This window comes from Cydia splendana, chromosome 20, assembly GCF_910591565.1.
Source record: "Cydia splendana chromosome 20, ilCydSple1.2, whole genome shotgun sequence".
Classification (NCBI taxonomy): domain Eukaryota; kingdom Metazoa; phylum Arthropoda; class Insecta; order Lepidoptera; family Tortricidae; genus Cydia; species Cydia splendana.
The window spans coordinates 14,765,398-14,885,576 of record NC_085979.1 but is presented as its reverse complement, the minus strand read 5'-3'; the positions used below and the strand labels follow the sequence as shown (position 1 = coordinate 14,885,576).

Here is a 120,179-nt window from a genome sequence, read left to right as displayed (position 1 = left end):
TTGCAATAATGGATCTGAATAAAACTCATGTTGATTAACAAGCTCTTTACTTTAAATATATTATTCATACTTAAAACCTATGAATACCACAGTCTGCAGCGATTTTGATAGCCCACGCAGTGCAAGTGTCATTTTAAACGTCAAACTTCTATGAATTTATTAAGCACTAACTGGTACTTAAGAGCATTTAATAACTGGAGTCGCCTCTAAGGGCTTACCCCTCTGCCGAAAAACTTGCACAATAGGGAGTATTACTGCAATGTTCTGCCGCCAGAGTGCAGCACTATTGATTAGTAAACCATAGGGTAACTTATACATACTCGGTCTTAGGCCCCGTGATAGCGCTTGTGACGCCCTCTACGCAGAGTTTTGCGTATAAAACCCCTAATTTATAAAATAAAACAAAATACTTCATTTTGTGAAATAATATATTTTTATTTACAACTCGAATAATAATAACTTTCGAATTAAATTTAATATTTCTAGTATAAGCCTGGGTCTGTTTTATTCTAAAATTAAACTATGTTATTTACAAATGACCAATTTTCCTAGTTTAAAATATTGCTAACTTCTGTATCTACTAAGACTGCTTACTGAAATAACGAAACATATTAGGCAGTTCAAAATATTGCTAGAAAAATAGTAAACGGCATTTTGTGTTGGGTAAAAGTAGGTAATAAATGTTTCTCAAAAAGTACAATACAAAAGATTGTCTGCTTAAAATCAGTAGAAATATGTATTTAGCTGTTTGGGCAATCAACCACGTCAATTTGAGGAAAACATAGCTCATGCTTATGCTAGTACCATCAAATGGACAATGAAGGCTAAAGTGGCGACATACATTGTAACACATCTTTGTTAACATAGAAATGAGGATGTGTTTCGATATTTTTCGCCATTTTTGCTGTGACTATCTATTTGATATAGATCTCCCTAAAGGCCTGCACACCGGTCGCGTGTGCGTAGACGTGCATGTGCGCGGTGTAATATACAGATCCTTATGAGAGACGGCACACCGCTTGCGTGACGTGTGCGTGCACAGCCTCAACATTTCAGCGCACACAACCGGTGTGCTCGGGCCATTTACTAACTTTGAAACTGACTCGGATGACAGTCCAAACTATTAACAGGCCAATTCCAACGTACATTGACATCATAATGATATCATTTAGTTAAATGCGTCTTGCCCGCGCCGATGTACGGACAACTGCAAGCGAAATGCACTATTACTTGAATGACATCATTTATTTAGAATTTAGATTAATCATTCTGATATCAGTGTGCGTTCGAATTGGCTTATATTACACAAAAAGGAAAGATTGCATAAGATTAGACCTTGAACCTCGTTGTTTGTACAATAATCGATGCAAATTATTATTCACAGTGAAAGATGCACTATTCCTATTTACCAGGCGCGCATAACTTGGCAGATGGTGATTGCATTTTTGCAACAGAGATTTACAGTGACATCAGATACCAGAAAATAATAAAGAATTCCAAACACAATACAGATTTTTTATCGTTAATGTAGGTATATAAGGATTCACTGAGCCGACAGGTTAAGCGACAAATTTAGGACCCACACCGCTTTATGAGATGACAATTCGCTGTGCCCTCATATAATTTATATAAAGGTTAGAAGTTGTTATTATTTCCAGGTCTCTGGCAACATCAAAACAACACCTCAGAAACAGTACACGTCTAAATCCTCAAACATTTCCTACACGTTTCAATAAAATAAAGCTCTGTACAATTAATAGAATATAGACTTACTAAATAGGAATGGACTCGTAGTTCTCGTTCGAGAAATCTACAGTTATAATAAATATATACAAAAAAATGTTTAAATACACTTTTATAAGTTTTTGAGCCGACTTTGAGCTTTTAAAACTAAATAATATCTAGCACAGTGACCGTGAAACTCCGAAACTAGAAATAATTATAATGTACTTATGACTGAAGAAGTCGCGGCCACTGCTTATATGACATATGATATGATATTGATCGTATTTTACAAAATTATAGCAGATCTTTTAGCTGTCTTTACAACTTACTTGTTCTTTATTTCTTATGTAAAAATTATAAATAAAACTTTTTGATAGAACGGTCAAGGAATTTAATTTCCGTACCTTGTCACAGTGACAATCAATATGAAAATCGCTAGAGACCTCATACTTTTGTCACTGTGACAAGGTACGAAATTAATTTCCTTGACCGTACACACAGACTTGGCGTTCATGTAAACATAGCAATCCAAAAAGTTGCATGATGTAGGTATGTACTAAGTAGTGGGTATATTCGCGCTATGTTTTGCTTGACATGTTTTAGCGCGTTGTCAGAAAGTGACGTATTTTGTATGTCACCGAGTATGGGCCGGTATAGATGGACTGCAATTTATATGGAAAGCGCGCGCTGACTGCACGCCGACTGCAGTTTTCGTACAAATTGCAGTTGGATTGCAGTCCGCCTGTATTGGCCCTAAGCGCCACCATAATACGCATGCTTTTGTTCAAATTTCTAGTATACAATCGGTATTAGTAAATATCGGTAATAGTATGAGGTCCCTAGCGACTTTCATATTGTTTGTCACTGTGACAAGGTACGAAATGGCACGGAACATAAATTATTTGACTGTACGTGACCAGGTCAGCGAACATATAAGAGACCATATTCAACAGTTTCTAGAATTTAACTGCCACAAATGTATCTCGAAATATCTGCGGTCTGCCATCGGTACAGTCTTAACAACCTTTATAAGATCTTCAATACCGACTGGCCCACAAACCGGCTTTAGTTCGGCTGCCTTTCCACTGAAACAGAGATGAGCGGAGCAACCAATGGCATTGGTTGTAATCGAACAGAGTGGAGAAGAGAAACCTTCTTGAGTGCAAATTAGAGTTTTAATTTAACCTAATGGAACCGCGGTATGCATGTTGTATTGTTGTTGTTGTCGTTGTTGGTGCTGTTGTTTCTGTTGAAAAGAAGTTTGCTTTCCAAAGAGAAAAAGCAAATGCGTACTTTTGCATATCGCAAAGTTTCCCACATAGTTTCTGCAATGTTACGTAGTTAGTGTACTAGGCGCGCAGAAACAACAAGAGCGTAACGAGAATGAACCTCCGCCATATAACGAAAATTTCCTTATAATTTTGTAACTTGTGTACCAGGAACACAGAAATTATAAGAAGCCCTCGCGAAGGAATTAAAGTGGCTAGACAAAGTACTAGGGACATCAAAAATTCCTTGAACATTTTATACGTCATGCTTGTTCTTGTTTCCCCGTAATTTCTACACCGTTATACGTATCTTCAATACCAGGCTAACATAACTCGTGAGAAACCCGGTTCTAGATGTAACGCTAAAGTACTGTAATGTCAAAAAGACGAGTCCTAGGGTTCTTATCTAGTTCCTGCCGAATCGGTGACACATTTTCCTCATATCTAAACGTATCGTGTACCAGGCGCGCATAAATCATAAGAAGCCCATATCGAGCGCGTTGTACAGCGCGGCGATGTCGGAGTGCGAGGAGACGCGCCAGAAGGGGTAGTTCTTGGCCTTGGCCGCCGCCTCCTCGTCCTGCCCGTCGCCGACCACCACGTAGGTGCAGCGCTCGCCGAAACGTTGCTTGATTTTCTCGAAGCAGGTTTCTTTGCCTGGAAATAAAGGATCTTAAATTAGAATATTTATCGCAAATTCTATTTCTAAATGTCAAGTTTAAGTTTCTAATTTAGCCCACAAGATGGCAGAACCTACAATGCACAAGAAAATGTACTTGAGCTGTAGAGGGCAGCACTTGCTCTGGCGTGAATTGTCAACGTAAACAAGATGGCAGACCCTCCAACGCTACTACAACAAATTTTTTGAAGCGCAATAAGCAAAAAAAATTGTCTATAATCTTACGACAGTCAGTATAGCAAGCCGATGTCCATCACTCCCCAACAGGGTAGTGCCCCTCCTGAGTACGAAGCTTCTAGGGTTCAAATTTGGTTCAAAGACCATATACAGCCATATAAAGGTATAATATCTGTATACGATTTTTGGTTGAGAAGATTGTCATACGGCAAGAACTCTCGTATTTGTATACGATACGTACTTCACTCAGAAATACGTCAGAAAAGAAGAGCTTCGCTCCTTCTGCTCTACCGAACTTCTGTACGTGGAGTATGCTCGCTTCTGACAAGCGACGAAAGAGCTTGTAGACGGTCTTACCTTATAGACGGTTTTCGCCAGATTGACCTTACTGAGAGTCGAGGGGGCAAGACAAATGTGATGGTACTAACCAGTCTTGGTGGCGGAGTATATGTTCTCGATGGGGAAGACCCCGCCGAGCCCGAACAGCAGCACCTTGGCCAGCGCCGGCACCAGCTGCGTCGTCGTCACCAGCACGTTCACGCAGTTCTCCCTGGATAACAACATGATTTTAGAAAAAAATAACAAGGGACTTGGTTAGCCGGACTCGTATTTTTTAACGACCTCGCCTATAGTTCGTTTTTTTTAGCATTAGAAAGAACTTGAAAGAAGGTAAGCGATCTTGACATGTCTTTTAATTGAAAAACACTTTTTAAAAGTCTGTAATTATTACTTTTGAAATCAGAAGAATATAAATGATCGTATTAGATTCATAATTGTTACATATTTGCCGTAACTTATTTTTAAAATGTGTTTTTCAGTTAAAAGACACATCAAGATTGTTTACCTTATTTCTAATGCTAAAAAAAACGAACTATAAGCTCGGCCTTGTAAACTTGTATAAGGCTGATTCCTTTCCTACCTTCCCGGTGCTTGTTGTATTGTATAGGTAACGTTGAGTGCGCTCTGAATTTAGTTTGAGCAGGTGTGTGCAAATATTTGGTATGAATTTTGGCCCAGTACTAATTAATAAATAATATATGAATAACTAAAAACGTCAAAATTGTCAGTCATGTTTCGTTTTAGGCTTAAATTGAACCATGAATACTTTTATTGCATGGTTCAATGTAGGTGGATTTTTAAACAAATTAAAGTAAGTACCTAGAGTTGATGGTTGGGCCATTTTGAGAGAATGGATGAAGATCGGAACGTGAAAAGAGCGTATCTGGGCCACCCAGCAGGAGGATGTCCTATCGGAGGCCCCAGGTATCGCTGGGGCGACGTGGTGGAGGCGGATCTGCGCGAAATTCGAGTCAACAATTGACGAGAGATCGCACAGGACCGAGAAAAGTGGCGCTGTCTTGTGTCGGAGGCCAAGTCTCATTTTGGGTTGCTGAGCCAATGGAGTAAGTAAGTAAGTACCTAGAGTTGATCATGTTGAGGCATTTGCAGGCCAACGTGAGCCAGTTATCCGTCGCTTGTTCCAGCTCGGCTCGTAGTTGCAGCCACTGTTCTCGTTTCGCTGGTCCTAGCAAGCCTCCAACGCTGAAATTAATAACAATAACATTATATTTCAATGTTAAGATTGAGAATCATGTACGCAATTTGAAACTACAACAATTTTGACAAGAGAGTGATGATTATGTTATGAAGAATGAGGTTGGTGACTGACAAAGGTTTGCATAGATGGCGCCATTATAGCTTTCCCCTTGTTCGTCTTGTTTTATGAGATTTGGCTTAAAGGGCTGGCATCAAGGCCATAAAATTAAAAAAGAAACAAGAATTTAACACAATTTTAGGGATTGCCAGGAAAACCTATGCTGGCGCCATATGTAAAATACTTCGACCGGCTATCCCTTCGAGCAACACCGGGAAGGGAGTCGTCATTCGCACTATTTCCCTTCTGCCAAGCACATGCCCAGTTGGGCATGCCCACAACTAGCGCGGTGCGTGTAGTGACTCTCCGTACACAAAAAGAGATCCAGGTGTGCAAGATTTGCCTTTGACGTGTGTCATTTTCTATGTATTTGTGTCGTCATTACAGATTGGATTTTCTATGTAGTGAGTGAAATGTGCGACTGTGTGCACGTTTCCCCTGAAAAAAATGGTAGAACGATTTGTACGGTAAGATATCGCTTGGGCTCCTCCCTTCCGGCGTGTCGGAAGCCGGTGTTGCTCGAAGGGCTAACCCCATTATGAGAAAACATACCTATTTCTATAGTTATTATAAGTATCCTTGATCTTCCGATACCGGAAGGCGAGCTTCCTCATCCAGTCGACGCCGCCGCGCACGCCGGGCGCGCACAGCGCCGGCGCCGCGCCCGCGCCGCCGCCCGCGTGGAACCCGTCTGATGAGAAGTTGTAGGCGGATAGGTCCTGGCCGTTGTCGTCCGCCGCCACCGCGTCTATGTGCTCCTGGTCGCAGTCCTGGGGTAAAACAGGGTTGACAGTTAATAAGCTGTGTCCATTTTGATAGAGTTAGACCAAGAAAAGTCTGCAGCAATTTTGATAGCCCACGCAGTGCTTGTGTTATTTATACATTATAATTTCATAGAAGATTGATGCTTAAAATGACACTTGCACTGCGCGGGGTATCAAAATCCCTGCAGACTTTTCTCAGTCTGACTTTACAAGCCCATCGATCGGCCCACTTTATAATTCGTCAACCTATACCATAATAGTGAATTGTCACGAAACTTACATATATACTCGTATGCGAAGTTTCAGCTCAATTGAATAATGGGAAGTAGACCTAATTTAGCTTGTAAGATTTGCCACAAACAAACATACATTGCAAGTTAAATAAAAGCTCGTATCAAACAATTTTGACATATATGCGATAAGCTTTTATTGCTGATTGTATTGATTGCAACAATAATTTTGCTGTAAATAGAAACTATGTTTACCTCAACATCATTGAAGAAGAAATGCGTATCAGCCAAGCTAAATATCATCTCTTCCATCCTGAATCCCAACTGTACTATTTGTTGTGTATCCTGAAAATACAAACATACACCTAAATGTTAGGACATAGTGTTAAACCAAGCTAAATTGGTAGCGATTTTGCTCCACATGGTGCAAACGTTATTTTAAATGTCAAACTTCTATGAAATTATGACGTTTAAATAACACTTGCACTGCCTGGGCTATCAAAATCGCCGCTAACTTAGCTTGGTCTAACTCTACAGACATAATTTTAGTATTTAATAATTTCAACTTAATACCTTCATACCATGTATAATGTTTTGTAACAAACAGACAGACAGATGAAGATTCCCTTTTTCATTTTAGAGTATGGACTATGAAACCAAAGAAATCATCAGATGCAGCACAGTGCAAGAAATACTTCAAGAGTTTATAGCTCTATGTTAAACCCTAAAAATGTTCTGCAGTCTGGCAGAAGAAAAAACTGTACAAATAGGGTTTATTTCGCCTGAATAAATGATTTATTTATTTTTTATTCTGTACCTTATTATACTTAGTAGCGTAGGTCCCAGTGAGTAGGGAGTGGAATATGATGATGGTCTCATCCAGGTCCCATATGAACACCCGGTCCGTGGCGGGCTCGGGCACGTGCTGCGCCGGCGACGAGGAAGTGTTCCGCCGCCCCCGACCGCGGGTTCTGCTTGTGCTTTCACTGGAACATTAATAAACATATGTTGGTAATATTTTGAATATTACTACAGAACATGCTTTGTTTATACCTAATGTAATGCTTTGATTATAGACATTGGTCTATGTTTGACCAGTACTGATCATGTTTAGGTCTTCGGAGAGAGGACCTACAAGATCTATTGATTTGATAGTTAATAGTTGAGAAGAAATTATCAAACTTTGTCTCCATAGTATTTTGTTAGGCCATATTCAGCTTACATTCAAACTTTTTTCTAGTAATCAATTTACAAAAGTTAGGTATCATAAGAACACAAAATCTATGATTTCTCAAAAACCTGTTCATTTTCTCTGGCTTTTACTTCCTGCAGATTTGAGTAGGGTGAATTTGCTAATATTGGTGTTGACTTGGAAGTATGAATGTTATGTTGTATTGTAACTTGTTTTATATTCAAATTAAATAGTAATGTTGTATGCAATTAGTAAAATTTTACATTTAAATATTTACAGATTGTTAAGCTTTTTATATTCCCTGGATAATCTAAACATTATTTGCAACAGGTCAACAGTGTCTTACCCCGAGTTCTCTCTGCACCTCCGGCTAGCTGCATGTATCTCATTTTTTATTGGTGATAAGGGATTGTTGTCATTCAATGAAGGGAGAATCGATGATGGCGATTCTAGAACAAAATTATATCTAAATTAGTTTAAAGCAAGCAACATTATAACCTTATAACTCAGAACAAAAAAGAAAAGTTCTCAGGCTCTTAAGTTCTTTAGTCAAAGAACTAAAGAAATCATTTTTCATAAAACAATACGAAAATGAGACCTGCGAGATTTAAAGTAGATAGACATTTAAAGTAGATACGTAAGAACAGGCCCAAATGTGGGCATATAAGTTGTAATTAAGTATAATAACGTTACCACTTTCGCTCTCTGTATCTGGCCAATCATCTGAATATATATCGTCGAGGTCACTATGCCTCTCTTCATCACTTTCCTCTACTTTTCTACGCTTATTTGGATGCATTTCATTTTCTTTATTCATTTTGCTGGGGTTTTACACTTAAACACTGAATAGGTACGGTTTTAGACTACGTATTTGTGCCAGTTTGGCGATGCCGCGTCGTCAATTTTTATGTAAAATATACGTGATGAGTAGTCACTTTTAGTAAACACCTAATTTAAGTATAATTACTACACTTTCTGTAATAAATTATGAGGTAATAAAATAAAATAAGATTCCAATGTTTTGTTTGATGTGGAAACTGACATTAGTAACAAGTTTTTTTGACAACGAGAACACTGCGGCCATTCAAACAAGTTATCCTTTTTCATTAGCTATAAACAAAATAGCGCTCATCTTATTGGTCGAGCGTATTATCATTGTATTCGATGACAAAAGGACTATTTTATTTTGATCACACTTTTCACGCTGCTAATGAAATGAAATCTAATGAAAACTCAGTGGTGCCAACAGTGCCAATCCCAACCAATAATTAAAACCAAGCCTAATGGCCAGCCCGCCCTCTACGCTGTATATCTGCAGTTACTAAGCATGCATCTAATATTTCTACTCGACAACAGATGGCGCTGCTCGTGCCAACTTTAGTTTCAGCTTTGCAAAGCCTTGTAAATTGTAAAGGAGTCAGCATGAAGTAGGTAAGTAAGGTAAAATGATAGCCAAAAGTGGTGAGAGTGGTCAAATAGATATCTATATAATAGGCCTGTTGCAAGTAGCAAAGAATCACGGAAATAATGGTTTCAAAGAAACATATATGTTAATATGATTCAAAAAAATGGCCCAATCTCAGTATAAACTGAAGGATTATTAATATATTCAATAAAATAAAACTGCAAAATTCTCCAATCGGCCATTATTACTGAAACGCCAATCAGAAGCGTTCCAAACAGTGACGTCATCAATCTATAACATATTTCTTAGAGCCACATAGACAACCTCATTGACCGAAATCCATACGTTCTCACCAAAGAGTTCGAAGGTGCAAAAAAAATGTTATTTCGCCACTAAACATTTATTACGTCCAAAAAATATTATTACACTATATAAAGGAGATATCTATTTGTTATTATCTAAATAAAATGCTAAATAATACGATATTTCACAAACAAACTTTTTTAATTATTTGGCTGAATGGAACTATCATTGCCATGTTGGCTGTCGTAACTAGAAAAAATGAAAAATTAAAAAGTAAAACCGGCGCTCGGTGATTTTCACTCAAAATTTACTTGTATCTAAATAATTCATCTTAAATTGCAACCGTGTGAGAGTTTTTGTCTAAAATGAGTTATTGTGATAAATTTTTGTAATGTATTTATCATCCCTAATCGTAATATATGGTGCTGAAATAACAATATCATTCGGATTTAAGGGAAATTCGTAACTGTAAGTATGTAAACAATGTCTACCACCCTACCACCAACTAAATAGTGACGTCACAAATGTCGTGCGAGGCGTTTTCGCGCGAGTTTTAAACTAGCTATAATAAAATGCAATTATTTATGTTAAATCTTATGAGTATAGCTGAAATATTGTGTTTTTCGGAACCAATACAAGTGTACCGACAATAATAAAAGGGATTTCAAAATTTGTCATCAGGCCTATTCTGTTTATTCCTATGTTAACAACGGTGTATTGGATTATATTTGGGACTACCTAACAATAAGCTAACTTTATCTGTAGAACCTATTATAGGTACATTATACCATTCTATGGTTGTGAACTGAATAAATTTATGTTAGTATATTATATTTTAGAAATTTTGTAAATAGTAATCAAAAATTTGCCTACCTATTTCCTCGTTTATTATATGTTATCAACGGTATCAATAATAGGTAAATGACATAAGTAGGTACGTAGGTAGTACGGGTTGTGACACTTGTGACCAGTTTACTATAAAATGTAGGTACTAGGACTTCTGCTATAGAAAGAGTGTAGAGTCGCACCAAGAAAAGTCTGCAGCGGATTTGATAGCCCACGCAGTGTAAAAGTGTTATTTATACGTCATAATTTCATAGAAGTTTGACGTTTAAAATGACACTTGCACTGCGTGGGCTATCAAAATCGGTGCATACTTTTCACGGTCTGACTCTATAAGCTACAAACATTTAACCTTGAGGAGTTTCACAGTCAAGGTCCACCAACTACCAGGAGTTCTGAAAACAGAGGAGGTCCGGATTAGAAGGTTAGGTACCTGATAACGCGCCTCCGAGATGGTACGACGTGTGTCCCGCACTGCCGCTGCTGCTTGGCGAGCTGACGGCATGGTAGGGAGAGTAGCTGGGCGTTGCGTAGTACCCGCTGTATTGGGCGACGTTGTGCTCGGCGTAGCTGCTCGCGTAACTGCTGTAGTCCTGTTAGCAATGAGATTATGACAATTGTGAAAATCACGCCAAGGAACCAATAGCTATATAATAATAATACCAAACTGTAATACTTCTAATAGTATTACGTTACGTAACCTTATTTCAAGGCCAGGGTGGCCTGTTTTCGGGAGTTGGAGCCAATTCAGATTTAACAAATTGTTATGGTTTTGATACGAGCTTGTCGAATCAAAGCAAAACAAATTGTTCAATCTGGATCGAGATCCTGGATGCCGCCAATGTATGAATTACCTAACTAACTCAATCTACCTTTAAATTCACTTCACCTACATTGTGAATGTAGGTCATGCTCTGTACCAGGGTATAAGAATCACAAAAGAGGTAGATATGATATGACACATACAGCAGCATCTTTATGTATGTCAAATTCTGTGAAACTAGTATCTAAGCTACTAGGGTATAAGAAGTCAGAAAGAAATTACTTTCTGCGGAAAGGTGACTTCTGTTGTAGACGGATTGTAGGAACGGCGATCATGATCAAGTCAAGGTAGAGATGAAAATAGAGATATTTTTCAACAGCCCAATATAGAACTCTGTGGAACCTCATTATTCTTTCGTAGCTCGTAGTTGAAATCGTAGCTGTCATCAATTTTACATACGGTCAGGGAATTTAATTTCAGTACCATTTAGTATTTCGTAAAAACCGGAAAGTCTAATGCTCAACAACATAAGACTTTCCGGTCGGTGCTACATCTATTGTCACTTGACAGTACTACTACTGCTACTTAAAGTACTGATAATTCCGCTACTCGATGCTAGATGTCGACTATGAAAATAATAGTCTTTTTGGTACCAAAACTGATGCATGGAGTGAGCACTCTTGTCTTACTATATTTCTCTATGACTGTACATATGTGTTTGTAAACAAAAATAAACCTAAACTAACTTTGCACCGACTTTGAAGTGATAAAGTACGTGAAGTAAATAAGTAGGAGCTTAGTCCGACTCTAGACGGAAGAAAAGTCACGTCCACATCCGCACAGACAGGGAGCTTGCTTAGCGTCTAGAGCCTAGTGGCTTGCATTCAGTGCGGAGTAGAAGACAAAAAACAAAAACGTTTACTTCGCGACTAAGCGACTAGCTAGGCGCCAAACGCACAGTGCGGCCGGTCGCGAAAATGTTCGTTTTACTTGGTTTTACTAAGCTACTCGCTAGGTGACTCGCTAGGCTCTAGAGCTGCGCGGACGTAGCCATAAACTTACTTGCTGAGGGAAGGTTTGTGTCAGGCTTCCATTGTAGGAGGGGTAGTAGGGCGAGGGCTGCGCGCCGAATCCCGAGCCCGGCACGGAGCCCACGCCGCCGACGCCGTAGCTCAAATAGGTCGGCGTCGCTTTGCACGACGACCTGCAATGAACAACATTTAAATTGAGTGGTTCTACAAACGTCAATGTCAAAACATTTCTGTAAAGGGGAAAAATAAAATTTAGTCTGTCCTGTCAATATTTTACCATTTTTAGTTCTAACGCACTGTTAAGAGCGCGACGCATGAATGAAAAACAAGATCATGTTTAACACTAAATTCGTGTACCTATTACTTTAGTAAATATGTAATCAGGAATTTCCTCGAGTCCGTCTGGGAAATTATAATTCCTGTCAACTAAATCCATCCGCCCGCCCCGCCACTGACCCAATCCCTCAGCGCCCCGATCACTCAACCTCACAGCACATCAACCCCTGATCCAGGAACCCCTCGATTCTGAACCAGCAACCCTTCAACCGCCATTCCCCGACCCCTTAACTCCTAAGCCTAACCCCCGATCAGTAGCCTTACCAGCTTACCACGAGTTTGACATTGATATATTCGCTAGCATGTGTGTAACTTACCTCCTATGCATCTCGCTCGTACTAACCTTAGTGTGAACGAGATGCATACAAAGTTACATTTAGATGCATAAGACGTTAGCGAATATGTCAATGTCAAACTCGTGGTAAGGCTACAGTTGCAGTACATCAAATTGGTGGTTTTCGGAAGCAAATGCTCGAGTTACTTTAGTAAACCACGAAATCACTTAACACGTGCCTTTAAAAATTGAGGAGTTCCCTCAATTCCTCATGGATTCCATCATCAGACCAGAACCAAAAATAATACGGAAACATCTTGGAGGTAACTTCTTCCAAACAAAAAAGAATTACTCAAATCGGATCACAGGTGCCGGAGTAATCGCTGAACATACTTACATTTAAAGAAATCATCATCATTATCATCAAAATAATCATCATCATCAGGTCTACTTCATCAAATTGGTGGTTTTCGGGAGAAAATGCTCGAGTTGCTTAAGAAAACGCCCAAAACACCATGCATGTGCCTTTAAAAATTGAGGAGTTCCCTCAATTCCTCATGGATCCCATGATCAGAACAGAACCAAATTAAAATGGGACTAACTCGGAGGTAGTTCCTTTCAAAAAAAAAAAGAATTACTCAAATCGGACTACGGATGTGGGAGTAATCGGTGAACGTACATAGAAAAAAAAAAATAGCCACAACCGAATACAGAACCTCCTCCTTCTACGAAATTGAAGTCGGTTAAAAATTGCGTAAGTAAATAGTTTTAGATTTTGTTGAGCGTATAGTGATAATTTGTAAAATGAGTAAGCGAAAGCATAATAATTTGTATTCTACCGCAAACCTTAGCGACAAAGAATTGAAAGAAGAAGGAAACAGACTTTTTAGTTTGCGTCGTTACGAAGATGCTATAGTTTATTATACGAAGGCTATATTGGCTATAATAAAGAATCCCTCAGTTGCCACATACTACACAAAAAGAGCACTATGCCATCTCAAAGTGGAGCGCTGGGAAGCCACTTGCCAAGACTGCCGCCGCGCACTTGACTATGCCCAGATCAAGGGACACTTATTTTTGGGACAAGCTCTGGTGGAACTTGAGTTATATGATGAAGCTGTCAAACATCTTCATAGAGCCGATGACCTTGCCAGAGAGCAAAAACTCAACTTTGGTGATGAAATTGCTGCACAGCTCCGTATTGCCAGGAAAAAGAGATGCAATGTTCAGGAAGAGAAGATCACACAGGAAATTGAACTTCAGATATATCTGAATAGGTTAATAAGTGAAGACATGCAGCGTAGAAAAAGGAAAGCGTCGAAAGGAAAAACGGCGAATATAGAAGAAGAATGTAATAACTACACCAGCGAGCTAAATAATTTATTTGCCAAAATAGATGATAGGAGAAGGAAACGTGACGTTCCCGATTACCTATGTGGGAAGATAAGCTTCGAAATACTGAGGGACCCGGTGATCACGCCGAGCGGCATCACTTATGAGAGGAATGACATTGAAGAACATCTTGAGCGCGTCGGCCATTTCGATCCACAGACGCGCGTGGAGCTAACAGCAGATCAGAGGGCCTACCGCGAACCACGTTCGACGTGTTGCCTCTGTGTCGCACTTGTAAATTAGTACGTAAGTGTGACAGGGAGGCAACACGTCGAACGTGGTTCGCGGTAGACCCTCAGCTCATCCCTAACTTATCGATGAGGGAGGTTGTCGACTCCTTCCTTCAGGAGAACGAGTGGGCGCTTGACTATTAACTGGTTCAAGTTTATCTATGGGTAATCAAGTTTTTTTCTATTGTTGTTTAATTTTTAAGCAGGTTTATTTTAATGTTAGTTTAGTTTTGTAGGTAGTTTTATTTTAATTTTAGGTTACATTTATATTATTGTCTTGTCTGTCTTGTCTTGTCTTGGGTAATCAAGTTTTTTTCTATTGTTGTTTAATTTTTAAGTAGGTTTATTTTAATGTTAGTTTAGTTTTGTAGGGAGTTTTATTTTAATTTTAGGTTACATTTATATTATACGCTGTATTCACTTTATAAATTTAATTTCCTCGAAATACAACCACTTGTCTCATTTGTCAGTTTAAATTGTCATGTTATAATATAAAGCTGGTTCATGGTCGCGTGTCGGTGGAATTACCCTTCTGAGAAAGCATCAGTCTCATTGATTGTATAAGATGCGTCTAGGTTGCCAACGGCCGATAGAGATGGGCCGAATATGGAGTTTTTCGGCGCCACTAGGTGGGTTCTCTGTTCGTAATCGCTTTTCGCTACATACGGTTTTTCCCCGTGTTATCCGCTACGCTCGTAGCGCGTAGATCGCGCTGGCACTGAATATGTTAAGAGAGACGCCACTGTATATCTACTGATACATATTTATTTTTTCACATTTTATGTATGTTTTTACTTATTTTAAAACCATTGGGTGCATTGGCTACTGTAAATAAATATTTTTTACAGTACATATGGCCCTATTTTCCCGCACTAGTGCGTAAAATAGCAATTTTCGTGCGTATGTCAAAAGTTTAAAGGGCCATATGTACTGTAAAACGTTGTACGATACACGTGCGAAAAGGTAATTCGCAACTCGTGTCGATTTAAAACACTCCCTTCGGTCGTGTTTTAATTTATCGCCACTCGTTTCGAATTTCCTCTTTTGCGCACTTGTATCGTAAATAACTAATCTATTCTAAAGTAGCCTATTATAGTTATCATTCTAGTATTCTTTCTCTTTCTATGCCAACTGAATTATAAAATTACATTTAATATTAAAAACATCCGTGTGTATAAATGAATGTAAATATTGTATTGATTTGTAATAATTATTTTAAAGACCATATATAAATCCAAATTTAGCTGGTCGGTCTTTAAAAAGCAACAATCGCAGCCCCATTCAAATATCAAGATAAGTCAGAGAAAAGACAAATATTATCCGTTGTTAATAAACTGGATCTATTATATAGCTTCAACTAACTTACCTATTCAACACAAGAATAGGAGGTGAAGAAATAAAAGATTCTTCTTATTTTTATAATAGTTAACTCAGCAGTCTCAGCACTACTGGTAGTCACTGTAATTTACTCAGACGTACATCCATAGAGTTCGTCCATTCCATGCTAAGTCGCTCGCCAAATTTCACATGAATTGGCTATAGCGTACAGCCGTACATTCTCTGCCAAGAGTGCCAAGTTGCAAATTTAGCATGGTTATAGTGAAATAGATGTATCTGTAGTAATCCATACCTGTTATTAGAGTTGTGCGCGGGAGGGTACGCGGTGTAGGGCTGGTTGTACAGAGTGGAGCCGACGTACGAAGACGCCGCGCCGCCGCCGCCATACTGCTGCATACTGTTAACAAAGGATAACGTTACATTTAAAAGAAGAATTTATTACTTGATTGGACTTCTAGTTGAGCATTTATAAAAGTTAAAATGTCTATTAGGTATACAGTCTGTGCAAAACAGAAGAGTCATAGAATGTATTGGATCCCTTATATTCTACGACTCTTCTCTTTCCACACAGACTCTACCAACATAATTACGAGATATATAGGGACTTTTTGATGGATATATTCGACGCCTGGTCGGCAAGGGGTAGAAGAAAATATAGTGTCAAATTAATTGTCAATAGGTATCACTTCAAATCCTCATTGAGGAGGCACACTGAAAGGTTAGGACAGATGTCGCCCCAGCAATCCGTCATTGTTTACGATTTGTGACAAGCGTATGGTTGCGAATTTTTTACTAATACTTGCGATTTATCAAGAAAAATGTATTCATTTATGACTGTAAAGGAACTACAAACCGAGCTTCGAAGGAGAATTGCTACAGTTGGTGGAAAAAAGGCTGATTTGATACAAAGATAATCACTTAATATAGGTATTTGAGGTTATCTTGTGTATTTTACCGTTTATTCAAATTTTCGAAGGCTCACGTGCAGTTTTTCCTTTAATATTACAAGTGTTCGATCGAAAACAAAGCTTTGGTGTATACCTGGATGTACAAGAAGGCGAGGCGTTTCATATACGCCGCCCTACGACACTATCAGATAGGTACCTACACAAAGTCGTGATGCGTCTGGAGTACAGCATGTGTGGCCAAGCCATGCCCTAAATGATGTAGGTACTATTCATTAAAACTTAGCTTACCTGTGTATTCACTCTTTCCAACATATTTACCTCCCTAAAATGCAGCCTATAAAATCGATATTTGTCATTTGCCTTAGTTTTTGATACCTAAAGCTTTTTCTCACCGATTTATGCATATCGGATATCGGGTCCTTGGGAAAAAAGGAAGATCCTATATTTCCACAATTTGTCGCACAATATTGGAGTATTTTGGAGAAAAAGGAGAATGTTTACAATTTATTTGTAAAAATGTATGTGATTTGACAGTGACAGCCGACAATAATGAAGGTGCCGCCTGGCGGGATAAAATGTCAGTTTTTCTCCTCATTCGACAGTTTCACCACAAGGACAGTAAAAGAAAATAAGGATTTCCTTAAAGAAAAGAAGTGGACAGAATACTCCAGAATATACCTACTCGGAGCTGAACCAGCATAGTGAGGAGAAAGAACCAATGATGAGAAGTAAAGGGTAAGTCCATTTTTGCATTTTCATCAGTTTATTTTAAATCTTTAGGATAAAAAAGATAATGGGCAGTATTTTCATACAAACCTATTTTACTATGCTATGATTTATATGTATCACGTATAAATGCGCCTACGGGAAAAATAGGAAGGTGAACGTCCGATTTCATTGCCATACTCATTGATGGAAAGTTAATGTTGTGAAATATGTCAGCCGTTTTAAGGTTTCCTCAAATCCGAACGTTCAACCTCAAACTGAAGCCAACTTCGCGACGGATTACGTTTCAAGCCCTTTTTGCCCGCTTGAACATTTATATTTACTTTCCTAGTTATCAGGAAAACTGTTTTGTCTTAAATTTCGTGATCGGTGGATTTGATGTGTTAGCGTTACTTTCTATTTGTTAGGTTGTAACTCATTTTATAAGGCTATATAAAGTTACAAGAATCTGTTAAACAAGGGTTTTTTTTTAAAACATATTCAGAGACTTCGCGGTTATATGAGTAATATCTGTTTTTTTCACCAACAGCAGCGATCCCCGCGATAACCACAACATCAAACTATAGATGCACAGATACTTTCAGAGTTTTATAATTAGCAGGGACTCAGAGGAACCTGTTCCACATACAGAGCACCCAGAATTACCAAGGTAGCATGGATAGATAGGTTACTTACCTGTTATAATATTGGTAGGGCAGCGTGGACTGGTCGTACGGCAGAGCCTCGCCGTACAGCGCCACGTCCGCCTCGCACAGCCCGGGGCTGCGCACCTCGCTCTTGACGCCACCGCCTGACCAGGGACACATAAGCATTAGTACCTATACAGAATTTACTATTTAAATATTCCACTAAACTCATGGTCACTTAGTAAGTATACAGGTTGAATAGGAAAACAAAGAGAAGCAAAGCTAGTCTTGCGGGAAATGAATTAGAGATTCACTAGATATGAAATAGTAAAGATATATGTGACGTTCCACGGCAAAAGGTACCTTATGGCGGCTGGCGCTTACGCTATTATTAACACCACTCCAATATTCAGCCGGGGCAATGGTACCTTTTGCCGTGGAACGTCACATATCTTTACTATTTCATATCTAGTGAATCTCTAATTCATTTGCCGAATCGCGCCGTTTGACTTGACATTATTTCAAAATCGTGAATTATAACATAACGTGAATTATAACATAAGTTACAGTTACTAATACTAGCTGGTATAGCAGGCACATTTAGTGTGCAGTTTTATTGCAGAAAAATGAAGGCCGATGTATATTTTTAACATATGAAACACTCTGCGAGTATTTACTACAATGTACCTAATCCAAAAGACAGAACATTTAATTTAGGAGCTTAAACAACTGCGTAGCCGTAGCGGGACTGCATGTTAATTTCTTAACAAGATGATTGTTTTGTTCAAGCGCTCGTAAATTTTTAAACAACATGCTTGATTTTGCATTTGATCACGTTCGCTCTTAGAAGCGAACGCGTGGGCGAATCAATGCAGCTTTTTAAAACATAAATATTTATGCTTACCCGTGCTATCCTCATTCATCAACCAGGCCACCGCAGATGGCGAGGAGGTAGACGTACAGAGGCCACCGGTTGACGTTAGCGGCAACGCTAACCCGAGCGACGTCGCACATCCGTTCGCCAAACTACAATCCACCTCCGAGCTACCAGGCAAGCATAAGCTATCTACAGCTACGTTCAGCGCGGAGTTGGCGGCCGTCGTCGTGGTCTGGAAAATGGTGGACGCCCCGGACACTAGGAGCGCCGGCAGTGACGCGTCTTGGAGCAAAGATGGTGGCGAGTTTGAGGTTGACTCTGACCCGCAAGGGCTTTGGTTGACTTCGCCCGATAGTCTGAAAATAAAAGAGAAGCGTTGTAAGAAGAGAATTGAGAAGTGACGTCTTTTAAGATGCAAACAATCCACTTAAAAATCCCTGTCTATTTACGAAGAAGCTTCCATTTATAAACAATTTCTAAAGCGTTCGGAAGGAAAAAGGCGGGTGTAAACCGAAAAAGGGACGTAAAACGCGTCTGTAAAATGATCGCCTGACGCTAATGGCGGTGGAGATTTGATGTCTGTATTTAAACAACCAAAATAAGCCCAGATTGCACCAATTAAGCGCTCAATTCAATAAAATGTAATATTTATTCGTAATGATTAAAATAAACAGTCCAATAAACAGATGCCCCTCCGTATCGCTCGCTGTGGGTTTATCTAACAAATAGTTTACACGTGTTACGATTAATTTATTTCGTTATCAAGTCGTGTTCGCGCCCCGCAATCATCTGTCGCCGCTGACAGCCCGTTACGTCACATGAGCCCCTTTAACTAAATTAGTCACACTGCTCATCAAGTCATCACACTAAATTAAAATTTCATGCGTATGTCGCATATTATGTTAATAAAAACAATGTAAAATGTAAATTTTACCGCACCTTCATAGTTTGCATAAACAATAATCATTCCAATCAAATTTATGCTAATGGTCAGTTATGACAACGTTTTAGCGAAACACCTGTTTTAATTTCTATTTGAATATTCCATTGCAATTTATTCGAGTGATTCACCGATTTGTAATATTCATTTGGCAGAACACGTATTGTCACTTTGCAAACTGGGTCGTGATCAATAATTTTTGAATTAAATTACCTACTAATTTCTACTATAAATCAAACAATTATGAGATACCACATACAGTCTACACACACATCAAAATTAATGAGCGACGAAAAAAATACTCTTCTTTTTTATACCTAAATATGTTTGATAGTTATTTTCTGCGGGATATTGCATTAAAATAATTAAGCTTATAATATAACTTTTTGTATTTTGACTGTCGATTTTAGGTAAAAGATAACTTGATATCAACTGACACTAAGCCTTAACCCGCAACTAGCATAAGATGCAATTGAAATCGAGTCAGTTTAATCGGTGTGATCGAGTTTCCACTTTATTATATTCGATCATACGATTCATACGTTTATTTAGCTTTTAGTGGTTGCTTTATAAGTTCGGCACAGTTGATGGCGTCGATATGATTAATGAGAGTATTTCCTAAATATGTATAGGGGCACTGAACAGTGAACACCATTGGTCCTTGTAGAGAAAAAGAGCTCCTGTTTATATAAGCTCTCGCTTTATTCAAGTGTCACTTTGCTTTTTGCCGCCACTTTCAAGAGTTCAACACTATCGGATATCAAACGCATGGACGTTAATGTTGGCACTATTGTCACTATCTTTTTAATTGAAAGCTTTTTTTAATGTTTCGGCTCTTTTCACTTAAACTTTTTTTAGTAGAAATCGTAAAATGTTTACAAACGGTGTTAACATTCTAACAAAAGACTTCAAAGATTTAATAGTTTGTGCACAGTGATGTAATGTCGCATTCCATATGGTGCGATGATTTAGTTGTCACATTTTTAGTTTTATGTTTAACGGGGTTCCCTTGATCATTGTCAACGGGACTGAGATTTCAGAGTGACTATTTTTAGTAAATTTATTCTCATCGATTTTTCCCTGGACGCCTTAATGCAAAAGTGAATTTGGATAGTCCTATTGAAGAATTGTATATTGGTGGCAAGCAGCTAGTAACTGTCAAATTGCAATTGCCACTATACAGGGTGATCAATCCAAATGGGTCAGTATGGAGAAGTCAGAAACTATAAGAGATAGCGAAATCTGTTCTTAGGAACCATGGCTTCGATTTTAGATTTAATAATAATGGCATTCAATTTTTTTTTTAATCTATCATACATAACCGGGATTCGAACCTGGTCAATATTCTTGTTGTTTCTTTGTATGGCAACTTTTAAACGGTGCGTGATAGGTGGGGGGTGCTCGACCAAATATCATAGAGGGCCCCGAGACAAAACAAACTACATTAAAAAAATTCAAAATGGCCGACTTTTTTTAATTTTTTCAAGTTGGTCCGAGCGCGCTGAGATTTGAGATGCGGTGAGCCTGGGGGCCCAAGATTACCATGTCAAAAAAATTTGGGGAAATCCAAAATGGTGGCGGACACGGGCAAAGTCAAATTTCCAAGTAGGTTAAGCGAGCCCGAAGGGCGAGTTTCAGGCCGGGAGGCCGAAGACCGACCCCGGCGGAGGGCCGAAGGCCCGGAGCCGCCACCCCGACTCCCAAAACGCGACTCCCAATAGGAAAAGTGTTGGGTCGTGTTTAAGCTCCAACTTCCCCCTTTCGTGTGACGCTTCGGGCCTTCGGCCCTACGCGGAGCTCGGCCTTCGTTTACTCGGCCTCGGCCTCGCGTTTTGGGAGTCGGGGTGGAGGCTCCGGGCCTTCGGCCCTCCGCCGGGGTCGGCCTTCGGCCTCCCGGCCTGAAGCTCGCCCTTCGGGCTCGGAAATTTGACTTGTCCCATGTCCGCCGCCATTTTGGATTTTTCAAAATTTTTTTTTGACATGGTAATCTTGGGCCCCCAGGCTCGCCGCATGCCAAATCTCAGCGCGCTCGAATAAACTTGAAAAAATTAAAAAAAAGTCGGCCATTTTGAATTTTTTTAATGTAGTTTGTTTTGTCTCGGGGCCCTCTATGATATTTGGTCGAGCACCCCCCACCTATCACGCACCGTTTAAAAGTTGCCATACAAACAAACAACAAGAATATTGACCAGATTCGAATCCCGGTTATGTATGATAGATGTAAAAAAAAAATTTTATGCCATTATTATTAAATCTAAAATCGAAGCCATGGTTCCTAAGAACAGATTTCGCTATCTCTCATAGTTTCCGACTTCTCCATACTGACCCATTTGGATTGATCACCCTGTATAGCGTTGCGTATGTTCGAATTACAAAATTTATATGCACGCGTTTGCCCGTTGTCGCATCGCGCTGTTGCGAGGCTGCATCAGTTACCTACGACAATAGGGACAGCAACAACTAATAATACTTATTAGTTTTTACTGTTCATTAGTATAGGTACTAATTAATGAGACACCTACAACTAAATGCAAATAAAGGATGTTCTAAGATACCGGGGTTGCAGTCGTATATCTACACTAGAATAGAACAACATTGATTCTTCTGAAGTAGATCCTTAACAAACAATTTCAATCTATCATATTTTAATAAACAGTCGATCATAGCAGGCAAACAGAGGCTCGTAAGCACGTGTTTGTTCATTGTGCTCCAGTGTTGAGCGGCGAGCGTCGGAACAATGACTGCTTTGAGCACACCCCGGCCGCTTACAGACGCTTGGAGCTTGGGTTCCGTGATTGACAGCGCAATTAGAGCACTACGTTTGTGTCTGATGTTTTAGAAAAACTGTCTGATTCAGCTATGCTACGCTGTGACGTGAAAGTGAGTGGAAGCAAATCATAATGTCCAAAATCTTGACTACGAATATCGTCTTCGGAAAAACGATTACTATCGTAAGGATCCTCAATCACTGGTATTCGGAGTGGTCGCTCTGCTTTATACAAATACCAATGTAGTTAATTGGTTATGAACAGACATATGCGATTGAACTAAATCGACAAAGGCTTAAAAGTTGCATTAAAGTTATGTCAAAGCGCTGCACCAATATTAAAATATGGTGTCGTATGATAATATAGTGCCTTTTTAGGCACAAAGAACCGCAAACTTCTAGTTATTACACGTAAAAATCAGAATTCTGTACTCTGCCTTTATATCATCCTATAATTGTACCTATTTATCTTTTGTTAGATATATGTATTTCATCATTAAAAAAAAAAATACTTAGATTAAATGATTCTGTACAAATAAAACAGATTACATCATCAACATTTTCATGAAACATCAACAGCATCGCTCGTGAATATCTCCTGAAAAACTTAAGTATCAAAAAAAGTTTTCGAGTACGAAAGTGTTAGCTAACCTAACCCACATTCCGCGGTAGCAATTTTTTCAAGGGCATGGAACCCTAAATACCGCTGTTTTTACAAGCCATTTGGCCCCCACGTGTCAAGGGCTCGCCTCAGATTATATTAATTACAGTTTTTGCTCGCTCCCGAATTGGCCGGCGGCCCGCAGCGGCATGGGGACATGTGGAAGGGTTGAAAAAAATTTAAAGGTGGTCTGCGGAACCAGAAGTCGCTTTGGTCAATAAAGCTCTGGTAAACGAGCTTAATTAGTTAGCCAAGAATATAGCAGTAGTCACCAATTGCGAAAAGGGTTCGGGTTATACACACTTTATAATATATATGCTTAACTCGTTAGCTTCTTTCTTATAGACATTGCAAAGTTAAGGTACCTAAAGCAAATTTTATCACTGCACTCTCACAGGCGTGACAGCTAGGCGAGATACCTACATTTTTCAGTACGTGTGAAATAAGAAAACCAGGATTTATATGTACCAGAGTAAGTTAGTTAATTGTATTGTCCACTAAAGTAACTTTTTTCTAAAATGGTGTTCATGAATTTGTTGTTTATAATTTGTTCTGTAACAGTCCACATAATTACGTGAAATTGTTTATTACTTAGAAGACCAAGCATATGAGGCTTATGTTTGTTTGTATTGCCCCGAGGGTCAGGAATTTCCGGATGCGAGGACAGGTGATATAATATTGGTGTGCAAGGATGCATTTAACATAGGATATTTTCTCCAGATTCTTCTGGGTGTGCTTGAAGGATTGTCGATTCGAATTCTAATCAGAATAACCGGTGTCAACAATTTTAATGAGTGTTCGATAACATACTCTCCTCAACTTAAATCCTTAACTGAATCTTATACTATACATAGTCGTATTGGCCATTCCATTATTTTAGAAATAGGTAATGAATGTAATGATAATGAATGAAATAGGAATAAGTTTTTGGCAAAAATTTGATTTTTGGTACAAGCTTTTATCGCTGACTGTACTTTTCTTACGACAGACAACTAATACTCATCGAGACAATTCTAAAAACCCCTAACACAATTAGGTTGCGTTGTTTCATCACAGAGTTCCTATGGCCACCTCCTGTCTCCATCATCAGATCAGTTCGACAGTACCATATTATTGTATTGTCATCAGAACTACATACAGCTGCCAAGTTTCATGACGCTACGATCCTTGGAAGATGGTTAAATTAGTTACCTTAGATTCCATTACAGTTAGTTACATACAGGTCGAGAGTTCCTATGGCCACCTCCTGTGTCCATCATCAGATCAGTTCGACGGTACCATATTATTGTACTGTCATCAGAACTACATACAGCTGCCAATTTTCATGACGCTATGATCCTTGGAAGATGGTTAAATTAGTCACCTTAGATTCCATTACATAGTTAGGTCGACCTAATAAAAGCTTGTTAATAAACGGTAACAAGAATATTTTCATAAGCATATTCAAATAAAAGATGTTCCAATTCGTTTTCATAGTTTTAAAGAATCTCCAGTTTTTGGAAGTCTCTTAAAAAAGGCACAAGAATTCGTAAACAAATTCACAAAAATATCTTATAGCATATATATCCAACATTTTTACCATAATTACAACGACACCTTTTTGACAAAAACCTTGATCTATGGCGGTCGTAAGTGACACATTCCTGACTCTTATTAGTTAGGTTAATCGTGTTTTTGAAACTGAAAAGGTATAAATAGTTGTTTTGAAATAAATCAAATATTTTGACGGTTCCATCCCGACGCGTTTTGGCAGGAACACAGTGTCGGGTGGCACTTATGGTTACACGTTTTGAGCGATTTATTTTTAGTACTTAAAAAAAGCTTTAGTAGTTAAAAAACCGCTGAGAGTGTTAATAATTGGTTGTAATTAATGAAAACATTCGTTGACGTTGTATTTTTGCTGTAAGTTAGTTTAACGGGAGTTCGATGCTACTCTGTCTTTATGTTTTTATAATGTGACTAAAATTCTAGTTTTGGATACTTACATGTTTTAACCAATTATTTACAGGGCCACAAAAACTCCTTGAACCCGTTTTTTGAAAACCTGACAAAGCGTGGCAATATCATCGTTAATGTCAAATTTCCATGAAAATATAAAGTTTATAATGACCCCCCTCACTTTGTACTGTTTAACTCGGTGCACAGTTTTCTTAGACGGACTCTATAAATTAAATTTCGTAAGTTTCGTAACATAAGATACTTCGTAACCAGAGTTGTAAGTGAATCCCTTAGCTTCTTATGGTGCCATCTTTCCCAACCTACTGTTGCAATATATTTTGAATGTAATTTACTATAGTCAACAACCTCTTGACTACACTTCAAGTCCATTTTGAAAAGTGGCAAATGGCAAAAAACTAACGCATCCTCATTGTAAATTGTAACACGAGCGCCATTGTGCTGTTTCCTTTGATCCTGGTGATAACATCCCTTGGCCCTCGTATTAAGAGCATATCTGTCACGCTTCACATAAATGCAGTAACTACATTTGAAAAATCATTCAACATGCTTCCTTGATCTCATAGGATTAAGGTGAAAAATAGCTTGAACTTTTAATTGTAAGTTATTTCAGATACGTTTCGCGTGGCATTTCACGGCAGTTGTGTATTAACAATATAGGGATTACACCGGGATTAGGCCTTTTGTCCTGTGTACGTTGAAGGACTATTTTGGTAAACTTTCGATTGGAACTCGGAAAGGTGGAAACGGCGTTAAATATTTATTTTGGAGAACAGCTTGAAGAGATTAGATTGGGACACTTTTAAAATACCTTTATTTTAATTGAGTTAATCTATTTCATCGTGAATGATATATTATACAGGGTGGAACATTTCTATAGACTGAGCTGAAAGGATAGTGTTATCTAAGTGATCTACAATCGATTTATTATAATCGTAAAGCTGCATTAAAAAGAAAAACAAAATCATTAAAATGAAATAGTTTTATATCAGTGACCACCCTATAAAGTTATTTACATTTTAAATTGACACATTATGTAATGTCATTAATAGGATTTTTTTTTGCTAGGGTTGAAATATACAGATTTTTGCACTAGGTAATGTTTAACAAACTGTATCTCACAAACGGTAAGAAATATTAATGTGATAATTAAGTGAAAAATAAAGTACGTAACCTAAACAATTCCCCGTTTGCATAAAAGTCCCTCGTTCTGTTCCATCCGTTATATACCTCAACATAAGAAGTTAAATGGTAACATTTGAAAAAGCCATTTCATAAAATAGACACTTACCTATCAGATACATCGGTGTTGTTGTCGGACCTAGGTCGCTTTGCCTGCAACAAATAAGTGTTTTGTTTTAAAATTTGATGTTTTTAACTTTAAAAAAAAATTGTTACTGGTTGGTAGTCCAGTCCTTTCGGTTCCTGTGTAGGTTATTACGAGAGCGTCAAATAGTAATGACAATTTACAGTGATTTAACATATACTTCTACTCCATTGATAAAAATCTCAACTTGTATCATTCGTGTGACATGTGACTGTACTCTGTATAGATAGGTCGTTTCATGAAAGTTTATTATAAGTTTATTATCTATGAAAATGTTGACAGTTCAGTACAAATCTCGCGCCAGCTTTTATGAATTTACGTATACATAGTATTAATTAATGACCAGTCACTAGCTTCATCAGAATCATACTCTTCAGAAAGTCATTATCAAGCGAACTGCCCGTACAGTCAGCAGCAGAACTTGCTAAGCGGGCGAGCTGTTCAAAATTACCTTGACGCGCTCTTATTCTCTTAAAGTACCCATACATAGGACATACATAGGTATACACATGTACATAAAAGCGACTGACACCGTGCATTGCTTGTTGTCTTGTAGACTACAAGATATTCTTATCATTCAAATCGTAGTGAAAGTAAAATCAGTATTGAAACAAGTAAATAGTATATCAAATCCACCAGGGCGACATGAACACGTGAGAGCAATTTGTCGGCTAATATCCGTTATCCATTACGTCGTGGGCGATATGTAAGCTATTGTCAGAGAACTAGCAGAAACAGTTCGATGCGATTATTTGCTTGCTATTGCGCGTCGTAGGCGGATCATTTGATCATATATTGTTTGAATTTGAAGCCAATAAGCCTGTCTCTGTAAATACCTCAATAAAGAAAGAAATAATAACACATCGAGACTTAATTTAAATATTATTGCGGTGAATATTTCTACAAAAAAAGAAACTGAAAGCAATTAAAAAAAAAACTTCGGGTGGTTATCCGATTTTCTGATTGCAAAATGATTAAACATAATATCATACGTATATTAAATTCGTGTGATAATTTCTTAATTTATTTGATGTATTTTCCTAGTATCTGTCAAATCTATGGAAATTCAATTGTTATAAAAAGATTCCAGGGAATTAAACAAATACGCGTCATAAAGTCCGGTTTACACGTTGCACGCGCCTGGTGACTATTTTTATGACTCCCGATTTCCATGGATCCCGATCTAGACCAATATTTGGACAATTTCATCAAATTCCTTAAAAATCATGGCAAAAAAAACCTACTGCCGAATTGTATTTAGTTCTTTCGAATCGGTTAACAAAGGGAAGTCGAAACTAAAACAAAAGATTAAATAAACACTACAGTAAGCACATTAATTACGAGTGAACCGAACAAGCACACTAATCTATATTTTATCAGGCATTGACTCATAATCACCGGCGAGCGTGTGCAGCGAGCGACATTTTTTACCCAAACATCTTGCGGCCTTCTAGGAACCACATTGTGGTCGCCTTGTATTGTCACCACTATTTACATACTGCTCATGTCTAGATTAATATCTGAGTTTCTGATTTGTCTTTGCGCTTAATGTTTTAACCGGTAAGATATGTATGTATTATAGTTATAATGTGATTTATTATCGGATATTTTTCATTATTTTTCTTAACCTGGTGAAATTCATATTTAACCTTCTTTAATGTGCCTTCTCCATTATTTTCCTTATAATCAGAATCTTAACTTGTACATATTTTAACCGGAGCAAAGTTTGGAACACCATTATTAATCACGGATTAATCTGATTCATTCCAATTCTTGACGACTTAATTCGAAGCGTATAAAATGTTTTGGTAATAGGCAGGAATGTTACGCTAATGAGTCGAAAAGAAGTCGTTTGTCTTCGCCTTTTGATACGCTGTAAATTATATTATTTATAGATTAAGTATATTTATACTACTTATTAATATCAAAATGTTGTTGGTAATAACACCACTCGCACCAAACGCGCACATTTTGCTTGGGTTTTTGGTAACCACAAGATTTTAGAGTTATTGTCATTTCTATTGCATCTATTTATTTATATTTATCTTTATTATTTTTCTTTTTTCTTTATTCCACCCTGACATAGGACATTTGCTGTAATTTAACTTATAAAACACTACGAATATCATAGATCTACTCAATAAAATATTTCCCTAACGACACAGATGGAGAGGTAGGTGTAATATTTAGATAACGGTTAACAATCCCGAGTTCGGTAACGGAGATCGAGATAACATTCAAGTTATAAATAATAAAAGTCCTAAATGTCGGTGCGATCGAGATAGGCGTAACAACATTAATAAAATCGAGCCGGATTTATTTACGCGCGGCGCCACCGTGTCTCCATTAAAACTAACTAATAATCTAGTTGGGAGACAGTTTTTGGTACTGTAAAATTAGATTTCTGGACGTTAGTACCTTGATTTAATTAGATTTAGATTTAGATTATTTATTGGTAAAACAGATACAATGTTATTACACGTCATACATTTAGGCAGGTACATAATTTAATAATTTACATATTGGATTAGGTACATAGGTATCATATTAATTAACTAACATTCGGAACATTCTCATAGTATAAATTCATTGACATTATAACATGCAAGTTCACTGAGCAAGCTCTTTAATTTTTTAGTGAAAATTGACTCACTAGTGGAGTTTTTAATATCGGTTGGAACACGGTTATACAACTTAGGCCCAAAGACGCCGAGAGATGCACGAGCCTTGGCCAGCCGCCTTCGCGGGGGCGCGAGGAGATTTTTCGCGCGATACCTTTCGCTTCTGAAACCGTACGTCAAGTATTTATGCTGGTTAGCTCTTACGTACTTGCAAGCCATTAAGATGTATACACTGGGCAGAGTTAAGATTTTATAATGTTTGAACAGGTCCCTTGCGGGGTAATCAGCTGGCTTGCGCGCGATAATGCGCAACGCTCGTTTCTGAAGCTTGAAGGGTCTGTCACGGTCAGCAGATGTGGCCCACAGATCCGCTCCTTGTATCAAGATGGAGTGGAAATATCCAAAATAAGCTTTCTTGAGGTTATCAATGGATAGTGTGGGAGCTAGTCTAGATAGTGCATAACACGCTGAGGCTAGTCTGTTACATACATGGTCAATGTGGGATGTCCACGTGAGTCCGGAGTCTATCATGAAGCCTAGGTACTTAGTCACTAGGACTTGAGGCACTGGAATATTATCGATGGCAATGTTTAATAGAGCGTCCTCTTTATGTTTTAGTTTGAAGTGCATTATGTTTGTTTTCTCTACGTTTAATGACATTCCGTGTTAAAATTTCAGATTTGGCGAGCAGTTTTTTTTCTGTAAGCTCAGTTATCGGCAAATGCTCTTTTAGTTTCTTTTTCGGCTTTCAATGTTTCCCTCAAAAGTAATATTTAGATAATTGAAATTCTCATGCTCATTTTTTTTCTTTCTTGACTCTACTTTTCCAGTTTCCCAACCCATGGCCTAGCAGCGATAGACTGATTATGTCTTGAAAAATCCCCTCAAATTCGAGGTCAAATCTTTTTCAGGTTAGCCAATGTTTTTCCTACCCGAGCGACAAAAAGTCGTGAAATCGTGCTTCCCCCTAGTTAGCTAGCACCACGGAGTACCAGGGCCGCATACGTCCCAAGATGTCACTGTGAGAAAGGGCGTAAATCACCGGCGAGTTCCCATCGAGGTGTGAGGCCGATCCCGCGATAGCCGCTAATTTATTCGTTTTACGCGCGACAACGCGCCTGCGCTTCGGTTACACAGGTTGTTCCTTACATTTGTCACTATAATTGTTCTTGTGTTCTTTTTGGTTAATGTCGTGTTTTGTCCCGATGTTAATATTATAAATCTGGGTGGATGGGGTCATTAAATTTAGAATGGTATTTCTGTACAAGACCTTTTGCATTCTTTACGGAAATGAGGGATTAATTTTTAAATTTTTGGGATATTTATGACTAAACGAACGCCGTTAATTATCTCTCATATGTTTGGCGTAGTTTTTCAAAAAATACATTTCACTCTTATATTGCGTCTAATTGCCATTTCACTAATGCAGAAATTACTATAAATTGACGTAGGTATGTACATGACTATATATATTTTTAAAATTTTTAGCAGCATAAAGGAAAAGAAACGTCTACAGCCTGTATCCTAATCAAACAGCTCGACAAAACGCTCCATTATTTATACGTAATTCGTTTATTGTTTTATCTGAGTTTATATTTACGACGGGACTCCTCGTGCCCGCTCCTGCGCCTCGAAATAAATTTACAAATTTACCGCCCGCCATATTTATTTATTGTCACTCGGTTATCGTTGATAATTTGAGAGATATTGCCTCGATATTAATTCGATGCGTACGTTTTTTGAGTCATCGCGTGAAATGTCAATTTTAATAGTGATTTATTTTAGTGGCGCTCGCGATTTGTTTTAGGTTGCCTTCATTTGTTTTGGGAGTTCGTGTTCTTTTGTTTTCCTTTTTAGCTTCATGTTGTTTTTTATACAGTTCTCATGAAATTTTTTATGCTTTTAAAATTTGGTCTTCTAAATTGTCTACTCCTGTTTCCCATTGCCTGTAGCAACCATTTGCGTCGATGGATGTGATATAACTAATATAATACATCGACATATAGAAAACATTTTCCAGAATTAGGATCAAACTTATATAACACAAATATCTATCCTTTTCTAGTGGATGCCAACATCCATCGTCTTTCTTATTGTTAAAGTAACAAATAAATGAGATCTTTAATCTGTACGCTTTAAAGTTTATTTTTGACTGTACTGTTTTGTTCACTAGTGTTGTTTTGGAAAGTAATGGGCCAACATACTTATATTTATGGAGTATCAAGAGAGACATCTCCCTTGTCTTATAAATCGCACAGCGTCGGACTCTCGGACTATCAACTTGATCGAATTTGTTTTTATTGCTGTAAATTGTGGGTGGTTCTGTGTTTTCGTTTAATTCTACTTTATTAAACATTAAAAGGTTTTACAAATCAGTTGTGATGTTCTTTATTGACTTTAGTTAAGGCTTCTGATAATACTGACACAGCTTAAAATATGCTGCCTCTGTCAGAAAATGCTAACGTCGCCAAAGTTTATCAAATACACGCCTACGGCCACCCATGTGGATACGGTGCTCTATAAAGCATAGCTTATTATAGTTCTGTGATTGTTGATAGAATTACAATGAGTATATTGTTTACATTCTATGTAACGTTAACAAGTAAAAATGCCTCATGCAGAACCTCACATGGCCATATTTGCCTATCTCTTAAAATTGAAATCAAAAGTGACATAGCGATGAGCAAAAATAATAGCCAAGTTGGACACATACAAAGCCAATAACGCATTCCTATGTCAGATAACCATTGTGATTCAGTCTTCATGGCTGAAAGACAACTCCCCGCGCTTATAATCGCCCGGTGTCAAGTGCTAACGATACTCTGTCCCGTAGGTAACTAGCGACACCACAGTCTTATAACGACTTTTTAATAGTCCCTAAAGAATAACGTATGAATGGTAACATGAGAACTGACGCCGGTCCACTGGGAAAACATAAACACTATGGAGCTGGTCCGAGTACAGACAATAAAATTCGGTGTTAGTTACGGACACCCGAACAGCTAGAGATAAGGCTTTAATCATCGGATCGCGTGGCGTTTAATAGGATCATTCGCATTCTTCATCGATGTAAACACACATTTTTACAAGCTCAATGGGCCATGCAAGCGAAATAGGTGCAATAACGTAGCTGCCAAAGGTGCCATGCTTTAAAGTGCAAAGGGTGCTAACTATGTGCTTTTTACTGTGCAAATATATTTCACATTTTCCGAAAGCGCCGATTCGTATTCGTAGTCCGCAATCGACGCGTTCGAAAAGTTTTACTTTTATTAACGGCCAGTATTGAAGCAGAAGCTCTGTTTTTGTCAAACTGTGTAAATTAGATGACAAATCCAGAACTACTCGTTAGAGGCTCGTTCTTTAGGATGTGCGTTTGAGATTAGGACCCGTGGATGCTGACCTTAGGCTCCGTATGCTCCAAACTGCAGCGCGGGGACCCGCCGCCGAGGTAGCTACACGGCATCAGCGTCACCATGCTGTGCAGCGAACGTACATTTCGGACACTCACTTCACTCGGCTAACGTCACTTTGACAGTTTTTTGAGCGGGAATTTGCATTTTGAGCGGCCATTTTGCGCTTATTTTACTTCTAATTGGCACCATGAGCCTGGGTCGAGTCTTATTGGTATCTTGTACAAATTTGTGTCACAATCCATAGCTTAGACCTAGGAAGCAAAGAAAGTTAGGCCGTTAAAAATATCCATGATATTCCAATACATAACACTCTTGAAAAACAATTGGCATTGTGGCAACATTCAGTTGTAACCCAAATTATTGTTATCTAATCGCATCAGATTATAAATGACTGCATAAAGTCGTCACAAACGATTTTCACACTCCACCGGTGGCTAGTTATTGATGCCTGTTAGTCATCGCTTCTAACGAAAAAAAAAAAAAACAAATTAAAAACAAAGCAAAAAATTACACGCACGTCTGAGACCACCCACATGGATCCGTCAATTTCAAAGTGGAACCGAGCGTGTTCATCTAGTTGTCAAATCGATGGCGACGTAATTGTGAACGCACCTTTTTATCGAAGCGGTTTGCTACTTCGAGAACGCATTTGGTTCTGTGATTTTTAAATGTTAATTATTTAATTTTTTTATGAATTTGTACCAACTGGATTGAACGCGTTGAAAAATAAATTTCTTGTTAATATTTTTAAACCAAAGGAACCAAAGCTTGGTCTAGTAAGAAATACAAATTGGGTATACTGTAGGGACAAATATATCTGCCAGATCTGTCTGCCAGACAGATTTTGCGGACGCATCTGTACGTATACCTATCCTAATTTATTTTAGATGTAAAATGGATGTTTTAGAGGTAACCTATCCTATAGGTAAGTTAGATGATGGGTGTTATTGAAAATTTAAAAACTGCTTTCCAAATAACTTAACATTTAATTAAACTGAAATTTGATAAAAGTTATCGTTACCACAAGGCTTTACCGTCTGTTTGTGTGGTCACATTATACCTACAGCTTCTGTTTTTAGAATACTTTTTTTTGTTGCATGGAAGCCGAGCTGTCCAATTGAATTAAATCCACTAGCTGATTGAAAGAAGAGTAAAAATTGTAAATAGTTAGGAAGTATTAAAGCATGTTTGTTTGTGTGTGCCGGCAGGGGGCGGAACGGTAGCGTTGCTCGCCGCTGGACGCCACGGGACCAGGGGATCATAACTTATAATAGGTGAAGGATGCGTATGAAGGAGCATCCAAATTGTCTGACCAGTCTGATCACGATACAGGATGGAACATCAGCGGTTGCCGAATAATAAAACAAATACACAATATTACACCTCAAAGAAACACTGAGGCTATTTAGGGTTAAGTGAAGGCACTTAAACTGGCATTGCCTATATTACTTACACAGTTTTGTATAGCTTCTATATGTATCGCTCTAGAATCCCTAGTCGTGAATGTTATATAACTCTACCTATCTGTATGTCTGTCTGTTATCTCTACGCGCGCTAAAATCGCTGAAGCAATTGATATTAAAATTTGGTATCGAGGTCGTTTGAGTCCCGGAGAAGGAAATAGGATAGCTTTAATCACGGAAATAATCTTCTTTGCTGGCATAAGCTAAGGTTTACAAATAAAAAAAAAGGATTTCTTCAAATTAAATCTAATAAAATGAATGAGTTAGTCAAATACGAGGAGTAATCGCGTGCGAATTTATACATTAGTAATAGACTATTTAAAATTATGACACTCTATTTTTTCAAAAACAAGAAAAACTGGTAACACAGTTGTGTTACTTGTGTTCTATGGGCCTGCCCTGCGGGGGGCACTACCACTACTACCAGCAACGCGGGACATACTTTACCAACTTAAATGTGCTGTCGCATAAATGCTTTTTCGATCTTACATCTAGGAAATAAAGACGAAAATTGTTGTCAATTAACTTAAACACATGTAAGATTAGCTTTGTAATTAAAGATAGGTACTTGTAAAGTGAAATAATATGACCGCCCATAGAATTTTATGTGGTGGACAATAAAATATCACTTTTACCTGGTCTTTATACTGGTATTGACTCACAGAATTAGAAAAGGAGATTAATCTAGTAACTATGGATACCTAAGCCTTTATATATTGGTAGTGGTAAGTAATTATTATTTATAATGGTACATTTTATTAAATCTTATTAACGTGCTTTTAATGCGACTCTTCAAACAAAACAAACTCTGTTGAATTTTTTTTTCATCTAAACTAAATTAACTTTAATTTATAGAAATAGTTAATCGAGAAGGTAATAATACCTAACATACAATTAAAAAATAATAAACCTCCAGATTAAAATTCGTACGCCCTTACCGGTAGGCTCTAGGGTGACCTGTCTGGCCTAGTGGGTGACCCTGCCTGTGAAGCCGGTGGGCATTTATCTGTGTGATGAACAGAAATATTTGCTCCTGATCCTGAGTCGTGGGTGATTTCTATGTAAGCTCATTCATACAATTATCATCATTTTCCTAGCCTTATCCCGGCTTTTTACCACGGCTCATGGGAGTCTGGGGTAGCTTTGGCACCTTCATACACTCACAATAAATATAAAAAATCAATTCATATAACCATGTAACACGCTAGGCGCGCATACTTCGACTCGCCCCATTTGAATATTCATCGACGAAATAAAACGATTGCTGGCATTCGGATGTCACCGAAGCTTTGTGAATCGATTATCTGCTCGTGTTTACGATCGAATTAAATCGAATTGCTTGTATTTTGCCTCGTTTAGATTGATTTAGAAAGACTAGCTGTCGTTGAGGCACGTATTTAATTAGCGTACAGTTAAGGTTGTGTGTGTGTGTGTGTGTATTTTTGTTCAATTTATGGCGTGAGAGGTCGTTTTAAAATTGGATTAAGGAAACGTTGAAAGTATAACTAATTGGCAACTTACTTCATACTCTCAGCCCCGATTCATACGTAGTACCTATGTGTATACTACAGGTAGCAAAAGTGTAAACGTTTGTAGGCCCAAAATATTTGACATTTGGCTTTTGTCAAACAGCCTGTAGCGTAGCCATTTTGTTACTTATGTGCACAAAGTAAGAATTTCAATGAGAATAAATTTCGTGCAATTGTATTTTCCATATCAATTGTGTATCAAGGTAAAAACAAAAAACCGCGCAAGTGCGAGTCGGACTCGCGCACGAAGGGTTCCGTACCATAATTAAAAAAAAACGGCAAAAAAAACGGCCACCCATCCAAGTACTGACCCCGCCCGACGTTGCTTAACTTCGGTCAAAAATCACGTTTGTTGTATGGGAGCCCCACTTCTGTTTTTGGTATTTGTTGTTATAGCGGCAACAGAAATACATCATCTGTGAAAATTTCAACTATCTAGGTCGTGTCGAGGTCGTCTAACTATCTATCACGGTTCGTGAGATACAGCGGTGACAGACAGATGGACGGACGGACGGACAGCGGAGTCTTAGTAATAGGGTCCCGTTTTACCCTTTGGGTACGGAACCCTAAAAATATATGCAGTTTCCGTGACGGTATTACGTTATTCATTAGGAATATAGTACCAGGGACCCATGAATTGGCAGTACATTCGCATATTTAAATGATATTGCTTGAAACAAAGTGCGTTATGGGGTATTGCCCGCTAATACAGTGGAGTCGGTATTCGGAAGGATAACTTTCCAAGCCTCCTGTATTTTTCCCTTTGTTTCAAATGTGAACCTAATTTTCATCGTGCAAGGTTCATTTCCTATTGTAACGAGAGTGTTACAGGAGTTTTCGAAAATATTAATCCAGTCGCATAAAGAAGCGGGAGATGTGGTTAGGTGTCGGTTCGGCAGAGTCGGTATGCCCTTTCTCATAATCTTAGATTCATATTTTATGAGTAGGTGGTTTGTTTGTATTTAAGTAACGAATACCTGAGTACTTGTATTTGTTTTGAAGGTTGGTAAAGCTGTAAGACGGGAGTTTTTAGAGTCGTCTTAATAATAACAATAACAGCGAAAAAACACGTGTTTTTTTTTTCTATAAAATTAAAATCACTGTAGCACACAAGCAGTTTGCAAGAATGCAATAAATTATGCACAGAAATACTCAATATATGTTAAGATGTTTGCATCAAAATAGTTATTTACGATACAAGTGCGATAAATTAAAACACAACCGAAGGGAGCGTTACTAAATCGACACGAGTTGCGAATTACCTATTCGCACGTGTATCGTACAACGTTTTACAGTACATATGGCCCTTTAAACTTTTGACATACGCACGAAAAAGTGCTATATTACGCACTAGTGCGGGAAAATAGGACCATATGTACTGTAAATGATATTTTTGACTCTACCGTATTCTTCGATACTTCGATGTGAAACTGGAGTCCATATTATTATTGCACTAGCGACCCGCCGCGGCCTCGCACGGGTTACACTAAACCTTAACAAATTATACCCTAAACCTTCCTCAAGAATCACTCTATTGATAGGTGAAAACCGCATGAAAATCCGTTCAGTAGTTTTTGAGTTTATCGCGATCATACATACACAATACACACAAACAGACCGACGCGGCGGGCCACTTTGTTTTATAAGGTGTAGGTAGTGATAGTGATACCGTATATATTGAAGGTAATATTTCTTCTTTGTTGATGTATGCAAAATCTATAAGTAGATATATAATATAACAGTTTCTTATGTATAGAAGATTTCTGAAGCATGTAACTTAATCATGTCACTAACTAGATACCTACTGTAATCGTTTAGCATAACTTAACGTAATGATGCCCGTAGGAAGCCACTAATTAGGTAGTATACATGATAGCTAATTAGTAATTGAAAAGTGGGTCACACTGCGACATTTTACTGAGGACCTACATTACATAATGGTGTGTACTATTTATTTAGGTATACCTATAGTTTATTTGTGGGTTGGTACTATTTATTTACGGTACAATACATGCCTAATTGCGTTTTACGAGGAAATCTACATAAAGACCGTATTGTTAAGTATAGGGACAGATTAAACCTGATCTAACTGTTGGCATGTGTATTATTTTGTATTACTATGTTCTAAGAGTTTGATCTGAGGGTATTTTTAAGCTATATCTGATTTAAGAAGGTTTGACATTTTTTTTCTTTTAGGGACTTTATGATGCTTTTAATACCGTATAGCAAATACAGTCCGGACAAGCCTATCGAGCTGAATTTGAGACTATTTCACCGACTCTTTGGTACGATTTAAAGTAACAACAGGTTAATAGGCTGCCAGAACATGTTATCTAAGTGTCCTCTTCATGGCTGTTCAATTGAGCAGCTGCGGAATAAATGTGGTGAATTTTTATTTTTACACAAAAACGATTTTTCACCCCACGTTTTGGAATCCCAGGTCCCAGGACGAAATGTGTTCCTTATTAAAGCACCAATTAAACACATGTGTAATTTTGAAATAAAAATATAATACCAAAAAAACGGCTATGTAAAGTTGTCCCTAGAATTAACGATACAGTCTTTATTTGTTTAAAAAGCGCGATTTTTTTTAATACATAATATTTAATTACACAAACTAGCCTACCGCGATATAATTTCATTGTTTTTACCTTTAATTCCGACGTTTCGTTTCGTGTTCGGTTCCGTTGTTGTCGACGTTTTTTTTAATAACTAGGTAAGTTTTCTTAACATTTAAGTGACTCAAAATTTTGAATAAATCATTGCTTTTAAATTTAAAGGCATACGATTTATGTATAGAGTCTGTGCGCAAAGAGAAGAGCCGTGGAATGTATGGGGCCCAATACATTCCACGACTCTTCTCTTTGCGCACAGACTTTACCTAGTTTGAAGTGTTTACTGGTAACAAATATACTGCTACTTACGCTTACTACGCTTCTCAATCATGACATATTTGATAAAAAATAAACCACTGAAATAGTTTAAGATTTTAAGTTAAATGAAACATTTATCTATTAGTTACACAATACAATTTAAAATATAGGAGTCAGTTTCAATTAAAAAGAGAGCCATATTTTTATTTAGAGTTCGGAAAGACAAGAGTCGTGGAATGTACCTATTGGGCCCCATACATTCCACGACTCTTCTCTTTCCGCACAAACTCTAATTTATTAAGAACCTCTTCTCTTTGGATGTCATGTTAAAGAGACAGTCCACATAATACACCCTACGTCACACCAACCATTTATGTTACACACCTAAATACAATTTGAAAGCGCGAACGAGCAGCTGGTAAATTCGAATTAGGAACGTGTACATCCGCGATGTCCTATCTCCCTTGCGCGCCCCGCCCAGGCGCGGCCACGCCTCTTCCGTTCGCCAAACTCAAATTGAAATTCGAACAATAGATCATCTAGGATCGCGCCATAATGGCCTTTATTGTTACAATACAGCTTTGGGGAACTTGCTCTTCGAGAATGTGTATTTATTCAAGAATTGGATAAGTGTGAATCGTAACAGGCCGCCGAGGGTTCTAGAGTCGGACCACAGAATAATTAATAGTACTACCGTACAGAAAGGAAACTTCCTACAAAAACGAAGTTTGACAGCGGTTCAGGGTCGAATCATGCTGTCCCTTTCTAATATATGGCACTATCCCTTTCGGCTATTTAGGGTTGTCAAAAATCAAGTGATTATCTTATCTGTGGTCGTGCACGCAAAAGGAAGTCAAGTGGTGCCAACCCTAATAATTGCTCGGAGCAATCCTGAGCCGAGCGGAGCCGAGTTTGACCGAAGTCAGGAGTTTCGCACCCCTGGTCGGACTTAGATTACTCTTCCTGACAATTTCAACGACAAAGTGTGGAAATATCTAATTTCTATGAACATATGACAATTGTAATGAACTTACTTTGATCTGTTCAAAAATATTAAGAAAAAAATAAAAAATAAAATGTTTACCTACTCACAGGCCTATAACTGTGTGCCTACGTAACGTAGACGGGCAAAAATACTATAATTTGCAAGTCCCTTAATTAATTTCTATACGGAACCCAAGAAATATTTATTTGTAGTAGGTGTCTACTACATCCTTTTGAGCAATATGACCTGCTCAGCAAAACGGCATGGCGCTACAATTGTTTGTTTTAGTAGTCAGTCCAAAACAAGTATAATCATAACAATCATATTTTAACGGCAGCAAAGAAATACCGGAGACTATGCATAATTAATATTATTAATGCGACCGTCTGTCTGTTACATCTTCATGCTTAAACCCTTGAATTAATTTAGGTTAAAATTTAGTATGGAGATTGGATCCCCGGGACGGACATAGGATAGTTTTTACCAACTAAAAATTAACCCTAAGTGAGTGAAAAGACTATTGGAATTTACTAACTATGGAAGGAATATTTAATACTACCCTGCGTGGGATGACGATGATTGATAAAAACAATCCTGTGTTGTTGGGCCTTAACCTCCTGAGTCCCTGGGGATTAAATCCAAATGGAATTTTGAATTACAATGGAGTATAAGAAGGTTCCAAATTCAAAACTGCAATAGGGGGACTGCAAAGGGGACTCAGGAATCCTATCTTCATATAAAATTTCATCTAAATTACCTCAGCGTTTCAAGCGTGATGAAGAGGTAACAGGCGAAGAGACAGAGCTACTTTTGCAATTATAATTGATTGAAGGCGAAGGTCTCTGGTTCAGCTTGGGCAAATATATTATTTCGTATGTCCGGCTGTTTTTCTCTATAGGTCAGATTTTTCAACCGATTCTCGTGAAATCTGGTAAGCAGGTTCCATATTTAAATACAATTTTTTGGATTTTGTTCTAATGGGGATTCGCAAGGTCTACTCAAAGAGCCACTAGTATTATTAGTAGTGATGGAAATAAGCCGCGGGTAGATTATACATAGTACCTCCAGTAAAGTAATAACTATCTATCCGATATGGTTATCGACAACACGACAAAGTTGTACAAGGTTTAACGCACGAATAATGATGTTGTCTCAGGATCGGGCCAGGCTGTAAACTGTGCTATGAATATATCGCTTTGCGTGTTGCAAGAATCAAAAGTTGCAACGGTCAATGAATTGAGGGTTCTTTAAGGGGCCCACTGATTAACAGTCCGCCGGACGGTATCGGCCTGTCAGTTAATCGCAAAAGGCGAATAACTGACAGGCTGATATCGTCCGGCGAACTGGTAATCTGTGGGCTCCTTAAAGAAAACCTACTCGCCTATTAGTCCAGGAAAGTCCCTTGGACTCATCATTTATTTCGAATGTTGAGTCCAAGGGTTAAACTGTTATTCTTCAATACTTAAGGCGCAACATCTTGTTAATGTTATAGAGACGTTCCTGAAAGAACAATAACTAGAGTCTGTGCGGAAAGTGAAGAGTCGTGGAATGTATGAGGCCCAATACAATCCACGACTCTTCACTCAATCAATCGACAGACTCTATCTGTTCTTTTAATACGACCGGTCTGGCCTAGTGGGTAGTGACCCTTCCTATGAAGCCGATGGTCCCAGGTTCGAATCCTGGTAAGGGCATTTATTTGTATGATGATACAGATATTTGTTCCTGAGTCATGGCTGTTTTCTATGTATTTAAGTATTTATATACATATTATATATATCGTTGTCTGAGTACCCACAACACAAGCCTTCTTGAGCTTACCGTGGGCTTCAATTTGTGTAAAACATGTCCTTATAATATTTATTATTTATAATACATTGTGGGGTAAGTAAGATTCGCCGCGTGGACCTTCATTTATAATTACAGGTATATCTTTGTACATATACAGGCAGTAAACATGCAACAAAACATTTTCGATCAAACACCTTGATAACCAACCGATTTATTTTATAGCCAATGCTTATATACGTAATCCTAAACCGCCAAACGAAGATTAATAAATTAGATTCCTAAATATGGTCAAAATCAATAACCTAACGCACAGTGCTTGCCAGATTGAGAATTTGGTAGTACAGAGTCACTAGTAGTCTACTACTAGTGACTAGTAGTCTACTACTAGTGACTAGTAGTCTACTACTAGTGACTTTATGAGCTGTTGACCTCAAGAAACCCCATGACTCCGATATTTAGAATATTTTTCGAAAATTTTATTCACAATAATATCTTTATGATTATCGGACCTGCCCACAAAATTTCACGAGAATCGGTTGAGAAATGCCACCTGTAGAGGAGAACAGACAGACATATATGGTTGACGAAATCTAAAGTAAGCCGATCTCTCGAACAAGATCCCTCACTTTATATTTCGTCAACTTTACCTACGAAACAATTTTTGCCCAAGCTTCAACGGAGACTTTAAAGGACGCTTTATACTCGCTTGCTCAACAAGATAAAATAATAATATTAAGCCAACGGAACCCTAGAATTGTGCTAATCACGCTAGGGCTTATAAGCGAGCTGTAAGGCCTCGCCAGCATGTTTACACTGCCGTATCAGGAGAGCTACCTAACGCCATGCACTCCTGGTGGTCGTGATATTGAATCATGATGTCATTGTCGGTGCACTGTTTTGGCAGGCTAAGGCGCCGGTGTCTATCAGGTTTTGATGATGTAGCAGTGCGTTGAAAGGTTTTTGAACGGACTATTTAATGGATAATCAGGAGTAAGTAACTAAGTAACCTATTTATACCAAGTGTACTGTTATAAAACATTGAAGTTGTATGAATGATTGTGTGAGTTTGGAATTTCAAATAATATTGATGGTCTGATACTGACCGTGAAATATGTCTTGTGTTTGTTTCAGTGAACACTAGAACACTAAACATTAAGGTTTAGTGTTTTACTTCCAAAACTTTTAAAGTTTTACGTAAACATGATAATAATTATTCCTGTGACGGGTTTGTAGATAAAGTAAATATAACATAATAGGATGTCGAGTTGAGATTACTTAATAGTGCTATGTAGCTTAACACAACGCTTGACTCAGACTTATGCACCTTATTCGTTTGTAATAGGGCGAAAAATGTAAACATATCTTTAACGTCGACTGTAAATCACGTATGTATTTTATGTGAATGATTTTAAAACGGTAACGGCGATAATTGGCAAAAATTAATAAGAGATTTCTGTATATCCCAATTAAAATCACGAAGGAAGGTTCATATAATATTTAGTTTAAATTCTCCCCGAATTAACATTTCAGACACGCATGCTAACATATTTAAATTATTCAAATATCCCCGTAACTAATAATTAGTCAGCCTCCACATATCTCACCCGCTAACTGGGCTACTAAGCATTCATAAACGAAAACACATCAAGATTACAGCTGGTATGTACACAAAAAATTGTCCAGGCTCAAGCGCGATCGAATCCGCAGATAACACACGTTGAAAGGGCCAGATCGTATCAGTCTGTGTCACATTTTTGGAGAATACGTGTATATGAGTTATGTTTAATATCAATGTAGCATTCGGATTTGGGATGGGAGACAAATTTTGTAGAATCTCAGGGGGTACTAGCAAACAAGGACAAATCACAATTTGTTCTGATTTTCGTGAATTGTTACTATACTGACGAACGAGAGGTTAATGGTTTTCATGTAAATATCTGAAGCGCCCTACTCTCTTGGACCAGCATCTTGGAATTTGTATTAACTTAAATTTTTACGTGTCATATTTTTAATGTCTACATTTTTGCATACCGATAAAAACGGACCGGCTATCAGTTAAAATCGGCGGAAGTGGCAAAATTTGAATGTTTTTAGCATTTCATTAGTCACATAAAACGCACAACGCGCGCCGTGTCAATACCGTCGCTGTTTATAAAATATAACAAACACATCCGCTATTTTCGTATAAATTATCCTATATTATTCAAGATAGCGGAGAACTGTGAACTATGGACTAATTTAGATTAATTTTGACATTAGACAACGATTTTGAAAGATTGACTACTATACGAGTATGTCATTAATTTTTGAGTGATTAATTGATTAGGTACCTGTCTAATAATAAACACAGCTTGGTCTTGGATGATTGTCCAGTTAGTAGACATTAGTACAGTCACCTGCAATAATATGTTATATAGCGAAGGTGTCTGACACTTAGAGCATTTAGTAACTGGAGACGTCATGGCTGTAATTTTCTATACGAAACAGTCTGCTGATTATTGCGGGGGAGGGGACGTCAAATGTATTGCTATTTCTACATGACTTGAACGTAACGTACAAATAGCCATGTCATGTCAGTCCATACAAAAGTTTGCACAATTGTGCAAGTTTTTCGGCAGAGGGGTAAGCTCTTAAAGGCGACTCCAGTTATTAAATGCTCTAAAGTCTTACATGATCTTATTTGTAGAGCCATAAGAGCGTGTCACATATTATTGCGGCCTTAGAAGAGTAACATATTATTGCAGGTGACTGTACTAATTAAGTAGTATACTCTGAATTTTAGTTGTTTGACAAATATACACCACCTTCGTGTTAGGGTTTTTTTTATGATATAAGAGGCAAATGTGAAGACGAATCGCCTATTGGTAAGCAATTACTGTCGCCATAAACCCCTGCATCACCAGAGGGGTTGCATGCTTTTAAGATGGGAGTATGCTCTTTTCTTGAAGGTTCTATCTGTCCGACCGTTGTACCTAATAATTAAATGAGTTTTCAGGGATTGGAAATACCTACGCTAGTTATGCGCGGTGTGGACGATTTTAGTTCTAGGCGGTTGGCCGTTTTGGGTGATTGTCCATTAGAGTACCTAATCAATTTGCGTGGCGGTAAAAACGTAACATTAGAACCAAGTTCCGGAGACTTAATTCTTTCTTTGGCATTTTAAATTCACATTTATTAAAAATAAAAAGAAAAAATAACGTCTAAAAACGTGAAAAAGTCAGGAAACTTATAGAATTTTATATTATCTCCGTCCGTATAAAATAACTGTAATAAGACTAATTAGTAAGCAGCTTCCAATCGTTATTTAAATTATTTTTATAGCAATTCTAATGAGCAAGCAATCACCAAATTCCAAGATAACCATCTCTCGACCAGTACAATAGTCAAAACGGCCCTATTAATTAAACTGACGCCCCAGAAAGTTCACTAACCACGGCCGAGACAAATAAAACACATCACAACGAATGACCATAAGGTCCAAAAACAATCGCCACATGTGGCCAGATTGACGAAAAGAAAAACAAAATTAATATCCACTCTTGTCTCGCTCTGACACATGGTAATGTTTTACGTGCGTCCTGCTTGTGCGCAACGAAATCATTCTTGGAAGGCGCACGCGTTCAATGCGGGCGTTGTGTTCGAATTCCGAATTGGAAAAAAAGGAATGAAAGCGACGGTTGTGCTAAAATGCCGGGGTTCTAGCCTCGAGCGGATTACTGACATTAACACAACATGACGGGAGGAAGAGACTGGTCATGAATGGGAGGTTTTATCAATATTATATAATATCTTTTTAATGCACTTGAATTTTAGTAACAGGTATAATTCATTATTACAAAGTAAATAAATACGCCAAAAACAATAAACCAGTGAAATTTTCATTTCATATCCATAGATAATACCTACTTAGATATTATCACTACACCTTATAAAACAAAGTCCCCGCCGCGCCGCGTCTCTCTGTGTGTTATTATGTTCGCGATAAACTCAAAAACTGCTGAACGGATTTTCATGCGGTTTTCGTTTTCACCTATCAATAGAGTGATTATTGAGGAAGCTACAATTTGTTAACCCGTGCGAAGCCGGGGCGGGTCGCTTGTATATATGTATACCCAAATTCTATGAAAAAATTGTTTACCTACCTAATTATTAGACGAGAACATCCGAACATACGAAAGATTTTTTGCTCAAGCTGAAACGGAGACCTTCGCTTTCGCTATCTGTCGATAATGATCATAGACAAACTTGTCCTTATAAAATCCATAAGCCTAGGAGCATTTATTTTTCTAAAATAAACATTCTCTTTAAGGCATCTCATTATATTTGTCCAATCTGTTGTTGATGGTTATTCTCTTGTTGATTATTAAGTACTCGTATTATTCCTTTTTGAACGTATGTTTATCCTACAATATTCCACTATAATATATGCAAATATTAATACATATTTTATATCTCACACCTTATTGTAAGTACACGTTGAATATAATTTTACTTCTCTCATCTACTCAAAGGTTAACTAGGAGATAACCCTTAAAAGGATAAGTTTACCTGTGTAGCTACTTGTACTTGCTAGTTCCATTGCATTTTCCAACTGCGTAGTATGTACAGTCAGCAGCAGATATTACTAAGCGGGCGAGGTGTTCAAAATTACCTTGATACGCTCCTATTCTTTTAACAATAAAGTCGCGTCAAGATGATTTTGAACATCTGGCCCGCTTAGCAACTTCTGCTGCTTCTAATACGAGTAAGTACGTGTTTCTTACCACTAGATACTACTAAAGTGTCATTCTATAGAACTTGCTAACTATGTAAACAAACCGCCATATTGAAACTGTCACTAAATGATGATTTCAGTATGGCGGTTTGTTTACATAGTTAGAAAGTTCCATAGAATGACACTTTATATTAGGTGCTACTACTACAATAGATATTTTTTGTGTTTCTTTTATTATAATACCTATCACTCATTATAATCACCAACATCGCTATTAATGTTAGTTTTAATTACAATATAATTACAAGAAAATGTTCGCAAATGAGTCGTGGCAAAAGCTGAAACAACGCGAGGAAGATGATTAGAAGAAAATGTTCGCAACTAACAAAAGACGCGAAACAAGACATACCATGCTTATAATAGTAAATATTCCGCAATGGAACATTATTACATTTTAGCCTACATAATCATTTAAAAAGGACAGCCAAAAAAATGTGTTTCACACTGCAGTCAAGTTCTGCTGAATTAGAAAACTGGTAGAGTCAGACCAAGAATAGTCTGCAGCGGATTTGATAGCCCACGCAGTGCAAGTGTTATTTTAAACGTCAAACTTCTATGAAATTATAACGTATAAATGACACTTGCACTGCGTCCGACTCTAGTACCTTAACAACGAGAAATAAAAGCTCTAAAAATCCTACACTTTCAATCAAACGCCTCAAAATTGAATCTTAAAAAATAAAATAAAATCCCATAAGAAAGTTTGAAACTTATAAGAAAGAGCCCATAGCTGCGCCATTTTTCCCCACATTCGCGAGGTCGGAAACTTAACCCGGGTCTTTTTGTTGGCGTCTGCCGGCACGGGCCACTGGAGGGCTGGGACAGGGACTGTTATAATCCAAAAAATTGTACTTGATGATATCCCGAATATACAATAATGCAATATTAACGGGTATAGTTCGACTTATCGCAAATTACGCCAACTCATGGTTTACTCATAGATATAATATATAAGAATAAGAAGGAAAACTAAAGTACCTACTTACTAAAAGAGTGGGTATTTAGTGATCAAACTTTAAATACTTATTCTTAAGCTTCCACTGCTTGCTTATATTGTAAACAGCCTGCTTATATTATGTATTGTATACCGGGCTACAGTCTGCAATGCAATGCTACAGCTTGTAACAGGCGCTTTCCTACTCAATCTTCTCCACTTTGCCCGGTCTTCGGCATCCTCAGGTGTGAGATCGTTTTCTTCCATGTCGGCTATCACGACAAGCGACGTCAATATGTATGAAAAATAAAGAATCTAAAGACTTCAAAATTTCAAAAGTTTTTAACTAACGTTTTATCTTTTGGGGAGTACAATCTACAGTTTTATTTATTTGCTCGTGTAGGAGACAGCCAGTATTGTAGCATGGCCGCAGGTCCTGACCACATCCCTAGTCACGGGCCAGCGCGCTAAGCGGAGCCGACGGTTCGGGGAAGCCGTGCATGCTCCGCTGCGCACAGGCTTAGCCGGAAAGGACCCGACGCAAGCGCCTGTATTTAGCAGCTAATCGGATATACGTAGCCTTAGATGCTAGAATTTTTATGAACTAAATGTGGACTGGCCAAAATTTTAAATGCAAAAATGTTTTAAGGGCCATTCAACGGTTAAACCTTTTTTTTTACTGCTAATAGATAATGGAAGAAGAAGAATAAAATTTTCTCCTGTTGTAAAAAAAAATCTAGGTCTTTTCAAATCTATATTGAATTAGCTTCTTTGAGTTTGCAACTTCGTCTGCGTGGAATGAAGATAATGGATAAAAGCTACTATGTCCTTTCCCGGGCCTCAAATTTAGTGATCTTTTTGCATTTTTTTTAGAACAATTTTTTCTGCTCTTAGTATACAAACAACCGAAGTTAATAAACCCACGATTTTTGACCACTCCGAGGGGCAACCGCTCGTTTTCGCCTTGACGGTATAGAACCAAAAATCGTACGGTTTAGATGTTAAAATAATTGACGGTGTGTTGACGAAAGCTGGCGTTGTTTTAATTTGAGCGAATCTACTTACGGCGATTTACAAAATATCGCCGCCGTTCCGTTTGTTCAAATAATCGGTATGCGAAGGAATATAGAGAAAAACGGCTTGATAAACTTTAAACATTTTATAGTTAGTCACTTTGTCTTAGTTCAATCAAAAAATAAAAAGATTGAAGCTGTTTTTCCCAATTTGCAAAATTAAGGCGATTAATTGAAGTTTAATATTTTACTTTTTTATGGCTAATGAATCTCCCCTTTGTTACCCGTGTTTTATAAAGGTAATAACTTGTTTATGGCGTATCACTAATTAATTTTCTTAAATGATTATAGTCGCTATTGTAAGGAGTGTTTATTTTTACATAAATACCTACTGGTAAAATTATTTGGAGTAAATACATTATTTTTAACCAAAAAATACAATAAACATTACGTTTTTATTTTAACAGACAGACAGGCAGACAGATTTACTTTCGCATATAGATTGGCAGCGATATTAGTAGGGATGGAGCGATAACTATCCTCAGTGTCGATATCAATATCGGTGTTTATACCTATTCCATTCCGGGCACTGTAATGACATTTCTATTGGCCACTTGACTTCCCAATCACTTTGTTTGTACCTATTTTACTACCCGATAACTTTGTTTGTGTACCAATTTTGCGCTAAAATTGCAGATGGATCGAATAAATGAGGGCAATCTAACTTCATGCTAAATTGTAACCTTTGTTTATGGGTGACTCTTAAATTGTGTCCAAAAAATTTTTTTTTTCATAAACGTTTTTATTTTCACATATTATTACATATATCAAAAGTACATACAAAAAGCAATTTTTTTATTCATATGGTCAAACTTAATACCCTTAGGAAAGGTAAATAAAATGAGTACATAAACACGGTTGTGTCAAAGTTCGGCATTTTGGTAGCCAACTCGGCTATTTTGACTTATGTAGTTATTTAACATAGCCTAAGTCACTCCTATGACTACGACAAACCTAATGACAGCTCAGACGTTGAAATCCGTCAAACTATAAAGGCTGTAGAGAGTGACAAAGAATTCAATACACATTAGACATACATACAAGCGAAAAACATTTTTTTTTGCTTTGGCAGTCGGGCAATAATAGCAAACAATCTGTAGCTAATAAAAATGCATTTCTGAAAAGTGCATGTGCCTCTAAATTAATCAAACGAATTAAGAATATCACGACCACGTGTCTATATGTCACGAACGTGGACTCAAAAGTCCGTGGTGGTGACAGATTTTTGAGGCCACGGTCGTGATAATTTGGAACATGTTCGATATTACATAAACATTTCCTTTGATTTAGCAAATGTTAAATAATTAGTTTAATCTGCAATGTATGAGGTATATCTTATGTTACAAACAATAACGTGAAACTGCAACTTACTTTTAAAACTCTAACACGGGGGGACGCGTTAAGGTTGACCGTTTTTTCAAATGAACACAAATAAATAATTTTCGACAAAACTTCTCCCTTCAGCCATTTGTAAACCTGACAACAACACAGTGTTGCTGTTCTAAAAAAACTTTAATAAGGCTGCCAGTAGTAAAGATAATTTTCTACCGAGTACCGCATGTTTATATTACCACGCGCGGTGGTGACGCGAAAACTAATCACAAAATGTATGTTGTTTCAAATTATATAAAATCGTTATAAATCCATTTAATTTTTAAACAGTGTTGTAGAACAAGGATTAGTGTTTTATATTTGATATAAATTATTGCAAAATCACTTCATATTAAAAAAAAAAACAAATATCACAAAATCTGGGGAAGTCACACTACACGGTCCGTGACATTTCGCACTTGTATTTTTTTTATATGTTTCTAGTACTCTTAGGACAATACATTTAGGTTAACCTAAAACTAGAGGTAAATTGCTAAGTATATTGATATATAGTTCACTTATTTTCACAAAAATACTTGCTATTCTTACGTGTTACACAAAAAATGCATAAGAATAAGGATTACCCTTATACAAGGTGTCCCAAGAAGTAGTGATATACTGAAGCTGGGAGGTAGAGGACCTAGAGGGCTATCTGAATCACCCCCATGTATGTTCCGCGATTTTTCGTATTTTCGGAGTTATGAGTTTTTTAATTTTTCACCATCGCCGAGTACGATGAGATTTTTATTTATGGTGACGTGAATTATTGCGGTAGATGCTTGATTTTTTTTGTGTGCTAAGCTGATAGATAGGCCAATTCAGTATGGTAACATTTACTATCGTTAGATCTTTGAAAGGAATTAAAAAAAAAATCGCGGAGCATACATGGGGCTGATTCAGATAGCCCTCTAGGTCCTCTACCTCCCAGCTTTAGTAGGTATATCACTACTTCTTGGGACACCTTGTATATTTATCATCAAAAAGCTTCTAATGAGTCCAAATGACTCTAAATTCCGTAAGTGACCTTTCACTGCGTCATCAAAACAGCTCCAAGATGTCAAATTTCAACTCAATCAGACAAAGCGGGGAGTTCAGTTTTAACATACCTAAGACAAGAATTTAAAAAAATATAACTTAAGTGAAACTAAATAAACTGAGAAAACAAATCATCATGTAAAAAATATTTTATTTTACTGCTACGCCTAATTGACCAATTTGATATGCCAATTATAAAATACTTACCTATTATAAAAGTATTGAATAGTTTAATGCATTAGGTAAAGCTTTTGTGACATAACCGAAATGTTATGTGTGTGTATGTCGAAATGTTTTCCAATTTGACAATTTTCTGATTAAGTAGTTAGTCATATCGTTTAAAGCAAACTCTGTTTACTAATTATAAATCTATTTTTGGTATACTCTTCAATGGGGATAAATATTAGTTTAATGTGATTAACTATTATTATTTTAATTTTGGGATTGAATTTAGTTAATTTTGCCATATACCTTAATAAGTAGGTATGTTAATTTGTACTTAATCGTGCTTACATTTAAGCGCGAATGTTTTTGTATAAAAATTTGTTCAATAATCCTTATTAATCGAAGATGCGATAATCACTTTAAGTAAGTACCTACATAATGATATACATGTTATGGGTATATTATTTTATCCTATCTTCTGACAAAAAAAAAAATGTCAAAACACGCGAACAAATTTTACCGAGTGAAATTTTTGGGATAAGCACATACTCGTACTTAGTTATCCCAAAAATATAGTTGTTTTGGTAGGTAGTTAGTTTTTTTTTTTAATTTGGTTGTGATACAATTTTGAAAGATTATTCATAACATGTGTATATCTAGTAATTCTAAGTGACTTTGCAATGAATCATTTCCGTACTTACTGCCACCTTTGCTTTAAATCAAAAGTACAGATTAAAAACCAGGCCAAGGTTGTCGTAATGTTTTTCTTTTTATTATATATATATATATATTTTATTGTTATTATTTTGTATTTATCTCATAATGCATACCAAATCATTATTTAATAGGTAATTCCTTTCAAAAACATTAACCAAAGCATGCGTTACTGTTATAATTTTGAATTTTCTTCATGCCATATTCGTATTTGCCACACCACTCTTAATTCCGGTTAATTTCCATTCGCAAACACCTCACTTACCTAAATTACATTAAATCTATCTTCTATCATTTCACATAAAATTTGAGCGACACTAGAAAACACTGAAAACACAAAGTTTCACCTTCCACTTCAAAAGTTGTTAAAAATTGTATTTTGTAATTTAATACTGTTGTATTTTGTACGTGCAAGTTTAATCGTTTTGTCGAAGAATCCGGTTTATTTTTGTAATGATAAAAGGGGCGAAGGAACGCGTAGGATATTAAAAAAAATAGGCTCAGCAAACAATTGCAGAGCTAACAAAGCAGCGCTTCGCAGCTATCCGAAGCTGTACTGAAATTCTAAACCCCGACTTCGGTGTCCATGTCGTGCACCCCCCATTACTGTATTTCCACTGAACATAAAAATGTCTTTACCACCATCCTGTTACACGTAAAAATCAACCATGGTAGCATACACACAGGGTTGAAAATGTAACAGCGCGTAATGCTCTATCAGTCATTCCTCAAAGCGCCCAAACCGGTACAAGGCTATGAGAACGTGTAATTTAAAGACGGAGCTGCGGAGCGGTTTGGGCAGCTATAGTGGTCTCTCTCTCGCACGTAACAAAGGCTCTGCAGCTTTTCGCGATGCAATGTTGGGTTGCTCACTTTTTGCTATTCTGTATTGGATTACGTATTATTTTGTGAATTAGATTGTGTCGTGGTGTCAAATTATCTTTTGTGCCAGGTATTTTAGGAGATATGTCGGGAAGCAGGTACATGCGTTTTATTTGGTACGGATGAATTTAGTCAGTGCTTTTGTGAAGTTCGTAGAAAACTTGGCTTCTGTTTTTATGTCTCTATTTCAAGTTTTAATACATATATAAGTAAATTATACAAAAATTAAATTTGGAAGTGCCATCACTTTATATCTGTCCTATTTTTTTGCTGCCAGTCCTTCATAAGTATATCTGAATTAAATTCAGTAAAATAATTATCATTAGATCATTACACTAGGTACTTGCAATTTCACAACATATAATACGTAAATAGGTACCTACCTACTTAGTACATAGGTATCTACATCGTTTAATTGGGGCATGGAGTGTTTTAGTTAGGTTATAAAAAATATCACTGATTTGATATTTTTATATTTTTCCAGTTTTTGTCATGTCTGGAATTAAAAAAATAAAGATCATGTTTTCCAATTCTGTTACTTGAACATTTTTGCAAGTTGTCGGTCGTACTCATATTTTGTTTTATTTATATTATACACATCACATAGATTTAATATCGATCCTACTCTTGACTATTTATGAAGCTGACGACTGCATGTAATTTCTAGGAAAATCTTTTCTAAATGTATTTATAGGCTAAACGTATTTTTATTATTTTCTATTTTAATTGAAGATACCTGACGATTAATATTGATATTATTTATTTTATTATCCAGGCACTATACGTTGGATGTAACTAATAATTCATCCATAATTATTATATTGGACAAAACTACCGTGTTTAAAAAAAAAGATGGGATGTATAAAAAAAATTTATTACAAAAAATCCACGGTTAAAAATAATTAGGCTTTACAAAATTGACTTATTGTGTTATTTGTCAGCTACTTCTTTCTCTTCTGTATCTTCATTGCCTTAATCCGTGGCACGGTGAAGCAGCTCACACCGAAATGTTGGCACATTTGACGAACCTGAAATCGACATAATATTATGAAACGGGCTTAACTACCTACTAACAACCTTATTATTAACTTACATACAAACAATAAGGTGTCGTACTAGTGCTCGACATGCTAATGCCCAATAGATGACACCTTCCTTAAAGTTTCAAGATGACATGTACTGGGACCGCGTCGAGCACCAGTACGTTTACCTTACAAGTTTAATAAAGGCGTTTAAAAATACCTACACACCATAAATTAAAACAGGAAGTTTTTTTTTATTATTATTATTTTTTTTATTATTGCAACAAACAGTCATTACATCAAAAGATACAAAGGATGGATTACAGAGAAGACAAACAGTGCCGAAGTTTACAAGTGTTATTGTAGAAACATTATAGGAGTTAATACTGAGTGGTAGAGAGAGATCCATCGTACAAATAGATTCTAATATAAAAATTTGTTTGGTTTTGAACAGGTTTTGATACGACCTATACGATCGTCTTTGTATGTAGTACTTACTCGTGCCCATCTCACGCACGACTTTCACTTCATTTCGCACCGTTAGTAATCTTCTAGGTCGCGTCAAAACCAGTTCAAAACCATAACAAAATTTTAAATCCTTATCGTGCTCCAGTTTTATGTAAAAATGGCTAGTTACACTCGTAACCTATTCGCCATACTGACTATCAAAATGGGCGAAGATAAACGTTCTAAGTCCAATACGACTTTGACTTGAAAAATCCTCCTGACTAGGTGATATTTATTGAAATAAATATCCACTGAAAAAACTTTCTTCCTCAATAGAGCACAACTTAATACACTGAAGTCAGAAATATCGATGTCAAACCTTGAATAAGTCTCTTATCTCTATCATACCATTAGGTAACTAACAATTCTAACAGCGTAACACATTCGGTGCGGCAGCGCAAAACCCAAACTTACCGCCAGTGCGTTACGAGTCATATACTTCCCGTATTGTTAAAGCCAAATTTGCGGCACGACCTATATTTTCCTGTACCATGTCCTGACTTTAAAGGTCCCTACAGACCTGGAATGTTATCGATTTGAACTAAAAGTCATTCTAATCAATAGACTATATCCTTGTGTATATACAGCTGCCGTCGCCCGCGGATCTGTATAAAATTACAAAAGATATAGGCATTTTTCAAGACCCTTCATTTTACGGGAATATACTTCCCTTGCCGCACAGGCCGTATATAACACTAGTGATGGGATACTAATGAATAGATAACGACTTTTATAATCGACAAAATATTTATTATCGTCATCGTGTCTGTACGTGTTCAAAACAAATATTATTCATCGTCATATAATTATAAACAGGGAAGGGAAGGGAAGGGAACTTTTAGAGTAGGTAATATTAATTTCTAACAAGTAGAAACGTCTACGAACGATGCTATTAAGCTTAGAATAAATTTAAAAGTGGAAAAGTTACTGTCTATATAGTAAATTACTGAGTTTAGAGTAGGTAATTTTCAATATAGATGTCATAGTCTTGAATTGTCGCATTTAATAAAATGTCGTATCGACGCGGAAACGTGGACAATGCGCAGCACTATGGACAATCTGAGCGCTGCGTACCCGCCTTTCGGTGCGGTACGGGGTGATGGAGTACGGACAAATAGTACCCGTGCCGCGCTAAAGAAAAAAAATACCTTTCAGTGCGTTACGCAAAAATACTTCCTGTACATTTTTTCTTTTGAAATAGAATATACTTGAAGTAAGGATATCGGGAGTATAGTCATCTTTTTCTTACTCATACGAGAACATAGAAAAACCACCGCCGCACCGGGGGTAAGACAAGCGCAGATAGCTGCCGCACCGGCGGAAAGTCAAATACGGCCAAATGCTTCCCGTAACGCAACGAATGTGTTAACAAAAATAAATATGTCTCTACATATATGTAGAACAATTAGGCTATAACAGATAGGTAGAAGTATTAGAAAATTATTAAGGGCGCCATTTCCTACGTAACTGTCACATTTTTGACGTAAAATGCTTAAACATGGCTACAATTTAGTATGGATTTTTTTAGTTCCATTTTAGTTAATTTCTTTTATTTTATGTCGCACTATATATGTAGAACAATTAGGCAATAACGCGAACTGTACATTTTTATATCTAGTTGGAAAAGTATTAGACACCGCTTCCTACTACTTATGCTGACTGTACAACAAGATGCAACTGCCAACAGGGGCCTTACCATGATGTCCATATTGCAATTCTACGAGCATTTAGGACCTAAACTGAATTGCTAAAGGACGGAGCTATATAAGTCGCATAACTCCGTCCCTTAGCAATTCAGTTTAGGTCCTAAACAGAATCGCAATACGGACATCATGGTAAGGCCCCAGTACTCACCACGCAAACCCCGTAATGCACATGTGCCAGAATGCTGAAAGGCAGGAGGGCGTAAAGAACAGCCGCCTCCAAAGCTGGCACCCACAAGGATAAGGATACACCGACGAACAGGGGCCAGAGCACCCAGGTGATCAGGTCGCAGCGCTGTTCGCTCATTTCCGCGACTATTAGGCGACTCTGCAAGAAATAGGATTTTCTTTATCCTGTTTCCATAGTGATACAAAGATTCAGTTCTTTGTCTTAATTTTTGAGCACATTGGTGTAAAATTGGCTGAACACGGTATTGGCGTATTCATTTGAGAACTCTTTTTTGGCACCGTCAAAAACTAGGTCCGGATGCAAACACCACCATACTTTTCGAGAGTATAATACGTAACTTTTGTCTTTAATTTCACAGGTCCATGCACAGACTTGAACGAATTATCGAACTATGTCCGTCAGTCAGCTTAACAGGCTTCAATATTTTCAATGTATTTATGTGGACGTCTTTTGGTTTTCTGTGTAATATCCTAAATGTTAGCATTTTGTGTTAGTATTGCTGTTGATGCCCCAGATAGGCAGGATCAGGAGGCAAAAATACTTACAGCAATGTTACTAAACAGGGTGCCATAGAGCAGCAGGAATGCCCTAGGGTCGTACTCCACGACATCCAGCGGCGACTTGAGAGCCCATACTGTCATGGCTGTCGTCAGCGCGACTATCGACCACGCGGGTCGCAGCATTCCGAGGAAGGAGTGCGTCTTAAGCGTATGGTTCTTGTATGACCTGTAATGGTTGAGTTATTATTTCCTAGTCATTTTTCTGGTCGATATCAGTAACGTGCTTGATGCAGATAATAAAATTTAATCAATGTCAAAAGTTACTTCTCTGCATAGGTAATTAATAATGGAGTTTAATTTTTGTCTTCACATTTTATGCAGTGTTCCTAAAAACACTGAAATCTGACTAAATTGGTATTTAGACAGATTACAGTGTTTTCAGTCGAATCAAAATTCATATCATGAATAAAACCCAAACACATATTATATTGCGATTCTCACTCTATTCAAATTCTTATTACATTGTAAATATTGCAATCGTAAAACCGTACCGAAGAGCTTTATTTTATGTGCGACTTAAAGTAGACTTGCAAACCACCAGTTTACATAGAAATATCATTTGAGTGTAGCGAAATTTCACTTTATTTAATTTAATGACATGGCATTTGCGAAATTGGCATTCAAATAAATAGAATTCTGCCCTCCCACGACTATCGTAGGTTTTGAATACTAACGTGGGTGTTTGTGATACTAGACCTGGAATATCTTAAAGTTAAATCGTAGGATCAATAATATGTATATTCTAAATTATCTTAATATATCTACGGCACACTTATAGGCATAATTAGCATGTGATATGATCAAATTATAGCTTTGTTTAAAGTCGCGCCCCGAAAATTTTAAGAATCATATTTTGGTCCATGCTAAGCATAAATCACAAAGAATACATTATAGGTAAGTCATAATGAACATGCTTCAACACCATAGGCTTGTAACTTTTAGAATGAGGATATACAGGTAAGAAGGTTTAATGCACATCAAAGCTAATCAAGTCAAGCTGCGGCCGGAAAACTTTCGGCCCGCTGCGCTAAAAAATAGGAGCCCCTTTATTCATAAAACTTTACGGGCCTAATTTACTTAAATTATGTTTTCTCCCTTTCTTACTAATACATAAGTCAGACAATGACAGATAAGGACAAACGATTATTAGCTAATTGAGGTTTGTAACGCGTTTATGAATAAGGGAGTATACACACCTCGGTAAGTAAATAAGAAAGCCACGGTCGACAAAAGTGTGATCGGAGACATTTCTTACTTAGAGCGGTTTCCCACTACGTCCGATCCGAATCCGATCCGAACCCGTGAAAATATGGTCCGTAGTAGCCGTAGAACTATTTCTATGGTAAGTTACGCACCGCACACGTTGAATGACGGAAAGAAATCGATGACGGAGATCGGATCTAGTGCGTAACTTACCATAGAAATAGTTCTACGGCTACTACGGAACATATTTTCACGGGTTCGGATCGGATTCGAATCGGACGTAGTGCGAAACCGCTCTTACATTACATAATTTATATTTATGTAATTTTTGATCATAGTTTCAATGATGAGTAGGTAATTTTCACTTGAGTAGCTAAATTAGAAGGAATAAAATATACTTACAGATACACGTTATAGACAGCGATCGGTAGCGTGGTGAAGAGTCCTGTGGCGTGTATGGCCACCTCCAGCCCTTGCACGAAGGTAACGTCGCCGAAGATGTGGAACTTGTACACCTCAGCGCCACGGGCGCCGGCCAGGAGGAAGAAGATAGAACACACCTGCACGTAAGCAGCCTGTTATTAAGGTAGTTAGCATGTAGTTAGCTGTAGGTATAGCTAGTTATTCGAGGTAAACTTTGTTGTTCTCTTAGAAACTTAGCCCATCAAAATCAGTCCAATATTTATTTATACAATGCGGAATCGAAACTATCCGAATAAACCCCAATAAAACACAAGTTTTCGCGTTTAACGCTAAAAATCTAAAGCTGTGGCCTTACAGTTCCAAATCATACCCAGTTCATGTCTACATTTACATGTGTCAACATTTACATCTCAAGCTCAGTGTGCTCAAGCCACGATATTAAGACTACATTATGAAGTACCTACTTGGCTACATTCTTGTCACTGTGCGAGATATTATTAATAAAATAAATGTGGCATAGCCTTACATACATATACATACACATAATTAAGATTATTTTTTTGAGAAAGAGTTTAAATTTACAGTCATTCATTAATTTTGAGTATTGCCGGCAATCATACCGTTTAATACGACTTGCGTACTCGCGCGCGACTCCATACTTGAAGTCACGACACATCAGCAACACAAGCAACAATATGTGGACTCACCCACATGCTAAGGTCGTAGCCCCAGGGCAGGTACAGGGTGCCGGTGTTGTACTTCTCCCAGTGGCTCACGTAGAAGTTGAGCACCACGCTCGCCACCGCCAGATAACCTCTGCCAATACACATTGTAAATTGTTACCCAAAGATGAAATGCACCCTTTTTTGACGAGATTTTAATATTTTAATACTCAATCGTTTGAGTGAGAAATTCTGGCTCAGAATGGATGATTTCATCTTGTGAGAAGTTTCGAAAATAGTAACAAAATTTCGTCGATTACGTTTTAGGAATTTTCCAAAGATAATTCTACCAGTACCTACGCGAGTCACAGTACCTAGGTAAAGTTCATCCACCCGAAAAAGATGTTCTTGATTCATTCTAAATTGAACTTTAACGTCGGTCGATAATTGACTTACGAGTATGTACCAATAATAAATAAACTAAATAAACCCAATGGCCATTGTAGTACCGCAGTAGGTACATGATGTTAAGTTAACATGGTCATTATAATAATATTACTTAATTACAAAATGACACTTGTTGTATCGTCGACATTCGCTAGGTACGATGACCACAATTTGAATGATCACGCAGCACATCAGTCACTCCAGAAAATAAGACTCAAAAAAGTGCTCGCAACAGCAAAACCGCTAAAGGAAAATTTACACGCTAGCTGTTCCTATCTGGTTTACGATAAAAATTGTTATGCCATATTACCTAAACGTGGGGATGGACCAGTCACCTCGGCCCATGACGGAGATCAGGCTGAAGGGGATGAAGAACACGATGTAGGAGTCCAAGCCATGGTCAAACATCTCTCCCAGCGGTCCCGACACGCCGATACGCCGTGCCTGTTTCCCGTCGATTCCATCTATCATAAAATAACAGACAATAGATCAAATGAAGTACTTCTAACTCAAGGTGGATGTCCTGTCTATCATTTTGTTGAGAAGCAAAATAATTGACCTTGAATGTGGTCACACCCGTTATGCATTTCTTTCTACGAGCGATTTAAGAGAAAACAACAATCCAGCTACTTTTAAGAGAATCATCCTGAAGGATGAGGCGGAAGGTGGTTTCTATGTAGGTATATACACGCTTGTTCAATGCAAATAAACGATCATTTATTCATTCATTCATTATATTCAAATCTTATCATAACATGTCCCGTAAACTATTGCTAAGGTGCACAAACTTACAAAAACACTGTCTGTGACACTGTATAATAGGTTATCTACTTCTATAACCTACCCTGTTTAATGTAAATGATCCGAGTTGACTACGGAACCCTAAAAATCACACCTATAGCATAGATTATATGGACTTTCGTCAAGAAACTAAAATCTTTGTCTGAACTAGGTCATTCCATGAATTAGTGCCATAAAATAAGAGGTATTTATCAAGGGTTAGTGCTCACCTAAATTGTAGGCCAAAAACAACAGCACGCCACAAGCCGTGAACACCCATAAAGGGATTCCTTTTGCGACCTTTTCATATCCTTGTGGCGCTCCTGACGCAGTGAAATCATAGTCGTAGATAAATAATAAAACTACGCTCGCTACCATGCATAGGAATCCAGCAAACGTTAGGAGATTCGGCGCTATCCATCTTGGTATAAACTGGAATCAAACAAAATTAAACCTTGAGGTTGGAGATATTAAGTAGATTTTTGTTTAAAATCGTAATTGTTTTTATTAAATGCTGATAATAGCTTATCTAGTACCTTGACGACGGTGTTCCAAAATGGGTGCATCACATATTGGCTGAGTGGGCTTGTGTCTATCGCACTGTACTGAAAACAAGTTGTCAATATTATATTTAAGTACCTATGCAATTATTACAAAAATGTGAAATTACAACCGACTGCTATCGCTAATACAGCGCGGGAACGCTGCCTGCATGATGGGCACCTTAAAAGGTAAGGAGCCTAGGCTTAAAAGGTAGGTTTTAAGGATTTTTTAGTTAGGTTTAGTTGGGTTTAGTTTTAGTTGTTTTATTTTATAAGTAGCCAATAATTTATCTTATTATATTTTTGTATACCAGTAATTTACAAGAAATAATAATGTTAAAAATCTTACGTTACATATTAAACTGTTACCTTATAATTATCGAATCCTTTTAAATGCGTCTTAGTCAAATACTTATAGTCAAAAATGCTTGCACTCCCCATGGTTTATGCTAATCTGATACTTCTGATAGATACTTCTATGTAACAAATTCACAATTTCACTTTTAATTTCACTTCACAGACTTTTAATCTTATTTACACATTTTAATTTATTAAATACGTCTACCAGCCAACAACTCATTCATAATACTAAAGGCGATGACCTAGTGAATCTTGATAAGACTGAGCGATATTCATGAGTGAATTTTTTATATCTTATCATAAGACCGGCATAACTCGACTTGGCGCTATTAGATAACCTGTCGTAATCCTGATTAATATACGATTATTGACCGTAGCGTTAGCAAGGCATTTTGCTTTCGTAAGTCCGGATCTTCTCCTCTACAGATCGCAATTCTTAACCGATTCTCGTGAAATTTTGTGACCAGATTATATTATAATTTTTTTTGTCGATCCAGTTTTTGGAATTTATTCAAAATGCGGAAATTAGCATAAATGACTTAAGCGCCAATGGCGTCTATGGCGTTTAAGACTATTGTAAGTTCACTGTGATAACCACTCAACGAACTAAGTCTTCTTCACTTTTACATTTTAAGCTTAACGCGAGAGGTCTACCTACTACTCACAGAGCCAAGCTCCTAGTAGCAGATTCAAGCACTACCTCCATGGGACTGGCCAAAATGAATCGTTTCCACATAATTAAGCTAATATTGAACTTGTAATTTGCATGAGTAAGCGCAATGATTACGTAAACGGGCGGTCAAGATAGGACAAATGCAATTAGCAACCCTTCATATAGGTAGTCATTGCTTTTGTAAAATCGAGCATCTTAAATTAAATGTGCGTAGAAAGAAAACAAGTAACTACTCGTACTAAAGCATAATAAAAACAAAATAATTCTTGCTAACCTCTGCGGCCCGGGTACCCGCGTTAATTGGATGCATTGTGCAACAACTAAGTGCACTAATTGCGTCCCGCGGGTGCAACTGCATGATATATGGGCTATAAAAATAGACAGCTGTTAATTTGGCAAATTGTCGGGCGAGAATAATCTAACGTGTTTATCCTTTGTGGGATAATGTAAATGAGTGGTGTTGTAAAGCTGTGGACATATGTACACTCGCATACGTGTCCCGAAATGCACGAAGAGAAATGGACTTAAGATCGTCACGCTATGGAGTAGGCCATAAGGAACGACAAGACAGGGCAAACCAAACGCTCGTTGGGTAGACGACTTACAACGAAAAGTAAATAACTGGCAGGAAGTAGCTCAAGACAAAGCGAAATGGCATGAGTTGGAGAAGGCCTTTACCCAAGAAGGGTCCTAACCTACTTAGTTTTAAATATGTAGATCCGATTAATTATTTTATGTTAGCTAATTAGTTTAAAATTATAACTGTATTTTTTTTCGTGTACCTATAGCTTAAGTTGGTTATGGAATAAATGGGCTTTTTATTTTATTTATGTATCCCGAGAAATTGCAGAGGAGTTCCACGTGGTCCACTCTCCTGCGTTCAATACGCTCCTGAGGCCCTAACTCAAAAAAGAAATTCAAAATATGCCTCGCGCGAATATTCAAGAGCGATAGAGAGGCTGGTAGTGCTTTTCCTCAGCTCGAAAGTACACGAAGCTCGTGATTAGTCAGAGTTCAAGTACTTAAGAAATTGCTGTAAATATTTTTTTCTTACTAAAACTTCCAGAGTACTTATCATATTGTACATACTCCGAAAGACGTTTAATTCAGCTACTGGGCAAATTGTTTCCTTCGTTAATATCAGTATATTGGAATACTCGTGTATTGATGAGATCTTTTGAATGGATCGGGAAATATCAGTTTATCAACACCACGTAATTTCTACGATTTTGCTCGAGGTACGATACTGATTTTTTTTTTACTATATACAGTTTTTTAAGTACCTACATATTCTGCGATACCCTGGTATCTTGGCAGCCACGCGACAGGCATGCGAGCCACGGAAAAATTCTATCTTGGTGCTAGCAGGTCCTAAAATGCTCCAAAGTCATACAGTAGCTCCTCAAAAAAAGTTTAATGATATCCTTAATCAGGTAAAAACAAGGGCTGACAATCTAGACTCGACACCGGAGAAGATAACGATGCCGAAACAAGGAAAACGCGGCACTTACAATTATTTATTATCGAAAAAAGCCATCCCTATTCTAAATTACACATAATTTGGTCCGAAATAGGCACGCGCAACTGGCAACACAGACATTATCGGTGCGGTTCGAATTTCAAATTACGTGCTGGTGTCGGGTGGCGCCCTCGGAGCGTCGCCATGGCAACGCACAGGTGTCGTATCGATCTCCGGTACAGTGCTGTCTGCTGGTAGGAGTGGTAGGTACCTAAATTACGAAATTTACGGTGGAGAGAATCTATCTCTCTCAATAAGACTTTAGGTGTGGAGCTTGCCGACTGACTGCAATTTGCCTTTTAGTATTTACGTCAAATAAATCGGTATTTTAGAAGAAATACAGTTTAGACTCCTTTTATCATATGATAATAGGTCTTGTCGTTCGACTGCTGACTGAACTCTGTCCCATCTCATGCAATCTCTTCGAGAAAATAGATACTGCAGTCGCCATCAGGTATATCGGAGCGGCTAAGGGTGGTATTCCGCCGATCCAATTTCTTTGTCCAATGTATATTGCGTCTCACATTTTGCTTTAATGAGAGAGTAAGACGCACTGACATTGGACAAAGAAATAGGACAGGTGGAATACGACCCTAAGGCGCTCAGAAATATCTAAGGAATAAATATCTATATATAGGTTATGCTGTCATAACCTTGATAAAATGAGTGACGTTCGGCACCGCATTACTGTTGAGATTATGACGTTCATTCTGTCACTCATTTTATCAAGGAAATTGACAGATACAGACCACAGAGGTGGCAATAATGACACCGCAAAGTAATGCAGCTGCAGTTAGTTGATATCCGAACATCACCTTTAAGTTAAAGGTGTATCTGTATACAGCGGCGGCAATAACGAAGCCGCAACAGTAATGCAGCTGCAGTTGACATCCAAACGTCACCTTAATACTCGCCTAGTATTTCATTTCTAATGTAGTAATTCTGAAACTCCTATTCCTTCTTATTTCGTACACACGAGTACATTACACTCCAATTCAGTGGTTCGTCTTCGTGAATGACCAGTAACTATAGCCACATGGTTAACTAGCCCTAGTACTAGGATCTAAGGCCGTATTTATTTGACTGGCGCGTGACCGTCTGGTCGCCGTCTGGCGTCTGCTGCGCTCATCAGTGACGATTAATTTGACCAAAACTAGTGCACGGCACAAGCGTAAGCGGAAGCGAGTTATGCGGTAAAAAAATACGCCTGGAAAGAGAGATCAACCGAAAGATCTTCATAGGAAGAACGGAATATGCGCATGCGCGTCAAATTAAGCATTTTTAGGGTTCCGTAGTCAACATGCAAGGCCACAGAACAGTAAAATAAAAACTGTTGTTTTAGGGGACCTCTCGTACAAAATGATTTTTTTTTCGCTTTAATCCAATGGGGTATCGTTGAATAGGTCTCTTAAAACGACTGCTCCCTCGGGAGTTATAGCTTTTTTTTCACAATCCATGGGAGCTTCCCCGTTTTCCCGGGAGCAATTTTTGCCTTTGTCCCTCAGTATACCTGCATGAAATAAGATCATTTTAAGGCGGTAAGGTTACGAACCCTCAATATATGGTCTAACACCACAGGAGCTCTTCACACAGCATGCCTGGAAAAAGTATACAGCGAATTTCCAGTGCTCATGGCGGGCACGGATCGAATTCACAAACAAGCCATCTTTGACAAAAGGTACAAAATACAATTATTTGAGGACGACAACTACGAAGGACTCAATCCCCGGGAGCTGAGAATCTTCACTGATGGATCCAAAACAGACAGGTGTCACAGACAGTCCCCTATGCCGTGGATGCATGGAGGAAGAAGAAACAGCCTCTCACGTGGTGTTGGAATGCAGCGGATTGGCCCCATACAGGGCAAAACATCTCGGATCCCCGAGTGACCTCCCCGAGGTCCTACTCAACATCAAAGGTCTGATAGGATTCCTCGAGGAGCTGGGCTGGCAAGACTAGTCCACCCCCTATCACGCAAAATAGGCGCAAGACGTCGAGTTGCGGAAAATCGCCCGAACTACAATACAATACAAGATCATTTTCCAGCAAGTGTGATGAAAAGTTATTGACATAATTATAGAGTATGTGCGGAAAGAGAAGAGTCGTAGAATGTATTAGAGCCCATACATTTCACGACTCTTCTCTTTCCGCACAGACTCTATACATCATTCACTCGTTCAAGTATCTCATATCAAACCCGCGCTCTTGTTTTCTCTCGTAGCTTGCACCACATCTCTCGCCATTAGCGCCTCGAGCCGGATGATCGCAGTCTCACACCTATTTACAGCTTCCTCTTGTCTGCACTCCTGATATCTACAATAGATAATTTAGCATTATCAAAATCTAAATTTATGGGGCTATTCACTTATTCGTGATTAAAGTCTTTCGGTGTTAATATCACACAGCTGATTTTGCATTGACTCTTCAATGTGTTGCATCGATGCTGAATAATCTCAGTTAAAACTTCAAAAATATTGCCTTAATTAGCAGCGACGATATATATTTATTCGAAGCTTTTAGACTGATACTTATTACTGATCCACTGGAGGGCTTCGTCACTTTTTCTTTAGTACTTATATGACATCTATTTCAATTTATAATTACCTAATACACAATTTCCCGCTATTAGAAAAAGTTGTGAGTAGTCAATAAATGTTTCGATTGGCTAAAATAAAATTATATATGTCAAACCTCTTACGCGGCATTACATGCACGTAGCACACAGTTGAGTAGTTTGTGGCACAAACCCGTGGGGTCATTTATGAGCTCTAGTCCGACCTCTATATTTATATTCTAGTTCATTAGGCCCTGGCAGTATAGCACCACGGACACGATGGTAATACATGCAACACTGCCTTCCTTACGACGTCGTAGAATAGAAGGCGCTGTTTGTTATGTCTGTGTCTTAAATGTAGAAAACACTAATTTTGATGTGGAACACGTTTCGTCTAATTTGCTTCATTTGACCAATAATCGTGTCCCGGCAATATCGTAATGCATCCATTTAAGGTCTGCGTCTGCTCAAATGCCCCCATTGCGTAATTCCTGAAGTAATTACGCTGTGGCCGAGTTGCAGCGTATAAATTAATTTGGCAAAGAATGCGTCCTTGCGATGCGCGGGAGCAATTATGCGCAGCGGGATGTCACGTGAAGCGATCAATGGTTCATATGTATACAGTACGGGGCTGAAACAGGACCAATAATTGAACAGCTGACTCCTTAACACTTTGAACGCCACGCCTATTGTGTGCTGCGTTAAGGGTAAGTTCATACTCATACTCATACTCTTTGGCGGTCATAGGACTTAATTCTTTCTAGCTATTGAGCGACCAAGAAAGTAGCTCTCTTCTTCTTTCCAGACCTTATCCCATATAGTTGGGGTTGACCCTATGTCCTCTTCTTCCATTTTACACGGTTTAGTGCCAGGTGTGCGTCCTTTATCCCTCGCTCTCTCAGGCTTTTCTCCACCGTCGTCAAGCAAGTGGCAGGTGGTCGTGGCAGGTAGGTGGTGGAGGCGTCGTCGTAAGAAAGTAAGTCTCTGTTTCATCTTTGGGTTAAATGCTAATATTGGGCGCTTAACAATATTATTATTATGAGGAGGGTAATTGCTCGCTGTATTTTGTCTAGCTAAAAATAAATCACCATATACGTTGTACGATAGTCTAGGGTTGTCGATTCTTCCTTAATTTTGTATATTGGTATTTTTAGTTCACATACATGTAATGCTGATTTAGTTTTTGGCACATATTACTTAACTTACATACATACCTACATAATTATAACATAATTTCCGAGTGCTGATGGAGCTGGATGTCCCAATAGTTGCCACCTCAATTTAATCTAAATTCTAGAGATAAGAAACAGACTGTCAACTATAAAAAAAAACAATGCATCTGGGTAAGCCTTGTTCATGACTGTTCCAAATTTCAAATCGATAGCATAAGTAGGTAGTTCTCGAGATATTTAGCGATGTGGCAGACGGACGCTTGGACTAAGTCGCACCATAAGGGCTCCTTTATAACTTTTTGGTACGGAACCCTGAAAACGATATAGGTACGTAGTCCAATATTACACACCTTTTCTAAATTTAAGTATATTCTTAGAGTTAGACCAAGAGAAGTCTGCAGAGTTTTTGATAGTCCACGCAGTGTAAATAAGTGTTATTACGTCAAAATTCTATGAACTTATGACGTATAAATAACAATTGCACTGCGTGGGCTATCAATATCGCTGCAAACATTGCTTGGTCTAACTCTATTTACCTTTGGAGATTTATTGTTCAGCCCTGCTCTACTTTGTCAGCCAATTACCATTTGAGCAACAAATTAGCGAGACGCCCGCGGCACTAATCAGCAGAAATCGATGTTTTGCTTACTGCTCAATACACTTTTAGATTGATTTATTTTAGAACAAACCTTTTGCTGTGTGCTTTATTGTTCGATATTTTCTAATATGTTTAAATCATATGAATCTTATCATAATCTACGTTTATATCAAACCTCTAGTATTGTTTATTTGTTAAGCTTTCTACAATCTAGGAAGAACGTAGGAAACTCGTACAAAACGACATTTCGAATTCTATGAACAAAAACATATGCATAATAATCAAAAAAGAAAACAACACACATGTAGATTGTTATGTTTGACTACGGTTTATAACCTTATTTATTTTTAAATGTTTTTTCATGCTGTTTTTCAAAACATTCTTGACTTTTATTTAAAATTGCGAAAACAGAGATTAGGTAAGTATGTCTGTGTCACTTAGGTTATTACTCAAAAGTAATGTCGTATTCGATGAGTGTCACCTCAAATTTTCAAGTATAATTATACTTCAAAGGTACTTTAGATGGGTAACTTCAGTAATCATGAGATCACATTTTTAAGAAGTCTGATATACATCACTGTTCAAAAACTTAAACATATATCAATGTCATCGTCACGGTCTGAGGGTAACGGGGTGATTTTCTAAACTCTCGTCTCCTCGGATTACTTGCAGAGCTCGGTCTCATGTTTACCTTAGGTATGATTGGTTTGTAAAGCTATTCAAGCATGATGAGTGCCATTAGAAAGAAGTGTGAAGTACTTACGGTTATTAAGACAGAGGGTCTATCGCAAACCACGTTCGACGTGTTGCCTCCCTGTCACACTTACGTACGAATTTACAAGTGGAACAAAGAGGCAACACGTCGAACATGGTCGCGGTATGCCCTCAGAAACAGTGGAGTGTAATATCACATCATATCATGTTATATTCCGACTATTTTATTATGTTAATGCATGTTCGATCCAAAGAACATTATATTTTTTAATAACATTAACATATTTTATTTATTTTTTGTTTGTGTCTGAAATAAATATTTACCTTTTTCATATAATTTAGATCTAGCTTAGCAGACCTTAGAGCCTTCCAACCTAAACCTACTTTGTAGCTGAATAGCAATGTTGTGTTGAGTATGGCTTCTCAAGTTCTTGAGGATATATGCGACGCTGAAGTTGACAACACCGTAAATTATAACCAACCTGTGAAGGATCGGCAAATGTGACCGTTTACCAGTCGATCAGGTTATAGAACAAGATTTTCCAAAATTAAGAAAGAAATCTGATGCGTATGCAACACAAAGAGAACGGCCCCCAAAAAGAACAAATACATAGGAGATTAACAAATTTCTTGCAATTCCGACTAGGCGTGTTAGTGTTACATTTCATTATTTTTAGCGCCATCAAAATAAATAATAACTGTCTGATCTATTTGCGATCGGAAATGACTCCTGCGCGTCTTGTTGTAACCGGACGCTTTGCTGCGCCGTGACAGCGCTGTGACACCTGTCACACGGTCCGGTTTAGAATGCTTGAGGAGTTTTTAGTGCGGAACGAGTGTTTTTCATGCAAATACAGGTGTTTTATAATACTGTTCTTTGGTTCCGCAACAAGCGAGACACTGACTGAGTAGCATAATCCAGGTCTGTCTTTACTGATACGTCAAAATTGGAATTTGAAATGCAGTTCAGTCGTTACGAAAAGATAACTTACCAATAGGTACACATGACTCGCACTCTTAGTAAAACTGTTTTTATATCCGAAATGTTATTAGATTTTATTCTCTCACCCTGATCTTTTCAAGAAAAAGTAACCTTAGGTTTGTCACATCAAAATATTGTCGTATTTCAATAACATTGAAACTGTACTTAGGTAGGTAAGGTACCTATTGTTATGCGTGGACTGGCTCGCATTGGAGCACAGCGATATATGACTTTAGGGGCCCACTGATTAATAGTTCGCCGGACGGTATCGGCCTGTCAGTTAGAACAAAATTTTGACAGTTCCGAATAATGTAATTTTATTATTTCTATTGGCGCTTCCTTCCAATTGGGCCCGGACGGATCTTGCCGTCGCGGTAACGCGATATGATGGTTATTACCGTCCGCCGGACTATTTTACACGTGAAACGCTGAAATGTCCTAACGAAATGCCGTCGGTCAACGTTCTATACGACCTAAAATATTGGATACAAATGTGGCGATTAAATAATGTCGGGAAATGCAAAAATTACAACTTTGAGACAACCACCGACAAATGCACCGAATACAAGCAAAATAAATAATATATTTAGATATTTACTAATGTACATTGTTGATAAATAGCTGTAGTAAATTTGAAATTGTAATCAGCTGAATACGTACCTATACTTGAACTTATGTAAAGAGTTCCCCAATGATCTTATACCGCCAGCCCACCTAGATGGTGGTTTAGGTACTATGATGCGTTTTAAGTAGGACACCACTAACTTAAGAGCTTAAATTTTATGCCCAGCCCAAAGAGCCTAAGAGTTTCTTTAGTGAGTCTTGCTGCTCAAATAAGCTTGCACACCGTTCGTGTATTTTAACAACTACCTGAACTCCCACCGCTTTCAATCTCTCTGCTTAGCTTTAAGGTTGACTGGTCTATAAGGTTTTTTCGTTTGTGCAATAAAGTTAAAATAAAGAATGCCAAAAAATATCAGTAGTAACAAATTATGAGTAGTAACAATTAGGAATAGTCCTTAATATTTTTGGTCCATTTTACACTCGGACGATCTTTTCCACGCTTACAAGCTGTGGCAGCTATTACCGCCCGTCACTCGGCTGAAGATGACGTGAAATTCGATTAGGAGCGGACATCAGAAGCTTCATTTGTATTATTTAGTACTGTCATCAGCTAAACAAGATGAAAACGGACAGGGGCGCTAGCTAGCAAACCTAGAGACGGGGAAAGTTTTGCCAGTTTTGAATCTTCATAGCTTTAAAATATAGTCTTACTGGACCAATATTTGCTTGTCTACTCTTTACGTGAAACTTGGATAAAATATTGTTATGTAAAACTGAATCACAATTTTTTTATCGGCTCTCAGTGCTAGCGGTTGACCAAAATCAGCTGCAAATGGTGTTAAAGGTATGAAAATCGGCACGATTAATCTTTAGGCCATTTGAATCAATTTGACCCGAAGCACCAAAAAAAAAAACAAACGGAAAGGAGTTATGACGTCATTTATTTTTTGTATGGAATAATAAAAAAAAATAAAAAAAAATCTATCAATTTATCAATGAAACGGCCTCCCAGCCTAGTCGATAGTGACCCTGCCTATGAAGCAGGAGGTCCCAGGTTCGAATCCTCGTAAGGGCATTTATTTAATTTGTGTGTTCATCATCATCATCACACAAATAAATGCCCTTACCAGGGCTTGTATATATGTGTATATTATATATATCGTCGTTATATGGGAACCATGATGATGATGAACACACAAATAAATGCCCTTACCAGGATTCGAACCTGGGACCTCCTGCTTCATAGGCAGGGTCACTATCGACTAGGCTAGGAGGCCGTTTCATTGATAGATTGATAGATCACAATTTGTAATAAAAAAAAAAATACTAAAACTAAATATTTTCGAAATTAATTTCTTGGGGTTAGATATGAGGATATTGGGTATTACTTGAGGTATATTTAACAAAAAATAATGCAACGGTTTCGTATCTGGAGGAGCCCACTGAGATTTTAACTTAAGTATGTATTCGTAAGAAAGTGATAAAACATAAATAGGCTAATTGAGGCTTGTAAAGTTTTATGATTATGGGAGTAACAATGTAGGCACGAGCACATATTTTGTTTTTATTTGAGAGAAGTCAGCAACCGCTACGTGCATTCATTATAATTTTATTCTCAATTAGGTAGGCACTTAAAATAAATACAACTGGACATGTGATTGCTATTGTGAAGTATGTTATCATTAATTTGGTGATAACTTACCACATGGCCGCATTAGCAGAGCCAACTTCGTCATCAAATTCTGTGAATTGCAGACAAGTGATTTGTGATAGAACGTTTCAAGTTCGCTCCCAGAGGAAATGAAACATTCCTGGCCCGGTTTATGAGATTTCTTTGACATGCACTAAAGATACATTTGCAGTATTGCCAACATGCGGAAGCAATATTGAGCGCGATATGATCTGAAGGTGGTACTTACATGATAATAACAGATTCTTAGGCTACCTAGGTGTGAATAATGACACAAAATAGAGCCACTTTCTATGTATACTGTAACTGACTTTGAATATATGAATATAGAGCCTCTACCATCAGTTTTAACATTGACATAACATAACGCTCACGTCTACGTAATTTACTTTCTGTACATCTCGCTTCCACTATTGCTCGCATATGCGAGTACGAGCGAGATGCATAGAAAGTAAGTTACGTAAACGTGAGCGTTATGTCAATGTCAAAACTGGTGGTAGCCGTACAGGTAAGTTTCCGATGTTTTATTTATTAATATCAAACTAAGAGAAGTATTTCAGTTTAAAGACATCAAGAGATTTCATCAATTACTAATAGGAATACATACTTTTCGGAACTATACTTTCGCAAAACTATATTATATGAGATTAGCTTAAACTTCTTCTACTTAGAATGAAAATAATGAAAATTCTACGCGCACCCAAGTCCTCTAACCCGAAACCCAATCGGGCGAGCCGCAATCATAATCAAATTTAATTGATTGGATCTATGTCTGATGAGTAGGTATTTATACCTACCCACTACATTTAAACAATGGGACAGTTAGTTGAATTCACATTTAATCATTATTATTCCTGAGTAGATTAAATAATCCAATTAAATCAAACTGCATAGGTACTTAAAAAGAACCGGAAAACTATATATTGTACTCGTACTTAAAGAAAGCCGCAAAGTTTGCGCTTAGGGGTTCCTAAGTGCAAACTTTTACGACCTTTTGTATGAAACATAGGTACAGCATGTTTAATATAAATATGTGTGTGTAATGTGCATGGGTGGGCATCTAATGTCACGGGTGATAAATTCTGTCACCTCGGTGACATTTTAAAACAATAACAAGTAAATCCGATATCATAATCAAGCGATCTACCAGGGGGGCATAAACTCCAACTAATGTATTCCCCGGAGCGCCGTATAGATTGAGCGTTCCCGGAATACTCGCGGGACGAGTCGGGCGTCAAGTGACACCCCTAACAATGTAATGGTATGTTTTAACAAGTCAATGTCAATTTAGTTTATGCGAAGGAAGGTTTTGCAAGAAGTGATATTTTTATTATCTGTTTGGTGAATCGTCCGGACAGCAGTGTAGCTGCTTTGTTACTGCACACCGTTGTATGGGGACCTTGCACTTTGAGACTATGCGCTGAAACTTGGCACAGTTGATTCTTAGCTGGTCTTGAGCAGATACAGACCGGGAGACCTCGAGAGCCACGTCTCATTTAGTGGGGGGGAGGGGGGGAAGTTCGACGCCGCCGCGCTTCACTTGGAGCAACATTTCTCTAAAACTATACCTATTAGGGAATGTAATATATCATTTTCGGATAAATTAAGGATGAGGAATCTAGTTTTGGAACAAAAACAATGCACTTTCTAACAAAAAAAAAGCATAAAGTAGAAAAGACTAAAAAACGTATTTTTGATTTTTTCATAATTACCATTTTTTTTTTAAAGTATAGCAGGAATCTGAAAACAAAAAATACAGTCGTAAAGCTACACTTATTACGTTTAAGAAAATATATAGTTTAATATACAAAACTGTTGATAAATGGGAGATAAAAAATAATATTAAGCGTGGGTCAGAGTGATCTCAATACAAAATATGATGAATGTGGGAAAGTTACTTATAATTTGTTCTACAATCGTTTATTTTTCTTGTTTTTCGTAAATAACTCGTAAACGGTAGCCCACAGCAAAAAAATATCTTTTACGTAATAATCTGTTTCAGATTTCTTATAAAATAAGTACTACTGTTTTTCGGTACCATCAATATTAAAAAAAATATTGAAGGGAGAAAATAAATACTTAGGTCCCCTTTTTTAGTCATTCGTAAATAACTCGTAAACGAAGGCCAATAGCAAAACAATTTTTAGTACATGAATAATTTACATAAAATTTCCTACAAAAAAGGTCATTCGAACTTTTTCGCTAGGATCAATATTAAAAACGATATTAAAGAGAGAAAATAAATTCTAAGGTCCCCTTTTTAAATATTGATCCTAGCGAAAAAGTTTGAATAACCTTTTTTGTAGGAAATTTTATGCTAATTATTCTTGTGTTAAAATATATTTTGCTATTGGACATCCTTTACGAGTTATTTACGAATGACTAAAAAAGAGGACCTTAGTATTTATTTTCTCCCTTCAATATTTTTTTTAATATTGACCTTAGCGAAAAAAAGGAGCACTTATTTTATAAGAAATCTTAAACAGATTATTTACGTAAAAGATATTTTTTTGCTGTGGGCTACCGTTTACGAGTTATTTACGAAATTATTAAAAAATAAACGATTGGTGAACAAATTATAAGTAACTTTCCCACATTCATAATATTTTGTATTGAGATCACTCTGGCCCACGCTTAATATTATTTTTTATCTCCCATTTATCAACAGTTTTGTATATTAAACTATATATTTTCTTAAACGTAATAAGTGTAGCTTTACGACTGTATTTTTTGTTTTCAGATTCCTGCTATACTTTAAAAAAAAATTGGTAATTATGAAAAAATCAAAAATACGTTTTTTAGTCTTTTCTACTTTATGCTTTTTTTTTGTTAGAAAGTGCATTGTTTTTGTTCCAAAACTAGATTCCTCATCCTTAATTTATCCGAAAATGATATATTACATTCCCTAATAGGTATAGTTTTAGAGAAATGTTGCTCCAAGTGAAGCGCGGCGGCGTCGAACTTCCCCCCCTCCCCCCCACTAAATGAGACGTGGCTCTCGAGGTCTCCCGGTCTGTATCTGCTCATGACCAGCTAAGAATCAACTGTGCCAAGTTTCAGCGCATAGTCACAAAGTGCAAGGTGTCGTGCACTAACAAACTAGCTAGTGGTAATAAAAACGAAAGAAAGGTATCTAAGGGTCTGTGCGGAAAGAGAAGAGTCGTAGAATGTATGGGCTCCCCTACATTTCACGACTCTTCTCTTGCCGCACAGACTCTATCAAGGTTCAATGGGTACTGGGACAGTTGAATTTAGTTGTAGATTTAATCACCGAAATAGCATATTATAAAAGTTGACAATCATATTCAAATTCATTGATAATCATTTCTGACGTAGGAACCCCAGTTGCAAGCAAAAAGCATACGAGAAGGGTCGTTCGCTCTCTTTCGCACATCTGTAAGTGCCCTTGTGATATGAATCGTAGTTTTATTGTGTGTTCTTTTCAATATGACGGGCGTTTTACGAGCCTTGAAGATGTCCCAAGTCCGACGTATGTAATCAATCGCTGTGATCACCTGATCATTAGCCAATGATCAAAAGTTTTCTCATGGCACCGTGTACTGTATGTACCCCGTCGACGAGGAAGCGCGACCGCATCCTGCGTTGTACGGGCTCCTTCCAGCCGCTGCGCTCCTGATGCATTGTGGTCGCCGATATGTGACGTGAGGGCGGAGGGCTTCCGTTTCTAACGATTAACTTTGTGTGTTTGTAGTCCGTGATGTGGGAGCAAGAAGGATGAGTGAAAAGTTATTCGACTATCCCTTCATCACTACACCTTATAAAACAAAGTCCCCCGCCGCGTCGTCTGTCTGTGTCTTTGTGTGTTTGTATGTTCGCGATAAACTCAAAAACTACTGAACAGTTTTTCATGCGGTTTTCACCTATCAAAAGGGTAGACCTTGTGGAACGTTTAGGTGTATAATCTGTTAACCTGTGCGAAGCCGGAGCGGGTCGCTAGTAAAATAAAAATGGTTGTCTGTAAAGTCGGTTTACGGACGATAATTTTGCGTCATAACGTCATAAGAAAACATTGATGAAAAATTGCATACTTTTATTTATGAATTGAATTGAATTATTATCACTGAATTATCATTATTTGGTATAATATAAAGAAGGAGTTAATTGAATGTAATTAACGTTACCATGGAGATCTGTCCACGACGTTACCATGGAGATTTGTCCACAACGTGACACTTTTTCGTGCATACCGGTGTTCATCGATTTATACTTAGACGTTATAATGTCAAAAATAAGTATAACTTAACAGTACCGCTGAGCGTATTTAAAATCAATACTTTTTGCCAACTAGTTAAACCACAGTACGGTGTAAGCTAATCAACAACCCTTGTCAAATCATCGGTATTAATAAACCCACGCCCCGAGGGGGAGGGCAATAAACACGATTTGTTTCACTCAAACTCACTGCACTTGTGCTTGTTAATGTTATCAACACTTGGGCTCGTAAGCTCACTGCAAAAATGGATTGTTTGGTTTTATCAAAATTTATGATGGATGGATGAATAAGCTTTTTCACCACACCAGCTCGGAAAGGCTTACTTTGCACTTCAAAAACGGATAGCAAAGTTGCACTTTGCTATCAGTAATTCACATGTAAGGCAAAGTAATCAAATGCAAATTTTGAGTTGTTTTCTTATGTTTTCTGGTAAAATTGACTTTTAAATGATGATTTTGGACGATAAATATTGAATAACATTCATTTGAATTTGATTTTGGTTGATATTTTACATTTAATATAATTTGCTTCGGGTTGGTGTGGTGAAAAATTTTGTGTTTCACTCGGGGGCAAATTTTGTTTAACCCTCGTGCTTTGAAACTCTCGCAACGCTCAAGATTCCATTTTTCGAAACACTCGCTACGCTCGTGGTTCAATTTTGGAATCTTTCGCTTGCTCGGGTATCAATATTAGCACGAGCGGTTAAACAACAACTTTGCCCCCGTGTAAAACAAATAACTATTATGTTTCATAAAATTTAGATATAATGGAGTTTAGAATTCCCTTTAATTTTCGTTTTTAATTTCTTAATTTACTTACTTGAGATACAAGTAGGTAACTTACGTATTTAATTGGTTCCTTAATTTACCAATTGTAATCAACAAGAAACCTCTCATACAATAAGTCTATCATTTGAGAATTCTACACAAATAATATTTCTTTTCAACCAAGCGGGATCAGGCAGATTCGATAATTACATATATACCTAGATTTTTTATGGCGATTAATAATGGCGGATCGCGAAATTGTAATTGTAAATTGTAACTTTCTCAAAACTGATACTTACACAAAAAATCTATATAATTATCGAATCGGTCCTATATCCTTATTTTTTACCCATAACGCGTTGGAATTCGAATTATCTTGTTCATTGTGCCTACCTTACTACTGAATCCACTCTACTCTAAGTAGCAATTTAAAATGTAAATTAGCCGTAAAAGCCAATTAGCAGCCAGCGAACAATTTCAGTGACAGTTGACACCGCCACAGTGATAATGGCACTCGGCGTTATCGCAGATCTCCCCTTCTCGTCATTGGCACCTTATATGTGACGGGGGAGTGATGTGTTTTATTAGAAATTGTGTGACAACCAAGAGGCCAATTTTAACTTAGGTAACAGTCACATTCCGTGATTGTTGAGCCATTTAGCGCCATCTCTAACTCGGGGTTAACCGGTTAAACCGTTAACCCGGTGTCAAATTGTACTGGTAACCATGGTAACTTCAGGTTTAACCGACTAACCCCGGGTTAGTTGAATGGTGCAAATGGCGCTTAGGGTTCTAGCTAAATTGGGCATTCCATACCTTCAAGTATTGACCAGCCAATTTAGCGTGACTGTACATTTTAAGATCAAGATGATATCTGTTTGATGTCATGTATCAAGAGCCATTCTCACGTCTTGTAGGGCCTAAAGATCTTCCTCTCTGCCACCAAGAGCATGTTTTCCACCTTCAGTGTTAATGTCCAAGCTTCGCATCCATATAGGTACTAATATCGGTCTTATCACGGTCTTGTAGACTCTAATCTTGGTTCTCCTGCTGATGAGCTTGGACGTTAATATTTTGTGAAGAGCTACTGAACATCTTAGGGCATTCTGGATACGGATGACGATTTCCCCTTCTCTCTGGTTGGTGTCTGTTATTGTGCAACCGAAAATCCTCATTAAGATTTACTCCGCAACAGTAAAGCAGCTGCATTGGACATCCGAACCACCTGTATACCCACCCACCATCCTTTACCCACCAGCCGGGCTAGCACATGATTGGCGCGACAGTATCTCGCGGCGGGATAGACTACTCGTCCCTCTTTTGCTAACATAGTTAGAAAAAGACCGGTAGTCTATCTCGCCGCGAGATATGTCGCGCCAATCATGTGCTAGGCCTACTGTACACTACATACAAATACAGCTAGTCTCTACATTATCGGTAATTGAAATTGTAAATTAAACGATAAAGCCAATTTGCGGCTTATAACGAGCAAGCTATAATTCCCGATAATGCTCACACCCCGCTATCTACATCTCCCCTTCGTTCGTCACGCGGCTCGAGTGACACGGGAGTGGTATGAATGTCACGTGACTGAATCCAATCCATTCTTTAGAATTTATTGATAACTTTAGAATAATTTTTTCGATTACTTTTGGGATAATTAGGGTTAAGTAGGGTTGTATATGTGTACTTTATTTAAGTATATGTCTAAGTATATAGGTTTATATATGTATGTTTATAGTTTATGCGTATTTATAATTATGTAGTACTGGTTTTTTTCTTTATTTATTGCTCTCGTCTTCCTTTATGTGTATCCAAAATTCTCATAGTGCTATTTGTCCATATTAAATTGTCTTTCACCTGTTAGTGTTTGATCCTTTCGCATTTTCTCCTTTTAGGGATAAGTTCACCTTTGTAGATAACATTTTTTTTTGTTTTGTTTTGTCTGTTTTAATTGTACCTAAACCTGTTTATCTGCAATAAAGTGACATACATACATACATTAGGGTTTCGCGAGATCTACAGCTCACAGAGACGCTAGTGTGTAAGTGAAAATGTCTTCAAACTGTAGAAGGGATTTTAGGTATCTACACTACAAGATGTACGTGAACCTATCAGTCTGTATGAGAAACATCTAGTCGTGTACGTACATATGGATGGTTTAAGGTCAGATGGGTCAGAAGAGTAACACTTGTAGAGAATCCTCATACTGTTACTCTTGCCCCGAGTAAAATAAACTATGTTACTCTTGCCCCGCACAACCTTATATGTGAGTTTTATATTTAGTATTTTTAAATCAGATAGAACATAAATGATTTGAAACTGAAAAATCAACAATTTAAAGTCTAGTGCGAAATTTGACACGTTTCTTAGAACTGTGGCTGTTTACCATCTACAGCATGTACCCTTTCATGTGCCGACAATGGCGCAACGATAGGTATCTACATATAAATAAAAACAACGCTTTATTTTATATTTACTACAAAAATGTTACAACCATGACCTTGCTCGGGGCCAAAGACAGAATTCAGAAGACTGGACACATTACATGTACATGAAATTGGTTCAATTCTTCGAGCAACACCGGCTTTCGACATGTCGGAAGGGAGGAGCCCAAGCGATATCTTATCGTACAAATTATTCTGCCATTTTTTTGCGGGGGGGAAATAGTCAGACCAAGAATAGTCTGCAGCGGATTTGATAGCCCACGCAGTGCAAGTATTATTTTAAACGTCAAACTGCTATGAAATTATGACGTATAAATGACACTTGAACTGCGTGGGCTATCAAATCCTCTGCAGACTTTTTTTGGTCCGACTTCTACTCACTTCTCACTCACTACATACAAAATACAATCTGTAATGACGACACAAATACATAGAAAATGACACACGTCAGAGAGAAATCTTGCACACCTCGATCTCTTTTTGTGTACAGACGAGTAACTGACACGCAACGCCATAGGTACACTTGTACCTATGCCTCAGCAGAGGGGAAATAGTACGAAAATTTCCCTTCCCGGTGTTACTCGAAGGTTTAATTGGGGAATGGGTTTTTTAGGGTTACGATAGGCTATCCCAATGCACTCTACATTTAGCGTTTTAGAATCAATCTTTATTTTAAAACCCAAAATGTAGAGTCCCCAGGAGCCCCATTCACATATAACAATTTGTTATGGTCTTAAACTGGTTTTGACACGTCAAAGCTTTTTGAATGAAAACTAGGCTTCAGGTTTCCGAAGCTAAAGTTGTAGTTTAGTTGTACTATCTGTAATGTACCATTGTTTAATAATCTTTGGTGAGCTTGCTTTGCAGAGTTAGCAATTTGGCGCCCGTGCAACGCCGTGGTACCGTGAGAACCAGATCGGTGATGACGCTCGCGATTTAGATACCTACGTAAGCATTGCTTATTTGACATTTCTACTAACAACCAATACGGATGTTAAACAATAGTGTTAAATATAACATTTAGTGTTCAAAATTCAAAACTAAGCTAATAGTTAACAAAACGGAAGCGAGTACAAAACTCTTACCCAACTTAGTAGTAGTAGTCTCAGACAGATATTGTTTACTAGTATTTTGTTCATTTGTACCATCCAGTGGACAGATTAATTTAATTGTTAACTGGAAGAGATCCCTCAAAAGGATAAGATCGCCTTTGTACTTCTTACTAATTGTATGTTATTGAAGTGAAAACTTCTTTAGCGGCGCTGGGCACTTTTTGAGGTGGGGAAAAAATTATAAACTCGAGACAGCGTAACTACTCTATAAAACTCAAAATATCATGATATTTAGATGCGAGGTCTGCAAGGTAACTTCACAATTTCTATTCGAATTTTAAACAATTAACGCTACAAATTTGAATTTCGAATTTTAAACAAACTCACTTTCAGCTTACACAAACCAGCAATTTCGGAACTAAAGTTTTTCAATAGAAAGGAGGATGGGTCAATTATACATAGTGCTGCAGACATTTTAGACTAGTCATTGAATTTTCACTTCTGTCGGCACTCCCGGAGTGCAACCAGTTGTTTTTTTTAATTAAGTATTTTTGTACAATAAAGAGTTTACTACTATTTACTAATTTGTAGGTATGTACTCGTACATAATTTAAAACAAATGACGACTTTAATTCTCTGTCTTATTTATGGCCAGTCAATATGTATTCCGTTTGTTTTATACATTTCCCAACCAGGCGGCTTAGCACGGTCGCGTTTTTATCCCTTGTCACCATGCCTGTCACGTTCTAACAAGTTTGTAAGTGCGAAAGGGACGCGCATAGTGATAGTCGATAATAATGGAACCGTGCTGAGCCCGCAGGGGAGCGATTCGTATGTAGTTGTACCATTATTCCTAGTACAAACCACTCCATTAGTGGTTATAAGACTTATAAGCCATTCTATAGCCCTACCAATAATCTGACGCGGTACATATGTAGGTACACACAGTGTCATACAAGCAAAACTTTAACTATTTTTTTTTTCATATAACAAACTAGGCCGGTTGACTTAGGCCTGTAGTAGGCCTCTATGATTTCTTGTCAATCCAAGGTTACTTTTACGTCATAAAAAACGTATTTTATGTAAAATAACTATTAATTATTACTTTTTATTAATTATTTAATATAATTACTTTAATTAACTCACTAGGACATCATACACGGCAAGTGTTCGGTGTTAGATTACGCTTGGCGCCACTCGCGGCAGAGCATTGCTGACTCAGTCTCTCTGTCCTTGGTGACACGCCTGAACTGTATGATACCCTGGTACCTATAACTATACTATGTTATATTTAAACATTAAATATGTTATGTACTGATAATAAGAGGCGGGTGTGTGGTGATAACAAATTGGTGATAAGACTGATAAGGGGGCGGATGACATATTTATATTTGAATGATGTAGAAACATTTTCGTAGTAGCTTGAGGTGAGTATGAAAAAGACATAGTTGAAATAATCCGCAATATTCATTCAATATTTATTTTGCTTTATTAAATTATAAAACTTCATTCAGTACTTCAGTCGTGTAATAAAGTTGAAATGGTATATAAGTTTACAACAAATGAACATTACAGAAAAACATGAAGTGTAGATCATCATCATCATCATTTCAGCCTATATACGTCCCACTGCTGGGCACAGGCCTCCTCTCATGCGCGAGAGGGCTTGACCTTTGAATTTCTTCGCAGATGTATGCAGGTTTCCTCACGATGTTTTCCTTCACCGAAAAGCTAGTGGTAAATATCAAATGATATTTCGTACATAAGTTCGAAAAACTCATTGGTACGAGCCAGGATTTGAACCCGCGACCTCCGGATTGAAAGTTGGACGTCATATCCATTCGGCTACCACCGCTCAAGTGTAGATGAATCAGTTTAATTGATACTGAATTTCAATAACAGCATACATGTATAATAAAACCTGTTGTATATTTAATATATCTTTAGCATGTGTATAGATGAAAATTTTCGAACAAGATTACACTGAGATTAAGTACATTTTTTTCAATGATAATTTGGTTCAAAATGGCTTGTTCTATAATTACCATTCGGATATTTGCAAGTATTTAACCTCAAGAAATTCTATGTTACTTGTATACTTAGTCATGTTTTGTAAAATACACATTATAATCCGCATAAACAATTCCTCGTATTCGAAATGAAAGTTAGAGTTCAACTCAGGTGAATGGCATCCATTTTTGACTACGAGCGCCAATGATTCGAGACAGAATAGGTGCCTTTCATCCCATGGTTAACGATAAACCATGTTAAACTACTACACCATGTTAAACCAAACTACTACACACTAAATTCAACGTTGATCGTAACTTACATATTACTTAGACAACGTTAAGATTTAAAAGTTATTTATATTTGAACCATGTATAGCAACTTTACAACATTCTTAACATTCTTGCGACGTTGTCAACAGCTAAAGTGAGAACTACAAATTTAATATACAACTCTGTTACACTGTAACTTTATTTTAAAGTAGACATCGATACGTCAGTTTTCGGTTTCAGAAATTATTTAAGTACTCCCAGGGATCGCCCACATTCAAATATTACGTTAAAATTTCCCTCACAAGCTATCTCAATAAAGAAAATTATATTTTTTTATCGCTTTAATAAAGTAAAACCATCGGTGAAGTGAGCGGTAACTTAATACATCGAAACCGGATAGCAGACAGTATGGCGCGGACTTTACTTCACTTTTTTTTCTTTTTCACCTTTTTTCCGTAAAAAAGTCAAAGGAGTTTTAAACGCTTTTTTCTGTTTGTCTCGTGTGTGATCCTGGCTGTTGATGAACGAATGTTTTGGTAGAAATGTGGGTAAAAAATTAAGATATTGATTATAGATAGCGCGGTCGATAATTTTGACGTTGTAGGTGAAACTATCCGGTAGGTAAACAATTTGTGTGTTCATATGTCGCGTTGGATTAGTGTTTCGAAGTGAGACGTAGGTAACTAGTTGACGACAAGCCAAAAGATGCGGGCTATTGGAACGAGCTGCCGAAGGTTTCGACAGGGATCCCGCAGCCTGGTAACCATGATTATAAAAGTATAAAAAATACAAATAACTAAGAATAGGTTTTTTTAAGTGAAAACTTCTTTAGTGGCGCTGTGCACTTTTTGAGGTGGGGAAAAAATGTTAAACTCGAGACAGCGTAAGGCGTAAGGCGTAGGCGTAACCCTCTCTATCTACCGCGCGGCGAAAATGTATGCCTGAGCCTGCTGTTTCGTTTTTATTCACATTTAAAACTGGACTTTTATAATAAGCAATAAAGCTCAATGTTCTAATCTTGTACGGGCTGAAATACGAGGATCTCGCAGTTACATTCTAACTTTATATCACTCCAATATAATTCAATAAAGCTACATCTTGATTAAATCGCTAATAAAAGTGAACTCTAGTAACTGGTGAATAAAACTCAAAATATCATGACCAAATATATTTAGATGCGAGGTCTGCAAGGTAGCTTTACAATTTCTATTCGAATTTTAAACAATTAACGCTACAAATTTGAATTTCGAATTTTAAACAAACTCACTTTCAGCTTTCACAAACCAGCAATTTCGGAACTAAAGTTTTTCAATAGAAAGGAGGATGAGTCAATTATACATAGTGCTGCAGACATTTTGGACTAGTCATTGAGTTTTCACTTCTGTCGGCACTCCTGGAGTGCAACCCGTTGTTTTTTATTTATTTTGCCCAGCAAATAAAGCGAACAATCTTAAGAAAGCACTGATTAATATGAATTAATTTGTGTTATTAATTCATATTAATCAGCTATGTGCCATTTAGCACAAGAAATGCACTGTTCGACGGCTATAGTAGCTCGGTGGCGACATTTTCCATTGTTCCAATGGACCACCGTTTTGAGGATTTACCGGGAGATAATTTTGCCCTATCTATTATCTCACACTTCATATACCGAAAGCAAAGCTATTTCCAAGACATCCAGAATGCACTCTTCCCTGTCAGCCGTACAGACACGTGAGACGCGCCATCTGAACCCTTTGACTCGACAAATATTTTGCCGCTCGACACTCGCCGACACCCGCTTCAACTTTTGTCAAACTTTCATTTCGACGTTTGACGACAAGAGTTTCTAGTAGCGAAATATTTAGAAATGTTTTGCCAGCAGAGGTTTAAGTCTTTTCAAAAATGCAAATTGTAATTTTTTTAAATGGCGTAACAAGTGTTTAATTTCACATAACTTTTGCCGGTCAGTCTCTTCCAGATAAGAGGAGTCTAAATTATAACTGTAAATACTGTAATTTAAAACTCAAGTTAGTAATTTTTTAGAATTATTAAGATAGATACACAAATTTTAGACAATACTTTTGTGAAATCAAGTTTGACAAATAATGAACTGAAATAGCAGATAATCATTTAGTGGACATATATTTTTCTTGTCCTTTCAGACGCTGAAAATAAACTATAAGCACCTAAAAATACTACGCAAGTGGTGAGATTGACATTTCCTATGTTTTTCTACAAAGGGAGCCTACATCAAACCACATGTTCGTTAGTCGACCGTAAAATATCTATCCCAAATAAAACGAACGAAACTCGATATTTTTGCACAAAATTGGGGAATATTGTAAAAGTATTAATTTCTTACAAATGTGCAACGGCTTGTATTACGATGGACAAAAAGAAACATTTTTTATTGCGAACCTATAGAAGTGAATTATGGACAGGCAATCATAGAAAGGGTCAACTATTGTTACGAATTTTTCGATTTGCGGAGTTCAATTGTCAAATTTAACCCTTTCAAAGTTTTATTATTGACCTTTGGTCCTTTGATGTCAATAATCAATGTGGATATTTTATAAATGGATTGAAAAATATGTTTTTTTTGTAACATTTTGCGTGAGAAAGGTGTACAATAACAAATACTGAATTCTGAATTGATAAGTGTATTTTTTACGTTGTTGCACCAGTGTCCTCAAATTTTGCCAAATTATTTTATACATTATAACTTACTTCTTTAATAGTTTTATATTTATTTTTTATACATTATAACTTACTTCTTTAATAGTTTTATATTTATTTTTTTTACTTTTTACCTCCGAATAATAATAACACTGTAACGAAATATAATTAAGTAAGTATGAAGTTTTATATGAAGTTCCTCGTATATTTTTTTTATTTATACTAATACATACTTGATTTGTACACACTTATTCTTCATAAAAATACATTACATATTAAAGGTATTTGAAATGTTGACACAACCAGCCCTGTTATTTGTCTAACTAGCAACTCTTGACATTTTAACATTTATTTTAACGCCTGACGGCTATTTCTAATTAAGATCCATTTAAATTAAAACTGAAGCAATCCCACCGGACACAGCTGGCCCATTTCTACTCTGCACTATTTAGTTTAGTTCTGTTCTGTCTTGTTAGTCATTCATTACATTAGTAATTCTTACAACTATACCTTTACGCTTTAGAAACTAAAAATCTAGCTACTTTAAACTTTATGTCTAGATTATAAGGCTCATGAAATATTTGGAGGCCGTAAGTGTATGTTTGTGGAAAACCAATGGGATAAACATGGCTGCCACTGAACGAGTGAGATGTCAATCACCTGTCAACGCACGTCCCGCCTTTTCATGCGCTCCTGGTACTGGTAAATGCAGTGTACTGGGATTTAGAACAGCGAACAACCTGTTAAATTTGGTCCCCAAAAAGAACAGTTTTAGTTTCAATTCGAAACTACTAAAATTAAGTTAATTAAATTATGAATTGGATTGAAAAAAAAATACACTTAACAACAATCTTTCATCCATCTTAATTTAGTAAATTTTATTTGTAGTAATAAATACAATTTTTCTGTAATTTCGCTCATTATGTGTAATTTTTTTTCTTTTGATTTGGTTATCTACGATACAGGCAAGGCCTGTATGAATGTGGAATATGTTGTGTAAATAAATAATCTAAAATCTTAAAACAAATCTTTGTTATTTCATCTAGGAAAACGTTTTTCTAGTAATAAGCTCTGTTTTCCCGAGCAGATTATAAAAGTCACACCATACAATTGACTTAAGTCACACTTAACAGCTACTTGTAATTCTAAAGAAAATAGCTACATTTATCCCACGGACGAAAAAAAATCCCTTGACTTATATTTTGGGTCAGGTAAGAATAATCAGAAATAGAGTCAAAGTAAAGCATTACGAAAGTAGACGTGCGCGCCGATAGAAAAAAATCGCGCCACGAAAAAATCCACGGCGGCGGCGTAACGCCGGCGGCGTGGGATTTTCAACTTTTCAATATACGTATAATGAAAAACCAAGATCAAATAAATCAACAAGGAAAAAAATCTCAAAAAAAACTGTGTTACATCGTTTTTTTGGTTTATTGTAGAAAAATCATGAAAAAAAAATCTAATTATAATGTTGAAAAAAACATATGTCAAGTATGTTGGACGTTGCTATGATCGGTGTAAATAAAAAGATATGCCGCGTAATGAAAATACGTCCAGTATTTTGGACACGCCGAGTATAGAGTACCTACCTACTGTATGTGTATAAGGGTTTTTTAGTCCAGTTCATGTTTTTTTTAATAAATATAGAATAATTGCATTTTTTAATTAGAAATACACTTACTGATAATATCAACTTATGTTATGAATTTAAGTAAGTGAAACCTATTATTTTTATATTTTTGCAATAACTTTATATCTCGTAGGTGGTAAAATTTTACCAGTCATTGACGTCATTTATTTCACATTAAATCTAACTTAGCGGGGTATCCTAGGAAGCAGTCACATCTGAGCAATGGTTTTTACAATAATGCATGCATATTTATCTAAATTTTCGTAATAAAATTCTCAAATGAAATTGGGTCTGTCTCTTGATGAAAACAAATCCACACACACACACACACATACACCACATCCACAGGAAAAAAAAACCATAAAAATATATTTTTTTAATCTATTTGGTTCATTACGTTGTATTACCGCAAGTAATGACTTTTTAGAACGTTTTGAAACACCTAACATCCCTCTATTTAATTTATTTACCACAAAAACTACCAGAAAATTTAATAATTTTACTCTTCGCATACTTGGCAACGTCCAACATATTGGACTTAGCAAAAGTGCAGTTTAATCGACAACGGGCAAAATAATGGACATTACACCTTTTACACTTGTTTTTACCCATAAACACACAACATTTTTATGTAAATCATATTGCCACGTAAAAAACAGACCAGTTAGTAACCTATTACACGTTTTAACGCTGCTTAATACTGTCATATAAAAAAATGAAATAAGGGGAAAATGTCAGTCTGTCGGATGCTTCCTTGTAAGTTCTGCGTTCTGTAGGACTTTGACAAAAAGATTATGTTCACACTGGTTCCCAATATTTTCTTACTTACTTAAAAATAACATATCATTCAAGTAGTAGTAGTCGTAGTTTCCTGGTAGTGTAAGTACGCTACCAGGGGAAAGTAACGCTATGCTATACATATTTGGTGCAGAATTTTTTTCTTGGGATGTCCAGTATAGGTGACGTTATCGATTTAAGGGTTAAAATAAATCAAGCAATGAATTAAAAAAAACGGAACAGTCGGAACGCTAAAGCTAGGCACGTTGCACGTGCTTTATATCCATTGATTTTAAATTTGTACCCTCTTGCAGGTTATGTCTCGGCGCGAATTTTAGACTACCGGCGGCGGCGGCGGCGCGGCGCGCTGTCTCCTTATGGCGGCGGCGCGCACGTCTACACGAAAGTAAGGGTACCTAACTATGAGATCGAAACAATAATAATCAATCGTAAGTAAAAATTCTCATGTCAATAAAAAATACAGGTAAAAAATTAAAAACTTCAAAATGTGGTTGAGATTCTATTGTTCCCATTAATGTCAGGTTAAAAGTCAAAGGTTACAATATCAAATCATAAATTGGTACTATAACAAGAATAAAACGATTGTAAGGTGAAATTTGTTCTAAGAAAGGTCGCGTATTTGTCCCAAAGGGTCACATCGAACCCTTTTTTAAGAAAAAAAATCCATTTACCGGAATCGGGACAAAAACATACTCTACACATTGAAGCTTAACCCTTTCGGGATGTTTTATTTAGAGTGTGGGAATGTAAGAGTTAACCTTGGCTCATTATACTCTTGTGCAGAAAGCTTTATAAATTAAATTCGCTTGTATCTTAATAAAAAACGCGACTGTGATTTATTTGGAATTAGTCTTATTGATATTTTATTTTATTATTCAAATATGTTACACAGTATTACAGGTACTGCGAAACTACATTATGTACATAAATTATTTGTATATGGTAAGACATATAAATAATAAATTAAACACTAATTCGATTTGGGCGACGACGTAACTGCGTGGCCCCGTTGCGTTGTCTAATTTGGCGTAGGATTCGGCAGATTGCCTATAAGGTAAACGTACTGGTGCTCGACGCGGTCCCAGTAAATATCATCTTGAAACTTAAGTCATTGTCAATAGACGTGACATCAAGGTGTCATCTATTGGGCATTGGCATGTCGAGCAGTAGTACGTTTACCTTAGTATCCTATGGTAGGTATCCTGCAGCCGCCGCAGCACGCACATTGCAAACTGAAGTGCTCGTAGTGGCGCTGCATCTGGTGCACCCTCAGCGCAGCCAGTCTATCGGCGGAAGCTTTGCAAGAAAATCGCATATTAGGTAAGTATAGTTGACATTTTTTAAGCTGACCGTTTAGGACTATGAGAGCTCATAGTTCTAAACTGTCAGTTTAAAAAATTTCAACGATATATCATGTGATAACACCATCTATACCTGATAGACCGTGTTAGGTACCGGCATAGTGGACTTTTATTGTTGTAAGGCAAGGAGTCAGCCATGAATGAAGATATCGTGATACACTGGTTCAGCCAAGAACTCGCGTCAGCAACAAGAATAACTCAGTGACGACCTCAGGGCGAGTGCTACTTGTTTGCGGACACTCGGGGAGTGCTCAGCCCATCCGTCACTCGCCTCTTACTATACTACTTTATAGGGTAGCTTTATATACACAGCTGCTCAGTGCTCATATAGGCTAACAGTTAACGGCTGCTTAACCCTAATAACTTGCCCACGAAACTGTCAGTAGGTACTAGAGTCGAATCCCGAGAGAATATCGGAGTCTTAAGTTTGTGAGATTATTTCCTATTGTTTATTAATCGTTTGTTTACTTTCCTTAACCTGGTAACTATTTAATTTATTTTCCCCCCTGAATACTTCACATTACTTGAGGCACTGGGTTATTTTTTGTGTCTCTGAAGAGTAAACAGAAAAGTTTGTCACAGCAATAAAAAATATTCATTATTTTTCGTCGACTCAAGTGAATACCCTAATATGGCAAGCTTGGACGCTAGGAGAGCGTCTAGTTTTGATCGAGAGTTTGAAATCTGCTCACGCAAAATGAATTCAAAATGGTTTAGCCGACCTTGTTATAGGTATAATTAGGAAATAGTAGTTTACAGTTTCCTTATTCCAAAAGGTTTACATCAGAGGCAGCTATCCTTCAAAGAAAGTCCACATTCAGAGGCAGGTGCGCAACTGGGCAGGGCGCGCCGCGCCGGCGCCCGCTGTTTGCCGACCACTCCCGTCCGCGGCCGCCCGCCGTACTTTTGGGGGATGTGTGCAAACAATTTAGGGGATATGCAAAAAAAGATTGGTTTTTAACCTTGGATTATATCGTCTACACAATACCTATACAAAATTGTTATCCGTATAAGTTGGTAGAATCGTCTTGATGGCGATGTCTTTGTAGCCTACGTACCTATATGGAGTATATCAAGCTATTTGAAATTTTTAAAACTCCGAACTAAGAACTATCGCTGGTGTATCACAAATCCTACAGAGAAATGTAACTAAAACACTCAATCAGTTTTAAAGATAAATATAAACACTCATTCGCGTGCACAGACAAACAGGAGTTAAAAATGAATATTTTAACATTAACTTTACTATAATTAAGAAACAGTTAAAGCTTCAGGCATCAATCAGCCGGCATGCAGATTGATCGACCCTACAGATAAGCGAGCAGCCATTAAACTGTTTGTTCTATTAAAAGGGACAATGCAGACAAACAGACCGAAAGATTCCCTTCTGTTTGGAAAGTACTCGAGCCCACCGCCAATATCGGGCTCCGAAATGGAAATAAAATGTATTGCGTATTATTTTACTGACTTCATTTTGGTAGAATGCCTTTTTGGTTAGTAGGTGTTTGCGAAAACCGTTTTTGAGGTGACGCAATTGGACGTTATCATACTCCATCAAGCTGTATTTAAGGTAAACGTCCTAGTGCTCGACATGTTCATGCCCAATAGATGACATTCTGCTGTTACTAATGACATAAGTTTATAGATGGCATGTACTTGGACAGTAATGAGGACTCGAACGTTTACTTCACATTTAAAATACAGTTTTTAATGTATTTCATCAAAATAAACTAATTGTCAAACGTTCAGAAGAGTTACTAAAATTTGAAACCTCGTAAACTTTTGTATGCCTGAGATTCCTGAGAAGGGTATGTCTCCTCTAAAGTCGCAAGAGTCTACCTTTACAAACCGGACCTACCCTGACTTTTACTGACCAACTTTGATAAAATGCAGGAGATATTGGTGTACTTAGTAATGCACCAAGTTCTGGCTCATATCGAACTTGAGTTCAAAACATCTTGATTTCTTCACAATAAATAAGGTGGTGGTACTAGTGCTCGACATGCCAATGCCCAATAGATCACAACCTCTATTGACAAAGACTTAAGTTTCAAGATGATATGTAGGTACTGGGACCGCGTCGAGCTTACCACCACGCCACCACCTTACTCCCTCTCATTTTCCTTTTGTTTTTCGTAATTCGGAAAACAAAAACAAGACAGGCATCGAACAATAGCTCATCGATTACCAGGGCAGCACGAGCCGAGAGCGTCAAATTATGTTGTTATAGCAACAGGGGGATGGAATAATCGAGTAATTATTCGTGGGCGCGTGGCGATAATGGCCCGGGATGTTATTATGTAATGGTTGCCACGCTCCGCCTACTGATTTAATTCTGGGATCGCAGTGGTGAGAGGGATCAGGAAATTAGTGTTACCTTTTTATTTTTCCTCATTACTGATCGTGGACACAAAATTTAACAATCCAGTCAAAATGTCTGACTTTTAAACATTCCCTTATTTTAAGTTTAGAATTTCAGTTTAAAGTTTGATAGAAAAAACTAAACAACTTCCCAGATTTTAATTGCACTAAAATCCTGCTTATACCATTAATGTAAGAAATAGTTCTAGGTATTATGTTTCCATTGCTGTGAACGATGTTTTTAAGCTAGAAGTGGGCCATATAAGGTCCATAAAGTATCTACATATCTAGTTTAAAATCGTTCTTAGATAAGTCTTTAGGGGATATCCAGTGACCAGAAAAACAACGTCAAATATTCAATACGAGCAATTGTTTTTTAGATACTTACATTTTTCACTTATCGCACTTAGTGCATATCCATATAACCAACAAAGAAGGAATATTCCTGGAAGAGTGTTATTATATACTAACAATCTTAACTGACCATTTCTGGGCCTTAAACCTTTGCAATAAGGCTCGCGAACCGTCAATGAACAATAAGGACCATGGTACAGTAAGTATACTTACATACACGCATAGTATTCAGTAACTGGTAACGTAGCTGCAGACCGCGACCGCAGGCCGCACGCCGCACGCGGCACCGCGGCGGAACGGTCCCACGCGGTGGGCCTCACTACACACACTGCGGGATATACCTACACCATAAAAATAAATACACTTTTTGGCACCTTGGTTTATTAATTAATTTAATCACGAGTATTTAATTGGTGTGAGATTTAATATAAATTGGAACTTTTGAATAACATTGAGTTAGTTTATTGAAACTTACTATTTTGCAAAACCTACATTAAGCTTATTTAATTCGTTTATTGTTATTTATATAGGTATTTATTGTGTGTATTATGTGTAAAACTTTCCTTATAAAGTATTAGGTAGGTACTTATTTCTATATATTTGTAGAAACGTAGGTATTATATCTTAAAAACCTTTTCGATAATTAAACCTATTGCAATCACAAAAAATATTAAATAAAACTTGTCACCATCGGAAAAAATATTAAATAAAACTTGTCACCATCGGAAAAAATATTAAATAAAACTTGTGACACTACACCACTGTGCGGCAAAACAGAGCGAAACAAACGGTGGGCATAACGGACAGTGGTCACGGGCTGAATCCGACCCCGTGGGGGAAACAATAAGAAACACACTGAAATTGTCCATTCAAAAGGTTTAGTTTAAAAAATTGGTACATAACGAAAGCAGTGTTCTCTACTAATTTTGTTGTAATATTTTGTCCTAAGAATCTAAGATGTAAGTATTTAAAAATTGAATAAAGAACAACATTTATTAAACTAACATAATTAATCAATTTCAACATTAATTTATTTTATTGAAAATTTAATACTTTTCGCAAAACCTACATTAAGCTTATTTAATTCGTTTATTGTTATTTACCGTTACATTTTTATATACTTCATTGTTTATTTATATATATCTTACCGTTAATATAATATTGTAGACTTTGAAATATATTTGTTAATGATCGACTTCTGTACCTACTCTTGCTAATAGATACTTCCAGTGATTCTAACCCTGAAACACGTAACGGTAAATTCAGGGTTTGGTCAGTAAGTCAGTCAATTTATGTCAACCTTCATAATTGGTGTTCCAATCCTGCTAATATCCTGTTATAAATGATAATAAATGTTAATCAGAAGCATAAAATAAGTTCAAACGTTACATAAAAAATTAAACAACTTATTTCGAAACGAAAGCGGAAAGCTTAAAAAAATCCGTTTCATCCGCACCCTGTATCAAGTTTCAGTGCATCTGCGCGGTAAGTGAAGTGAGTGCCAGCGTTCGGAGAGTACGCACTGCTGTAGTGTTCATTTTCACTACTTTTTAAATGTACATACTTCCAGATTTCTGGTATTATGTACATTTTAATTTCCTCTTCCTATTACAACTAAAAAAAATTATTCAAACTGAATGGTTTTGACTAGAATGTACTAAACTTACGTATGTTTGACAGTACAAAGGGGTGTTGCGGACGTACACGTGGCTCATATCAAGCTCTTAATTAATGGGAAATGCCGTAAGTTGGGGTTTATATTTATGAGATTTGCAGGGATTGTAAAACCCTTTGTTAAATTATAGCAATGATAGTGGGTATAGTTAAGCTACTGAGTTTGACCTATTCATGTAATCAGTATTTTGATTTTTTTTATTCATCGAATTTGCACCAACAATGAAGGAGCTGGATAATATTTGTCAAGCGTCGAACGACGTGCAGTCTGCTTCTGAGTTTTGGAGAGAGCCGTATTCCAACTTATAAAATATGATACTTACTTATTTTATTTTAAGCTCAGTGCACGTACAGTCGCACTAGTGAATGTTCTATTTACTTTTGAGTAATTTATGTAAGGATCGCAATCGTCAACTATTTAAGGTAAGTACCTACTGCTCGACATGTTAATTCCCAATAAATGACATCTCTATTGACAATAAACATAACCTATGCTGGAACAGTGACGAGCACTCGGATGTCTACTTCACTTGTGTACATTTTGTCAAATCTAACGATATGAAACTAAGCAGGTACAGTACAGAGGCGCCCTTAAGGGGCCCACTGATTAACAGTCCGCCGGACGGTATCGGCCTGTCAGTTGTTCTGTCAAAATTTTGTTCTAACTGACAGGCCGATACCGTCCGGCGGACTGTTAATCAGTGGTCCCCTTTAAATTAAGATTGACTATTGGTAAGTATCATATTTAAAAAATGGAATAAGTACGTCAGTGCGCCGGAGTGGACAAACATGGCTCCCGCTAATTACCGCGCCTGCGCAAATATGTGCACATCATTACGACTACTTCACTCGTCCTATCTGGCAAGGGAGGTCCTGTCATGGTAGTCATATCGCAAATAACTTTATTTTCTACCGAGTTTTACCATCTTTCATTATAATACTTCACATAATTTACTAGTTTCATAATTAATTACGGTCGTATCATGTCATGTACACAGATTTTAAAAGTAATTTGGCAACTCCTGTGGACAATACGTAGTTAACAGCTTGTGTGCATAAATATGTAATAATTTTGTTAAGACACCGGTTGATAGAAAATAAATTCTATCTACCCCTAAAAACGGATAACGGTTTAATCGGTAAATTATGCCCTTATAGCCCTTAAACTTGGATGTATAGTGTGTTATCAAGAGATTGTGTAGGTAAGACTATTTTACAAAATTATAACAAAGTCTTAGACTCATATCGACCGGGATATGAACTAACCGTGAACCGTGAATCATTCAAAACTGTTATAACAAAAACTTGTCTAGAGCTAGAGCCTCTTATACAATGGATGAACTCCCTTTTATGACTGCCAAAAGTGTGACTCTAGACTGACCTTAGGTAATCAAATTCCAGAATAAGGATCATCGGCAAATAATGTTGTCAGCATTTGCACGCAAATGCAATGCGTATCTCTGCAATACGCCGCAATGGGCTAACCGCTTTTTAGGGTTCCGTACCCAAAGGGTAAAACGGGACCCTATTACTAAGACTTCGCTGTCCGTCCGTCCGTCCGTCCGTCCATCCGTCCGTCCGTCCGTCCGTCTGACACCAGGCTGTATCTCACGAACCGTGATAGCTAGACAGTTGAAATTTTCACAGATGATGTATTTCTGTTGCCGCTATAACAACAAATACTAAAAACAGAATAAAATAAAGATTTAAATGGGGCTCCCATAAAACAAACGTGATTTTTGACCAAAGTTAAGCAACGTCGGGAGTGGTCAGTACTTGGATGGGTGACCGTTTTTTTTTTTGCTTTTTTTTTTGTTTTTTTTTTATATGGTACGGAACCCTTCGTGCGCGAGTCCGACTCGCACTTGCCCGGTTTTTTCAGCAAATTTTGGGCAGGTGTCACACAATACTCGCAAATAGACTTAGAAAGTATACAAAAGGGTCACCGAACCCCTAAAATAATAGTAGTTTACAGTTTTTGACACGAAGTCAACAGCACGTAGCGTGTAACCCACACCGCGTAACGTGAGAGGTTATGTGTTTTGCATCGTGACTAGATGTTGTTTATATCAATATTTTGACTTGGATAGGTGTTCGTGCCTAAAATTTCTGATGTCTCTATGAGGCCTAAATCTTCAATGAAAATTTCGACAGCTTATTTTTAGGGTTCCGTACCCAAAAGGTAAAACGGGACCTATTACTAAGACTTCGCTGTCCGTCCGTCCGTCCGTCCGTCCGTCCGTCTGTCACCAAGCTGTATCTCACGAACCGTGATAGCTAGTCAGTTGAAATTTTCACAGATGATGTATTTCTGTTGCCGCTATAACAACAAATACTAAAAACAGAATAAAATAAAGATTTAAATGGGGCTCCCATAAAACAAACGTGATTTTTGACCAAGGTTAAGCAACGTCGGGCGTGGTCAGTACTTGGATGGGTGACCGTTTTTTGCATTTTTTTCCGTTTTTTTTTTCATTATGGTACGGAACCCTTCGTGCGCGAGTCCGACTCGCACTTGCCCGGTTTTTTAATAACCGACAACCTAACACGAGTATGTTAGGGAGATAGAGATACATGATCAGTTGAAGAACGTGATATTTATACGCCGTAATGTAAACTGCGTGTGCTATCAAAATCGTTGCAGACTTACCTTGGTCTAATTCTTGATATATCCTTTATACTAAAACTTAAGAAAGCCTTCATACCTACGTTGTTGAATAGACTAGTGTCCGACCAAAGTTTCAGTTCCAGGTTTCGGCATAAATATCGTGTTTTGGCCTAAGGTTCGGTTTCGGCAAAAAATCCGGCTTCGGTCGAGCACTAGAATAGACGTATGTCTATACGATCAAAGACATATGTAACTTAGTATAAGATGAATAAAGTCTAAGGAAAAAACGTGCCTCGGAAATCAAGATAAAGTCATTCTCGGATAGATCCTAGATCCTAGATGATAGACCTTTGGCCTATGCTCGGCTAGATGGTGTGACGACACCGTTTAATATTTAACAATTTTAACACATAGGTATCAGTGAATAAACATATAAAAATAATAAAATCATATATCTACGAGTATATACAGGGTGATTTCTGGGTCGTGATCCAGAACCACTTTTTCTGACTCTGTAAATGATCCACATTATCATATGGTAGTATTTGATTAAAAGATAATTACTTTAATTATTCTTATTTTTCAAGTAAAATTAATGTTATACTAAGTAATTATGGTCACCCTATGACTTTTGACATACGCTGTATGGAAATCGACAAGACGTCACATTGAGTAGGGTCACCAAATTGTATGCAAAAATGTTTTTTCCTACTTGTCATCTGGAAAATAATCATCATTATTGGTGATAAACAATAATTAACAACATCATTAGGCTCATCTTTGGATTCTGTATGATGTCTGGCTCTCTTGCTCCACGACCCCGAAATCATTCTGTATATATATATATATATATTATAATTTTATACGTTTTCATTTTGAGTTTTAGTCGTGTGTCGATAGATGGCAGTAAATTTACTGTGACTACAAAATTTACTATGACAGGACCCCTCTATACTATCTATTCTCTTTGATACGAGTATTCGTATACGATACAAACAGAGTTAAGGATGACTCACGCTAGACCGGGCCGTGTCCGGGCCGGAGCTTCCGGCGCTTCATTTTCTATGACATGACATGCGATCACGTAATGCTTTCCATAGAAAACGATGCGCCGGAAGCTCCGGCCCGGACACGGCCCGGTCTAACGTGAGTTATCCTTTATTGTTTCAAGTCAGTTAAATAAAAAAAGTCCTCGTTAATAAACACTTGAATGAAATCTTTTGAAAGTTCTTTATTAGTTCGAGTATGTTTGTGTCTCCGCGGTAATATGTTTGTGTTTGATGTGTGCGCGCGCGGTGCGTCAATATTATCGCGATCGACTTGCCCGCTTTACAGGTTATATTTCGAGTGCTTTCCAGTTACCAGGGGTTAAGAAGGTGGGAAGAAGTTCTAGCTATAAAAGAGATAAGAATGTGAAATGAACGCGAGACGGAATAAGAAGTAACGCGGGACGTCGCGCATCGCAGCTCCGGACGGAGATGCGGAGAAAACTCGGACGTTGGTGCGTTGTCTCCGCACGCGAGTCCGTTGCTCCGCGTCTCGCAACGAGACGCGGCGGCATCGGCAGTGTGACAACCACCTATATGTACTTAACCCCGTTAAAAAACTGACACTTGCAAAACTTCTGGTACACAACACTATTATATAGATAGGAAAATTTTCTTTTGGTAAGTTTTTCAAAATTTAACCGACGTCAAAATATGAAAAAGAAGAAGGGGACTCCTCAACGATACATTTTACGTTGGGCAATGTATTTACTTTGATAAGCAACTTTGGCCTACAAAAATGCTTGAGGTAGAGTGAAACTGATCAAGAAGGTTTATTTCATTGAAAAAGACAAATAACTTATGAACTAAATATATCTATGCTTAATACTAAATTAAAGCTAAGAACCCTAAATATATCTAAAATAAAACAAGGAATATAAAAACTACTGAAAGATAAGGGTATTCTAACTGTAATACAACCTAGTGAAAAGTCAATAGAGTTAAACCAAAAAAAGTCTGCAGCGGATTTGATAGCCCACGCAGTGCAAGTGTCATTTATACGTCATTATTTCATAGAAGTTTGACGTGTAAAATAACACTTGCACTGCATGGGCTATCAAATCCGCTGCAGACTATTCATGGTCTGACTCTAAATTATTTCGATGACATTTCAAACTGTTTGTTGAAGTTATTTTTTATGAACATTACCTATGGTTTGTGATAAAACTATAATAATGTCTTGACGTTCATAGCTCTGTCACCTTTCGTCTATTATACTGCTAAGTGCGTGTACCGCCTGTTTGCCGGCTGTACCCAATTCGATGCTGTTTGTGTAGGCATATTATTTCTAGAGCAGTGTCTCCGAGGGACCAGACCGGTACATTTGTATTTTTTTCAAAATACCAAAGGAGATTTAAAAATTAAAGGTCTCTATTTCAGCTTGAACTAAAATCCTTCCGTCTGTTCTCTAGATGTCAAACGTCTCTACATGTCAAATTTCTCAACCGAATCTCGTGAAATCTGTTGAGCCGGTTGTTATGAAGATTTTTGTTTTTCTAAAATGGCGGACATTCGCATTGTGTTTACAGAGGTCTATGACTCACGGAGTCACTAGTGATAGTGTTTAAAGTTAGACCATGAAAAGTCTGCAGCGATTTTGATAGCCCACGCAGTGCAAGTGTTATTTTAAACGTCAAACGTCTATGAAATTATGACGTATAAATAACACTTGCACTGCGTGGGCTATCAAAACCGTTGCAGACTTTTCTTGGTCTAACTCTAACGACTCTTACGCTGACAAAATACAGGGCGGCGGAGCCCTGTTTAAATCAATTTATCTAAACGATTGTTTAAAGATTGTGCGTTTATTTGCTGACTTAGATACTTTCCACTATGTTTATATAAATAGACTTAAATTAAATTTAAATATTTAAAGCGGCGGTCCCGTTAGGCTTCTCAGGAACTCTGTTTGTTTTCAAACATCTCGGAAAAGAACACAAACACCGTTTAAGCTTTTTATTTGTCCAACAAAAAACAATAGGGGAGGTGCTTCCTAAAAGGTTTCATGTCTCACCCTGCCCCGCTCGTCCCTTCGTCTCATCCTACCCCGGTCTCCCCTTCGGAAGCGGAAAGGGTTGGGAACTAGGAAGCCGCATAAACTGTACTTTCGAATGATGGTGAAGTTTATTTTGACTTCGACGGAAGTAAATTGATATTTTCCTCGAATGATAGATAAGAAAGGATCAAATGATGGGCTATTGTTTTAATTGCTGTTTACTGAAATACCTCCTTTCTGATTGTGACTACAGCAAGGTTGCTGATGCAATTTTAATGCTGCAGCAGGAAACGAGCAATGTAACGGTAACATTCCATTTCTGACCGCAGCCAGGCGTGTCTCACTACGCGATTTCGTCGCTTTGCTACAGGTAGCTAAAAGTGCATCCGTTCGGCCCCAATTTTGGGGTTTGCCATAAGCCGCGCGTGGCCCTGTCGCCACCTAGCGGCCATATCTGTGCTGATCGTAAGAGACGCGTTTTGTTAGAGAGTGAGTCTTCTGTACTTAGTACTATTATTGACCGAAGCGTAGCGAAGGTCTACGTTTTGACTCGGGCATTTTGCTTTCGTATGTCCGTCCGGATGTTCTCCTCTACAGGTCACAATTCTCAACCGATTCTCGTGAAATTTCTTTGACCAGATTCTATGATTAAATAAAAATTTTATGTCAATCCAGTTTTTGGAAATTTTTAAAAATGGCGGAGTCGTGATACCTCGCGCCTAAACAAATAGTCGTATCGATATCATAAGAGTTTTTTCTTTTTGAGATATGTTTATAGATTAAATGGCCAAAAATTCAGAAAATTTATTTCGTTGGTTTCGGAGGTATTGAGATATTTAATTTTAACTTGAGAATGAGTAGCTAAATTTCGTCAGCTTATCTAAGAACTATTTGGCTCAGTTTGTAAACGTTCACTTTTTTGTTTGCACACAGAAAGTCTGGGCTCGATCCCCAGTAAGACATAACTTTTTGTATTTTTTTTTTCACTTAAACTTCGTTTTTTTTTTAATAAATTAAGTTTTTTGTGTTGTTGATTGATCAAACCGCTCTGTGGCGCTGTCATCCTGCACGGTCCCAATAAGCTATGCTCGCGAGGTCTACAGCTCACAGAGCCACTAGTTTATTCTGTGCCGCAGCTGCACTTCTAGTATGTACGAACGCGTCGGTATTACTGTCAATTTCCATAGTAAAATAAATGGTAGTGCTGCTGTCGTTGGATAATGGACTGTCACCCTTAATGTCAATTTTCTTGATAAATTACGTTGCTCTCATTGACGCCTTGATGTCGCGATAGGAATTTCCGTCAAACCATCACTCATTTTACACGTATCAAGGAGATTGAGTGTGACATCGCCCGTTTCCGTTAAAAATTACTATATTATCTGATTTATCTGTAGGTCTCAAAGTCATTGTGATATCAGTTGTTGTGATATCAAAGTACTTCAGATGACCAACTCACTTCTGCAAGGGGTAGGTAAGGCAAGATTAGTCTAGGTTAACTGATTTTTAATACAGTTTAAGAACCATTTTGTAAATACTAAAACTTGACGACCATACCTCCCTTTGTAACACGTGTTTTGTAACGCAACGAAAGTGCACAGAATAGCACGCTTCCAGCCAATTTCTTCGGAATACTCTCATCACAAAGATCTCGCAAGCTTCGATACACAACAGCACGAAGCAAGCGTAAATATATATGCTACAATAGCTTTGTTGTCTACACAAAAGTCTTACTTTCATACGATTTCGATTTCAGTCGGCATTGGACAATGTCACCAGTCGCATTCGTGCTTAACCGCGCGCAGTGCGCAAAATAATGTACCTAGCGTATATTATACGATGTAACTTTTGCAAAGGAGCTTAGCAAAGCCGACGAACAATTTTTTACCTTAGCTCCAAGCCAACTTCATCGTACTTTTCCAGGTAGGAATTTGTATAAAGGAAAGTGTGCAGTACGAGTATTTGTGCAATTTCTGTGGAGAGTGCTTCTAACATAATGTAACAAGTACATGGACAGCATTCCCTTCCAGCTCATTAGGCAGGATAATAGTCTGTCTTGACTGTATTCGCTGCTGATGTACCTGTAAACTCGAAATAAAATAAAAAGTTGGAGCCATTGTAGTTGGCGCCAAGTCTTGCGTCAAGAGTGTTCGGTCCTGTGGACGCCATAATTGTTAGGCTCTTTATGATGAGTGCCCTTGATTTGGTCTATTGTGTCCTGCATAGCACTTGCGTTGACACAGTTATTGAGTTGAAATGTAATCGGTAGGTATACCTATATGAAGGAGCTTTCTTTCAGCGGCTATTTAAATTATCGCTCTAGCCTATGCATCGGCATTGTGGTCCAATCTAGAAATATCTTCTTAAAAGTATTAAGTTATCGATGGCGTAACATTTAGGGAACTGAACTAAAATACTAACTACAGTGGCTATTATGCAAATGTAGTTATTTATTACATTCATAAAAATATTTCTACTAGATTCTCGATACAACTTCTTAAAAAAATCCTATAAAATTGTGGCGCCCCGTAAAGATATTAAACATTTGTTTCTAAAGTTTGTAAGGTAAACGTACTAGTCCTCGATATGCTAATGCCCAATAGATGACGCCTTGCTGTCACCTCTATTGACAAGGACTTAAGTTTCAAGATGACATGTACTGGGACCGCGTCGGGCACCAGTACGTTTACCTTAAGTAACCAAAACTTTTTTGTTTCAATTGGGCTTTATTTTAGCAACAAGTTGCCATTTTTTTAAGTGAAAGTAAACGGCAGGTAGACGCCATCTAGTGTGCCCGGGTAATCCTGTAGGTATTTGCTGCTAGTCGGCTTACCCGCCTGACTGCGCGACGGACAGGATTAAGATAAACATTTACATTGGAATTTTAGAAAAAATCGCGCGTCTATTGTTTTCTTGTGTTTGCTTAACTACGTCGCTTTCGGGTGCATGTTTCCAATTATTTTGGTACTAAATAATCAGTCTACTCCCTTATGATGAGGAAAAAACTAGGTACTCGTACTTACATACTTAAGTTTATTTTTTTGAACTACATTAATGAATAGTTTACCAAATTATTACTTCTGATATTAACTAGAAGTTGAATGAAAAAAAAAACGATATCGTTTCATATTGTTAATAGGTTTTTAAACCAAAATCATAAACAACACAGTGAGTCTACACATTGATAATTAAAATTATAAATTTAAATACTACCTACACTACCTACTGTACTACTGTAGGTAGTGCAGTTTTTAGTTTATCTCTACAATACTCTATTAAAATTCTTCCTAACAGTCAGTTAATCAAATTATTCTAAAGCTCAGCCATCCCTACCGTCAATTATTTATTCCAATCATTATTCGGTGCACAAACGCACATCGTCCCCTGCCCCTATAGGCACAATACACCGCGGATGCTCATTTGATTCAGGAAACCCGATATTTAACTACGGGCATTGTTTAAACAATTGCGTAAGTGATTGTACTAGAGCACCTTGTGGACCCCGACTGCTAAAGGGAACCAAGCATTTTTAGCTCACTTTTTGTTAATGGGTTCAATTTAGGAAGCTTCGATTAAGGTAATAGAAGGAGAGAAAACAGTTAGTATACCTATGTAACTCAGATCTACTCGTATTCCTAATTTTCAAAGTAGAACTTGGAAATAATTCTAATTTAGGACTAGACCTAATATAATAACTTAGGTGCCATTCAACCCTTGGCTGACGATGTACAAAAATAAACTTTTATTAAAACAGAGATTAAACAAAATAAATGCTCATAAGTCTAAACATTTTGCGCAAAAAATGTGCCTGCTTGTAGGTTGCAAGTACCTACGGATTTTTTCAAAACAGAAACACCTTAAGCAAACCGTTACATTAGATTGGACTGCTACCTCGATTAAAATTTGGTTTTCTTCTTTATTTTATCCTCATGGTATGCTAAGGGTCGTGACGACTGTGGACATTCTTCATCCAGTGCTCTCCAATCCGCTCTATCTTGGGCCCAGTGTATGATGACCTGTAGCCACATGGCTTTAGTAAGATAAATTCTATATATATTTTTGTAAATAATATTGGTGTGTTGAATAACATCATCCCTGGCCATCCCGCGAGTATTGAGCGAGCATACGTTCCGCGTTACTCCAGCGCCGGGGGGCGGCTATCAGATTACCCTGCCCGCCCTAGGCTGTTACAGCCGCTTACCGACTGCAAGTACATATCTCCAACACTGGACCAACAGAAGTTGGCACTTCGATAGTGTACCTAGTTATTACGGCCTTCATGTCACAGTATACTGGTGGTATGCGGCATATGAGCAATGGGAATATTCGGCCTCTATCTTTTAATTCACTAACAATTTTGATTTTGACTATCAGCGCTGACCCGACATCATTTGATCTCGATGGCCGTAACTACACTTAATACATACTTGAGGCGACAGAATGAAAGTTTTGTGAATACGAGTATCGGACGAGTATTTACATATCTCATCGAGTCCATTAAGTCTGGGAGAGAAAACTTAACCAACAAATTTTCTGATAACCTAGTTGTGCAATTGTATACAGAAATATAATGGTTGTGGTTCATACCTCAACCATTTTATCCCTGTCGATAATTCAAAGCCTTTTGCAGTAAATTTAAGGTAAATTTCGAGCAATATCGAATTACCTTCCCTGTACCCAGGGTCAAACAGATCACTGTGTTATGTCTTTCCTGTAGACATACACAAGAGTTACGGGCTATAAAGGTTAATTTTCTTATTTAACCCTTATCCACGTGAAAAGGTCCTCCTTTTATTTAGAGAACTATGATAAAATCATTACTTACATGCCCACAAGCTGTTAACTATTGCCCACAGGAGAGAAAAACTAGTGTGTTCGCGCGAACTGTACATTTTTCTCTCCTGTGGGCAATAGTTAACACCTTGTGGACATTTATGTAATGATTTTATCATAGTTCTGTAAGTAAAAGGAGGACCTTTTCACGTGGATAAGGGTTAAATAAGAAAAATTAACCTTTATAGCCCTTAACTCTTTTGTATGTCTACAGGAAAGACATAACACAGTGATCTGTTTGACCCACCCATCGATATAGGGTTTCACGTCTACAAGTGCGTAACAATTGTACACAATGCAATGATGGAGAATCGAGAATCACATACTTAGTCAGAGGACATCATCATTACGTCGTTCGAAGACCGGAAACCCTTGACGACGGCGCCAGGGTACACTTCAGGCTTCATTTGGAATGTAAAAAAAAATACTCTATGTATTTACACTTTAGGTAAATAGCATATGCTTTAAGACAGTAAATCATGTGAGGAAAAATATTGGTAGGTATCATGACAAAATTGATTGAGATAGGAGCTTTAATTAAGACATCGTATTGGACATACTCATTCTCGTACCTAAATGTGATATTAATATGTTATTGTACAGGGCAATAATTATCATTACCTATTGATGATTTATGACAGAATCTTTTGAATTTGGTTTGGTTTTGAATTTGGTTTCACCTCTTTCAACCCGATTTGACCTCTGCCGCGGAACTGGCCAGCAAGCATTGGTTGTACCTAATCCACATCTTTTCTCCGTACTCCGATTCCCACACGGCTGCTCTCATTTCTACCTCAGTAGAATGGCAGCCTAACACCAAGCTGTGAAGCTGCGGATGGGCCGAGATCACTACCTGTAGTACCATCACCCACACTGTTAACTGACAGTTCGTAAACCTTATATATAACAAAAGGCATAAAGTCCACCCATGGCCAGTTAAGGGTGTTGCTGATTGTACACACAACACGTAGATATATATATCCCACTGCGGCTGCGTCATTGGTACCTAAGCCTACCTGTTGTATGGGGTCGACTAACAAAGATTAGTATTGAACCTTTCACATCAATTATCTATAGATCAGCGCACAATAAATAATAAAACATCTCCCATGAATATCGTAAATCCCTTATTTGCCATAAATCCTTCAGACTCGCCTGGCGGGTCGTGCGGTTTCCGCCCGAGCGGCGTTTTGACGAGTATTGACGAGTAACGCAAGGAGCCAACGCGCTAACACAGTATACACAACTCATGCAGTGTATTAACTACTGCTGCAAGTTTGGTAAAATTTAATTTCAAATATGGATAAGAAAGACAAGACTGTGTATGTGTATGCATTAGGAAGGAAGTTAATTTCGCCTAAAATCTGAAGTATTTAAATCCTGACCGATACCTATATTCACGACATGTTGAATTAGAGTTGGTATACCAAATCTTGTAATCTCACCAGTCTTGGTAATTTCACTGGAAAATTTGGTTGTACGAGACATTTTATAGTTTTGTATGCTATAACAATTATAAATTGTTACATTCAACTATTCAGCGTTAAATAGGCTTAAATTTGATTCTGGAAACTGCCAATTAAGCGCTGTTATGTATCTGTGTCGTTTCAATGAGTTAATGTCCATTCCTCCTGTCCATCCATTAGTAAATGGTGTGTAGCAATGGTGTTGAATGTTTTAATATGCGTACCTATGTTGTAATAATTTTAATAATGTAATGAATTATAAGGAAATATTTTTTTAACTATAATTTATATTATCAATACAGACATTCGGTTATCTTACTTTATTAAGTTCAAAATGCTGGCGTAAATATTTATAGTGTGTCCCAGACCACACATTTCGCTCATAAATAGAAAACGGCTTCCACTATATTGTTATCTTGCAGAAACGTGTTCTATCACAACTGCATAAGTCAGGTATCCCGTAATCACTGTCGATCAAGATACGAGCTTGGCAAATGAGATTTGATGCAATATGACGAAGTATTGTGGCGCGGTGGTGTGTGAGACCGCGAGGTGATGAATTACACGGGTAATTGTGGTAAGTCCCGATGTGGGTGTAGAAAATAATTGCACAAATATAATGCAGAATTTTATACACTGCCTGCTTCAGTCAGGGTGGTCGATAAGATGATTCTTTGATTCTACATCTACAAACCTTTTAAAACATAATTGATAATTTTGTATCATATTTCATACTTTAATACTCGTTTCAGCACTAGGTCGACATCGACGAGTTCTGCCCACCTCGCATATAGTCCATCTAAGCTAACTCTGCACCGACTTTGAAGTGTTTTTACACTTTTGATGACATTTTTACACTTTGTCATTGCAAATGTCATGCATTTAGTTAGACCAAGAAAAGTCTGCAGCGATTTGGATAGCCCACTCGGTGCAAGTTTTATTTATACGTCATAATTTCATAGAAGTTTGACGTTTAAAATAACACTTGCACTGCGTGGGCTATCAAAATCGCTGCTGACTTGTCTCTGGTCTAACTCTAACTTGGCCCGACTATAAATGACGTTCAAAACCTCATTCGATTGTTTTCCATTTTCTAGAACCAAGAAATCCAATTCCAAAATGATTAATTCAATCATTACGATTAAAAAATAAATAAGGTACCTACTTGGCAGTAAACGCTTACCTATTAATTAAGTCTTCTCAACGGCAGTAAAATTGACTTTGCAAAGGAGAAAGTACAGCCACCAATATCTTATAAACCTTTTTTTACTGAAAAATGATTAACACATACGTCACTTCCCATTTAAACGAAAGAGCGGCGCGGGCTGCGCGGGCGCCGGTGCACGCTTCGCTGGAGACTTCTTGCCAATTTTGTTGCCTATCCAAGTGTGCATGAGCAAAACATGCTTGGCCATTGTCGTCCGTGATAAGTCTTGCGTCAGAGCCTTTTTTTGGAGGCAAATTCGGCGTGGTTTCAAGATTAATCGTGACATAGTACCTAATAATAAGGCCACTTTTATAGAAATTGAGAATGTCACCAATAAAATCATGTTTTGCTTTACAAAATGCGTCTTTTAAGTGCCTACCTACTTACTTACTGCTGTGGCGCGACGACCCGAAGTGGCTCTTGGCCTCCAACACCGAAGACCGCCATGCTTCTCTGTCCAAAGCCGTTTCTGTCTGTGTGTTGTCTTTTAAATACCCCTTACCTATTGGTATATTATTCATGGCCTGTATTTCGCTCTCCTTGAAGTCAATCCTCGCGGCTTTTCGTCAATTTGGAAACCTAGTATTTAAATGGTAGAAAGTTAAAATTGTCATATGGAAAATATTGCGATATCATTTCCAATTTCTACAGAGTCAAGTCATCTAAAATTGTAACAGGCCTAAAATTGCAATCGCTGTCGCTTGTACCATTAATACTTCACCGAATCGGAGCCGAATTTGATGCACTAGGGAAATCGGATCAGACTAAAAAGAATGTTAATATGTATTTAAAATATTGTTTTATTACAGGTTATGACCAGACATCGTAAATTTTATAGCATTTTCGGTGCAGCGGAGTGGTGTTAATGGAATTGGTATCAACAATTTCAACCCTAATGATTTATTAGCGTTAATTACGTTAATATTAACCTTAATTTCAAACCATTTCAGTTGGAATTATCTATACCAATTCCGTTAACACCACTTCGCTGCACCAAAAATGCTATAACATTTACGATGTCTGGTTATGACTGACGTGCCTGGCTAAGAGGAGAGATGAGTACGGTACTATTTTAGTGCGCTCAGGTCAATGCGATATTTCAAATGTGAACGGAATTTCATTTCAACATCATTTCCATTCGCTTCGGTCTATATACTTACAAAAACAGTGATGTCCTTTCGTTTTTCGTTTCTAGTACATTAGGCGCCGGTGTCCTTCATTGGCCAATCTTTGTTCGGCACTTGTAAGGGAATGTGATACGGCGTGTAATTCTATCCGAAAAGCTACATGTACCTATTTTATAAACAATCCGACCGTACAATAGAATCTTTCTTACGTGGATTAGATAAGGGCCATTGATTCAGTGTGTGTTTGATTTTATTATACTCAGAAGTTATTAGGTATTTAGATGCGTATTAGACTAACAGGCGTTCCTATACTATATTGAGATATAGGTATGTAGCCACGATAAATAGATAACTGCTACAGTGGAACCTGGATAATTGCAATCTCAAGGGACCGGCCTTTTTTTGTCAATTAACCAGGTTTTTCAACCGACGAAAAAAAAAACGGAGGAGGTTCTCAAGTCGACGCGTATATTTTTTTTTTTTTTTTTTATGTATGACCACGCATAACTTTTTACAGAGGTGTTCGATTTTGATAATTATTTTTTTATTGGAAAGGGTATACCCCGAAGTTGGTCCCTTATAAATTTGGAAAAAAAAATCCAACGTTAAGGGTAGGAAAATAGGGGATGATTGATTTTTTCACTCACCGATTGTAACGTATGACCACGCATAACCTTTTACAGAGTAGTCGTAATAATAATAAAAATTTGGAAAAAAATCCTACCCTAAGGGTGGGAAAATAGGGGTAATTTATTTATATTACAGAACATAATAGTTAAAGTAGGATTATTAATATAACAGTTAATAGCTAAAGCAAGGTAGGTAGCTATTTTAAAAGTAATCAAAAATTAAGCATGTAATAATTTGTATAAATTATAGCCACAGAAAATTATAAAATAAAAACTTATTAACAAAAAAAATAACCGCCGAAAAAAAACTAAAAGGAAATAAAAAACCGGCACTAACACGAAACGAGTCGACCAAACAATAGCACACTGAAAAGAAAAAAATAATTATTTTGTCTTCAATAACGCAAGTGAATACCTATGAACTATGTATATACATACTTCTGAAATCAATCACACAAATCTGCGTATTTATATATTTACAATCTGTTATTTTTGGAGTCGGTGCCAGCCTCAAACAAACTTGAGCACCTTAGTGAAGCACCTGCACCGACTCCAAAAATAACAGATTGTAAATATATAAATACGCAGATTTGTGTGATTGATTTCAGAAGTATGTATATACATAGTTCATAGGTATTCACTTGCGTTATTGAAGACAAAATAATTATTTTTTTCTTTTCAGTGTGCTATTGTTATTTAAGCAGGTCGTGCCAATTAACGAGGTTAAAATCGTTGTGTCAATATTATAGAGGTTTTCATGAATAGAGGTTGCGTTCTGACAAATTTCTTTTATGGAGGTGCAAATAACTATTGTATGTAGATTAACACGCTTACGTTCTGGGGTTTCTGGTCTATATATTGCTTCTGTCTATACTTGCACTTTTACACTACATTAATTACTACTTTATTTTCTTATCATTAGGGTTTAAAAAAATCCCTTGATTTGTAGAAGAAAGTTTTATTAGAATGGACAAAGCATACTTTGTTTTTGATTTAATCAAAACTATTTGGCCTACTACAGGCTGTGATAGATACCCAATAAATTAATTGAATTCTGGATGAAGATATAAATAAAATGATCATTGCTATTAAAATATTGTTTCTGCTGTATTTCAATATTTCAATTACTACAGTATTTCAATTACAGAGGTCTCGTTTAAGACTCGTTTCAATAATAGAGGTAAAACGAAGAGCAAATAAACGGATTTTTTTAGCACAGTGTCAATTATAGAGGTCTTAGTTGCGATGTGGTCAATTACAGAGGCAAAATTACGAAAAGCACTAAAATCTAAATTGCAATTATAGAGGTTCCAAAATTTCAATTATAGAGGCCTTTTGGTCTCAAGGGACCGAGACCGGACTTTTGGTTGCAATTATTGAGGTTTTCCATTTATCCAGGTGCCAATTAACCAGGTTTCACTGTAATTATTTAATTCTTACTTAATTGACCGAGCGTTAGTGAAGCTTGGGCAAAAAGCCTTTCGTAGGTATACCTATGTCCGGATGTACTACTTGGTCTAACTCTATGTAGGTACCTACATAGAGTTAGACCAAGAACAGTCTGCAACGATTTTGATAGCACACGCAGTGCAAGTGTTATTTACACGTCACAATTTCATAGAAGTTTGACGTTAAAATAACACTTGCACTGCGTGTGTTATCAAAATCGTTGCAGACTAGTCTTGGTCTAACTCTACCTACTTAGTGTGTTTCTCGAGTTTAGCAAGTTAAATTATAAGTTATCTTGACATATAAGAAATCATTTATTTACAAACATAATACCTACATATATAGGTACTTATTACATAGTGGTATTACTAAACGAAATTAATAACTAGCTTAAATCTAAAATAGGGCCTTGAGGCATTGTACCAAGGATGCTGGCGGCATTTCCTCGCTGTATCGCAATTAGGGATTGCAATCCGGTCCGGCGGATCCGGTAATCCGGCCGGATCCGGCTCTTTTTAGGAGCTACCGGATCCGGTTGAAATCACCGGATCCGGACCGGATCCGGGAAAATAGAAAAAAAGACCGCACGCAGCACCCACTGCGCGTTTTAGGTGAGATAAAGGCGACGGATAGAAGAAAGAAGTTAAACAGAATAAAGAACGAATGAATAAATCCAAATTTAGTAAAATAAGAAGATATTTAATATGACGATGATTGAGAACAGAAGAGGATTTCCTCTCCTTTCATGTTGGTGGCACGAATCGGCACGATACGACGATTACTTAAATAATTAGAAGTAAAAATTAAAGGATGGAGATGTCATGGAAGGCATTTGTAACGACCGGTCTGGCCTAGTGAGTAGTGACCATTCAGTGACCCTGCCTATGAAGCCGATGGTCCTGGGTTTGAATACCGGTAAGGACATTTATTTGTGTGATGAACACAGATATTTGTTCCTGAGTTATGGGTGTTTTCTACGTATCGTGGCATGTATTTATCAATATACTATACGTATATATATCGTCGCCTAGTAGTACTACCTAGAGCTAGGCTAGTACCCATATACAAGCTTTGCTTGGTTTGGGGCTACGAGTAGGTCGATGTGTATAAAATTGTCCCCAAATATTTATTCATGAATTATTTATTTATTTGTGATTTAGGCTATAACACTATTTTCACGGATAAAAAATGAAAGCAAGATAATATTGGAGCGCATTTCATACAATTTTGGTTAAAAGTAAAATATCTTGTTACTAGAATGGATGTCAGCGTTACAAATAATTCCATCAAAGAACAGTTACGAAAACTTGTCCTTTCAAGGAGTTCCATTTCCCATCCCATAATTATCCCATTAACAGGCTTTGGAATCTAATCAAATTTATATTTTTTTTGTAAACGTATAAATTTGAGCAGAATGTGAATGATTAAATATAATAAAATTAATAAATGACTTAGATTTCAAATTTTATTTTTAAATTGAGATTGACTGATGTGACACTTTTTAATACTTAGTGTTATTGTAAAAATACCCTTTGTTTCTCATATAACGGATAAAACTTGAAAAATATGTCATTTAATTAACTTTAATATCCTTATACCTAACCGGATCCGGCCGGATTGAGGCCAAAATCCGGCCGGATCCGGCCGTATTGAATATCAATCCGGTTTGCAATCCCTAATCGCAATGCTGATACGTTGTGCGAGGTAGCCGCCAGCTCTCAACCAGACGCTTCGCGATTTCTGCGAACAACTTGTGCGCGCTGGGACCCCATGGACCTAGAGTTACAACTCTATTTATTCTTTCAAATCTTGACATTGAGTGCCCGCAGTTGTTGCTTCTATCGTGGCTAACTGGAAATCAGTAAAAAATATGTCGAAGAACTTTTACTTTCTGTCCAATTCCAATATTATGTTAGGATTAAGTCAATAGTGTGGTTTTTACGAGTGATGGCGGCGCAGAGTCAACATGGAGGCACTCACGCACTGTTTTGAAAGTTAGAGGTTCGCAAAACTTCATGTGGCAGATTTTGCTGAACGTGCTGAGGCCCTATTCCACATGTTTAAGTGACAGATCGGGATATAGCGACCGAGGCTCAAAACCAAAATAAACACATTTTCTTAGGCTTATTTTGAATTCTTACGAGTCTCCATTAAAGATATTTTGACAAAAAAATTGCATTGAATTTAATTTTAATAACAGTTTTCTAAATCATAAATCATTTATTTTGCTTAAAACATGGTACAATAGATGGTCAACAATTATAACTGAAGCACACATTTCACCAGTAGCTGGCATGCAAAATTTATACCTACAATATTTGAAACTAACAAAGTCATAACAGATTAGATCTAGATTAGTTATATTCTATGATAAGTATGTAGATGTAGATAATGTCAGTATTTTTTCTTATTGTTCAAAACACATACAGTCATTAATAAAAATATAAATATAATGTATTTATCACGGGGTGTCATTAACATATGGCCACTGCCTTAATACTTGTAAGTGGCCTAAAGCCACAATTTCATTAAAAAAATTGGGCAATGTAAAATAATAGGCAAGTCTGTGTGAAAATTCAGATTTATCATTTATTTATCCCAAAGCACCAAGCTACATTTCTGCAATGGTACCTTTACAATGAAGCCATTTTTAATAAGACTTTTTTAACAGCTTATCTCAAATATCTCGATTATCTGTGAGACGATCTTGGGGATGCGTTTAAGAAGCGCCTCGCGTTTGTAATAGTCTGTGACAATAGACCAGTTGACACTTAGTAGCTATAAATGCAAAAAAAAAAAACATAATGTAAACTGGTGCTCGACGCGGTCCCAGTATCTACAAATCTACATGTCATCTTGAAACTTAAGTCATTGTCAATAGAGGTGACAGCAAGGTGTCATCTATTGGGCATTAGCATGTCGAGCACTAGTACGTTTACCTTACGGACTGTAAGCTATTAATAAAGCATGAATTAATTAAAATTAATTTGACTCTGCATTTAGATATTCCTAACGCTTTAGCAAATGTGTCGGTTTGTTACTGTAGGTAAGATCTCTACATTAGAGTAGTCTCGGACCAAGTTAGGTCTCACTTGCACTGACAAAGTGTGGAAATGTCGCCATTAATGTCAAATTTCTATGAATTACGGTTATAAAGACACTGCCACACTTTTTTCCATTCTATGCAAAGTTGATTTAAACGGACTCTATCAACTATCAAGTTTGTCTCTTTTACAAACTTTATCAAATAATTGTAAAGAAATGTTTTAATGTTTATTTGGGCACAAACGGTACAATAATACTTACAGATATTAATATTATTCAATACATGAACCAGTGCATGTCTTTTTGCATGTAGGTATGCATTGTGTGTGTAGGTGCACACTACATATGTAGGTAGGTATGCATGTCTTAACTAATATAATATAACTTATTAGGTACCTAGTCATTCATATCTGTCAATAATAACTGTAACAATTACAAAGCCATTTTTTTGTAAAACTTAAAAGGTGATTTACCCTAAATAGTCAATACAACTTTTACTTCTACCTTTACCTATTGTCATTTTGGGATTATTCATCAATTAACCTAAAGTCAGTATTTAGGTATTTCAATTTAATTCAATTATTTTCAACAATAATTTCTAATTGCATCATGTAATACAATACGAAAACCGTAAACCTAAAATTAGTATCTGTACCTATCCAAATTAATTACTTAACGCAATCAATTTACGAAATGATTGCCACAGAGCTGACGGGTATTCAACCGAATTCGACGTTCTCCCTTCGATATTCAAATTTAAATGGATTCTGCGGTAGGCGGGGCTTACGCGAGGCGTTATCTCCCTCCACCAATCAGAGCTGAAGGATTACCCTCCAAGGATAACAAGGAGCTGCGATTGGTGGATATAATGACATGTCCTTGCCATCCTTACTTCCTTAGAATGATAGCAACCTAGTTCATAAAGTCCTATGTTTGATTCGTTTTAAGAGAGCATAAGCTGTTTTATTTTAGAATAGGAAAGCTATGTTCATCTCTGTCAGTTGTTGACGATGTCATTGTTGTGTTGAGGGAGAAAGGAGATGATCCATCAACGGATATTGATTTATGGAATTACATATTAGATTTATGAGGATTGGTATGTGGGTGGTTCTTTGTTATGCCTGTTGAAAATATAATTATACATAGTTATTATGTATATTTTACAGGCTGTTACCATAATAATCCTTGACGGTTAAACCAAAATAGTAGTAAGTAGGTACCTAGAAGATTGGAGCCTTCAGCCTTTTATTAAAGACAGCAAAAAAGTATTAAAATAAGTGCCATCAACTGGTACCTACTCTTCTTTGCCCATCATGGGGTAGTTATTTATTTTATATTTTATAGGTAAATACATGATAAATAAGGTGAGTTTGTTTACTGATTCGTGGGGTAAAGGATTAGTAGGCGGCTCTGGAAGACTATCATGGCAAAAACTTGTGACGGCCATCATCAACTCTAGACCCCGCGAAGACTCCACCAGAATCGCTCGCGCCGGTACCGTGCGTCGTCTGGCCGTGGACGTGTCGCCACTGCGCCGCGTCAACCAGTGGCCTATTTTATAAAGCTACAAGTTACAATTTACAAGCGGAAGTCTCTTTCTAACCCTATGTGTTAGAACGAGACTTCCGCTTGTAAATTGTAACTTGTAGCTTTATAAAATAGGCCACAGGCTATCTGGCTGCTGTGCACGGGAGCCCGCGAGGCCGCCTTCAGAAACACCAAGACGTAGTAAATATATTCGATAGTAATCAAAGTTACCCCAATTATTACAGTAACCCCAGTCTGCTGCAGGTACCCAAACAGCTAGAACAAAACCAGTGATATCTAACTATGGCAAAACATCACCCTCTAAATTAATCTAATTTAATTGTCACTTTGAAACCCCCGACGCAATAAGTGGGACGTTTTAAATCTAAGACTTTAACCCTGCATCTGTTATTTGTAGGAATATTTGTCAATTATTTTTGGAATGCGCAAGCTATGGGCGTTCGCAAAGTCTAAAGATCACAGAGCCACCACTTTAAGGATGACTCACGCTAGACCGGGCCGGGGCCGGGCCGAGGCGTCCGACATGTCATTTTCTATGGCGGCTGATCGGTGATCACGTGGTGGTTTCCATAGGAAACGAAGCCCCGGAAGCTCCGGCCCGGCCCCGGCCCGGTCTAGCGTGAGTCATCCTTTAGAGTTACAATGTAATATATAGATGGTCAAGCAAATCTTGTCAGTAGAAAAAGGCGCGAAATTCAAATTTTCTATGAGACGATATCCCTTCGCCCCTATTTTTTTCAAATTTGCCGCCTTTTTCTACTGACAAGATCTGCTTGACCAAGTATACATCGCCATTAATGCCATTAAGTGTGGATTGGTGTGGATATACCAAAGCACATCTCTTAGAATGGAAGTAAGTAAATGCGTACCTATTCACTCTTTTCTTACAAATGTCTAAGCACAAGGAAGTGAAGGTTTTCTAAATAGTATTCACTAAGTAACAGTGACGAAGCGTCCATAGAACTTGATTCTCACCGGCATGCCTAGTTTGCTAGTTCCGCAGTTCCATACGATAATTTTAGACGCCGCTAGTGCTACGAGGGTTGCACTGAAAATGTCGGGAATAGAGAAAACTGTCGCATCTAGACGGTCAATCTTTATTTTAATACATACTTAAACTCAAACTGACCACGCATATAAATTTTCTTTTGAAAGTAATCATTCTGTAATGCACACGGCTCATAATCCCAAAGTCCTTTTTGTATGGCGATTTTGGGGCCTTAGTGGTTTTGTATGAAATTCGTGGAGTAGCCAACGGAATTGAAGTTTTTTTACATATATATATATATATAAAAGATTTTTTTACTGTTGTCATATGAATATTTAGGAATGTCGAAATCTGCCGATATGCAACTTTTTTGGCAGTCTTTTTAATTAACAGCACAAATGCGATTTTAATTTTTGACGTCGCTTTGGAATGACATGCTTCTTTAAGATCACCCATGGGATAAAATGAAAGTGACTTTCATATTTAATTTTAACTGCAAACGAGCGTACGATGAACTCTAGTTCATAAAAAAATAACAGAAGCCCATTGTAACTTTTATTTGTTCGCTGAGGGCATATTGAAAACCGTTTAAAAATATGATCCGAAAAATCACTTGGCCAAAAATTCAAATAATGTTCGACATACAATTTTCAAATTGCCAGTAATTCTTAAATACAAATGACAACCAAATGGAATATACCTTAAAAGTTTTATAAAGAGTTACATTTTTATAAATTATATGCCTGTTTCTATTATGTTATTTCTAAGTGTCCCATTCCCGAATATTTCAGTGCGACCCTCGTAAGTACCTAATAATTATATTCGATGAATGCTGTCGTGCATATTGAATTATTATCTTAATAACTATATGATTTGATAGATTGTAATAGAAAATTGGTTCTCATTTTCAGTTCTCAATTCTTTCTAAAAATTTTGCAATAAGCGCCATCTATCAAGATTATGAAAAATGTTGTAAATGTCAAAATATGCATAACTATGTGACTACTAGCGCCATCTATGCTCAACTTGTAATAAACCAAAGAAATTGGACAGGTGGAATACCACCCTCAGTCACTTAAAATCATTCAAACAAAACTCATCGTTTTATTTTAGGTTATGGGCCCAGCTCGCTTCCACTGCGTAACACGATTGATTACATCGCCATCTTTACAGCGTCGCTGAGAGCTGGTTTACTGACTTGTCGCTAGTACCAAATAGATGTCGCATTTGTTAAATGTTTATCTATTTGCCGCTAGATGTCGCTAGCTAAGTATGAAAGCATATCATGCCAAATAGACTTGATTTAGTACATACTTCATATGTTTATTATAAATTTAAATATTTTCGTGTGAATATCATTAATTTTATGATAAATACGTTTTTTTTATAAAAATAAGGTTTAAGTATAAATATAGTATCATATTTTTAATGTGGTAACATTAAACTGACGCGTGTCTATTCGTGCTTCTTCGTTTTGTGACGTTCGACGTCGACGTGTTGACATTTTCATACCATTTCACTTTTTACTTACGTGTCAAACAAGCGAGCCTTGTGCGCTTCGGCACATTTAATTTTAGGATTTAATTGTGAGTATTTTACCCTACTACCCTTCATTTTCGTTTCTACAACAGTGTTTTTGTGGGAGGTATAATTTTCCACCGACATAAGTTGAGTGCGTAAAAGTGTCGAGAGTTTTCCATGTTTTGCACCGTGCCGACCTAAAATCTCCGATATTTTACCGATAGTCCGATAGTAACGGTTGATTAGGTGTAAATTACTGATTAACACCGTGAAAGTGCGCCGTATGCTCATTTCTGTGTTTATATCAACGTCGAATATCCGTGGCAAAAATACCTTGTTAAGTTTCTTAAACATCTGGATAAACACGGTTTGATGACGTCTCTGGTATTATTCTCAGTAATTTGTTTTCCCTGAGCACTTTAAACGCATTAGCGGAGTATAATAACGCGTTGTAACACTTGATTAGGTAATTATTTCTGTTATCTAAGTTCTTCATTAATTGGAAATCTTAACTGATTATCCAAATGGGTACATTATCTTTCTCTTGTTCAACAATCTATCAAGAACTTTCTAATCCACTCAGAATTGAGTTGGATAAGTGACAATTTCTAAATAGTTTTAGGGGATGAGACATTATTTTCCTTTATGTTACTAACTAGTTAATTTACTAATGTACCTACAAGTTATTAGGATAAAATCAATAGTTTGAATATTAATACTCATTAGCTAATGACCATACTATTCATCTCAATATAAGGTGTTCTAAGTGACAAAACATTTCATTTATTTGTAGGTCTTACTGTCATTTTATTTCCTTGCATTTTATTGTAATTTTATCTTTCTTACAGGACAAATATAACTAATAATAAATAAAAATGGCACCTAAACAGAGGATGCGCATCGCCAACGAGATTGCCAGCAAAAACATCACGCAGCGAGGCAATGTACCCAAAACAACCAAGGTAAGACACTTTTCTATTACTTTATTAATAGAAAGCTATAACCCTTCTGTTGGTATGCATCATTTTAGCGTTAACCTGTCGTCTGCTAAAAAAAGCACCACTCCATCAACCCCGGCTGGAGATCTCCGTCAATTATTCTGTACCCCGTATTTATTGCGGACGGAGATCTCCGGCCATTTTAAGCCCAGTCGAAAAGCAGCTTTTTGTAATTGAAATTAAAGCTGCTTTTCAGTAACAAATATGGGGTGGCCGGCGCGTGTGGGGAGCGGGAGATAAGGGCAATGAACAATTGGCCGGAGATCTCCAGCCTGGGTAGACATGATACCGCTGCAGGAATGAAATTCAGTAGTGAGGTGTCATGTGTATTTTTCACAGTAAACTGCGCATTTCTATATTATCGCTTAATTTCATTATTGCCACAATTAGGTACGGTTTGCAAATAGATTGGTTACTTCACTTATTGTACAAAACTGATAAGAGGAAAGTATTTTCATGGCCATGTCAAAAGTCTACGAAGCAATAAAAACGTACAAGGTTTATGAAAATTATATGCTATAGTACATTAATGATAGTTAACAAATAGTTTGGCTATAATTTGTTTGTTCTTGTCAGAAAATTTAGCGTAGTGTTGTAACAACTAATGTAATATATAAAAACTTATGGTGGTGAAGAGGAAAATACCAAGAAATCCTTTTACCCTACCCAAATATTTTTCACTAGCTGGCGTTGATAACAGCACCTTTGACCCTGTTATCACCTGACACTTGCATATAGTAACAGCATTACTTAATTTATGACTTCAATATGAGTATTTTTGTATATTATTTACTTAACATTTTTAACCCAGTTTTTTGAAACAGTCAGTTTCAATTATAGTCGTTTTCCTAACTCCAGTGCAGCAGTGGTTGTAAAAAAATAGGGCTAATATTTTCATGCACTTTTCGTTTATGATCTTCTTCTTCTTGGTCGCATCCATCATGACTGATGATCGTGGTTGGTGGGTTTTGTTGTTGTTTATGATATATATATCTATTATATTATCTACCTTTGTCCATCTCATATGCTTACTTTTTCTTTTCAAGTCCATCTAAAAGGTCATAAGTAACATGAGAAGTTCATAAAGTTAGACCGGTAAAATACCTGTACTTGAATGTGTTTTTAATTAGTACTAATTTATCTGTTACAGGAAAAGGAAGACCAGTATCCAGTAGCTCCCTGGCTCCTAGCTCTGTTCATCTTCGTAGTATGCGGCTCGGCTGTCTTCCAAATAATCCAGTCCATTCGATTGGCCTAAACCCATAGGCTCCCCAACGTGGCTTGAGTTGTTTCTACTCGCCGTCAGATGTCGTGTGTCGTTGTGTGCTATGGGATAGTGGCTGTAACTTTAGTTACATTTTCAAATGTGTGGCGGCGCTTTTATCGCAATCTGGAGTTATTATATAGGTGTTTGTTAATATTTTTACTAGAATTTATCTAAATACACCTTTAAAACGACATCTGGCGGTCTTATCACGTTAATATTATTATAATACCAGTTTTGCCAAAATAAGTAATTTTTTGGGTGCTTCGGCTGATTTATTTGGCCTGATTAGAAAATGTTACACCAGCCGAGTTGTGAGTTAAGTTGGTGACTTAATCATTCCAATTTTTAACACTTGCCAATTTAAATGTTCATTCATCTGTCACCTCCATTTTTTACTGACTTTATTAGACTAGGTATGTGACTATTTCTCAAGTTGTAAAAAAACCTAGAAATATGTTGTCACTTTAATTCAAGAATCGCTCAAGCCACTATCCCATAGTAAATGTGATATATAGTAGCTTTTTTGTACACTGTTACACGCCTTGTAACTAAGGATACAGGTCCTATTAGACTTGTATTTTTGTCTACAAGTTTTGTAATCAAGTGTATATTAACGTTATACTGTGCGTCTCTCTGTAGCTTACAAAGTTGCATCTTTATCTAGTAGTAAGCGCAGAAATGCATAATATAATCTCAATCTTCAAATGTACGAACTATATTCTTGTATATTGTAAAATAAAATTACGAATTCAAGCATTTAGTGAATGATATTCGAGATTCCATTCCGTTGTATCGAATAATTTGACGCACAAGGATGTGTTTGCATTATGTGTTACATTTTTTAAACCTACGTATGAAATTATTTTACCGCCACTAGGATTACAGGAATTAGTGGGTCTATTTTTAATTAATTGTAATTTATTTGAAATGAAATACAGTATATTTGTCTCTTAGTGTTGTTTTTTTTTTACTTTATCGGTTGTTTTCGTATACTAGAAGGCGTATTTTAATGACAGGTTATGAATAGGGAATATTACGCAAAACTCTGCGTAGAGGGCGCCACTAGGTAAATCACATGGCCTACCGTGAAACATGACAATCGAAAGTTCGGTTTCTGCCTCTCTATCACTCTTGCCTATTCGATCAATAGAGAGGCAGATAAAGAAATTTCGCGTTTCGCGGTAAGCCACCTATAAACAAACCGCCTTGATGATCAATGTCATAGTGAAAAATTGTCAAAAATCTGTTTATGGCATAGTATGTATAAGTTACTCTATGGTTTACTAAACAAATTAGTGCTGCACTCTGGCGGCAGAACATTGCAGTACTCCCTATTAAATCTGGATGCCTAGCCAAAGTGACAATAGAGAGCGTGCATGAACTGTAGAGGGCAGCACAACAGCCCCCTGCGCGAATTCTAATTTTATTATACCTTTCTATATTGTGGATTTCATATGGACCAAAGTTCTCCTCCTATGGGTCAAAGTAGCCCGACTTTTGCGATTTTTGACATTTTGAAATAGTACAAAGTTCTTAGATATACTTGGAAAAAATAAAACGAAAAAGTAATTTATTTTCCTCGTTTATTTATATTCCACGATTAGGTACTTCTAACATTCGAGTGCTTAAAAGCGAATTTTTATTTTATTTTACAATAGGTACGAAGGTATAACTATATGGTACAAATTAATTTACATTGTCATGTGATATGTGGACTTATAATTAATTTTGGGTCCTAAATTCATTTTTCGAGCACCTAATATATATAGCACCAATTTATTCATTGCGAGAATGAATATCATAATTTCATTCTTATTTTAAAGTCATGGATAGATGTCGCTACTGACTACGTGTAAATTCGTGGGTGAACTGCAAAATATATGGCCTTATCGTATTGTCGTAGGTAATTAACAAACACTGGATTTTCAAAACACAACCTTTAAACAAATAGAC

General features: G+C 37.2%; 4 protein-coding genes across 4 annotated transcripts; 2 read left to right on the top strand and 2 right to left on the bottom strand.

Annotated features, from left to right (window-relative positions):
* Positions 1–410: 410 nt before the first annotated feature.
* On the bottom strand, positions 411–51,775 carry LOC134800548 (eyes absent homolog 2). The gene is made up of 15 exons (XM_063773033.1): positions 51,399–51,775; positions 32,414–32,677; positions 26,357–26,400; positions 18,769–19,097; positions 17,914–18,028; positions 15,897–16,001; positions 12,066–12,207; positions 10,674–10,833; positions 8,036–8,138; positions 7,315–7,483; positions 6,753–6,842; positions 6,056–6,273; positions 5,269–5,391; positions 4,278–4,399; positions 411–3,650 (listed from the first exon to the last, which is right to left on the bottom strand). The coding sequence occupies exons 2-15, from the start codon at positions 32,486–32,488 to the stop codon at positions 3,469–3,471; spliced, it is 1,977 nt and encodes a 658-aa protein (XP_063629103.1). The 5' UTR covers positions 32,489–32,677; positions 51,399–51,775; the 3' UTR covers positions 411–3,468.
* On the top strand, positions 12,949–14,506 carry LOC134800947 (E3 ubiquitin-protein ligase CHIP-like). Its single transcript, XM_063773478.1, has 2 exons — positions 12,949–14,225; positions 14,336–14,506. Exons 1-2 carry the CDS (start codon positions 13,449–13,451, stop codon positions 14,408–14,410), a joined length of 852 nt encoding a protein of 283 aa, XP_063629548.1. The 5' UTR covers positions 12,949–13,448; the 3' UTR covers positions 14,411–14,506.
* Positions 51,776–52,903: 1,128 nt separating the features above from the next.
* On the bottom strand, positions 52,904–60,514 carry LOC134800946 (ethanolaminephosphotransferase 1-like). Its single transcript, XM_063773477.1, has 9 exons — positions 60,424–60,514; positions 60,049–60,117; positions 59,743–59,944; positions 59,043–59,196; positions 58,331–58,439; positions 57,603–57,760; positions 55,983–56,163; positions 55,399–55,575; positions 52,904–53,043 (listed from the first exon to the last, which is right to left on the bottom strand). The coding sequence occupies exons 1-9, from the start codon at positions 60,493–60,495 to the stop codon at positions 52,957–52,959; spliced, it is 1,209 nt and encodes a 402-aa protein (XP_063629547.1). The 5' UTR covers positions 60,496–60,514; the 3' UTR covers positions 52,904–52,956.
* Positions 60,515–115,890: 55,376 nt separating this feature from the next.
* Positions 115,891–119,179, top strand: LOC134800525 (stress-associated endoplasmic reticulum protein 2). Its single transcript, XM_063772994.1, has 3 exons — positions 115,891–116,026; positions 116,810–116,923; positions 118,110–119,179. The coding sequence occupies exons 2-3, from the start codon at positions 116,837–116,839 to the stop codon at positions 118,215–118,217; spliced, it is 195 nt and encodes a 64-aa protein (XP_063629064.1). The 5' UTR covers positions 115,891–116,026; positions 116,810–116,836; the 3' UTR covers positions 118,218–119,179.
* The last annotated feature ends 1,000 nt before the right edge of the window (positions 119,180–120,179 follow it).

Excerpts from the sequence above, each read along its gene's own strand:
- LOC134800947 (XM_063773478.1), top strand. The coding sequence starts at position 13,449 with ATGAGTAAGCGAAAGCATAATAATTTGTATTCTACCGCAAACCTTAGC. Across the intron at positions 14,226-14,335 it reads AGCTAACAGCAGATCAGAGG|CTCATCCCTAACTTATCGAT; the intron begins GCCTACCGCGAA and ends GTAGACCCTCAG.
- LOC134800946 (XM_063773477.1), bottom strand. The coding sequence starts at position 60,495 with ATGGGGAGTGCAAGCATTTTTGACTATAAGTATTTGACTAAGACGCAT. Across the intron at positions 55,576-55,982 it reads CCCTGTTTAGTAACATTGCT|AGTCGCCTAATAGTCGCGGA; the intron begins GTAAGTATTTTT and ends TATTTCTTGCAG. Across the intron at positions 53,044-55,398 it reads TGCATTACGGGGTTTGCGTG|GTTCGTCAAATGTGCCAACA; the intron begins GTGAGTACTGGG and ends TGTCGATTTCAG.
- LOC134800525 (XM_063772994.1), top strand. The coding sequence starts at position 116,837 with ATGGCACCTAAACAGAGGATGCGCATCGCCAACGAGATTGCCAGCAAA. Across the intron at positions 116,924-118,109 it reads ATGTACCCAAAACAACCAAG|GAAAAGGAAGACCAGTATCC; the intron begins GTAAGACACTTT and ends TATCTGTTACAG.
- LOC134800548 (XM_063773033.1), bottom strand. The coding sequence starts at position 32,488 with ATGGTGACGCTGATGCCGTGTAGCTACCTCGGCGGCGGGTCCCCGCGC. Across the intron at positions 19,098-26,356 it reads AACACCGATGTATCTGATAG|ACTATCGGGCGAAGTCAACC; the intron begins GTAAGTGTCTAT and ends TTTTATTTTCAG. Across the intron at positions 6,843-7,314 it reads ACGCTACTAAGTATAATAAG|GATACACAACAAATAGTACA; the intron begins GTACAGAATAAA and ends TTGTATTTTCAG.